The 101,531-nt window shown below is 34.6% G+C and overlaps 3 protein-coding genes and 1 long non-coding RNA gene across 8 annotated transcripts; 3 read left to right on the top strand and 1 right to left on the bottom strand.

Annotated features, from left to right (window-relative positions):
- The first annotated feature begins 874 nt into the window (after positions 1–874).
- On the top strand, positions 875–4,397 carry LOC123525122 (uncharacterized). 4 transcript variants are annotated; one of them, XM_053538155.1, is made up of 2 exons: positions 875–897; positions 1,499–4,397. In XM_053538155.1, the coding sequence occupies exon 2, from the start codon at positions 1,556–1,558 to the stop codon at positions 3,089–3,091; it is 1,536 nt and encodes a 511-aa protein (XP_053394130.1). In that variant the 5' UTR covers positions 875–897; positions 1,499–1,555; the 3' UTR covers positions 3,092–4,397. The 4 variants fall into 4 exon arrangements, with proteins under 4 accessions (XP_053394130.1, XP_045159809.2, XP_045159810.2 ...); XM_045303874.2 differs by lacking the exon at positions 875–897 and adding an exon at positions 996–1,149; XM_045303875.2 differs by lacking the exon at positions 875–897 and adding an exon at positions 1,160–1,381.
- A 5,516-nt stretch (positions 4,398–9,913) lies between these two features.
- Positions 9,914–25,272, bottom strand: LOC123525123 (mitochondrial inner membrane protease ATP23 homolog). The gene is made up of 6 exons (XM_045303877.2): positions 24,766–25,272; positions 19,659–19,704; positions 16,945–17,026; positions 14,184–14,318; positions 12,115–12,204; positions 9,914–10,182 (listed from the first exon to the last, which is right to left on the bottom strand). The coding sequence occupies exons 1-6, from the start codon at positions 25,058–25,060 to the stop codon at positions 9,982–9,984; spliced, it is 849 nt and encodes a 282-aa protein (XP_045159812.1). The 5' UTR covers positions 25,061–25,272; the 3' UTR covers positions 9,914–9,981.
- A 30,350-nt stretch (positions 25,273–55,622) lies between these two features.
- Positions 55,623–61,334, top strand: LOC123525124 (ceramide kinase-like). 2 transcript variants are annotated; one of them, XM_045303879.2, is made up of 10 exons: positions 55,623–55,833; positions 56,078–56,257; positions 56,686–56,814; positions 57,104–57,167; positions 57,419–57,564; positions 57,789–57,863; positions 58,980–59,126; positions 59,537–59,740; positions 59,980–60,164; positions 60,446–61,334. In XM_045303879.2, exons 1-10 carry the CDS (start codon positions 55,740–55,742, stop codon positions 60,656–60,658), a joined length of 1,437 nt encoding a protein of 478 aa, XP_045159814.2. In that variant the 5' UTR covers positions 55,623–55,739; the 3' UTR covers positions 60,659–61,334. The 2 variants fall into 2 exon arrangements, with proteins under 2 accessions (XP_045159814.2, XP_045159813.2); XM_045303878.2 differs by having other exon boundaries at positions 56,686–56,841.
- Positions 61,335–67,236: 5,902 nt separating this feature from the next.
- On the top strand, positions 67,237–100,604 carry LOC123523588 (uncharacterized). Its single transcript, XR_006681140.2, has 3 exons — positions 67,237–67,484; positions 98,372–98,436; positions 100,097–100,604. It is a non-coding gene; the product is annotated as an uncharacterized LOC123523588 (long non-coding RNA).
- Positions 100,605–101,531: the final 927 nt, after the last annotated feature.

The following is a 101,531-nucleotide window of genomic DNA, read 5'->3' as shown; positions in this document are numbered from 1 at the left end:
AAAGAGGAACTGTCAAGGTATTGGATTTTTATTCCGTTTTTCGAAATAAAATATAAATAACTACATAAATCTTCTACATATATGTAGTTCGTATTACGTCATTTAAAGCACGAGAGTCATCTTACACCCAGGGTTTGAAGGGGATTTTTCCAGCACGGTAAAAAATACAGGAAATCCCGTCTGGTATGCAATGAGGAATAAGCTGTATGCCTTTCAAACCTTTACCTAAGCGTTTAGTTTGCTGTAAGTAATTTATTTTTGGGAGAACTTGCCTGTGATATTTTACCGTATTTGTAAGGAATTTGTACAACGGGGCAGCTAGAAGTAAAGAAAATGACATATCAAACCTTCTTGGCATTTTTTTTGCCCTTCTAGCAATCGGCTTACCCGATTTTTAATCAGCCTCTGTTTTATGCGTCACAGGGACCAAGTTTCATCCCCAGTTAGTAACTCAGAAATTTTCTTGGGATTATATTTTTTCCGTTTTTATTCAGCATTTTTTTTTGGCACAGTCTAAACAGTCAGTCAGAATACGGTAAAATGGTCCCAGACGGTCCCGTCTGAAATGACTATAGTGTGATCTATTTGTGAAATACATGTAGTATATCTAACCATCCCCTAACGGCAGCAACGTTTTTCTTTGTTGCTTCAGAACGATTAGTGTCTTGAAGTTGAATTTTTCTGAACCCAATGAAAAACTTTTCCAAGCGTCACAACAAAACTACCATGGATATGAATCAGTTTAGAAAATAACCTACAAAGAAACCTTGGCTTTGATTCTATTTTTCTTCACGTTTCATTGATATAGCATTGAAATATAGCCACTTTATATGTGTGAATAAGTCAACAAATGATAACTGGGTCAATTGTCACTGGATTAAAATCGATGTTTCAAAGGTATGTCGAATAAACATCCATTATCAAGAATATGGAACTCCCATGTTGCTATGTACAATTCTTTCTACGGAAGACCGTTAGTGGCAGACTTACTGAATCGTCGCGGTTTTATTTTTTGTTATCTCTACGGAATATGAAACTGTTCGCATACAATCTGTATGAGAGCCGCTTTAAAGGACAAAAACGTAGTATTCTCTTGATCTCGCGTGATTCACAACAGTAGCTTTTTTTTCATTTGTCCGCTGATATAAGGTAGTATTTTACAATATTGTAGAGTCAGTTTGAAGTAAATTGTGAAATAAAGTAAAATCATTCATTTTTTATGTTTAAATCAAACAAAGAAAAATTGTATATGGATATTGTGTGTGTTTCAAATAAGATGTAATTTATGACTAATAACAAGCTCTGTTGGCTATTAAGCGAAGCGATGTTTTATTTTTATAGAAGCAACGTTATTTTTATGTGGCTACAATAAATAGCTTTGGTATATTACATTTTTTGTGACTGTATACCGCATCGTTATTATATGCATTTCAGTTCTCATACATTACTGCATCCGGGGCAAACGTTTGAATTTAACTGTGATATTTGTGTATTCCAGTTAATGTGGCTACAGTGTAGAGGAAAATAATCTGTATGAAAACAATTTTTCCAAAAAATGGACAACGACTCACCGGTGAAAACAGAAAATGCTCAGTTTAGGAATGGCAGACGAAAACAAGAAAATATGCAAAATGGAAAACTCACAAACCATCAAGGACTTTCCAGTGACATCCGTTTAAAGAATAGTTATGTTCGTGGCAAAAATGGTGTAAATACGCCGCAAGAGTCCGGCAATAATGGACACCCGAGCGGAGAAGGACCAGGAAAGCTAAATGACACTGGACTGTTTCACCTGACCAATACAGTCATATTGCCATTACTTGTAATGACATTGCTGCCCACCTTCATCATGGCACTCGTATATGCGAATACAGACTGCAATGGAAGTATTTCTGGGATGCTATCTCGCTTTCACGACCAACCTATTTCATACACATTTGCCCAGATTTGGGGTAAAAACCTTGGCAACATCGGTTTCTTTACGTTTGCCGTAATACTTGGCTATTACATTTGGGCTGTATTTTGCACCAAGATGCTACCAGGAAAAACCGTGAAAGGACCAATGACACATACGGGAAATACTCCTGTTTACGTAGATAACGGATTATACTGTTACCTCCTTACAATGGCTGGATTTGGTCTATTTACAGTTCTTTTAAAAATGAATGACCTGACACCTACCTTCGTCCTTGACCATTTTGGAGAAATGGCAGCCTTTATGAATGTGTATTCTTACATTTTCGTTTTTATGTTGTATATTAAAGGAATCTATACTCCTTCAACAACTGACAGCGGACGAACAGGAAAAGGATTTATTTTCGATTATTACTGGGGAACAGAGCTGTATCCACGTGTGTTTGGGATTGACATCAAAGTTCTTACAAATTGCCGCTTTGCTTTGACAGTTTGGCCTCTTCTTGTGTGTATATGTGCATTAAAAAGTTATGAACTGTACGGATTTGTAGACAGCATGTTGGTCACAACGATACTTCAGCTTTTCTATATCACCAAGTTTTTCATTTGGGAAGCTGGATATTATGGAACTATGGACATTGTTCAAGACCGGGCAGGATTTTACATTATATGGGGTTGCCTTAGTTTATTACCTCCCCTTTATCCTATTGCAAGTTTCTACCTCGTAAATCACCCTGTCCGTCTAGGCCCATTTTGGACTTCCATACTTCTTATTGCTGGCATTTCTTCTACAACAGTCAATTATTTGGCAGACCGCCAAAAACTAGTAGTTCGGCGGACAAATGGAAACTGCAAAATATGGGGCAAACGCCCGGATTTAATCCGTGCCAAGTATCTGGCAGAAAACGGAGAAGTTGGGGAAAGCATACTGCTAGCATCAGGATGGTGGAGTATATCCAGGCATTTTCATTATATTCCGGAGATCCTGCTAGCATTCTGCTGGACAGTTACAGCAGGGTTCGAAGACTTGTTACCCTACTCCTACCTCATATTTTTGACGATACTTCTGGTACACCGTAGTTTTCGTGATGAAAAGAAGTGCAGTAAGAAATATGGCGAGTATTGGCAACAGTACTGCTCCAAAGTGAAATATAGAATTCTTCCATACATATTTTAAAACTTAACTCTATAGTATACACGGACTTTTATGTACCGCCACTCTTGGAAAAGGACAAATATCATACATGTATATCTAAATCTTAAAATAGACGTGTTCTCCAGAAGAACTGCAATGCGTTTGGACGTATCTTAAAAAATACATGTAAAGAAATTTACGCGTGACAATGTTGAAATATTTCAGCAAAACTATGATACGATTTATTGGAATTCCTGTTTGTTAAAAAATGTCTCAAAATATACAAGTTATAAACTTGATGAAAATAATCCTAGAATGCTCCATCTGATCTTAGATTTTGGCTTCATCTTTCTTGCCGAACATGTATTTACATACCAGACAACAATATGTTGCCTGGGTAAGAAAGGATGATATCTACAAGACTACAGCCTTAAATTTCCTGATCTTAGTGGAAAATACACCTAAACTCGTATTAATTCCGACATCACTTAAGTCGACCTCACCTTAACCAAAATGCAAACATAAGCTTTTGATGTGATGCTTTACCTTAAATTTGGTCACCAGCTTGTACTGAATATAAACAAAGTTCATTAGCCATAGTGTGACTAATCTAAAATTAGTACAAGAATTATGTCCCGTTCAAACTGTTATCATGGCTTTATCAGTGATTATCCTTGCGAACATTAACGCATAATTATCGGAGGTAAACATTTGACATTGGTACAAACCTACGGACAGTCAAGAACAATTCTAGGAGTAATTACCAAAATAAATGAAAGGACACCAAACAGGAAGTTGAGGCAGTTCTTGAAGTATCATTGGCAAGTCTAACACTCTTCTTCAATCTACAGCACTAGTTTACAAGGCTATTTTTTTTAACAAAACCAGGAAAAATGCCACTACAATTTTGTATTGCTCACGTTTTCAAAGATACTTTACAAGGTTTCAGCAAGTGCAGTTTGTTCGAGTTACGTCCTAGTGAAATGGTTTTATTCAATTAGCATCTTAGTTTTACTATAGATTAAATGCGGTTCTTACATTAACATTGTCATTATTCTAATACATGTACACTCAATGTAACCATACTTGTGTTTCTGGATTCTGCACCAGTTCCGGCCTGTTCTCCATGAATAATCGACAACTTCCCATCATAAAGGTGGAGGATGAATAACTTAAAGACACCTACAGAATAACTGTATTCTTTTGTATTTCCATGATGATAATTATACATGCAAAAAATGTGACATACAAGTATCTAGTTAGAAACTGACAGTGACACATATTAGGCCAAGACAATGTGTTTAATGTCTAAACATTTTCTTGAATAAATGTAGCAGTATGCACAGTATTTTATGTAGTATGTCGAGTTTAGACCACACTTTGTTTCTACAGTGCAAGATAGTTACTTATTTGTGCTTTTAAAACTATACTGAAAAGAGATTGACTGAATAAGTTTGCAGGCGATGTTGTGAAAACCCATTAATTCAGGGAGGGCCTAAACTTTCCACCTGTCACCTTGAAGTAAAGCTGTACTCTACCAGTATTATCAGAATGATTTTCACAAAGTTCATTTTAGAAGAAAAAGTCGGTGATTAGATTATGATGGGTCTTTAAACTATACTGAACATATACATACATACATATATAACTATACATATATATTAATCAACCTTTACACACCAGGAAGTTAAATCTGCGTGAAAAAAGGTCTTAGTAACCAATTATGACATTTTTAGCCCACCATCATCAGATGGTGGGCTATTAAAATCACTCTGCGTCCGTGGTCCGTCCGTCCGTCATTCCGTCCGCCCGTCCGTTAACAATTTCTCGTTATCGCATCTCCTCAGAAACTACTGGGGGGATTTTGACCAAACTTTGTCAGAATGATGTATTGGTACCCTAGTTGTGTCCCTTTGAAAATTAGACTGGTTCAACAATTTATGAGTGAGTAATGGCCCTTTGTTTATTTCTATGTTTTACATAGATTTATACAGGGAATAGCTTTGAAAACCTTCTTGTCCAAAACCACAAAGCCTAGGGCTTTGATATTTGGTTTGAAGCATCATCTAGTGGTCCTCTACCAAGATGATTCAAATTATTTCTCTAGGGTCAAATATGGCCCCGCCCTGGTGGTCACATGGTTTATATAGACTTATATAGAGAAAAACTTTGAATAACCTCTTGTCCAAAACCACAGGACCTAGGGTTTTGATATTTTGTATGTGACATCATCTAGTGGTCTTCAACTAAGATTGTTCAAATTATACCCCTAGGGTCAAATATGGCCCCGCCCTGGGGGTCATATGGTTTACATAGACTTATATAAGGAAAAACTTTGAAAATCTTCTTGTCCAAACCACAAAGCCTAGTGCTTTGATACTTGTAATGTAGCATCATCTAGTGGTTCTCTACCAAGTTCGTTCAAATTATCCCCCTAGGGTCAAAAATGGCCCAGCCCCGGTGGTCACATGGTTCATATAGACTTATATAGGGAAAAGCTTTTAAAATGTTCTTGTCAATAACTACAACATTCAAATTTGGACCACATGTATATTTTTGAGTGGCAAGATGAACCTTGACATGAGTTGACCTTGATTTTGACCTAGTGACCTACTTTCACATTTCTGTAGCCTTCAAATTTGGACCACATGCATAGTTTTGTGCACTGGAAAAAACTTTGACCTTGATTTTGACCTAGTAACCTACTTTCACATTATTGAAGGTACAGGCGTCAAACTTGGACCATATGCATAGTTTCGTGTTTCAAAATGAAATTTGACATTGATTTTGACCTAGTGACCTACTTTCACATTTCTCAAGCTACAGCCTTCAAATTTGGACCACATGCATAGTTTTGTGTACCGAAAAAAACTTTGACCTTCACATTGACCTAGTGACCTACTTTCACATTTTTCAAGGTACAGGCTTCAAATTTGGACCACATGCATAGTTTTGTATTCCAAAATAAAATTTGACATTGATTTTGACCTAGTGACCTACTTTTACGTTTCTCAAGCTACAGCCTTCAAATTTGGACCACATGCATAGTTTTGTGTACTGAAGTGAACTTTGACCTTTACATTGACCTAGTGACCTACTTTCACATTTTTAAGGTACAGGCTTCAAATTTGGACCACATGCATAGTTTTGTATTCCGAAAAAAAATTTGACCTTGATTTTGACCTAGTGACCTACTTTTACATTTCTCAAGCTACAGCCTTCAAATTTGGACCACATGCAGAGTTTTGTGTACCGAAATGAACATTGACCTTTACATTGACCTAGTGACCGATTTTCACATTTTTGAAGGTACAGGCTTCAAATTTGAACCACTTGCATAGTTTTGTATTCCGAAATAGAATTTGACCTTGATTTTGACCTAGTGACCTACTTTTACATTTCTCAAGCTACAGCCTTCAAATTTGGACCACTTGCATAGTAGTTTTGTGTACCGAAATGAACTTTGACCTTAAGATTGACCTTGTGACCTACTTTCACATTTCTGTAGCTACAGGCTTCAAATTTAGACCCACATGCATAGGATTGTGTACTGAAACAAACTTCGACCTTGACATTGACCTAGTGACCTACTTTCACATTTCTCAAGCTACAGCTTTCTTATTTGGACCACATGCACAGTGTTGTGTATGGAAATGAAATTTGACCTTGAGCTAGTCAGTAAGTCTTGAAATTTGGAACACTCAAAAATGGCACATTGGTGTGCGCCAAGATCACTCTGTGATCTCTTGTTGTATTTTGTATTTTAACTTTCAAAGACTGTTTTCAGCTCAGTTTCATCTGGGGAGGGCCCTAGATAATGTTGGAATAACTTTTGGCCCAACCCATTTGTATGTATTTAATTTAATGCTTGTATTAAATGTGATGTATACATGTGTGAATGTATATATGTATACAATAAAATATGATTAAACTAAACAGTTTCATGGTATTAATGCATGTATTTTCCTAATGAAATTAATATCAGGCAGACACAGAGCAACTACATTAGTCTAAAATTTGTACATTTCTGCCAAAGGTTACTGCTTAATTTGTGTGATGTAAAAATAGATTTGCATCCACTGACTGGTCATATTACCAGTGCACTGAAGAAGAAATAACATACAACAAATACTAGTGTCAAGTACTTTAACCTGTACCCTGCTAAATTTCTAAAATGAACTGGTCATTTAATTTTGGAGGTACCAGTTATTATTCAAAGGGGTGTTCACTGAAAATTTACTGACTGAACAGGGAACACTACAGACCAAGATCTGTGGAATACTTCAAGGGGATAGTGTGGCATGTAACTGAATTGGAATATTTAATTTAATCAAAACAAGCTTCTGCTATTTATATGCTTTTATACTTCGATTTTATGTTTTATACGTAAAATAGGTAGACCTTAACACTGTTTCTTAGTTGCTATAAGTAATTCAAAGCGACCACAAAATGTCTGTGCACTAGTAAAAATATACATGATTTATCACTTTAAAATGATGTTTCTTTTTATGCAAGAGGATATATATTAATATATATATATATAACATAAGCTGTGAATTTAGTCTAGCGTAAGCATTGAAAAAAGTAAGTTTTAATACAAGCTGTGTAAATACCACAAAAGCCACTTTTTTCAAACTGAAAACTATTTTAAACAAATAAAATTGCATTTTAATGGCTCTGTTCCAATCAATACCTATTTCCTTTTATTTTAGAACAAAAGACATTGACCCTGATGACCATATGTTTGAGAAATTTGAAAGTAGGTCACTAGGTCAACCTTAAGGTCAAAGTTCATTTCAGCACACAAAACTATGCAAGTGGTCCAAATTTGAAGGCTGCAGCTTGAGAAATGTAAAAGTAGGTCACTAGGTCAAAGTCAAGGTCAAATTTCACTTAAGAACACAGAGCTATGCAAGTGGTCCAAATTTGAAGCCTGTACCTTCAAAAATGTGAAAGTAGGTCACTAGGTCAATGTCAAGGTCTAAGTTTGTTTTGGTACACAATCCTATGCATGTGGTCTAAATTTGAAGCCTGTAGCTACAGAAATGTGAAAGTAGGTCACTAGGTCAATCTTAAGGTCAAAGTTCTTTTCGGTACATAAAACTTTGCAAGTGGTTCAAATTTGAAGGCTGTAGCTTGAGAAATGTGAAAGTAGGTCACTAGGTCAAAATCAAGGTCAAATTTTATTTCGGAACACTGAACTATGCATGTGGTTCAAATTTGAAGCCTGTACTTTCAAAAATGTGAAAGTAGGTCACTAAGTCAATGTCAAGATCAAAGTTTGTTTCGGTACACAAAACTATGCATGTGGTCCAAATTTGAAGGCTGTAGCTTGAGAAATGTGAAAGTAGGTCACTAGGTCAAAATCAAGGTCAAATTTCATTTTGGAACATGAAACTATGCATGTGGTCCAAATTTGAAGCCTGTACCTTCAAAAATGTGAAAGTAGGTCACTAGGTCAATGTCAAGGTCAAAGTTTTTTTCGGTGCACAAAACTATGCATGTGGTCTAAATTTGAAGGCTGTAGCTACAGAAATGTGAAAGTAGGTCACTAGGTCAAAAACAAGGTCAACTCATGTCAAGGTTCATCTTGCCACTCAAAACCATACATGTGGTCCAAATTTGAATGTTGTAGGTTATTGACAAGAAGATTTTAAAAGCTTTTCCCTATATAAGTCTACATGAACCATGTGACCCCCAGGGCGGGGCCATATTTGACCCTAGGGGGATAATTTGAACAAACTTTGTAGAGAACCACTAGATGATGCTACATTACAAGTATCAAAGTCCTAGGATTTGTGGTTTGGACAAGAAGATTTTCAAAGTTTTTCCCTATATAAGTCTAAAGAAACCATGTGACCCCCCAGGCGGGGCCATATTAGACCCCAAGGAAATAATTTGAATTATCTTGGTAGAGGACCACTAGATGATGCTTCATACCAAATATCAAAGCCCTAGGTTCTGTGGTTTTGGACAAGAAGATTTTCAAAGCTTTTCCCTATATAAATCTATGTAAGTTATAGAAATAAACAAAGGGCCATAACTCACTAAAAAATTGTTGAACCAGTCTGATTTTCAGGGGGACACAACTAGGGTACCAATACATCATTCTGACAAAGTTTGGTCAAAATCCCCCAAGTAGTTTCTGAGGAGATGCGATAACGAGAAATTGTTAATGGAAAGACGGACGGACGGACGACGGACCACGGATGCAGTGATTTGAATAGCCCACCATCTGATGATGGTGGGCTAAAAATTGCATTTTCATGGCTCTGTTCCAATCAATATTTCCTTTTATTTTAGAACAAATGACATTAACCCTGACGGCCATATGTCAAGTCCTAACCTTGGTCTCAGCATAAGCTTTTCATCCGACATACTAAGCTGGATGGCTTGTTTTACATTTTTAACTCTGGAAATACTTATCAAACAAGTTGGTTAGCAGATGTACCCAGCTTTTGTAGAAATACACATTCTATATCCGTATGACTGTCATCAAGCAATTTAAAGCAATTTGAGTGCAGTAAATTTGGAGTTACTGGTCCAGGCTGGTTATCCAACTTTGCCTAGATTTTTGAATAATTTGATTTTGTTCTAAGGGAAAATACTCCTAATCACTGAGCAGACACTATATCAATATTTTGCATTTTGAGTGATTTAATGGCCATAACACCATCAAAGGCTAGAATGACTGAATGAAATGTGTTTTAAAATTGGCCGAGATATTATACCTACTAACATTCTGGCCAAGTCTGGTAAAACTTGGATAAGAGCTGCTCAAGTTTTGGGAACAGACAACCTTTCATGGATACTGCTTTCCTAGAACAGTCAAAGATACGTGTACACAAATGAAACTGATTCTCGTTAATTTCCATATTTATTATAATTATTTTGTAATCTTTCTTAAACCTCTAAAAAGCACAGACATACTGCTAAGGTTCCAAATAGCCGTACAATATTCCTTCAGACAAACTTCTTTCTTCATCACGTGCCCACAGTCTCAATCGTCTACCAAATGGTTCAAGGTCATTATAACATCTTGAGAACACTTTATCTATAACTTTATCTGCTTCTTCAGGAGTTATATTCCTCACTAGTAATACTGAAGTCAGTGCTTTCCGTTTAACACAATTCTGAAAAATAAGTAGATACCCAAACTGCAAACAAACTAAATATTTTTACTAGCATCCCCTGAATAACATGTACATAACTTTAATTACATGAAAAAGGCAAAAAAACAAACTTATGAAGACTTTCAAGGGTTCTATTGAGCCCAATTCCATAGCTAAGTATTTGATATCACTGTTGTCTTGTACATGGTAGAAACTTACATCATGAATACTGACTTCTATTTCTCTGTTCAAAAGTGTGCACATATAGTTTCTCCTACACAGAGAAGTTAGAAAATGTATTTTAGATGGGGTAAATACAGTACACATGTGGATGAATAACACCAGGGTCAGATACATATAAACAGTGAAAATAATATTGCCATAGTACATATGCGCCATTCCATGAGAAAACCTGTATCAGTGACATTTTATAGTTATTGCATAATAAACAGTTTAAATTACTGTAAATCACTGTAGTAAAATACATAATTATTTTCCAGTAAAATGCTTTCAAACAGTCTCCGAATATTCAAATGTATGATGTCAAGTAAGTGATATACATAATTTGTTGCAAAAATGAGATGAAATGTTGAAGCCATGCAAGATGACATCATACTGCTTTTTTTGACGTTCTTTGCGTCAAGTCTCTAAATGTGTACAGTGATGTTAGTTATTAAAGTATAGTAACTTTTGAAATAAGTAAAGTTAACTTTCCCAAACTTTCAGATTTGAAAGGTAAGAGAATGTTCTTCATGAATATTGTGTGATCTTTAATATGATTCTTTTGAGGTTTTGTCATGGAACGGCCCATATGCTTTTGTTTGTAAAATTTTGATGTTGTGTTGGGTTCTGGGTTTAGTCAATATCAAATACTGTTCGAAGCATACACAAGACTTTATAAAGAAAAGACTGTAGAGGAGCTTTCCTGGAACTTGCAGACTGCCTTTGTACATTGTATTTCTATTTCTTCAAAGCAGTACTGGCATAGTCATGCTCAAAAACCTATGAAAAGATCTCAGTGAACCTTTGAAATATCAGTTTTAGTGGAACTCAAGTTGCAAGTCAAAATACTTTAAACAGTTGTTAAGTTATGCTCTGGACATAAAATATGACAAACAGATTTGATCTTGCTAGAAACTTTACCTTTGACCTACTGACCTGGTTCATGCAATAGAATACTAAGGCATGAAAATATAAAAAGTATTTTTTTGGGTGAGGGGAGGGTGGAGGGTATGGAAAAGGAGAATGTTGCACTCCTCAAATCACCTCATCACCACCCACCCATATTCCAAGTTTGAAGTCAATGCCTTGAATGGTTATCAAGTTATGCTTTGGACAAAACATATGATGGACAAATTTGACCTTGCTGTGACATTGAACTTTGACCAACAGACTGGTTCATGCACTCTACACATTGTCTCATTGCTACCTATCTATATGCCAAGTTTAAATTCAGTACCTTAAATGGTTATTGAGTTATGCTCCCGAGAAGAAATATGACATACAGAGGGATACACCATAAAATAATACGTCTATTTTTCCAAAAAAAAAAAAGGCATGCAAAAGTTAATGAAATTGTGGGTGTCTTTTGCCTCAAATTTTAGAAAAGAAATTTTCAATGTTAGTTCACCTCCAACAACTGACTTTTTTAGCTTGTATTTTGTCAAATCAGTGTTATTTCCCTTGATTTTATTTTATATATACAATCTCTAGGTGAGTAACTTGATGGAATTACAAACTTTACACAAGGTAGATGCATATCTACCACACTGGAACAAACCTGAGTCGCTGTAAGGATTAAAAAGAGCAGTAAGGGGAAAGTGATTTAAATACCTATAACTTTATCTAAAAGGACAAATAGTGCACGTAAATTGCACAGACTGATTGTACAGCTGTTCAAATATACTGTATTTGACCATGAGTACAGTTCATTATTAAAGAATACATATTTACCATATGTCTCTCTTTGATATTCCACGGCTTTGCTTCACCATTTACATAGGCACTTGTTAATGAACAATGAAACAGGTTAGCTGCTCTAATCTGTAAAGTAACAACAATACAGAAATAGACAAACCTTTATATCTACATTCTGAGATGGCATATTGCCCAGTATAGCACAGTAGTCAAATTTTCTTAACCTTTAGCCTGCTGGCAGCAAGTGATTCTGCCTTTGCGACCATGCAGACCAAGATCAACCTGCATATCTGTGTAGGCTGATCATGGTCCGCACTGTTCGCTATTCATTCAGTAATTTTTTAGTAAACACCCCTTCAAATAATAAATGGTACTGTCCAAATTAAATGATGGACCAGTCCATTTCAGAAGTTTAGCAGGCTAAAGGTTAAATTTAGCATAAATGTTATTAATTTAAAATGAGAAGCATTTCTTAAATATACAGTATATACCATAAAACAGGATATCCTGAAACCTGGAAACTCTGTTGTAGGGTGAATACACTAAAATACCTACCCCTGAACATGCTAGATGCTCCACATTATTGTAAAATACCTACCTCTGAACACCCTAGATGCTCCACATTATACCTACCTCTGAACACGTTAGATGCTCCACATTATTGTAAAATACCTACCTCTGTACACGCTAGATGCTCCACATTATTGTAAAATACCTACCTCTGTACACGCTAGATGCTCCACATTATTGTACAAGAGCTCGCCAAGCTGGGCAATATACGCCCGAAGGGTTACATCATAGGATGGGAGCAAAATTTAAAGAACTTGACTGTTGTAGCCCAAAGGACTGGAACAACAAAAGGAAAACTTCAAAAAACAAATCTAAGTCCACAAAAAAAATATTCAAAGTCTACAAAACAAATCCTTATCAGGTACAGGTATGTAAAAATACACCTAAAAATTGGAGGTACCATCCATGTTGTACCACAGAAAAGTGGTCTCGGTTTTTCCTTACGGCCAATAATAAAAAAGTTTCAAAATAAGCTATTTATAGTAACATAAAAGGGAAGTAATTAAAAAAAAGAATTATTGTAAGTGAACAAAAAAGAGATCTGCCAAAGACAAGAGCACTGCAATGCAGAGCAATATACACAAAGCAGTCATATATGACCTTTGACCCGTAAGTGTGACCTTGACCTTGAAGCGAGTCATCCTTAACATGCACTCTGCACGTCGTCTCAGTGTGGTGAACATTTCTGCCAAGTTTCTTTGAAATCTTTCCAGCAGTTCAAGAGTTACAGAGTGGACACGAAACAAACTGATATGACTTTTGACCCCTAAGTGTGACCTTGACCTTGAAGCGAGTCATCTGGAACATGCACTCTGCACATCGTCTTGGTGTGGTGAACATTTGTGTCAAGTTTCTTTGAAATCCTTCAAGGGGTTCAAGAGTTCTACGGCATGATATTCTAGTGAGTCAGCACTATAAAGTTGGGCATTGTGCTCACTGCTACAAGTAGACACCGTCGTTTATATGACTGAAAAATAGTTGAAAAAGACGTTAACCCGAACACACACACACACACACACAGCGGACACGAAACAAACTGATATGACCTTTGACTCCTAAGTGTGACCTTATCTTGAAGCGAGACATCCAAAACATGAGCTCTGTACGTTGTCTTGGTATGGTGAACATTTGTGTCAAGTTTCCTTGAAATCCTTCAAGGGGTTCAAGAGTTACAGAGCAGACACGAAATTGCTAACGGACAGACAGACGGACGGACAGACAGACAGACACCAGCGTCATAACATAATACGTCCCTTTGGGTGTATAAAAATACCTACCACTGTACATGCTAGATGCTCCACATTATTGTAAAATACCTACCACTGTACATGCTAGATGCTCCACATTATTGTAAAATACCTACCTCTGAACATGCTAGATGCTCCAAATTATTGTAAAATACCTACCATTGTACATGCTAGATGCTCCACATTATTGTAAAATACCTACCTCTGTACACGCTAGATGCTCCACATTATTGTAAAATACCTACCTCTGTACACGCTAGATGCTCCTAATTATTGTAAAACACCTACCTCTGTACACGCTAGATGCTCCACATTATTGATGTCAAATTTTGCCCGACATTTATCGAAGGCATGAAGCATTTCATGAGAAAGTACATTACAGCATGGTGCTTCTTTCTTTATGTTGTTTTCACACACTACCACCTGAATTTTAGACAAAAACAAGAGGGCCATGAAGGCCCTGTATCGCTCACCGGACCTACTGACCTAAAGATCATCAAGATTACCATTCTGATCAAGTTTCATTAAGATATGATCATAAATGTGGCCTCTAAAGTGTTAACTAGCTTTTCCTTTGATTTGACCTGGTGACCTAGTTTTTTAACCCAACATGACCCAAATTAGAACTTGACCTAAATATCATCAAGATTAACATTCTGAGTAAGTTTCATGAAGATATAGTAATAAATGTGACCTCTAGAGTGTTAACAAGCTTTTCCTTTGATTTGACCTAGTGACCTAGTTTTTGATCCCACCTGACCCAGATTTGAACAGAACCTATAGATCAAGATTAACATTCTGACCAAGTTTCATTAAGATATGGTCATAAATGTGGCCTCTACAGTGTTAACTAGCCTTTCTTTTGATTTGACCTGGTGACCTAGTTTTTGATCCTTCATGACACAGATTCAAACTGGACCTTGAGATCATCAAGATTAACATTCTGACCAAGTTTCATGAAGATACAGTCATAAATGTGGCCTCTACAGTGTTAAGAAGCTTTTCCTTTGATTTGACCTGGTGACCTAGTTTTTGACCGCAGATGATCCAATATCAAACTCATCCAAAATTTTATTGAGGGTAACATTCTGACCAAGTTTCATTAAGATCAGGCCAAAATTGTGACCTCTAGAATGTTAACAAGCTTTTCCTTTGATTTGACCTGGTGACGTAGTTTTTGACCCCAGATGACCCAATATCGAACTTGTCCAAGATTTTATTGAGGGTAACATTCTGACCAAGTTTCATTAAGATTGGGCCAAAACTGTGACCTCTAGAGTGTTAACTCATTAAGGACGCAGATCGCATTTATGCGTTCATTTTAACTCTTATCGAGTACCGCATGGCGTATTTATCCGTCAAAAGATAACAGGCATGTATGTCGAGGATCGCATAAATGCGCTATCTGCCTGATAGTACTGTATGCCGCGTGACGTGATTTTACGTTTGTAAGAGTACTAACGATGCACTGCTGTCAAAGTCAACCAATGAAATGTTTTATACTAAAGATTTATAAAACCCGGAAGCGATGGAAACAATCAAAATATTTATTATTTAAGCATGTATTTTCAATATACTCATCACTAAATATCGAAACTAGAAAGTTATTTTTAGGTATAGCCTGTTTTATCTTCTCAATCTATTGAGTCTTTCTTTCTGATTCAGTATTTTTAATTTTATTAAATAAAGTATAATTCTGTTCTTTTATAATGTCATTTGCTTTAAAGTTTAGCAATAAATGATATTTGAATAAATATAAAATAATCAAATGGCTTTTTTTCTATGTCAAATCTTTCTTGAAAAATGCAGTTTTCCATATTCGTGTTACTTCAGTAGGCCTGTGAAACAATTTTGCAAATTGAAATAATAGTAAATTTAAAATTATTGAATAGATCATAAATTGTAGTATCAGATGTGAAAAATTCAGTTTTATTCATCTGTTATAAACAGATTTTTGTCCTTAATATTGATCAAAGGATGCCTAGATCTTATCGATTATTGATTATCAGTGAAAATCCACAGGCATACAAAGCAGATAAATCGATAAGTGGCTCAGGAATGTATCGGAAAATTGATGCCAGTAATTAAGCAGCGATATGGCTGCAGGTATTAATGAGTTAACAAGCTTTTCCTTTGATTTGAACTGGTGACCTAGTTTTTGACCTCACATGACCCAATATCAAACTCATCCAAGATTTTGTTGAGAGTAACATTCTGACCAAGTTTCATTAAGATTGGGCCAAAATTGTGACCTCTAGAGTGTTAACAGTCAAATTGTTGACGACGACGGACACAGGGCGATCACAAAAGCTCACCTTGAGCACTTTGTGCTCAGGTGAGCTAAAAAGTATAACACATTACATTCATTATAGATACAAGGTCATGATGGTCCTATATAGCTCACCTGTTAAGCTGTCATCAAGATAAACATTCTGACCTAGTTTCATGAAGATAGGGTCATAAATGTGGCCTCTACAGTGTTAACTTTTGAGTAGTGACCTAGTTTTCGACCCCACATGACCCAGTTTCGAACTTGGCCTAGGAATGATCAAGATAAACATTTTTACCAAGTTTCATAAAGACAGGGTCATAAATATGGCCTCTGGAGTGTTAACAAGCTTTTCCTGTGACCTAGTTTTTGACCCCACATGACCCAGTTGCGAACCTGGTCTAGGAATCATCAAGATAAACATTCTGACCAAGTTTCTGATGAAGATAGAGTCATAAATGTGGCCTCTATCAAAATTATCAAGTTTTCAGACACCTTAATTAAATGCGTATTTTCAACCTTTACCTAGTTTCTTAAATGGACTGGTCCATCATTCAATTTCGGCAGTACCACTTCTTATTCCAATAGGTGTTCACTAGATATTTACTGACTAAATAGCAAACAGTGCAGACCATGATCAGCCTGCACAGAAGTACAGTCTGATCTTGGTCTGCATTGGCCGCAAATGCAGAATCACTTGCTGCCAGCAGGCTAAAGTTTAATAAAACATTTGATAGAAATGTTTTAATCTAAAGTAACCATCAGGAATAGAGAAATTACCTGGTTAGTGAAGAAGTCAAATCCACCACTTATCTTCAGCTTACACGGCTCACAATGTATATGTCTGTCTAAATCTACTGGGCTGCAAATATAACATATATCTGGACTTAACTTTAAATGCTTGAAGCAATTGCCAATATGACAAAATATCCTTTACTTTTTCGCTTGCCTGCACAATGTTTCTAATTTGTTTGATGAACAGACATAATTTGTGATAATACAATAATTGAAAATCAGTTATTCTGGTTTCTGGTAAAAGTGCAAATCAAGCAGGGCAATTGTGACATGAAGTAAACTTTAAGTTACATTTCTTTTTACCATTATTCTTTGAAGGAGTTAAACATGATCAGTGTTTCAAATTGACACACAACATGTGTTTTTTAAATTTACACTTTCCAGCTTTGAGTTTTCAAAACATCACTTACAAGCCATGTATTTCTACTTACCAGCCATATGTTTTCAGTCAAGTGTTTCCAAACTAACACTAAGCCAGTCATAAGTTTTCAAACTAACACTCACCAGCCATGTGTTTTCAAACTAACACTTACCAGCCATGTGTTTTCAAACTAACACTTACCAGCCATGTGTTTTCAACTAACACTTACCAGCCATGTGTTTTCAAACTAACACTTACCAGTCATATGCTTTCAAACTAACACTTACCAGGCATACCACATCCAACATTACTTTGAAAAATCAGTATCAGTAACACATGACCTCGAATCAAATGGAGTGGTTTGGGTAATTTTGAGTAAAAAAATTGTCTTTTTCTGTTACTTAGAAATTACTGTCAAGACAGCACACATTGCAAGATGTGCTCCGAACATTGTGGAAAACTCGTTGCTATTCCTTTTTCAGCAAATCGTGTGTTTGTAATCTTAACACTTATCTGCCATTTGTTTCCAGCCAAACACTTACCAGCCATGCATATCTATCCAAACACTTACTAGCCAGGTGTTGCTAGCAAAACATTTACCAGCCATGTGTTCCAGACCAAACACTTACCAGCCATGTGTTTCAGACCAAACATTTACCAGCAATGTCTTTCTAACCACACACTTACCAGCCATGGGTTTGTAACCAAACACTTACTTGCCACATGTATTCAAATGAACACTTACCAGTCATGTGTTTCTAACCTCACACTTACCAGTCATGTTTATTCTAACAAAACACTTACCAGTCATGTGTTTCTAACCTCACACTTACCAGCCATGTGTATTCTAGCAAACACTTACCAGTCATGTTTATTCTAACAAAACACTTACCAGCCATGTGTATTCTAGCCTCACACTTAGCAGCCATGTGTATTCTAGCAAACACTTACCAGTCATGTTTATTCTAACAATACACTTACCAGTCATTTTATTCTAACCTCACACTTACCAGCCATGTGTATTCTAGCAAACACTTACCAGTCATGTTTATTCTAACAAAACACTTACCAGCCATGTGTTTCTAACCTCACACTTACCAGCCATGTGTATTCTAGCAAACACTTACCAGTCATTTTATTCTAACCTCACACTTACCAGCCATGTGTATTCTAGCAAACACTTACCAGTCATGTTTATTCTAACAAAACACTTACCAGCCATGTGTTTCTAACCTCACACTTAGCAGTCATGTGTATTCTAACAAACACTTATCAGCCATGTTTATTCTAACCTCACACTTACCAGCCATGTGTATTCTAGCAAACACTTACCAGTTATGTTTATTCTAACCTCACACTTACCAGCCATGTGTATTCTAACCTCACACTTACCACCAGTCATGTTTATTCTAACCTCACACTTATCAGTCAAGTTTATTCTAACCTCACACTTACCAGCCATGTGTATTCTAACCTCACACTTACCAGTCATGTTTATTCTAACCTCACACTTACCAGTCATGTGTATTCTAACCTCACACTTACCAGTCATGTTTATTCTAACCTCACACTTACCAGCCATGTGTATTCTAACCTCACACTTACCACCAGTCATGTTTATTCTAACCTCACACTTATCAGTCAAGTTTATTCTAACCTCACACTTACCAGCCATGTGTATTCTAACCTCACACTTACCAGTCATGTTTATTCTAACCTCACACTTACCAGTCATGTGTATTCTAACCTCACACTTACCAGTCATGTTTATTCTAACCTCACACTTACCAGCCATGTGTATTCTAACCTCACACTTACCAGCCATGTGTATTCTAACAAACACTTACCAGTCATGTTTATTCTAACAAAACACTTACTAGCCATGTTTATTCTGACCAAACACTTGCCAGTCATGTTCATTCAAAAAAACACTTAACAATCATGTGTATTCAAACAAACACTTACCAGCCATGTGTTTCTAACCAAACACTTACCAGCCATGTTTATTCAAACAAACACTTACCAGCCATTTATTCTAACAAAACACTTACCAGCCATGTTTATTCAAACAAACACTTACCAACCATTGATTCTAACAAAACACTTACCAGCCATGTTTATTCAAACAAACACTTACCAGCCATGTTTATTCAAACAAACACTTACCAGCCATGTTTATTCAAACAAACACTTACCAGCCATTTATTCTAACAAAACACTTACCAGCCATGTTTATTCAAACAAACACTTACCAGCCATGTTTATTCAAATAAACACTAACCAGCCATGTTTATTCAAACAAACACTTACCAGCCATTTATTCTAACAAAACACTTACCAGCCATGTGTTTTTAATGCTCTCATCATCATCTGTACTCTTTTATCTGTAAAAAAAGTCACAAAAACATTTTATTAAGTAATTCTTTTAAAATGTAGTCTTCAAACCTTCACTTTACGGCAACAAGGTCTGTCACCACTGCAAAGTAACTACTGCCTCAGTCTTATATATCTCATATAAAATTAACTTTTTTTGAATCCCAAGATATATTATGTAACAATTATTTGCATTTTATATCATATCAAGATTGCAAGATAATATTTGAGCCGTGCCATGGGAAAACCAACATAGTGGGTTTGCGACCAGCATGGATCCAGACCAGCCTGCGCATCCGCGCAGTCTGGTCAGGCTCCATGCTGTTCGCCTTTAAAGCCCATTGGAATTGGAGAAACTGTTAGCGAACAGCATGGATCCTGACCAGACTGCGCGGATGCGCAGGCTGGTCTGGATCCATGCTGGTCGCAAAGCCACTATGTTGGTTTTCCCATGGCACGGCTCAAATTTTTATTGATTGACATTAGATGAGACCATATAAAATTCAACTCAATCATAATCCCAGACCAAGGAATCCAAATCGGCTCCCTTTCCATATTGGGAGAAAAAAATTGCAATTTCATGCACATTTTGCAATTCTGGAGTTTTTAATTCTGAGTGACGCTGGGCCATCAATCTATACTAATAGCTCTCCCTGAACAAAGTTCAATGGCATTAAAATTATATCATGCATTTACTAATAATTATCCACAATTGATATGCATCGATAGCCCTATTGGTGTTGTATGTCTAGGTTGTTTTAACACTCGTTATTTTAATGGAAATTGGCAAGCAATAAAAGGGATATTGGTGATGCATAAAACACTTTACTTTTTCAAAGTAACTTTGATTTAATCATCTTACATTCTATGGTAACTGTACAATAATTTTGCAGTGAATATACAAACAAGAGGGTCACTGACCCTAAAGCGCTCACCTGTACAAGGCTTCAAGTGCATTTGTATAACGTAATGGTACAAGTACAGAGTTAGGTTTCTTCTAAGTTAGCCTATATCAAAAACATGTAACACAGGTTTTTTAACCTAAGGCAATAATTTGAACAATTATGGTAGACAGTACAACTCTGTTATCACATGCCAAATTTCAAGGCTCTATGTATTATTGATTCAGAGAAGATTTTCAAAGTTTTTTATATAAAAGCACACAGGGGCACGGCCATTTCTGACTCCAGGGCAATACTTTGGACAATTATGGTAGAGAGTCACACCCTTATATCACATGCCAAATATCAAAGCTCTAGAGAAAAAGATTTTTAAAGTCTGATAACTGAAAACCTATTTCTAACCAAAAAGACCTATAAGTTCTTTTTGTTTTTCAAGACACTGAATTTGCAAATTAATATAAAGAAATAAACATGCAAAACAACATTTAAGACAATATGAGCCGTGCCATGGGAAAACCAACATAGTGGGTTTGCGACCAGCATGGATCCAGACCAGCCTGCGCATCTGCGCAGTCTGGTCAGGATCCATGCTGTTCGCTAAGGGTTTCTCTTATTGCAGTAGGCTTTAAAAGCGAACAGCATGGATCCTGACCAGACTGTGCGGATGTGCAGGCTGGTCTGGATCCATGCTGGTTGCAAACCCACTATGTTGGTTTTCTCATGGCGCGGCTCATATCATAATTTTATCTGAAAATTCTATAGAAAAGTGTTTTTTTTACAAAAAAAAATCGGAGCTAATTCATCTATCTTGTATTGGTATTGCAGATTCAAACTTGCATTCCTTTATTTCAAAATGCAATCAAAATAAATATACATTTTTAAACTAACTTATATAAATATCCATATAGTTCTGCTATACTTCAAAAGAGAGTTTTTTTAAAGTTTGCTTAGCACGAGTTTATCTGATAATGTCCAGGCAAGTTTTATCATCTTAAATTAACTGAATTTAAAACTGGCTGCCATGATGCTCACTGTCTAGTGTTTCCTGCAGACTCTTAAAGGGGCATGCTGCTTCCATTGAAAAAGGGCACTTTTAACGCGCGGTTTGGCATTGAAAGGGCATTCGTCGAAGAACGCTTGCCAGCGTCATTTTACAGGTGCCATTTTACATACTATTTTCACATTGCATTTGAGAAGCTTTCATATCTCAGATATGGGGTAGATATTTTGTATTATTCTTTAGGTAATGCCTACCATGTTGTGAAAGAGCTTTCCTTTCTTTCGCTTAAAGATGACACTGATGATTCATACTTTCAAACATTCTTATTCTGTTACCCTCATGAAATGTTAATGGCTTGCATTTTCAGAGACAGATATCAGGTGATAATTAATAAGCAACAAGTTTTATTGAACAACTATCAATGCGCAACTTCATTTTGTCAATCATCACATATCATTTCACCACTGATTTACGTTAAGAGCATAGGTAGTTCATCGAATCTACATGTAATCAATGACTTTGTACCTATATCGCTGATTAAACCCATTGTTCTTCGTTGCCAGTAAGATTTAGACGACAAATCAACACGGAGAGTTTTATTTTGCTAGTGTTCTGGGCATGCGAAAACGAAAGTAGAATGCGACGTAAAAAGTACAAGCTGTGAAATTTACTAGACTAGATCATCTGCCACTATTTTTATCACTCCCTCGTTGCTCGTAAGTTTCTGCGATACATACAATGACTGACTATGAATCTGTTTTTCCATCTAATCATACAGTAGTCAGTAATATGAACATAAATGTGAATACCTATGGTTTATTGCGAGTAATAACTCAAAATTTTGGCTTGCTTGACGCATGCAGTCGTGCACTTTCAACTTACATTTCGGCCTTATAAAATCATTTTGACAAATTATTTCAATTTAACAAAACTAGGCCCTTGCATTTTTAGTTCATTCAGTTATAACTAGATCAGTTTTTATAACTTAATCGCTAAGTTATCGGTTATTTTTATGCCGATGTACGTTTTCAAATCAAGATGGCGGCGACTTCTGCATTGGCGCGTCATGAATGTGCTTTGTAAAGTACGACTTTGTAATTATAAATCAAGACATCGGTCGATTTTAATGAATTTGGTATCATTCTAAAGCTTAAACGTTTCTCTTATTATTTTTATAAATGATATCCGTAAAGGAATAAAATAAATCTTGTAGATAAAATCGATAAAAAATATTTTGAGTCTGGTCAATTTTCAAGGGTTGGTTGGTGATCGGCAAAGGGCAAACATTCAATATTTTATTTTTAAAGGCCTAATGAGCGCATCGAAAATGTGTGACAATCAATTTACATTTTAAATAATTACAACCTTTTGAAATAATTATCGTTTAATTGACCGTTTTCAATCATATCTTCCGTAAAGAAGCTTCATGTAGCTTCACCATCGGCGTCCTAAAAACAACAAATTTTCATCTACTGTTCCCAATTAAAGTATCATAAAACAGTAATTGATTGCCTAATCCTGTCAGTTCTTAATCAGGGTCATTCACAGTTGATGCACCCGCGTGTCGGCCTGTTGATCAAAGCCGCTAATTGACGATACAATACACGGAACATGTCCCGCTGACATTGGCTATCCAGACTGGTTTTGAAAGGGCACTTGTCAAGATAAATACACAAGCCTCATAGAATAAAAGGGCACGTGGCGCAAACGGGTAGTTTGAAAGGCAGCTTGGCGGCACTTAAAACGGGACATGGCGCTGCGCCATGTTAAAAAGGCCTGCAGGAAACACTACTGTCTAGAGACAAAATTAATGAGACTTTGCTCCCTGATTTGTTTAACTATTTAACAATTCTTTGGTTTTAGGAAATAGCATTTTATTTTGCAAAAATATATAAACTAACTTTTTTAGTAACTTATACAGACAGAATTATGCAAATAAGCAAAGTAAAATATTCTGAAGTGTAAAATGCATAAATGCAGGTAATGCTTTATTAGAGGGATCAATGTTCGCATTGACCAGTGATTTTTTTACTTTTTTTGGCAACAGCCCATGCCTTTTCAATTGGGAATTTTTAGCGCGATAAACTTCAAAATTGGGAAAAATTAACAAACCTTAATAAAGAAATCATTTTGAAAAGTTTTATTTTAAGGTAAATTTATTTCATTCAAATATGCACTGAGGTTGAACAGACAGGACAGACAGGTTATTTTCTGATGTCACAGGACCTGATGGCTCAGATAGCTTAGGGTCACCATGAGCTTCTGCTGATTTCTGAGGGTCATTTTGTGGGGACTCGGATTTCTTGGACAGATCACTCTGCTTTCCTGATGTTTGATTTGAATTTAATTTTTCTTTAACTTTACCAAAAGTTGTTTGAATGTCCGGAGTACCGTTGGCGTGTTTAAGTTTTATTTTCTTATTATAATATTTGGAATTATGCGACATTTTTCGATAATTTAAGTAAGTTTCTTACAATTTTTTTCAGACTCATTTTGACGCATGAAAAAGCGTATAGCGACCGTGATGAAAGTCATACTAAATGCCGTACTATGCCGTGACCCGTTTTATGTAAACAACGCGCTTCGAGTTGGCAACAAAATTCTGCGAATAAACCATAATAAGAGTCGGAATTTTTATGATTATTTCCATCGTTTTAGTTCAACTTTCACAAGAAATAAATCTAATTGGGAAAAATCATCTCGTTTTTGGGAATTTTTAAGCATTTTTTGGGAATTTTGACCATTTTTGTCAATTGGGAAGACGCCGAATTTCAAAGTCAAATCGGCGCAAAAAAAATCACTGTTGACGACGTAAAAATATCTTAATATGCAATAAAATTGGATTGTATGCAAATTTTTCAAGGCCATTGCATACATGGGACGCAAAGCAAAAACAGAATTGAACATTAAGGATGCACAGACTAAAGAATATGAGACCATGAAAAAAGCCATTCCTACAACATTCTCTTCAGTATAAACATAAAGATTAATGGACCTATAAGCCATATCGCTAGACTCCAGATTTACAGGTCAAGTTACCACACTTCTGGCTACCGCCTTTCTTTCAGGTCTGGTGCCTGTGCCATGGTCGGCTAGTGCAACACTGTTGATCCTTTAACACACATACCGTTAAAAATGAGAACAGCTGATATGATTACAAAATTATTTACTTCTCTCTACACATTGTCGAACTAACATCCTGCAATTGACATTATTTTTTGGATCATGGGACCACAGTCCCCAAAGTCCTGCAGTTTTCAAAGAAGAAAGAAAGCCAGGTTTCTCTTCCGCTATTTTTCCTGGATTTCTGTTTGGATAAAAATAGAAACCATAATCATCGTTTGCTGTCTTTCCATAAGTTTTCACGTATTCCTGTCCATCTGTAGGAGATTTGTCACCGGTATCTTTATTTTCTGTCATTTTGTCCTCTGTAAATAATCTGGGTGATGAAACGCTTGGGAGCATGAGGGATGCATTTGATTTACCCTCCAATCGGAATGGGTACAGACCACCAATTGTTTTCGTATAGGTTACATTCTATAAATTCAATTCCTTATTTATTTCATATTAATAACAAAACATCCAGACCTCATTTTCAGCACCTCAGAGCATTTCAATGATACTAAAACCATAAATGGTCATTTAGTATAACATGTCTTCTTATCAAAAATAGAAAAATATTGACATGTTATGTTGTAAATAAGAAAAATAATCTGTTCTGAGAAACATCACCCTCTAAAAATGCCTCCATGAAAACAGCCGTTTAGCAATTACGCGTAGGTAGACATTTTTCGCAAAGAATAAAAATTATTCCAGGAAATTCACAATGAAAATGGTCTAGATCTTTTCTCAATACAATAAACAATAAAAATAAGCCAAACATTTAACTGTCACCTCCTCAGGTCACTCATTATACCAGATTTCATCCATAGCATGGAACTACATTTTGGACTACTTCACATGTAACACTGAGTAGTCACTTCCGGTTTGGTGTAATCCGTTCTATACATTTGTGCAGAATACAGGTTACAACACACTAAATAACTGTTATTCTTTTATTCTATAGGTTATAACACACTAAATAGCTGTTGTTCTTTATTCTATATAAAACTGACCTATTTCCAATGGCCGCAGCACACATCAGGACCCATTTTAAATGTCTGTAACCTACATTTTCTTGAAGAATATTGTCAGTGCTAAATAAAATCAGAAGAAAAGTGGGGGTCATGTTTGATGCAAGAAAAATAATTTCAGTCAAACACACAAACTGCAAAATCAGCTAAAAAATGAGACCCCAAATTATACTGGTGGTGTATGATGTAGGTTTCCATGAAAAATTTTGTCATGTTGTTATTTCATTATGAAAATGCTACCTACATGTCAAGCATAGATCTGTCATGTGATTTTAGCTAAAAAAATTGCAAAGAAAATAAGGAAAATAGCAATCTACAGAGCAAAAAAACTGAGGACTATTTGTATCTGCCATTATGCGACTACCATCTTTTTTGCGCCATTTTTCTATTTAGTGTCTGTATGCCTATAAGAAAAACTTTTTTCTCTGACACTGTGCCAGTTTCATTTGAAATATACAAGAAACCTAAATGCATGAAAAAATATAAGGTTTTAGCTTGATATCAACAGTTTCTATGGTTTTATGGCATTTTCAGTGCCATAAGACAAAGCGTCAGATTTTGTCAAAAATAGGTGTCACGACATAATTTTGAAGCAGTTACCCTAAATGTAGCCTTGTTTTGCCCTGTTTTGACATTTTCTACTCTGATCTGCATACAAATTACACATTTAAACTGTTAAATATGTTCACTTTTACCTCTGATGTCCATAAATTAGCAATCAACAGGCTATAAATATGCAGTTTTTGAAAAAAATACACTCAAAACAGTGAAAATGTGATATTTTTGGGTTATATCCTCATTTTAAACAAAAATGCAATAAATTTGTCATTTTCTATCAAGTTCTAATCAAAGTAGCCCATTTTCACCATCATCTGGCCAGATTTCAATTTTTACCAATGTCATCTTATAGGTTATAACACACTAAATAGTTGTTGTTCTTTATTCTATATAAAACTGACCTATTTCCAATGGCCGCAGCACACATCAGGACCCATTTTAAATGTCAGTAACCTACATTTTCTGGAAGAATATTGTCAGTGCTAAATAAAAATCAGAAGAAAAGTGGGGGTCATGTTTGATGCAAGAAAAATAATTTCAGTCAAACACACAAACAGCAAAATCAGCTAAAAAATGAGACCCCAAATTATACTGGTGGTGTATGATGTAGGTTTCCATGAAAAATTTTGTCATGTTGTTATTTCATTATGAAAATGCTACCTACATGTCAAGCATAGATCTGTCATGTGATTTTAGCAAAAAAATTGCAAAGAAAATAAGGAAAATAGCTCTACAGAGCAAAAAAAATACTGAGGACTATTTGTATCCGCCATTATGCGACTACCATTCTTTTCGCGCCATTTTCCTATTGAGTACCTGTATACCTACATTGCCACTGTGGTTTTAAAGAACATCAAAGAAATCTGGAAATCCACATTTTGATGCTCATTATACTGAACTAGTTGAAATAGAGATTAAGCATATTAAGGATATACACTGACGAGATATGCAAACGCAACAAATATATCTCGATACTCTATACCCATTGTGTTAATTTACGGTCTATTGTGCTGATTAAATTTGAACACAATGAATATAAAGTATCGGAATGTGTATGTGTTGAACATTTCAAGGTGATGCTTTTTGTAGTAAAAATATATTCAGGCATAAGTTTGTTGCGTTTTCATATCTCGTCAGTGTAGTTTCAGAAGTTGGAATTTTATTTTTATTTTTATTTTAAATGTTTTTTTTTCCTAGAGAAATAGAAGAAAAACAGATTGTTTGTTAAAGAGGATTCACTGCGAACACGTTCCCACTCCATGTATAGCACCTATAGCGGAGGAAGCCGCCCGTGTTTGTAGGGACAGTAGTGAAAATGTAGCCTTTGTTGTCCTTGCTGCAAAAGCTTTCGATGTTGTAAGCCATAATCAGTCTTCGTCATCTGCTTCGGAAAGTTTATCACTCAAGAATAACACACAAATACTGGTTATTATAAACACCATATATTTCTGATCTCTACAAACTACGCGAACCTTCTACCAGATCAACTGCAAATGTTTATTTGGAAACATCAAATGTAATGCTAATCCCTGTGCAGACGATATAACTTTAAATTCATACAATAGTGCGGATATGTACGTTAGATTTATTTTTCAGATTGTGAAAGGTACACCTACAGCCTAAAATGACAAAAATCCTAAAGTATTATCAACAAGAAGAGGTATAGAAAAGTTGTTTTTAGATTAATCATATTTTATTGCTCTCTGTTACAAAGATAAACACAATAGTACATACATTTTTAACACATAACAAAAAAAAAAAAAAAAAACGAAAACAAAAGGGTCGGGTTACGAGTTATTTCTACATCAGCGAGAAAAGTTGTGCAGTAACATATATGAGAAATGCAGAAATCAGCACAGTGAGCACACATCTAGAACTCAAACGGTCAGGTGCTTAAAGTACAACGGCTGAGGATAACGTAGAAAATTATATACAGAAAGCACGACCAACGTTCTGCAGTACCTGGTAGCTTCTTCCTATATCAATTCAAATCGCATGGTTAGGGGTTATAGTCAGTTGAAAGTGTTAGCCAATTGTTTAAGTTTCTTTTGACTAATAAGAGTGCGTTGTATAACAAAGCTAGGGAGGAAAGTTGTATTTTATGCATCTAGGTTGACTCTGTGACCTTATTGATGTTGTCAAACAATGTCGAAGGGTACCAGATACATCTTCATTTTAGCTGAGTAATGAAGGAGAAGTCACAATCTAACGTATGAGTGATTTTCAGTTAGATGAATTTTTCTCAGAAATGTGTAACGCTACACAGTACGTACATGTATGTAAATATAATCTGCACGAACATACCAATGGGACTGGTCGCATTGCTTTTTAATCGATATCATAAACAAATTATGTCATTTGTAGTTTTGGGTAATATCAAGAAGAGTACGGACATGATGTTACTCATCAGCATGCTGAACGACATTGAAGAAACATCATAATATATCGTATAACTATATCACATAATCAGCCAAATATACCGCGACTGACGGTCTATCATTTTCTAATCAGAATGAACAGTTTGTTCACTGTTCGGATTCGTTGTCATACATAATTATAATACATATAATGTTTTCAGTTTTATGTATTCATGATGTTGCCGCCACGGTAGCGCTGTTTTACCTTGCCACTGTTTCATCGTCTCCCCTAACAGTACATCGTTATCAAAGGGAATTAAAAGATCATGATTTCCTGTTGCAAAGTTGTCTCAGTTTGCTCCCGTTTTACAGTTTAAAACCTTTCACGTATTTTGCACTACATTATATAGCTACTGTCAAATCACAAAGCAACGCACTGTCATCTCCTATCAAAGAACCGTCCTAGCTGTGCTTAGTCATTTTTTTTTTCGTCGATACCCGTGAATGTATGGAATCGCACATAACTTGAACGATTGTTTCTATTCAGGAACCATATCAACGATGCTGGTAAGTTTTGATCGGTGTGCTTCTTTTTCAATTTCTAACTGTGAAACTGCTTAATTATTTTTTGTGATATGACCTGGAAACATATCGACTAGTCCTGCTCAAAATAACTGTTCCTACTCAAAATAGCTGTTCCTACTCAAAATAACCGTATGTAAAGGTATTCTTGAATTCTGAATTTACAAACAATATGCAAAAGTATGGTTACTGTCATATATGAAGAGAAATAAAGATTATCGTTTTGAAACATGGAATACAATGTTTTTGATAGTGTCATGGATTTACAACAGCGCCCCGGTTATGGATATCTTATTTTTAAAACATGTTGACCGTTTCCAAGAACACATTTGTTTTAATGTTAATTAATCCTAACCCTGCTAAATTTCTATAATGAACTTGTCCATATCTTTCAATTTGGTCAGTACCATTAGCTGTTAAAAGGGATGCTTACCAAAAAGATACTGACTGAATTTTATGATCTGCACTGGTTGCAAAGGCAGAATCAATTGTGTCCAGCATAATAAGGGTTAAAATCTGCACCGGAATCATAATTTAACAGTCTTTGTGTGAATTTTTTATGCTATAATAGCGACAATACACGTCTTTGTTTTTATCTCTGTATTTTCACAAGGAACTGGAAAACACATAATTGCAGACGGAATACTAGTAACTGAATTCACTTGTACACATGGGCTAAACGTTCTACTTATTTTTAGCATTTATTTGTTCATTATAGTCTCATCCATTTACAAAACATGAAATGGTGGCTCATAAGAATTATAAAAGACTGTAACAATACATAACACTAAAGCTAGACATAACAGTTATTTACTATCTTATATCAACTTTAAACACAATCAATTCTATGACTTACGCAGCCAGTGCAATTTATTTTCTTCAACGATGGAAGTCAATTAAATTCATCCCGAACATTTTTGCTGCATTATCTTTATTGGTATTATCAGAGCAGTTCTTGAAGTTCTAATCTATCTTGTGCCCTGTGGATACGCTGTCCACAAATAGAAATTTCATCTGTTATGCCTTTTAATGAATTCACTGCTTTCTTTAATTTCCTAAGTCAATATCATATTATTTAGGTTATGGGGTACGTAGATCGTTCAACCTTGGCTCCGGTCTCATAGAATGTAAGGAATCTGTAAATGCTGTATAGTAATTGATGTGAACTGTATAGCATTTTGGCCGGTTTCTGTGATCTAATTTCGTTACAAAAAGATATATCTGCTTCTCCAAACCATTGTCTGACTGACATATGTTTTTTACTACCGTGCAGGTTTATATGCTGTCCATGATAGGCACAAGAACGGAATCAAAGAGTAGCACTGCATCTTCATTTTCTGTAAAAAGCAACAGCTTTCCGTCTTAAGGATAAAGTTAGTAAATAAACTGCTATAGCACAATGAAGACCATTGCTAGCCTGCAACATTTTGATGGCAACGACATAATGAGAACCAGTCAGTCGTGGAGAAATTTGACAAACTTTGTGCCCTAGCCGCATTGGTATTGTAATATAATTGTGAACTTTCCACGAAACTAGACAGTTGAAAGTATACCTTTTTCAAATAGAACTGGATGATTATCTTGGGGATGAATATAAGACTTTCTGCACCAGCAGCAGTTTGAATATAATTTATATCACAATTAAAGGGAAATAAAACATACTGTTTCTTGCTGAAAAAATATCTCAGTTTTCTTCCTTTTAAGCTGATCTGTTATGTATGAGTAAGCGGAAAACGCGAATTATGTTCTTGTCAATTTTGCCTATATTTCAATAGGATGTAGCAGTTTCACGTTATATAAATAGATTCGGGAAGAAAGATAACTGGCAGGAAGTCCAAGTAATTTTACAGTTCTTATCATGACGTGTCTGTGAGCATTATTGACAGTGGGGCTTTTACTTTTTCTGCGCCCGTTTTGGAATAACGGGCGTAATATGTGATATGCGTGCGTCTTTCTGTCCGTCTGTCCGTCCCCATCATATTTATTTCCGGAGCATAACTTAAAAATCATTCAAGATATTGACTTTAAGCTCGGCATATATGTAGACTGCGATGAGACAATGTGCAGATCACATGCATCAGGAGCCTATTTCACTAAACGTTTTCGTACGAAGTTCGTACGATTTTGCGAACGCAAAACGTACGAAATTCATCAGTTTAAGAAGTTCGTATGCCTGTTTCACAAAACTGCGAATATTGGTAAAATTATTTCGTACGAACTTTTTTTTATAGAAAGCCCATTTCTCCCAATGTAGAAAATGATTTCCTGTGTAATGATGAAATCTGTAATAAAAACCAAAGTAAGCATAAAACACCAGGCATACTTTACAAGAAATGTAGAATAAATGAAAGAACTGAAAGTTCGTTATCCTTTCACGATAGCTCTTAGAGTAATGTTTATAAATATAACCGAAGTTCCTATTTCAGACTAAATAAATAATCATTATTCGTATTGTTTAATTTAAGGTATCCCATCCACAAATAAGCAAGCTCTATATAACAATTCTATTAAAATATATCAAATATTGATGCCTGGTAAGTTCATATAATTTTGGTATCATCTGAAAGTGTATTGTTTACTGAAAAAGAAAATATAGATTACATGATAAAATATGTTACAGAATCTTAAATTGTTTACTTTATATTTTCAGTGATACTTCAAAACTGTAATGATTCGTGTATATTATTTATGGTCATCTTATTTACTAATTCTTGTTCGGCAGACACATGTAACTCTTTCAAATGATACCAAGAAAACATGGGGTCACCAGGCATCAAAATGTTACCTACTTATGGATCGGATACCTTAAAACAAAAAGATAAAAGAAGAGCATCCCGCGCTCAAATGACGATGATAGGCCTACCTCGTAGGTTTTTTTTTTTCAAAATCAGATGAGTTAAAAATAAGATCTCTTCAACAAGTTGGTGACTCTTTTTTTTAAGTAAGTAAAACAGTTTCACGTTTCACTATGTTCTAATATGTCGTGTCCAAAGCAAAGACTTCAACACTTCTCAAGGTATTGACTTTTTTTTTAAACTTGAATAAAGATGGGCGATGATGAAGTGATTGGATGATTACAACCATCCACTCGCCCCCTCTCCAACACACACACTAACACCCACCCCACCCTCTCAAAAAATTGCTGCCTCTAACCCCTAACACACAGCCACATTACTCATCGCCCCCATCCTATTACATACACACCCCCCTCCCCAATTTTTTTCTTTAAATTTGACTTCATCCTCCTCTGATCTAGAACTTCGGGCGTATATTGCTTTGATTTGTGGGGCTGTTATTTGATAACTGTCTTAGCAGACTTGGAGTTGAGGGGTACACTAACAGTGTCCACCTGGACGTAGATAAGACTTAGTAATGATGTCAGATTATACGTACGCATGTACGCTCATATGCATCCGTACATGCTCACATATATGATATAGAAGGCCCGGTGCACTCTCGTGTGTCTAATATAAGCAGTTTAGTGCAAAAATCAACTGAAATAAAGGTACACTTGTAAAAGTTCATACACATTTTGTTGCACTTTCATCCCCAGGTGTATGTTACCAGACATTAATAATGTTAGCTGCAGCAATCAGTATGTCAATTATGGAGGCAATAAAATATCTTGCTCTACTGACACACTGATGATTAAAACCTTCAAACCTTCTGGAATGAGTCACGTTTTCAAATGTCCTTTCCTATTAAACTGAATCTTTATGAATGAAAATATATCTACAAATCACCTTAATGTAGTAACTCATTATATCACATTTTTAAGACACAAGCTGTGCTTCAGTAAAATTTCATTCACAAAATGGACAACAAAAGTTCTAATCGCCTTATAACGAGCATTAATAAAATCCCCGCGACCACTCCGACACAGTACGGACCGGCTTAAAGCATTGCAATCAATTCTTACGCTTCCCATTCATAGTCACCACCCTGAATATACCGCTGTGGATAGGAGTACTTTCAATAGACACGGGTGATTCATTTTATCAAATTACTTCTGGTTTGTCGAAAACGTGACCGACAATTTGCGGACGTGACCAACATGCCAAATGTAAGTAAGGGTGTAATTAAGTCTCAGCACTGCTGCATTCAGCTTTTAATCAGCCTATGATTCATACACCTTAATATTTTATTTCTATATGGTTATATTTCATGTACTTTCTTTTTAATTTCTACACCGTAAATTTTATACTTTATTACATTTTATAGTAAATTCTTTTATTTCTCAAATCAGTCTCACCACAAGCATTTAAAGGGCGGTTACTATTTAGGAAAAGTGCATTTCTATGCAGGTGATGTATTAATTACTCAAACGATGCAACTTCCACACATCTGTCATCAACGTTAACATTTTACTTTATGCTTTAAAGATATTATCTCCAGTTAAAGTCTTATCATTTTGATATAATATGAAAGGGTAACCACAATTTACGATAAATCAACAATAAAGAGAAATAGTTTTCTGTTCCATCTCATTAATTTGTTAACCCCATGTCTTAATTATTCAAATACATTAGAACAGCAAGAGTGCTTAAGAAGATTATTGATATGTCTGGGACGGATCGAAACCACAGACCATGTCACATAATCACAACTGAAAGAGGTTCAAAATGCAATCTCCATATGCATCAATATAGTCTAAACCTAGCCTAAGCCTCTATTCAGAAGTTCATTGACATGTCTTTTATTTTTTGAGGACAGGTTTACCCGTTACCAAAGTGTACTTCTGACAATCATAGAATCTTATTTTATTCTAATCACATCAAAAAGTGTTCTTGCGCTACACAAAACAGTTCCTTTCATGAACCTCGCGGATGAATTATCAATGATCAAGCAATCCTACTTTTACCTGTCTCCATTCACACTGACCATTCAGATTATCTTTACAAGCCTATGGTGACTGCATTACAGCTGAACATTTAGATAACTTCATGTGAGGTCATATATAGTGCATCATATACTTGAGGCACATTTGTATTTGTTTCTCATATATTTTAAAGGGCAAGGAATGCCTGGCAATATAAAAGCCATCCACAAGCCTATCATAACACTTTAAAATCGGACTACTATTGAAAAAGATAAGGCAGTTTGAAATTTAAGAAAATGGCTGTTCATGGAGGCAGCCATTTTAGTGTGTCATTTACACACTGCTGAATTCTTTATTTAGCAAATAACCTTTGAAATGGATTAATTTCATATGTTTCTAAAGTGTAAGATGTAAAACATGGTAATTCCCGTAATTACAGCTGGAAAAAGAAGAGAAATTATTACAGAAATCATTAAATGTAGTTCAAATACGTATCTAGAAATTTAATTAATCCACCATTTTGTTTTTTTTTGTTGCCATGGAAACAAAATGGCCGTTATTTTGATCAAATATTTAAATGCTCATAACTTTCTCATTATTGAGCCAATTTTGAAATTTCTTTCACTCCTTTAAATGTTTTAAGACATCATACAGCAGATGGAAATCACATGAGAACATCATTGCCCTTCCCTGTATTAAATAAATAGTTCGGCATTTGCTTTATTACAAATAAAATTTTACAACAACAACATTTATTAGCATAATCGACATATACATGCCTTTGGCTAATGAACAGTATACAGCACTTTCAAAACTTTTGCGTAATAATTGTATGCAAGATTTCAAACCCTTAACAAATAAACTTCCTTTGAATAGATCAGAAGCATTTTAAAATAGTGCAATTAATAAGTGAGATAATTATAAAGTAAAGACAGTAAATGTTAATATTTCACAGTTAAGTGTTTTTGTTGTTTCGCATAAATTAGCTTCGTTTTATGGGGTTTTTTTTATTTATTTCAATACATGTAATGAATTACTTTTTTAGACTTCATAATTTAAGATTCTCTGACATTTCAAGTTACAAAGGTAATGATTTATATTTACAACTAAGTATGGCAAAAATTACTAAACATTGGATCAAACAAACTCCTTTCCTTCACAGACATATGACACTTGTCTCCATAGAGAATCATAGGATAGTCATTTAAAATTGGTTTGCTACCAGTAAAGTTCCCAACCGGAAGAAGAGGTCTTTATTTATGGGTGGTATGATTACTGCAGTTTGAAACGATCTTCAATTAAAACCTTTGAGTACATGTATCGTATATCAAAGAACGGTAAAAATATTTATTATTTTATAAGAGTCCATTTACAAAACACAGAATATATGAGCATAATACACAAATAAAACATGAAAATGGCCATTCCCATAAGAATTACAAGATACTTTTATAGTACATGGTACTTAAAACTATACACAATCTTAAAAGGGGTATGTATAAAATCAGTAATATAAAATGTTGCTACTGGTGTATATGAACTGGTGTGTGATTGGTTGAATAGTCTGGTAGTATCAAATGTGTGTGAAGGTGAGAGTATGTATGATAGATATATAAAAATAAAATACCCGACTAGTACTATATGTACCGAAAAAACACACCTAATTATTAAATATATAAACTATAGTGAAGACAGGACAGGTGTTACCTAAAATTAAAATGTGATACCTTACTTACCATAGTGTAAAGCTTGTGCAATGACTAAAATGTCGTATTATTTACATAATACATATTTCATCTTTGTAAAATACAGTGAAAGGGTTTGGCTGTATTTTTAAACATCGAATTTTCACAGAGTATAAATCTGAGTTTGTCTGACAAACTCATAAGCATTAAATAGTGGTCGTTTACAATGGCTCTTTCAAATAAAATAGAACGATAATCATCATACATTTTGCATTCTGGAAGCACATGAAACTCGCTTTCTATGATATCGCAGAATGGGCATAAACGGTCTTCCAATGCAAGATTTTCAATTCTAATAGGGGCAATATAACCTTGCAATAACTTTCAGTGCAAAATTCAGATTTCAATTAGCTGTATGTTTCTCAGTTTATTTCCCCCTTACCAGAATTGTTTACATTACTGTTGATTTACTCCAACCAGCCTTGAATAAACTAATGCATTGACACTTTTTCTACTTGCTTACAGATACTACCCGTACATTAAGAAATCTTAGGTCAAGTGAAATAAGTTTCTATTTTAATCAGTGAAACCAATTACAACAAGTTCTACCTGCATTTTCATAAACCCAGAGTGCTATTCGTTTGTTCAGTTTAGACAAACTTAGATTTGATAAGCGGGACAAATACATACATACAGATTTCCATTGTCTCACTTCAAATAGGGAGCCAGCCCATTTCTCCAGTGACAGCTGCATTTGGGGTGTATTTACCAACACCAAACAGTTGGGGTGTATTTACCAACACCAAACAGTTGGGGTGTATTTACCAACACCCAAATGAAACCTTATTGCTCTGTTGAGCACAGCATTAATACAAGAAAAGGACCTAACACCAAACACTGACAGACCGTAACTGATGACGGGCAAGACAACAGAGTCAAATAATTTGGTTTATACATAAATCAGATAACCGTTCATTCCACCAAGGCTTGCCATTCTGCAGCTTTTTCCAAGAGGTACAAGTACCAGAAACTATTATTTTACGTGAGATATTATTATACATGTTTTGTTTAACAAAATGACACAGTCTTGATAAAAACTGTCATTGTCTGACTGTATTTGCATGCCCGGGTAAGCTGGGTTCGGTTTGATAAGAATTTCTTTTACGTTTTAAATAGTTGGTTTTAGTCACGATCTGAAGTCACCAGACCGCCTGTTCCTAGTAACAAGTTGCAGTAAATATGTCTTTTATTTGTAGTATTTGTAACTTAATCTTTGGTTAAACGTATGACTGGCAAGATTAATCAATATCCTGTTTCCTACACATATAAAATACATTATACATTCACCAAACTTAAACCTTCTTTATTAAGTGTTATGATATTTATAACATGATTATTAAGTAAGTCAAAATTCGTTACTTTTCACTCTGAAATGACTCAGACCAAATCGTCAAGGATATTAACTTTTAACACGTTTCTACTTATTTTGATCTACAGTCGTGATCGAATGTTTTAATTGTGATTCATCGTTATTCATAGGAAAATCAATTGGTTTTTATTTCATAATTATTCCCCAGTGCTCATAATAATTTTTTATCACGAGTAATTATTACAATAGAGTTAAAACCATGGACTCGGAATACCAAAACTTAATGTGAAATGCTTCAGTTACAGAAAAAAAAGTTGACATTGAGTTCGTTTTTTGCTCCAGCTGAATTCAGATATTAGTGCAAATAAATCAACATTATATCCCCATTCTTCACCGCCGTTTGATTAGATCTGCGGATGTCTCTAAATTGCTTTTTGTACTTTTAGCATGTGTAAATGTTGAGTTCTGCTCAACCCGGGGCTAGAGGGCGTGGACGGTAGCATGCATTTCCACTACCGTCCATGAACAGGCTCAATCAAACCGGACCTGCAACATTTTCGTTTTTGTTGTGTTGAGCGACCTGTGAAGTTTCCACTTCTCTCTATTTGAGAACTCTTAAGTACCCTTCCCTTAAACTTTTATTTATTGCAAGATCTATAAACCCGTAATACATCGACCAAGTAGAATAACTACGACGTGCAGAGAATTGCGGTTTCACATGTTGTATCCTAGCTATGGTAATTTTCAATGGTGGCGTTCTGCAGAAACTTCTACAAACACAAAAATTCAACTTTATGTAAAAGTAAAGAAAAAAATGTCTGTGAGCATATCCATATAGCAGGAATGTTTGACCTTTTACCATCAACTGGTAGTAATTAATCTTACCACATTCGTGACAAACGAAAAGTAGGTCCCAAACAAAATTTTATACTTAAAAAAAAAAGGTTTATTAGACAGCTCATCGACATAAACACAAATAAATGTACGCACCATACAATATATTCTTCATGTATAATGAGCAGTTCTACACAAATTATTTTACCATTTATTAGCAATTAATAAGGGCCATAAGTTTAGAAAATGTGGCGACAACATCTTATTTTTCGTAAAATTGTAGACAGCTATATGTCAATACATTTTTCCACTCTGCATTAGATTGCAAAAAAGGATAAGTTTTCTTTATTTCCTCTAAATTTGAGAGACACATACAGTGCACTATGAATACAATAAATCTAAGCAAAAATGAGGTAATCTGAAGGCAAACATTGTTAATATACAGGTGTAATTATGGTACACGAGTTTACTGATTAAATGATGTATGTATACATATGAATCTTTCATTAGCATACAACGTTTATTTAATTGCATTGAAAAAGACTTCACATACATATAAGCAGATTATGAAAAATGATATTTACATTTGCATAAAAAATCTTATATATTTTATTGAATGGGGCGTGCATTCAAATACATGAAAATACAAACATACATCCTTTAATAGTATTTTAATTATACGAAACGAAAAGAAAACATCTTTCTGAAGAAAGCCATATAATAAATGCATTGCGAATGATGTTCATATTATGCAAAGTAAACTTTAATATTTAATTTGTTAATTTAAATATTTAATATATTGCACATAAAATGTAGTCGTATCAGAATCCTTTCAAAGCAAAAAATCCTTTTACTGTCTTGCATGCAAAATGATGGTAAACCAGCTAGCAATTCCATTAATTGTATATCTGGCCTTAAGTTACAGAAAACCTAATATGTCATGCAGCGAACACCACAGTCTATGACGTGTAACATCATTTTCATTACAAAACATCGCTAAATGAATTGCGACTGAATTAGTTTCTATATTACACTTTTTACAAACACATATAAACTGATACGAGAAATTTAATTCTACTTATTATTGAAATAGCTACTATACAGAAATTTACTTGATCTCTGTATTGTTGACAGAATTTCCATACTGCACACGGTACAAATGAATTGTGAATTCTGTTCAAATTTCCAATGCTTTCCTCGAATACTTTTTTTTTATTTTTTATAATCAAAATCAAGATTTTCATGTATGGAGGTTGCTATCACTGACATCCATTAACTTTTAGTGGGAAATGAAGCTTCTTTTAGATACTTGTTCAGCACGTGGATTAAACCATATCTTCCCAAAATCCTAAATATATCTGACATAAAGCCTAACGTTTTTTGGGGGATCCGCCATGAAAGTTAATAGTCTTTGGACAAAAATAAATTTGATTCCTTTTAAATTTCTAAGTGCACATAGTTGACCAAATATCTGTGGTTTGTAGGATATATTCCGAGTAAGCTCAACGCAACGTCAGCTTTAGTATATTTTGGCATCCGTTAGATGAACTTGACGCATTGGCGATGAACCCTCTCCGTGGACTGAAGGTGAGAATTCCAGAGTTCGTTACCGTACACAGCTTTCGACAGAACAACAGTTTCATACAGCTGTTCTGAAGTTAAGGGATGTAAATCGTCACTGTGAAAACCACATACAGTCAAGCTGAAAAATATTCTGCGTAATTTTGAACAACTTCCATTCACTGCTTTATTCAAATTCATATTATTTGTACTTAACACTCCTAGATGTGAATATTCATCGGATATTTCTATATTGTCTGGTCCAAGATGCTACTTACGTTGAGTATTGTTGTAAATATCATTATAAATCATGGCTTTTGTTTGAAATATTGTAGAAGTACCTGTTTTTTCAAAGAGTTATCGTAGTAAACATTTAAGATTCTTGTAAGCCATCTTTGGAAAGTGAGAGTAAACCATATCATCAGCTGAAGTTGGGCAGCCAAAACTTTTTTTTTCTATCTTAAAGCTATGTTTGGTATTCTCGATGGTATTTATTAATCATTATGAAGATTAGGTACATCCATGCTTGTCATCTGGCCTTATCTGGCACCTTGTAAAACTGGGAATCATTCCGATGTAATACAATGAGATCTGACACAACTGAAGGCATTCTTTGTTAAATTACTGAATATCTTTAAAATTCCAAGATCAAGCCCAACACTGGAAAGTTTCAACATTAAGATGTTATAACACACATGGTCGAAGGCTTGTTTAACGTCTAAATAGCATGCTTCGGCCTTTAAATACTTTTCTTGTGCATGCTAAGTATATTCTCAAACTAAGAACGATGTCATTAAACGGTTTATACTTTGTTTGAAAGCCACCTTGAAGATGATTTAATTTAACAGGTTACCAGATTCTATTACGTTTAAAAGCGCCTTTTCATAAAGTTTAAGTATAGTTGAACACATTGAAATAGCTCTGTAACTATTCGTATCAAACTTCTTTTTGCTTCCACCTTTATCCATAGTTGTAATAATTCCACGTTTGAGGCCAACAGGTATATGCGCAAAGTGAGCATTGTTTTGAAAGAGCTTTGTTAGGCAACTCAATATAAGTGAACCACCGTATATTGATATCTTTGATATTGACGAAAGTCACTTTTTGCCTTCTTCTAGTCTTCGTAGCTTTTATAGCTATTGTCTCTGGGTCTATTTTCATGAATACATATATAACGTTTATGTTTTACAATTGTATGTTATATTTTAAACCGATCTCGTCCCAGTATGGTTTTATATGAGGTTTGAAAACAGACTTTGGAATACATTTGACATTAGCATTGTTAATGGCACTGAGGATAGAATTATACAAATTGTCGATGTCTTTGTTAGACATTATTTTAGTTTCAAAAGAATTATGCAGTATCTTGTCTTCTACTATTTGATTTGTTTAATTTTGTGACTATCTCTGACAGTGTGCCAATTTATTATATTACATGGAAGATCAGCACATTTTGGCAATTAATGTTACAGCAAATAGCAAATCGTCTTACCACACTCGTCAAAAACGAATAGATGGTTCCAAACATAAGATTTATACTAAACATAAAGTTTATTAGTCTTAAGCATAATACAGCTCATCGACATAAACACAAATAAATGTATGCACCATACAATATATTCTTCATCTATAATGAGCAGTTCCATACAAAATATTTTACCATTTATTAGCAATTAATAAGGGCCATAAGTTTAGAACATGTGGCGATAACCTTTTATTTCTACACATTTTCGTTTATTGTAGAGAGCTATGTGTCAATACATTTTTTTTCCACTCTGCATTAGATATTTAGACCGTGTATTATAGCTTCACGAGCGCGGATGAAAATTGTCTTATTCAAGGTGTGATGTATTCCATATTAATGAAAACGAATCACATTTTCTTTTTATGTTACGCTTATTTACGTTGATATACGCATCTTGCAACAAGCTTTAATCTTAGCGAAAGCAGACGTGCGTAATCGAAAACAACGATAGGCGCCAAAGACGCGAACTACATAAAGTATCATTTTATTATAATATTATGCTGCGTAACGTTGGGAAATGTTACTCGAAGTGAGTCCAATACACAAAGTAGAAGTAGATTTCTGCTATGGATTATATTTGGCTGACAATTTCCAGAATTTCACCGATAAGCTTAAGGCAAATTTCTTTATTGATGTAAATGTATTTGTTTTATTTCCATCACCACATCGACTAATTATATATTATCAGTACAGTGTCAACATATTGTTACAAAATGAATGTTTTGTTATCAGTGCCTAACAGTAAAATATTCTGTGCTGATTTGTTTTGTAATGTAAATGATTTCTTTATAGAAACAACTACGTGTAAGTTTTCAGAAAGCAATAATATTATCTGGAAAAATAAATTATTGCGATAATATTTTCAGAAAAATGCACAACTTTAAGAAAGAAGTTAAGAAACTCTCTTCAGTGCTTATGACTGTTGTCATCTGGTTTGTGTGATAATATATTTGTGAGATTTTGATGTAATTCAAATCCATCTGACCAAATCCATATGTGATTTTTGAAAGACTGATAAAGAAATATCAGAAACACATTTAAGTATAAAAAGTATTCATGAAACAGTTTTCTTATGCATATGTTTGGATAGTCTGAAGTATTATAAATTTAAGAAAGCGTTTTAGTTTGCTTTAATTATAGATCTGATCCTCTTTTTTTTAGAAGTAGCTTTCAAGTGATTTTGGTGTTTGCTCACACAATATTGAATACTATGACAGTGACGTAATGATTATTCCCATTTTTTACGATCACTCATGTGATGGCAACAACCACGACATCTGTCTATAAATAATAGTTGTAAAGAATACATTCATTGGACTTTCAGGAAGAATTTGAGCAATCTATTTTATAAGGCGGTGGCAATTTCAAAGTCCATGCAAAAAAAAACAACAACAAAACAATACAACCTTCATTGTGACGAATGTTTCAGAAGTCTATTCACATTATTGTATATTTGTTTCGACTGTCTCTACAGGCAGTGCTACAGATCAATGAAAGACATTATTTAAATTGTTCTTCGTGACAAATAGTTTGGATTTGGACATTGTATGAGTTTGTTCGAACTGATACCGGATGTCTTGTCATATTTCTTAGAGACGTTAAATAATGCAATGTCATATGCATTTCAGCACCCACACTAGTGAATAGTTTCAAAATTAACCGGACGTAACCAAAATATCACATTTGTTTTAACGATTGTCTACCAACTGTATGTTTTGTCATAAGAAGGATATTTTTGTGCATACTGAAGATTTGATCATTGCAATTATTTTAAGACTCATGCTTTTATAAAACCACACGGGTGTACGACCTTTCACTGGGTTCGAGCCCCGATACCATCGGCTTGTGAATTAGACCCCAAATTAACTAGCGAATTAGTTACTTTATCATAAAAGGGGACAAACAGGGGCCGCAAGCTATTGGCGGCGGATCAACGCATAACAAGATACTAGAAAATCAACAATAATATTTTCAGAACTTCATATATTATTATAATTGTTTATTTATACATACATACGCACGAATATAGTAATTATTCAAGCTAGATATCATGAAGAATAATATGATCTACTGTGGTTCCATTTAGGCAGCAGTTAGATCAGATCATTAAATGTCTTTACGTCTAATGTCTTTATAAGTCTATATTCCGTGAAATAGAATATTCATGTGATGTGATATAAATGTCGGATAATATGATCTACTGAGGTTCCATTTAGGCAGTGTTATAAATGTGGAGATATAAGGCCGCTAAGTCAAAGTCACGATGGTACCATTAAGGCATAACTGACTGACACGAAAAATCGGAAAATCCGGCTTCGGATGTTAAATATCGTAAGGAATTTGAAAATATTAAAATATTAAAAGCTCTCCCCAGTGTAACGTAAAATACCGGTCCATATCACGCACTAATGTGCTATCTTAGGGAATAACATGCACTAACGTGCTACACCACGCACTAACGTGCTACACCACGCACCAACGTGCAACACCATGCACCCGTGCTACACCATGCACTAACGTGCGACACCATACATCATGCACTAACGTGAGACACCATACACCATGCACAAACGTGCGACACCATACATCATGCCCTAACGTGCTACACCATTTGAATTCTGTTTTTACGTAACAACAGGGGAAGCTTAAAATATTTTTACTTTAATACGATAAATGATAATACTTGAAACAGTTAATTATAAGTGTAAATGAATTTAGATTAACTGAAGATCAATAATACACCTCTGAAGCTAGAATTTCCGCTTAGCGACTGCATAAATTGAAAAACCAGATTCTTTCACTTCACATGTAGAATGCTAGATGTCCGTATGAACTAAATTACATTTAGCCTAGGCCACTGAAATGGAATGTTCCACATAATCTTCGCCGAGTCCCTGAACAATTTATATAGTTTCTTTAGCTTCCCGAATAGAATGCTAGAGGTCCGTAAGCCCTAATGTTATATTTCCGATTATTCCTCCCGTTACACGAATGCATTGTTCAACGTTAACTTCGCAGAGTCACTGGATAGTTTATAATAGTTTCTTTAGCTTCTCGGATAGAATGGTAGATGTCGTCTGCAGTGGCACTAAGCACTAATTATGGTATATTTCAGATTATTCATCAGGGTAGCTTCACATCAACTTCGCAGAGACCCGTATCCGAAGTGGGACAGCTTGAGATTAAATGCCTTCAGAACTGCAAGTACAGAAACAAAACTACCGCAGTATCTCTTAAATATTATACAAAGGCAACAAGGTTATATACTTACATAAGGCAACAAAGTTATAAGCTTACATAAGGCAACCAAATTAGATTTCTATATGTTTACAAAAGGCAATAGTTATATGCTTACAAAAGGCTACAAAGTTATATGCTTGCACAAAGAAACAAAGTTATGCAACAAAGTTATATGCTTAAACAAGACAACAAAGTTAAATGCTCATACAAAGGCAACCGAGATATATGCAAGATTGTTTATGAACAAATTGGTGGTGGCAAATTCGCTTGTTTGGCATTGGCTTCCTCGTGGAAAAGGAATGGTTGTGACGTCAGCACTGATGACGACACATTCGTCCGGAGAACTTCGACATTTTACGGAAAAGTTAAAGGGGCATTAACAATAATTGAAAGTCACACATTCGCTAAAATAAACCTGATTATTCGAGAAGACTGGAATGTTGAAAACAGTAATTTCACGTGAAATAGTCCGGCGCAAATTATAAATGCTAGCGGATGAAGGTCGTTTCCCCCAAGATTTACATGTATTAACCTAGGATTTCTGTATTGTAGCATTCGGCACTGGATTTCTCTATGAAAGTGCTCCCACTTCATTCCTCTAACGCCAAACCAACCAATGGAAAGATCTTGCGGCAGCTTAAGGTTGTCTTTACCAGTGTTCGCCGCACGTACACCAGCCCAAAACAAGAGTGAATCTGATATGATCCAGATATCTGTGGACAAAAATGAATAAATATATAGATAACAAGAGCTGTCTCCATAGGATGACACATGCCGCCGATGGCACTTTGAATGAATAGTTATGGCCGATGTTAGAGTTTAGGACCTTTGACCTACGGACCTGGGTCTTGCGCGCGACACGTTGTCTTACTGTGCCACACATTTATGCGTAGTTATTTTAAAATCCATTTATAAATGACAAAGATATGGACCGGACACGCCCATCATTGCACTATCATGAAATATGACCTTTAACGTCTAAGTGTGACCTTGACTTTTGAGCTACGGACCTGGGTCTTGCGCGCGACACGTCGTCTTACTGTGGTACACATTCATGCCCAATAATTTTAAAATCCATGCATGAATGACAAAGATATGGACCGGACACGCCCATCAATTCACTATCATGAAATATGACATTTAACGTCTAAGTGTGACCTTGACCTTTGGGCTACAGACCTGGGTCTTGCGCGCGACACGTCGTCTTACTGTGCCACACATTTATGCGTAGTTACTTGAAAATCCATCCATGGATGACAAAGTTATGGACCGGACACGCCCATCAATTCACTATCATGAAAAATAACCTTTAACGTCTAAGTGTGACCTTGACCTTTGAGCTACGGACTCGGGTCTTGCGCGCGACACGTCGTCTTACTGTGGTACACATTCATGCCAAGTTATTTGAAAATCCATCCATGGATGACAAAGTTATGGACCGGACACGAAAATTGCGGACAGACCGACAGACGGACAGACGGCTCAAAAACTATATGCCTCCCTTCGGGGGCATAAAAATTGAAGGTAAAGAAAAGAAAAACTAACGCGATCCGTAACTGGCTTGAATATTAAATTCGCTACGGAAAAGTTAAAGGGGCATTAATAATAATTGAAAGTCACACATTCGCTAAAATAAACCTGGTTATTCGAGAAGAATAACCATAATTAAACCAGGAAGTTATATACAGACATGTAAACGTTTTATATTTAAATGTTACGTAAATGTTTTTGCTTTTTTGCTGGTCAGTTATAGTACGAAAACAGTACTTTGTTTTACATCTGTTTCATTTAAGAAACTGGAAGCAGTCATTGAACAGTCTGAGTTATTTTTAAAGTTAAAATTTCACTATATACCTACACAAAATATAAATAACAATGACATGTAATATTCATCTAAATTTCATAACAGAACAACTAGGGAAAAGCAACATGAAACGTTCCTTCAGTTGTATTCAGATTTCGTGTTTTTCAACAGGCAAAACGTCAGACAAAGACCTAGCAGTTTTCACTCCAGCCGTATACAAGATCTCGGATAAGAATCCTACTGTATTGCATCCTGAAAACAAACCTCCAGTTATCCAAATTTTATATTCATATTATTGTACATTACCTGAGAATTTTTAAAGGAGAAAACAACGCAAGTCTACACCATGTGATATCTTTTTAAATATATATAGAAAATAGGTTAAAAGAACTTCAAGATTTTGGCTAAAATTTACTTTCTATAAAATTGAAATTTGGTCATATCATAAACATTAGAACATGATTTTTTGTTTCTAAACTATCTCAAAAATGCCAAATCAAGAAAGAAAGAAAAGCATGACCGAGACGAGAACCTAACCCGGGTCGCCATTGCAATAGAAGTATTCCGGCGAACCCTGAGGAATACGTACTTAACGACCGTTAAATATAAAGCTTCATAATTAAGGCCGATTACCTTCGGTACCTCGTTACAAGCACTTTTCAATTTTGAATGGAAAAATTAGTACACACAACCAATTCTTATGTGTTTCCATAAATTATAATCTGTCAGCAACTAAGTTTTAGCCTTCTTAACAATTGTATCAATAATTTTCTGATATCTAAAATATCTTTTTTGTTGTCGTATGATGTGGATGTCAATGCCCTTAAAAAGAAAGAAAGGAAGAAAAAAGGTAGTTCCGCAGAAAGCACTAACCGTACAAACATCATGTCAAGAAGTCCCCCCACCATCCCTCGCGACCAAACTGACAAACGATGCCTTTAATTGCCTCTGAACCTATATACACTGAATGTTCTCATCAAGTATACTGCACTTTATCTTTTATAACAAAACCTTACAGAAATCTTCCATTATATGAATGTGTAGTTTAACACAAGAAATTTACCTAATTAATATACAAGAGGAAAGTTAGCAACCGCCATGTACAACACCTCTTCATACTGAATAATATGTCATATTCTAACAGCAATCAAACGTATGTTGTTTTTACAAGTTAAGTAGACCCATGTGGTTCTAGTAGTTGGCGTTTAATATTATTAATTAAAATTACTGAAACTTCCCAAGATGTAACCATATACATCATATTCGTTAACGATTGTCAATCAACTGTTTTATGGAGTGAAATCATATACCTTGTCATTATCAGAGGTGATATTTAATATATACTGTGGCTAGGCATTGATTACATGAAAACTTGAAAAGCCAGTGTTGCTATAATTTTTGTTCTTTGGAATCACAGGGTCCTTTCAACAGTTCCGAAAAATAGAGTTGCTGGGGTCTTTAATGGTCGCACGGCGCGATCGCGGGTCTTCCCAGCCCGAGACAGTCCGAACAGTGGAGGTACCGGTTTCCCTTCATGAGCCGTCCCGTACGGGGTTCCCGAGGTGACAGCCTTGGGGACGGACGACGGAACAGGCGAATTCCAGTTTAAAGAGACCGAGTCTGCTATTATTTTACTCGGTTGCGTTATATGCTTCCAAAGAATCTTCTTAAAGACTTTATCCATTATTGTCATTTCTGAAATATTTCAAGGAACTAAAATGGATATTGTGATTATTGTGCGTAATGGGATTTCTTTATCATCATAAATAAACCAGGAAGCTATATACAGACAAGTATCACTATTACTACTGTTATGTAAAATATCAATTTCAGGCAAACAAAACTAAAATACATAATAGCAAAGGCAGTTATTTGCTTTTGCAGCTAAGCATTTTTCATTCATAGAAATATACTGAACTTAACACTAACAACAGTCCTTCAAATGTCTGAGTCAGTGGTTGTTAACCTAGAAACAATGGTGTTTAAGTATTATACAACTTATCAAGAAAATAGCTCAGTTTATACCTACTTAAAAATGAAATTGCTCTTTATTTCACAATGTAATAGCAGAGGCGTTTTTTTCCTGAGAAAGGAAACTTTATTTCTGTGAAACTTTGCAGTAGTTTGATTGTTTTTTTTTTCGACCACAATATATGTTACAAGATGTAGAAGTTTCTTTATCTCGATTCAATGACCTAATTTCAAACCATATGTCATACGTTTTATGTTATACAGTCAAAGGATATGTAGCAACTATCCAGCTTTTCATGTTGGAGATGTCCCTTCGAGAATTATTTCATGCAATGAACGTGCATCATGCCACCGACTTTCCGTGGCTTCATCACATGGATTATATACTAGTATCCAAGCGATGTTTCGAACAACGGCGTTGAAGGACAATGAATTCGAAGTCAGAGATCACTCGGACACAGAGAACCAAAGCATTTACTTGAATGTATACCATTTTTCAATTTTCAAGACCTTTGTACAGACATTTCTAGTGTATATACTAGAAGATCGATAGTACAACGGAATGGATCGAGCGACAGTGGGAACACAGGAAATAAACTATGAAAAACACATAACATACTCGGCACAAATTGATCTATTTTAAGTCACACTTCATCTAACATAAAATCGTATGGGAACTTCCCTTTGTGTATTTCAAGACACTGAAATAAAGTGTATATTATTTTTTTGCCACCAAAACGAATCATTATACTGACGTGTCTCCTTTATACATGATATGCCAATTAGTTAAGTAAAGAGCTAAATGATGCAGTTAATACGGAAATAATTGGAACTTCTTTAAACACAAAATATACATCGTCACTTACTAATAAGAGACCGGAACAACGATAGCTTACCTGAACTGTAAATTAAATTAGATAAATAAGATGAATAACAAAAAGTCAATGCCAGATAAAAGGAAACGTGTTTTCATGAGGCATTACTCATATTGTCATTTGCTAAAACATAAATGTTGTCGGACCTAACTCGTTAAAAAATATTTAAAGGTTCACCGTAATTGTTTCTGCGCACCTATTCTTTATTTATGTTGCTTTTAAATGATGGAAATAAGGAAAATTATGACTGAATGTTTGCGACATGATTTTGACTGTTGTAAATATCACATAAAATTCCCTCAGGTATTGTAACAAAGGCTGAGTAATTATTGTGTTTAAATAGAATGTTTAAATCAATCCCCGGCTACACAACGGTTATCCGAAGGTATTTTATTTACATTCTTTTACACTGAAAGTGTAGGTGGGATCATTACGCGTTAAACCTTTTACAGCTATTCAAACTTATAATTTTTTTAACTCTTATTAACTCTTATCATTTTTAATTCGATTTATAGATCAAGAAGCTGTTTGTTATCACTGGCGTGGACCCGATATATTCCCAATAGTGTTCGAGTTCCTAGAGCTACCCTAAGGCTAGTTATGACACTGAAGTTGGGTCATTGAGACTTTTCAAGACTTAAAGCCATCGATTCAGTACAGGTGCGTTTTTGAATAACGTACTTACACAAATATACATTTATCTTGGAAGTCTTTGCCACGCAGTCGATCTATTTATCTGAGAATTTCTATAAAATGTACACTCCGAAATAATAGAAAAATATACAAGGAAAGTGGGGTCTAAAATGTCAACATAATCCTCCAAGACGTTAGGGTTTCAGTTCAGTTTCAGATGAATTGCCATATTGGCATAGGCCATTTCTAAATACACATGTATGAAAGGGTTTGCCTGGATATCCGAAATAGCCATTGATAGCAAATGTTTGCTTTAAATGTGATGAAGATTTTCAAAGCAGCAACATTTGTAAGTTGTTTTTTTTTTATTTTCTTAGCTTCATAGTAGAATATACATATTAGAAATGTATCGGTTCTTTCAGATATCTTTTATTTCAAAATTTCCTTAATCTATTGACATTCATCACACAGTTTCAACACATCCCTAACGAAGTTCTCTTTGTGACTCCTTTTGGATATAGCTCATCTGGGAGCTGTATACGGAGCACGTATTTGTATGTAGCTCCCTTGCAAAAAAAAAATGGAGCTATAAACGAAACACATGTATCGCCGTTCCTCATATAGCTCCCCGGTCTTGTTATGCAACATTGACCACATAATTGTTAATCCATTTAAATAATTTAAGATATTGAGATTAATTTCTAAAAAGCAACTTTAAATATAGAATAGTCAGTATCCGCAATTTTGCGTTCAGTAATGTGTCTGACGTTGGCTCTTGGATTAGCTATCAGCATTCACATTTATATAGTGAAAAACGAATACCGAGCTGCAATGCCAAGCTCGGCCATCGACATCCATCTTTATATGACTGAACAGAAAGAATACAGAGCTGGAATGCCAGGCTCGGCAATAAAAATTTAATCTTTCATAGTAATAAATGAATATCGAGCTTGAATGCGGAGTTTAGCTACCAGCACCTGAGGGTCATGCGGAATGTTCTAAGACATTCTTTCGCATTTATAGAGAATGACAGACCGGTTACCGTTGAAATATCGAGTCATTGTAGATGCATCATCGCGTGTTCTTTTAAAGAAGGTAACCGCGTTATTCCTGGAAAAACACACATTCAACATAAAAAACTAAACTCTGTCAATAGGATACGGATGTCCCCACTTTGTCAATTTTGCACAGAACAAAAGCATTGATATTCTCATTTGAGACTTCATGAAATTTGTGTTAAATCAGGAAACTGTTAACAATATTTCACACATGATGGCTAAAGTTTATTGGAAGAGTAGTAACTTAAGCATTCTTGCCGGTCACTTTTCCTGTACAGTTTTTGGACTTGCGGCAATTATTTCATTTCGTCAAGGGCGGCTCTGATTCTGTAGTTACTGGTCCGATACATAAATAAAATCGTCACTTACACCTAATTAACATTTGTTTTGAATTTGGTGACTCTTTCACATAGTTCAGAATATGAATGTCATCAAGTATATATTTCGACTAAATCAAGGGTAATAAATGTAAGTCCAGATACAAAAAATCTAAACCCAGGTGTCTAACGTCATTTATCATTTTGTAAATTTTGGTTATTATCAATCAATTGGTACTCATTTTTGTGACGTACATGCGCTCGCTCTCTTACTCATTCGTACGTACGGACAGAAAAGAGTAAATCTTTATGCCTCCCTCTCTGCCCAAAGGGAGATGAAATCATATGTCCAAATAACACATACATTACTCTTGCATTACTGTTATACCATTTTAATAAATGTTTTGGGAGTCATATTCGGATTTGCACTTGCTTGCGTTCGTATACAGCTCCTCTATAGCAAGGAGTTATGTATCAAAACTTGCTCTGAAATTAGCTCCACGGGAAGCTACATCCGAAGGGTGACAATGCTTCGTTGCTAACGCTTACATATTTCAATGAGGATAAACATGTATCCTAACTTCCTAAGCTAGTGTTCTTTAATTGCAGGTGAAATTTGGACTGTACTGCCATAACTAGTATTTTCGTAACTGCTGTTTATTAAAATGTGAAGGTTTAATATAGTTTTGCATAAAATATCATAAGTGTGCGTATTTTTTCGAGACAGGTACTCAAACATAGAGCAAATTTTGCGGTAAATGAAGCAATGAAAGTGATGATAAATTTCAAGTGCCACTACCATGTAATGTTCATAAATGTTTCAAGTTAGTAATATTACTATTTTAATTGCTCCAAATAAATTGTTTTTTTTTTATACATTTACTATTATGTTTCACGATGACAGAGTTCTAAAATTTTAAAGTTTAATACTTTTTATTGTTCTTTATAAGTAAAGCATAAATGATAAATTTGGTTTTTATGTACTTTAACTTTGTGTTCTGCAACACTAAACACTGATTTCATGATATTTGTATACATTGTATTGTGATCTTGTACAATTTAGTTGGTCTAAAGTGTGATAAAACCATTTGCAATAAATACATATGTGCCGCCACAACCCTTATTATTTTTCTAAGAATACTAATCGTGTTTGTTTTTGAATGCTGTCCCTGACATACTACAGGAAATTCAAGTGTTACAGAAGTAAGTATGGTAGTCATGGTAACGCAGAGTCGACTTTGAAAAAGATGTGGAACATCAATGCTGTGTTTCATCATCAAGCATTTTAAAGTTGCCGTCATTAAATATAATATTACTATATATATATAGTAATAAACATAAGGACCAGCAAATTATTGAACTCGTTTCATATAGGCCGGGTATGTTAATATGCTCTTTGTCCTAACATACATCGATTAGGTAAATAAATCTTCTGGTATTTATCTAAAATAGCAATTTCTTGAAAACTTTAAATCTACCCGATTGGTTAAGAAAAATGTTGAGATTTTGATAAACAAGATGTTTACAAATCAAAAGCAGTGTCCACAGAGATAAAATCGCAATACAAAAATGTATCACTTTATCAACATAGGTGACACGCGATAAAAGCTATGTTATTTACTTAAGAATGGTTTATGAATATTTCTGAAAACATAGTTACAATTAATGGTTCACTTTGAAAAAACACAACCAGTCTAGGCAAACTTTGGGTTATCTGATTTTTTTGAAAACGCACATATAATGAACTTTGTGCAAACTGAAAATAGCACTTTTGAAATGAGGCGTTATTTATTACATGAAATCAATACCAGTACTGCGTAAAACAGCTAGTTGAACTTACTCTTACTTTTTTACCGATTTGCTGACTATGTTTATCAAGTTTATGATTTCTCTACGTTTTCTACTAGCCGTCTTACACGAATTTAAATGATTTTGTCGTAGTTTAATCGTAACTGATATGATGAACCTCTGCAATTCACTAAAAAGACTGAAAGAATAAAAAAAAAGCAAAACTGTCAAATGAACTGAAATCTGACGTGAGAACACCCGAAACCTCAGGCAAGGTTCTCATAAATGCATTTTAATTTCCATCGGTTTATTTCAAAATTCAAACATTGTTTCATTCCCAGTTTCCTCCAGTTTCTTGCGACTGAACCCTCTGCAGTAGAGACCCTATCTTCAAATGAACACTTGTGGAGTAGTTTTCGTGGCAGTCAGTTGTATGTGATAATGTATTTTCATTCACATTTGCATTGTTATGTCTGCTTTATATCTTTCCAAAAGTAACTGCATCCGATTTTGGACACAGTAAAGACGGGTGTAGCGTTATATGACTTTCTTCGTTGCATTCTGGAGTTCAGTTTGAACATTTTATATTAAGTTGCACCCTCACTTGAAAACAAAAATTATATTTCTGTTTTTCATGCTCAAAAGAAATGAGACAAATCAGCCTTTACTTGACCGGACTTAGGTCGATAGTAAGTTATTAGTAGGATATGGTTCAATGAGATTAATCAGTATTAATTTGTTGATCATGATATTATATAGATCATAGTTCGGCTCCATTTTGCTATTACTTATGAACTTGTTAATAAAAGGATTTCTGTCTCAAAAAGCAATTATCCCGGACACTGCGAGAGGTGAACGCGCGGTAAATACCCAAGACGGTATAAAATAGTCCACATTTTGTCTTTCACGGTTTGGTATGACCTTAAATGTACCTAAAAACCGTTGGTTGTAAAATCGCACATTGTGTTTCACACAGAGGTTCGAATAAGAAAAGAAGATTTCGTTTGTGTACTATGGTACATTTCAAAATATGGGACGAAAAGTCTCTTCTTTACAAATGGTCTGCAAGATTATGTCGGTCAGCTCGCACAAGCAGTCACTAACCTGCTATAAACATAAAACAGTTTGTACTCAAACATGATTCTGTTCTTTTTTCTGTCTCGTGTTAAAACGTAAGTGAATTCCGGTGTACCTTAATAATGAATAACACAAATAAAATATTGAAAATGACGATAATGTTCAACATATCCTAGCGGTCATCCATATTGAGCAGCCATTTGCTTCAATTAGGCAGTCTAGCAACCAAATATGTTTAGTAGCCGCTTTTTCCACATCCTTCGGTGATTGTACAATGCGGGTTGGACTTTATAAAGATAAACTAGTATAAATGATGCAATTAAAACTATTACAGCAGTTTGTATATACAAAGTTTATCAATTCAGCACGTTGTAAAATTTAAACGTTCAGATTAATACCATTTTCAGTAAAGATTCTAGAGTTAAATGCATTGTTTCAATTCATAATTCATGCATATCCGGATTCTTTAATACCACAAGCGAACGAGACAATGAGATACTACGTCAGTAACAGTAGGTTTCGGCAATTCATGGTAACTACGCACAAAAAAGAGTAAAAAATACCCGCAGTTAGAGTTTCTTCTCGGGTTCCGTTACAAGGTTATCACGAGGTTAGATTTGTGGTAATAAGATATTACCCGTTTAAATAAAAATATGAATCAAGGATAAACTTTTCTCATGAAACTTTGTTCAAGGAAAAAGCGAGGAATTCGTTTATTTATAGTAAGAAAATGTAAGACATTATCCTTTACGCAACTCAGGCAGGCGTTTGAAAAACGCCCTACAAGAATTAATGAGGATAGCGAAACGGATTAATCAACGTGTACATTTAAGGTTATTCCCTTAAAACACAACATTTTTTCCATAGATCGAATGTTTTATTTTTGTGGTTTTGCAGCAAATTTAGTAGTACTTACTTACCTTAAGCTGATAACAAATTTGTAGATTTCAATGCACAACAGTGATTGTGAAATAGTCAGTATACATCGTTTTTCATATACTAATACTGTACAACTTACATGAAGAGAGCACCAAAGAAAAGGGCCAAAATGTTCTTTCAGTAAAACATCATAATTTGTTCTTTAAAACATGTAAAGGTAGTTTCTTAATACAAGAGGTCTGTTAACTGACGTGTTTGACTGTACTTGATGTTTATCTCAATTTGCCTTCCCATGTTTTACCTTTTATCTACCCCTTACCCATTTTTGTATTTTGAATATAATCAAAATGTACTTGTTGTTGGATTTTTGAAGCAAACAGTCTGCTGTATTTTTCTCTTACAGATTCTTTTTGTTGAAGGCATACTTTGCAATGTATGGCTCTATGGCTGTGTTTGATGTTCTCTGTGCTTTCGGGAAATCTACTCTTACCTCTAATTTTTCATATAAATATAAGATGAACTGTTTCACTGCAAGCTGTGAAAAATGCCCCCGACCGCGATAGCAGACGAGCGTGAACATTGCGTCAGGGGTGCTCGATAATCTACCATGTATGAATATTAGATATGATGTAAAAAGTCAATTTTCATTCACAAATTAAAGATCTGATTTTGACCCAGAAAGGTAGGCGATAAGTTCTATATATAGATTAATGAATAAATGGAAAATTGCCTATAAAGCTATCTTTTAAAGTATCCGGTAGCAAGACGTGCCTAAACATATAATTAGAGCATAAACAACTAAATAAAGTAACGTTAAACAGACACTCCAATGAAGGAGGCGGGGTTTAAGGTTTAAAAAATAATGTAGTACTTGTACATTGGTTGGTTAAATTTAGTCGAGCGCAAACTTTAGATATTATCGATTTATAACTGGTATATAAATAGTGGATGCAACTAAACTTCATTTAATAACAATAAAAAAGAAAAAGAGAAGAACGCTTGCAATACAAGAGTTAAACTATAGACATTGTGTACATTTTTATAAGAAGACGTTATACAATTTAAAAGGACATTTTCAAAATGCTTGGAGAATTTGTATTAAAGGGGAAAACGTGCACAGTTTCTTTTGCAAAGAAGAAGCTGACATTTACAGACTTAAAAAGCGCTGATACATGTACGAATATACGTTTGTATTAAAGTTTAAAACTGTGCATCTTTTGCTTTCAAAACATAAAATATAGTAAATTATTTACTGTGCTTAAGTGGGGCCAATATTTGACAAGGTTGATATATTTATAGCGCTAAAACGCACTATTATCAGAATGTTTAAACATTTTGTTCAGCTTTATTTGCTAAATCATACTTCTGTAATCTTAAAATTCAATTTTGATTTTTAAACTTCTTTTTAATCATGGCAGGTGAAGTATTAGTAAAAGACATATTATCAGTGGAGTATCTGGAAGGCAGCTGTCCTTCCGTCCGTCTGCACCATGTAGTGCCACACACAAACAAAAGATTAAGGATGCAAGTTTGTGATCTATATGGAAGTGAATGTTTCTGTCAGTGTTTGGCGGACGAAATAAAAAATGATTTGAAAGGTAAGTTTCATTACACACTGCCTTGTTATTCATCATTCTTGATAATTTATTTTTGCAATATCGAATCTAAACAGAGCACTTGGATTTGTAGGTAGACATTTAAAACATACACTTTTAATTTAACACTAATGATCGAATGCTCTTTTTTCAAATTATTCAGGAAAATATTTGTTGAGACGAAAGAAAAGTAAGAATAGATATTTTATAATAGGTATACGTTCCATGTTTGACTACATACACCAGACTTCAAAAGTGCTGACTTTACAATATTTAGAATTGCATGCACTAAAGGAAAGTCTGTAATCTATAAAATGCCGTTCCCTTTAATTGAAATTCATGATATATGATATCTTAATTGACCTACAAAATACATATATGTATATCTATTCATTGTTCTAAATATAAACTTATTTTTTCCCACATTACAGAGCTAACTAGACCAAGACGACTATTGGTCTTTGTCAATCCCAAGTCGGGACACAAGAAAGGAGTAAAGATATATTCATCTAAAGTTGCACCACTCCTTCAGCTGAGCGGAATATATACAGAAGTCATTGGTAAATTCAACATCTCACTCCTTCAAGGTCATTAGCGAATATTCATGTGACGAAATGGAATTTAAAATGACAAAATTGAACAAAAATAGCGATGTTCACTATGTCCTCTTTAAAGGATTATAAACATCAATCTTAATGTAGGTTAAATGTCATGAAATATTACAAACACTGAATGAGTACACTGACATACAAAATAAGTATTCATTTGATACTGTTTAATGATGAAATGTATAATGTCCAAAACTGTTGCGTCATAACATTAATTAATTTTTCTTTAATTTATTTTCAGTTACAGAAAGAGCTGGTCAGCCTAAAGAGCTCCTAGCCACATACGACCTTTCACTGATCCATGGGTAGGTACAAGTATACTATAAAAATATCAATTGCAATAATACGTTTGTACCTAAATATTGGAATGCATCTTTGATTTAATCAATTGCGCTTGAGTATTTTTCTCATTTCTACTTAAAAAATTGCAACAATTATTAAATGATATGTCTAAAAAAGACAAGCCTTATGTAGTTTTTTTTTTCTTTCAAATTTAGTCAAAAATCTTTGTTATGTTCATACTTTTCATCGACGACAATGCCTTGATGCATTTCAGAATTGTATCAGTAGGAGGGGACGGTATGTTTTCAGAATGTGTCAACGGTTTGCTCGGCAGACTGCAGTGTGACTCGCACATTGACATGCACGATCCAGATTCAGAAATTGTTGCCTCTAAAATACCAATTGGCATAGTACCAGCAGGTAATATCTTCAAATAAATAAATATATATATTCCATATCCTTAATCTGTTAATTTTCTATTTTCAAGTATCGGTAAGTCGGATTACTTATTTTTGTTATTAAGATATATAAAGTAGTTGTAGAATAACACGGTCTATTTTATTGCATAATTGATATTATACAACTTTTTTGTATGCCAACTTTCTGCACTAGCGAATTCTTAACACTTACTTTTTTAACTTCAGGATCTGGAAATTATCTTGTTAATTACATACACGGAACCAGGGACGTGGAAACTGCCGTCCTTAAAGTGATACTTGGTAAGTCAATATTATTAACAAGCGCTTGTTTCCGATCATAAGTGATGTTGTTCTATGAAATTGCTCACTGCAGCCAAACAATAATACAGTTTTAATTACATCAATTTGATTGGTGAAACGTTTACTCCTAGATTAAGTGATAGCGGAAGAGAATAATCATCCTTTTTTTTTGCTTTTCAAGAGCAGTGTTATGTTTACATTTATTAAGTCAGATCAATATTTGTATGATAAACGTGCGCATGTGCATACTGAATGTGAGCTCCTACTTCTATAAAGTTAAGTAACCAAGGAACGATGTGATATCTGTGTTCTTTATAATTCACTTTTCGCTTTTACACCAGTAGGAGATATAAAACAATTAAACTTCAACAAATTTGATTAAAAGAGATTAACAACAAAAACAAGTGAAATAATTTACAGGATCGGTGAAAAGAATGATTTTTATCAAGCTTCGTTTAACACTTTCTTTTTCTTTGATTTAGTTCAAATACTTGAGGCGAAAAAGATTTCGTATTAAGATGTCATTACTCACAAAGAAACTTAAATACCTTTGTAAAATTTACAATCACCGTTATAATCACTAAGGAAATGACACGGAAGCTTAAATTGTTCATATTTCCCACAAAAATTTTAAATGCAAACCACAGCAGCTTGCTTACCGTTATTATACCTTTAGTCACATATCATGCATTATTTATTTAACGCACCACATAAATGCAAATATTTAGCATAATATCGTCCGCATTTTGCTGTAACACGTTAAGTTTGAACATATACATAGATGATATATTTTCATGATAAACCGATGGTGCATTTTATTGTTAAAGGAATGTGAATTACACCAAGTGCCACATAGCAATTATTCAAAATACGTGACGCATTCTGGGAAAACATAGGAAGAACATAACCTAGTGTATAAGTAATTCAATATCATAAAAATTACTAAGATAGTATGTCATGTAACACTTTTAGTGATTAACGGTATGCATTACAAGGATGTGGTGGACTCGTTTTAGTCCGGGATTTTTTATATTATTTCCCGTACGCATTAAAGATGGTTTCAGTCATCGGAAAAACACTTTCAATTTATTTATATTCTTGTATTTATTTTTTCAGGCGACCATCATATGTCTAATGTTGTAAGTTTACATCAAGGACGGCAGCTCACGTGCTATGCGAGTTTACTTGTCGAGTTTGGCCTTATTGGAAACATGATGCACGACTGTGAAAAGTTCAGGTGGTTAGGACCTAGCAGATATAGTGGTACGTATAGTATGATAAAACACCCCTTTCACATAAAGTTACTTCACCTGTTTAATTAATCCAGCTGATCTAAAATTCGGTCGTACTCCATAATGTAACTTTATCTTCTTCTATCTCCAAATGTTTACTATTCGCGTTTTATCACGTTCTAAGTTTCAAATTTATTATGTTTATTTACATTTTTTACTAAAACTAAAACTAAAAATAACCGAGCCATTTAACGGAATTCATGACAAATATAACGAATAAGGGTATTATATAATGAAACGAAGTATGTCTGAATTTATGACTGAAGAACTTGAGTTAAATATGTTGCTATTAACAAATTAAGCATAATTAAAGACATCGACACATTGTGGTATATGTTCAATCTTATGTTAAAACAAAAGTTTTGCTTTTGTAACTTACAGTGGTTCCAATTTCAACTCTGGCGAGGAGAAAGCGGGTAGATGTTGAAATAGAATATATGCCAGAAGAACCAAAGAAAAGAAGTCCCATGACAACTTCAAAGTACTTGCGTCAAGTATCTCTTCCTGCTAGTAGGTACTCTGACAGATTCTTCAGACATAGACTGTTTTCAATGCCAGAGGACTATGATTCAGACAAGAAAAATGGTATGTATGTTAACATGTCTTTAACGAATGTATGTTAACATGTCTTTAACGAATGTATGTTAACATGTCTTAGCAAAAGGTTTAGCTGTTTTTAAATTGAAATTTGAACTAGGTTTGCATATCTGACAAAGAAAGAATGGCTAGTGAATGCGTGTGTTTTTATTTATGATTAACAAAAATATTTGTCAGATCCCACATATATTATCTTATAGTACATCATTATTAATAATCCATTCCAGACTGGAAGAAAATTGACGGTAGAGTGTATGGAGTAGATACATATGTTGTTACACAGAAAGAAAAAGAAGGATCTCTTGTCCCCCGTTTTGGTGACCACGCCCTAACAATGTGGGTAACGGACAAATGCAGTATTGGTGACCATGTTGACCAGCTGACAAAGCTACAAAAGGCGCAGTCAGGATATGTAAGTATTTCCCACGATAATCCTCTAATCTTGAAGAAATCCATGTCAATGAACTTTTGCATAAAGTGGTTTTTGATAGTTTATTACAAAACTCAATGTTACAACTCAAAATCTTCAAAGTTTTCTTAATCTAGGGAGACACTACCTCACTTGAGTATTTGTTTATCTTTGTATTACGATTAAATGCGAATTGATCTTCATTCTATCAAAGTGTGGATTTGATCTGGAACCTTGGTTTAGAAAGAAACACATATTTATTATGTTTTTGCTTTCTTTTTCAGCTGAATTACGACTTTATCCGTACAGTTCGCGCTTCACGATATCGTGTGAAGCTCTCTTCAACAAGGACAACGATGAATGCTAACGGCGAGCGTCATTTAGACAACAAGTTCTACATCAACGCTGACGGTGAAGCTATAAAACTGGATACTCCCGAGTTTGAAGTAAGGCTTCACCAGTGCACCATGCCCATTTTTGGAAAAATCGATGGTTGAAGGCTGATATAAGTTTGCCACTATACAAAACTTCGTCTACGCAAGATGAAACAATGCTTGCAGCGTCCCGGAAAGGTGCCAAATTCGAAAATTCAAGCTGACGCAATCAGGAAGAGAGTGTTGCTTGAATTGTCCATGACAGCCGAGGGTGGATTACTTCGCGTAGCGAGGAGAGGAAGCTACTAGAATGGGGAGAAAGAATCAGAGGACACACGTCTACGCAATTAAGTGTCCTGAAGACAAATTGACAAAACATGCTTGAGCGTGTTGAAAATCAATTAAAACACACCTTCTCTTTTGAAGGTCTGTAATTTGACGTGGCACAGGACTGAAATGTGTCTAATTCACGATCTTCTCATGCTGAGAAGTGAAACGCACAACATATTATGTGTTGGTAGTTAACTGTTTTAAAATATTTATTTTATATACTTATTAATTTTATTTTCATTTATTGTTTTGACGAGGACTTATGGTTTCCAAATAAAGTCTCATTTTTAACGACCTTTGACCATTGTCAAGGATATTTGTATAATTTATACATAGATATCAAAATTTATGTTCCTTATACATGTTATATTCTTTAGTATATTTTATTACATATTTATTGTTTAGAAATAAAAAGTGTTTTGTGAATATTATACATGGTTTTACATCTATTTAATAAAAGTTAAGTTAGTATTTTTTTGTTTTTCTTGTTTATTTAAAGCGTAAAAAGACAAAGTTTTTGTCCATACTATAAAGTCATTTGGTCGTTCCTCTCAAATTAAGCAACACGTTCTGAGGTAATCTGAGTCTTTCAAAATACCCGAACTTAAACCACGAAAATACAGCAGATAATTGTAAGTTTTGTGGACTGCTATCAAATAGATGAAAATTAGGCTGTAAGAGGTACGTAGGAGTGGTGAAGAAAACGGACGGGTAGATTTTTGGTATGATAAGAATGTCATGTACACCGTGTGACTTCTGCCAGTAGTGTCATTTCACCTTTATTATATAATGAATTGAATACGAACTTGAACCAAATTAGTCCACACTTTTTTCAAAACTGTAATACAAGTGTGCATCATGGATTTAAGTGATGGTTCTCTTTTATCTTATTAATATAATTTTGACACCATATGTAACGGATATGCACACCAAATACCTTGATAAAGTAACGCAAATAGGCAACGATGACATTATAAACATACGAGGGTTGATCCAAAGTAATGTCACTGTAGCTGTAAAATCGTGTATAATAAAAATGCATACCGAAGTACCTTTATCTATTTACAATATTGTCTAAAAATATCGATAAGATATGGTGCATAGTTTTAACGATATCGACATATACTTGTAGCGATCGCCGCACGTCACTGACGTTATTGACGTCCGAGACGACGTTTCTTACTGACTGCTATCAATATTCATTCCTTTTCAAAGTATCGTCCTTGATTTTCTATTCAGCGCTCATGTCTGTTCACCCATTTACGGAAAGCAACAACACATCAGTCCTTTGAAAGGGATGAAAATACATTTTTACAAAAAATTTCAAATGATCAAGATCCTGGTAATGAACCCCTCGGAGGCTACCTTTCAGATAAGGAAAAAGCGCAAAATCACACGGCACCAAAATCACGTGTTATTTATCGTCTGCATGGCCTCTAACACTGATTTTCCTAATTTAAAACAAAAACGCAGAACAGAGCGCTGCGGTGTTTTCGTCAGAAATCAACAAATTTGCTCTCAGTATAAACAAGCGTTAACACTGCATAGATATTTTCAACGAGCGATGACGTCAATAAAATTTCAACAGCAAACGGCGGAGATACGTAATGTCACGTTGTAAAAACTCATATAATTCAGCGCGTTATTTTGATAAAGATCAGTGGCTGCATTTCACAGTTTTATCAATGAACTAATAATATTTTAGCATGCGGCGACATAGCGTCAGTGGTAATTTTTGAATTCATATGCATTTTAAACGGAAAAACGCCGGAAATACATATTTTGCAATATTATCATAATTGAATTTCTGTACATTTTGATGTATTTTTAATATTATACTCAGATGAACAAGCGCACCATAGACGCAGTGACATTACATTTGGATCAACCCTCGTATAAACGAACAGTTGATGGCTGTATTGGAACAGTCAGTGGTAAAAAATCATTGGGTAATTTCAGTGGGTACACACCTTCATTCTTAAGCCCCACCATGTTCCACAGTCATCCCCTCAACAGTTGGATCAACCCTCGTATAAAAGAACAGTTGATGGCTGTCTTGGAACAGTCAGATGTAAAAAATCATTGGGTAATTTCAACGGGTACACACCTTCATTCTTAAACCCCACCATGTTCCACAGTCATCCCCTCAACATCTGGATCAACCCTCGTATAAAAGAACAGTTGATGGCTGTCACTGGACAGTCAGATGTAAAAAGTCATTGGGTAATTTCAACGGGTACACACCTTCACTTTTAAGCCCCACCATGTTCCACAGTCATCCCCTCAATATGTTCCCCTTTTATATGTAATTGAAAAGATACCATAAATAAAGCACAAATGCTCGTGTAAATAAAGTACCTAGTGTGCATAGACTCAATGCCTCTGAATCAGTTTCATATATTATTACAGATATACATAAAACTTATAATTAAGTGGTGAGAATATGAGAGGACGTCCTACAGTCAAACATGATAATATTGTAAAAACATGCACGCCTGAAAAATGTTGTTTTTTTCTTTAAGGCATAAAAGTCTGTTCCAATCTCTTCATGTTGCCTAACACATATCGCGTATTATGGGTAGGGTGTGCGTCGGCGGTTGTTGATGATAACAGTTTAAATGCTGAAATTTCTTTCAGCGACAGTGAGAACCTGAACAGTTTAAGAGGTGTTTAAATGTTACAAATAAGAGAAAAGAAAAATAAAACAGGATAAAATTACTGAAATTGATTAAAAGCAAAGCTGTTACACAGCAATCTTTAAAGGACTCAGTGACAGGCGGTCTTGCATGATTAGAGGGGTAACCCATGCGGTAAGACTGTTTTGGGAAAAGGAGTGCTACAAATAATCTGAACTGACATGGTCTTTAGGTAGACTAAGGGGATGCATATGTCAAGCTAACCAAGTAGGGCTTCTAAATACCGTATCCGGGAAGGGAGATGGCTACAAGATGATGGTACATTTATCTTGAAAGACGTGAAAAGTTTGTAGCCTAGAAAACCGCCAGTTAAGTGTTTTGCAATTTTGTAGGACTAATTTTTGTATGTTCACCTGTGTGTGCGATGAAAAAAAAGATGAGGTGTATTCTGATTGTGACATGACTAGTAATTTGTAAGACAAGTGACTTGAACGTTCTTTCCTCGTTGCGTTCGTGGAAACTTAATGCTCGTTTTGCATTTGATGTGATTCTTGAGATATGTATGTTCCAACTAAGTTCATTAGTTATGTCAGCACCAAAGTATTTTGCATCTTTAACTAAAGGGTTTCCTGTTGCCCATTGTATGTGTTATTATGTAAGATTAACGCATACATGCATGCGAATGTTTGTACGTAATCCTTATAATGATTTTGACAATCTTAACTATTCATCTATGTGTTTCAGAACGTAGTGGTACACCTCCGCAATTCCGTGGTTACTGAAAAAATAGAAATCAATTAACAAACCGTATTTGTGTTCCTAACATTCTGACTAGTGATTTTTTTAACTTGTTTACATTCTAATTTTGAAAAATGGACGTATTATGTGATTGCGCGTACATCTGTCTAATTTGTCCGTTATATCTCGTGTCCAGAGCATAACTTAATAATCATTCAAGGTATTGTCATTACATTTGGTTTGTTGGTAGGGGGAAATAAGATGATATGCAGATATGATGTGCAGAAAGTTGAAAGTCAAAGGTCAAGGTCACAAATTGAGATCAAAGGTCAAATTTGTCCATCGTAACTATATAATCATTCAAGGCATCGTCTTCTATTTTCCCATATATGTAGAAGGCGATGAAACGGTGTGTAGGGTGCATGATCAAGGTCTGTACGTAAAAGGTTTAGGTAACAGCAAGGTTTATACCATTTGCAATCGCGAATCGTTATAAAATCGTTAAAACGTGATTATGCTGCTAAACGTCAAACGGCTAGGATTTCTATTTTCAAAATTTGAGTTAATTTTTACTCAAAACAAACGCTTAAGTGTGTGAAGTAGAGGTATTTCAAAACGTCGACGTGACGATAACACACGACGTGCCTGTGTTGCAGTCTGTCTGGTATACTTTGGATTATCAACTAACTTACGCTTTAATAGATGATTTTGAGATACCCCAGCTTCATATTCTAATAACTGGGTAAACTAAAAGTAGAATTTCAAAGATTGAACATGATTTTTATATTCTGAGTTATTCAAAAGAAAAAATCGGAACTGCACGTATATATTAGCTCTAACTAAAAATTGGAGGAGAAATAAAGAAATTAAATAGTATGGTTTCATGATTTTCACCTAGATGTATTTCAATCATTCAAAGATCATTTACGGGTAGTCAAAAATGTATGCATTAATTTTACACAACAAACTGTATTATATGTATGTTTGGCAAATTGTTAGTTTGTCAAAATAAATATTCTCTGAATCACACCATATCTATAAAAGATTAAACAAGTCAAATACATAGTAAAAGCTCGAAGGTAACATTTTACTTTCTTCGCCTCTATAGCTGTACCTTTGGCTGTGACACAATTCAAGCATCTTTGGCACTGATACAAATTGTGGAAGTACGATAACTACTATTTTGTAAATGCTTATAAGCATCCCGTTTACTATCTTACTGTTACGTTACCGACGCTTAGAGACCCGTGTAGTACATTTACTGGTACCATTTACATAGTTACGCAAAAAGCAACCATGTTTTTCATTTAGGAAGTGTTTCTTTGTATTTATATATTGCAATAGCTGGTTCTCAGCTTGCCAATGCGTACAGAAAAAAGCATTTATGATATTCAAAAGCTTCGAACTTTTTAACGCAAATATTTTCCTGTTAAATGGACTAATGATCAATGTTGTACTTGGTTAAGAGAGAATTCAAAGGAATAGACAAATGTATTAAACACATGAATATTGTAGACCTTTTAATGGACTTGTATTTTGGTTTCTAATTCATTATACTTCATTGACCTTCATTACTATTTGTGCACGCTAACTTACGCACTCCGAAACACTTAGAAAGAGAAAAAAAAGACAATGCTAAACAAAACAACACTTGTTTTTCATTTCTGAAGTTGATTGTTGCTCTTTGTAACCACAAGATTATCAGACTGGCTATATTTTCTTCCTGAATGAATGGGTGAGAATATGCACTCACTTTTGATGTCTTAGCAGTTGATAACAAAACAAGCAATTAATTCAAGCCTAATGCAATGTGTCAAGTCACAAATTATATATTAAAAGATTGTACAAATATAATTTATTTCCATTAGGCAGAACAAAACACTGAATACTGAGATGCCACAATAACTGTTTACGGTATTTTTCCAGATGTGTATGTTATGCATTTTTTTTATATCAAATGAAATAAGGAAACATTTTGAAATATGAGTGCGTGAGTGCACATATAAACGGGTGATTTCTAGGTATGACCAGAAGACACACCTAAGATCTTCCCGGTAGGCGCGATAACCACTAATAACGTAAAAATGAATGACTTAAACTTTGAATGTCTGAATTAGGATGTGAATAGGTCCAGTGTTGCCATTGGACAAGCATAAATGTTTACACTGGTTTACTACCAGTTGGTTAGAAACAGATTCTTCTTTGTAACACATTATTTGCAGAAATACAAAAACAACATTTATACACACTAACCTTTAGCCTGTTGGCGGCAAGTATTTCTGCCTTTGCGACCAGCGGAGACCAAGATCAGCCTGCACGCTGATCATGGTCTGTTCTGTTTGCTATCCAATTAACTGATTTTCAGTGAACATCCCTTTCAATAATAAATGGTACTGCCCAAATTGAATGATAGACTAGTCCATTTTATAAATTTAGCAGGGTAAAAGTTAATGAACATGAGGCACCTTATGGTAGTTTTATAATATCTTTAAGAAAACTTCAGTAGCTGTGTTATGGTAATTCTTTTCATGTATTTAGACTTTTTGTTTTGCAACTTCTCCGACCTTTGAAAATCTACTAAATTAAGCCCTATCAAAACATAATTAAACAAGTTAAAGCCTAGCAAAAGTTCCTTCTAGGGAACATCTATATAAATATATAATGATCATCTTGTAAAATTTTGGTTGCAACGTCTGTTTTAACTATTGGTCATCAGTGTGTGGAACCCGTTGGATTTAACCCAATGACAAGACTGACATTCCGTATCACCCGATTTTAAAAAGCGTCCCTGGGGCGTTACATTTTGCACCAAGGGGGCGTTTATTTCTGCACCAACATATAAAAAACTAATATTTTGAAAAAGATCTATGTTGTTTTCTATTGCCTGAAAGAAATATCAAGTCCACTATTTCCACAGTATTTACGCTAACATAAGTTGTTAAATCCAACAACAAAGTAAAGTCTCTACCATTTTCAGTTGAGTAAATACGGCAATTAAGAAACACTGGCTGTACACAATGACCCGATTTAAACTCAGTCCAAAAATCCATGTGTTATTAGAAAGTTTATAGAGATGATAGCAGACTATGACAATACTAGCGGACATTAAAAATGAATAGTGGATATTTTCCGGAACCTGTTTTTTCTAACATGTAAAATGGATAATTCACGGAAGTGTTTGAATTTAATCAGTTACTTTTTGCCAGAATTCTTGGAAGTACAGTATGTTTACACCTTCAAAGCTGGTAAGTCATTTTTTGTGCTAGGTATATGGTGGGATCCTAATGTACTAGTGATCTGATGCGCTAACAGTCTACGATCTCGCACACAACAAACTTAGTGGTCATTGATCAAGTAATTCATGGATGTAATTTGTAGTATCTGTCCTAAATGTCGTGAATGTGACATCCGGGCATTCGATTCGTGAAATTGTTGCACACAATGAGAGGGTGGCAATGGGGTTTACTATCACATATTAAACATGCATTCGAAGGTAACGACTTATTTTAACCTTTGTGACAAATGAGATGTTTGGCCTGTTTCAACAACTCCACTTTTCCATCCTCGGGTTTAGTAGTGTGTAATCCGCAGAGCGCGTTCAGCCAGAGAGTCGCCTCAATTAGGAAAGAATAATTTTAACGTATGAGATTATTTCTAAGGTTACGGAGTTTGATTGGCCAGCTTGTAATGACAACAGCTTTCGAGGTCAGTTGATCAGTCAAGTGTGACTTACCGAATGAAAGTGTTCCTAGAGAAGGAACAACAGGTGAATGAAGTATTGCCATGCAATACAAAATCCTCTACTGGAAGGCACCTAATTTTCTCTATCGTTATTTATAGTAACAACAAAGGGAAGTTAATCCTAAGTAAATAGTTATATAATATAAGTCCAGACATAACTCTTTACCAGGTAGAGATAAGTCAAAAAACACCTAAAAATTGGATATAACATGCATGTTGTACCACAGAAAAGTGGTCTCGATTTTCCCCTACAGCCAGTAATAAAAGTAATAAAATAAGCTATTTATAGTAAAACAAAGGGAAGTAATTCTAAAAACAAGGGTGTCTCATAGTGGCGAACATTTGTGCCAAGTTACATCAAAATCCCTCCATGCATGAAGAAGAAATGCTCCGAACAAAGTCATTCTTGTATTTGACCTTTGACCTCTAATTTTGACCTTGCCCTTAGACCTAGGGACCTGGTTCTTGCGCAAGAAAATCCCTCTGATAGTGGTGAACATTTGTGTCAAGTTACATCAAAATCCCTCCACGCATGAAGAAAAAATGCTCCGGACAAAGTCATTCTTGTATCTGACATTTAGCCTCTAAGTGTGACCTTGACCTTAGACCTAGGGACCTGGTTCTTGCGCACGACCCTTCATCTCATGGTGGTAAACATTTGTGCAAAGTAATATTAAAATCTCTTTAAGGAAGCCATCCAGCTGGCTTACGGAAGGTCGGTGGTTCTACCCAGGTGCCCGCTCGTGATGAAATAATGCACGGAGGGGCACCTGGGGTCTTCCTCCACCGTTAAAGCTGGAAAGTCGCCATATGACCTATTATGTGTCGGTGCGACGTTAAATCCAAAAATAAAAAAAATAAAAATAAAAAGATTGTTGATTTATAGACTGGACAGGAAAAAAACCCTTATGGCCTTTGACTTCCAAGTGTGACCTTGACCTTTCAGCTATGGGCCCGAGTTTTGCGCCTGACATGTTATGGAATATTTGTGTCAGCTGATATTTAAATCCTGTTTTAGCATAACAAAGTTATATACCGGACAAGAAAAAATTCCTGTTGACCTTTGTTCTCCAAGTGTGACCTTGACCTTTAAGCTAGGGTTCTGAATGTTACACATGACACGCCATCTCATCATGGGGAACATTTATGCCAAGTATTATTGTAATCCCTTGATGAATGACAGAGTTATTGACCGGACAGGAAAAAAAACCTGTTGACATTTGACCTCCAATCGTGACCTTGATCTTTGAGCTAGGGGTCCGAGTTTTACGCATGACACGTTGTCTTATCATGGGGAATATTTGTGCCAAATAATATTAAAATCCCTTGATGAATGACAGAGTTATGGACCGACACGAACCAGACCCTGTTCATGCCATGTAAACATTTGACTGCCAAGTGTGACCTTGACCTTTGAGCTAGGGATCTGAAAATCGTCTTATTATGAGGTATATTTTTTGCCAAGTAATTTTAAAATCCCTTCATGGATTGCAGAGTTATGGACACCAATCGCGACTGACAATCCAGTGAGAAATCGATAATTTTCATAAATCAATCAATTTTTCATCGGGAGAAATGTATACCTTCTTTAAACCGGCGGAGCTGCATGCTTTCAGCTTAATTGAACCGAATAATCAATACACGAAGATTGATTACCATAAAACGATTTGTATTTATTTTTGTACACGGGGTATGTACACCTATAAGAAAGTGGTGTTCGAGTGTCAATGTTCAGTCTTCAGACTCATACGTGCATTTTAAACAGACTGAAATTAAATAGACGACGGCAAGAGTGTTTTAAAACGTAAGGAAACAAAACTGCATGTTTACTTCCCAATTGCTATGTGTCTTTTACTTACTCACCTACTGACGTAAAAATTATATATAATATTTCAAAGCTATTGTATTAAAAAAAAGGACCTTCACAAAAAATGAGCAAAGAAAACCTAATTTTCTAGTACATAAAGGGCCATAATTCTGACAAAACGCATGTCAAAAGTGGTTCTTTATATACGTACTCATCCAATGATGCTCATCCAATGACGATACACGAGTTTGCTAAGCTAGAAAGCTTTTGCTCTTATAGTATTCAAATAAAGTGGATTCAAGCTAAAAAAGCCCCAAGAAAATCGAATTTTCCAATTATAAAAAAGACATTATTCTTACTAAATGAGTTATGGTTCTTGACTAACATACTCATATTATGAAGATAAGCTACTTTGCAAAGTTTTAAAGCTTTTGTTATAACAGTTTTGAAGGAAAGGTGGTTCTAACCTAACAATATACAAGAAATTCCATTTTTTATGAACGAAAAAAGTCGTTATTCTGACAATTATGGTAAGCAAGTCAGCAAAGTTTCTTACATCAAGGACTACTCATGTAATAAGGATAAACAAGGGTGTAAAGTTCGTTAGCTCTTGTAGACATTGAGAAATAGTGGATCAAACGGCAAAAACTCTTTACCAACGTGGACACCGAGGATCAAGTGACGATGATTTTTTTTTAAACCAGACGAGTTAATAAAATGATATAATGCATCAATCGATTTTGTGTAAGTAATAATATTTCAATATCAAATTATTCTTCTTAGTGTGTAAATCATTTCAAAAATGTACCATTATTAGTACGAAATATCGAGGGTAATTAGCTCTAACAGAACCATGCATTTAGTTTAATTGTCCTTTCTGCTTGATATTGCTCATATACAGATTGTCATGCGAACGTGTACCATATAAATTTATGTCATGATTCTCACATGAATTGTATTTATCAGGTACGTATGGACTAATTTTAGTAATATCTTAAAATGTTTACTGTATCACATTATATCTAAAACAAAGTACATACCAGTCTTCGTCATCATTAAATAGTACAATTAAATCAAACGTTCTTGACCTAGATTCAGATTATGAAAGACATCAAGTTGTGTTAGGGGAGCATCTAAACGATAAAAGCAGATTTATAAGATCAAGACAAAACTTGTAAGTTCGGCAGTGAACTGCTGTTGGGTTCTTAATTTATTGTGCATCTTGTGACGGCAAAAATGGCGATATGATTTTGATTTATAATCTTTGACGATTAAGAGTTCAACTTACATACTCATCTGCCGATTAGGGGAAGTCAGAACGATTTACTTTGCCTTATTTAGGAAAGAACCACTGTCGTACTGAATAACATTACATAACTAACGGACCGTTCCATTATTAAAAGTACATAAACATCGCTGACCTTACAACCGAACTATAATTGATAAACTTATTTGCACAGCACTCGAAAACATCTAAAGCAAAAAAAAAAAAAAAAAAAAAAGATAATCAAAATGCCGGATTGTCCTTGAATATGCGCTTTGTAACCACATGTTCATATTTCAGGTATTATCTGACTGCCGATATCCTCTTCCTGCCATCAAATATTACTTAATGCAGTTTGACATGCCGAGAAGCCATAATAACTATTTACATTTTTTTCCAGGAGTGTATTTATAATCTGAAAATTTGTTTTCGTTGACAGGGCTTTCATTACTTAAATATCAAAGGCCTTTGATAAACGTATGACAAAGACATTTTGATGTATGAGTTTGTGAGTGTGCATATCAAAAAGATAATTTCTAGGTATGCTAACAACTACGTAAATCACCAGTCACACTGTCACGTATTAAGGACTAGGTATTGCAATGTTTTAAAACAAAGTAAACAGCATATATTTTACGTAGAAAAACGTATTGGACAAGGCTATAATTTTTTGGACCGTTCAAAACAAAACGTCGGCTTAGAAATACGTAGTATGTATCTTCTAGCACCTGGTTAAACGTATTTTAAAAGCGTAGCAAAAACACTAGAGACGTACTCAATACAGAAACGTACTAAGCTAAACTCGACTGATACGTCTTTCATACGTTTTTGTCATGCTCATTGTTTTATATTGCTAGACCACTTGCTTCAGTTGTGACGTCTAATAATAGCGTAATAATGGCGTCTCGATGAAATGTGTAAAGTAATCACCGTTTCAAACGATGTTCAGTCTTTGTAATATAACATTGTAGCAATTTAGGCTAAAATAACACTAGAAATAGGAAAGGGTATATGATATAATGGTCATTAATACAATACCCTGATCTGTAATGATGCTTCCGGCTCTCATGGAGGCCGTATTAAACTCGGCTCCAATGCCACATTGGATCCAGACCTGTCAAACTCCTCTCAAGCCGAATACAACATTACTGATCAAGGTACTGTTGTAACAACCCTATTTTCTTTTTTTCAGCCCAGGTAAATAATAATCAGCACGTGCGCATATTGACTTCGTAATTTGACGTCATGGTGTTTGAGCTATTTTCAAACAGTATGTCTGAAAATGTTGCAATAATATCAATGATAGGCAAGAAAAAAATGATCTTACAAGGCATGTGTTTTCCCAACCCCAAGGACAAAGCCTTGCTAGCGCTCTGTTTTCCATTCCAAGTTGTCTAAGGGTTTGAGAAAACCCTGTCTTAAACAGGAAGGCCTGTAAGTTCCTTATAAGCTTTTCCCCTGTTGTTCAGAAAACATGATTTTTTTCGAAACACTATAGTGACCGAAAATGAATTAAGAATATATCACAACTAACAGACGTTAAATACCGTATTTTACTGTCATTATATTTTTCGAGACAACTTCAATAATTATAGCACAAGAATCGTTTAAATATTTTTGTAACTTGAAACTATCTTATATATACTTAACCATGCCATTTTGTTTTTCAAAACACAAACAGATAATAAGAGCAAGGTCGCAGTAAAAATACAAACAAACAATGAAAGATTTTTGTCAGTACACAAAGCCAATGAGATAACAATAAAATCTATAGGAAGATCCTTTATTCTTTGAATGCGGCTTTCCTTGTTGAACTTTTGTCTTTCCTTTCAAATAAAAAGTTAATGGAATGTGAAACACCTAAAATATTAAGAACCCTAGCGAAGTTCTGGACTCAATGCGCCCAAACCGATTTATAGCAAAAAGCGCCGAGATCTATTGTGTTGAAAGTGCGGAAAGTTGTTCTAATCTATATGAAATACAAAAGTAACAAAGTATACGATTTTAGCCTAGACGAAGTATACAAACTATAATTATTAAGCATGAAATATCACCTAAATTGGTTATTGTGAGGAAACTGAATTGCAGAGTTGTCTTAATCATTTCAGGAAAATTCAAAGTTAACAAAATATTAATAAACGTGATGCAATTATGTAATTAACATGCCACTGGATACAAGATAAGGAGTCTTTTATAAATAGCGCAGGAAACAAAGAATTTAAATTTCAACATTTTTTATTTCTCTGTGTCAGTTTCATATTTAATGTATAATAGATACATCGTAGTCATAAAAGTACAATTTTTTTTTGTTCATCAATATTTAAGTTTTTCTAATAATTCATTTCTAGAACAACAAGTGAAAAGCATGAGTATAATTAATTCATATCATAACAACTTGGTATAACAAAATTATAATTTTAAGGATAAAATTAAAAAGACTCTTGATGCTGAGTAATTAAGAAATGAGATGTATTATGTATTATGCTTTAATAGAAAATTTATAGAGAAAAGATAAAATTCAATAGTTGTCCTCTACTGTGACAATCAAATAGATCATTTACATATTTGTACCCTATGACTTTATGTCATGATTGTCACTTGATGCTAGAAACTACCCGTACTTCATTTAGATTTCCCGTTTATCAGATTCCCCATTTATCAAATTCCCCGTTTATCAAGTGCACATAGATTAGTTGCTTTTGTTTTGATAGTTTATATCTTAAGCATGAAATAAATCGCAATTATATCTTAAAATACAATGTAGAAATATATAGAATACTTAGGCTTTTTCGTATCTTATAAAAATGAATAGTTAAATGTTGAAGATAACATTTTACTGGGTCCGTCTTATTTCGATACCTGTATTTTAAACCATCCTTGACCCTGATTCAAGTTCTGTGTAATTTTACTCATAGAAAAGTTACCAGTTTCGTCCGGTGCATCATTAGAATATTTATCAGACTTGATCAATAGCACCTGTATATGATCTAAATGTAAATGTTAAAAGTTAGAATTTATAATTACAAGTTCTCTTCGAATGAAGATTTTTCTTCAAACCAACTGATCTAAAGGTGTCTTTTCTCCTAAAGCCCGTATCACATTTGAGTCTGGTCGGAAGGTGCTATAAACGCGTATTATATGTAAAAGCGAACAATGTTTTAGAAAATATTAACGACATCGGACAAAATATACAAAATATTGAAGATTCTTTAAAAGGTGTTTTTCTAACAATAAACCTAGACAAGTCTTCTCTAAATGCCAAAAGGGAACATAAAAACAAAAATTACTTTTTGTATGTTTATGCAAAATGTGTATCCTTAGACATGTCATTGACTGATTTTAGTAAGCGCATTTATTGACAGAAGATGGCAAACTATTTTTGAAAAACGAGTGCTTTAATGTGTATATCAAAGAGAGTGTTTCTATTTAAGTATGATCAGATTGCATTCACATAGCATTTCTAGGTATAGATGAACTAACCACTGGCTTACAACAGAACAAGAATAAAAGTAAATGGTTTATAAGAATGGTAAAAGTGTGTGGCTTACAAGGATCGTAAAAATGAATGGATTACAAACTAAGTAAAAGTAAATGGCTTACAAGAATCATTACGTGTGAATGGCTAAAAAATCATAAAGGGAAATGGCCTTCAGGAAACGTAAAAGTAAATGACTTACAAGAAAACGTAAAAGAGAATGGCATACCAGAATCAAAATTTGTGAGTCGTAAAAGAGAATGGCCTTCAAGAAACGTACAAGTAAATGGCCTATAAGAATCGTAAAAGAGAATGGCCTACAAGAAACGTAAAAGTTAATTGCCTACTATAAAATCATAATTTTTGAATGGCCTACAAGAATCGTTACATTGAATGGCCTACAAGAATCGTTACATTGAATGACTTACAGGAATCATAGCTTGTGAAATGACTTAAAAGGATCGTAAAAGTGAATGGCCTACAGAAGTCATAATTTGTGAATGACCTACAAAAATAGTTTAAGTGAAAGGCTTACCAGCCTGACAAGAATTATGTGCAGAGAATAATGAACAAACGTTTCATCATACAAATAGCAAGGCCAGTCGATGAATATAAAAAGTGGGTAACACATTTTTTACCTAAACAGTAAATGAACATATGCAGAGTTTGGTAACATACATTTTAGCATAGACAAGCAATATAAATTATCTTTAAGTTTGAAAAAACTAAAAGGTACTGGAAGTAGACTAAATTGTAGCACCAGCTGTAAGAATACTTTATTGAAATGAAGTTATGAAAATATCAGACTACTTTCAGTAACTCTCAACCTCAGCATTCATGTACATGGGTAAATATGGGAAGAAGCGAGAGCAATTTTAAGGGAAGAAAACTATCTTGTACATACGAGGATTGTTCAAATATGAATGCATGTAGAATGTTATCTCGCTCAATAATGCGAAAATCACGAGGAAATTAAGATTATTGGGTAGATAAACATGTTAGCTTTACATTGATACAACATCCGTTCAATTTAGCTGTGTCTATCGCTGGCTAAACATTGCATACTCGTGTATACTAATACAAAAATGGTTGGAAGAAGGTCAGCGTACGCCGTTGAAATACGGTCCTATATTAAGAATCGTTGTATTCTTGGCATAGGGTGTAAAGACATTTTTGATGAAATATGTTCTGTTTATGGGTATAATGAAATGTCTTTTTCGACAGTTATTCGTTGGTTTAAGAATTTCAAATGTGGGTTTGTTTCAACAGAAGATGCACCACATGGCCGTCGGCCGAAAACAGCAACGTCTGCTAAGATGGTTGCTAGAGTGAAAGAAATAGTTGCTACTGATGCAAGATACACCGCTAGGCAAATAGCTAGTATGGTTGGCATCTAATTAGGAGCAGCTCATACAATTCTGAAACGTAATTTGAAAATGAGAAAGATCTGTGCTAGGTGGATTCCCCATCTGTTGACAGATGAGCAGAAAAAGGCACACGTGCAATGCGCAAAATTGTTGCTTAAACAGTTTCCAAATTACAATGCACGGTCTTTCGCAAATGTCGTCACTGGTGACGAGACATGGGTTCACTTTTTTGAGCCCAAACAAAAGATTCAGAACAAAATATGGGCAACAAACTCTGGCAAAAGACCATGCATTGCAAAGCATGAGTGTCAAGAAGGTAATGTATGCCATTTTCTTCACATCTCCTGCCATTCAGGTTGCTGTACCTAAAGGCAAATCCGTAAATGCGAAGTTTACAAGACTAAAGTTCTTCAAAAACTGAAGAAATATTTCAAAAATCGAAGACTCGCAACTGGTTTGGCCAATGTCAGATTGCTACATGACAATGCGTCATCGCACAAGGCGTCTATTGTACAAGACTTTCTGAAGCAGGAAAAGGTCATTGTGCTCCCTCACCCTCCTTATTCGCCTGACCTTGCCCCGTGTGACTTCTTTTTGTTCCCAAGGCTCAAAAAATACCTTTCTGGTCGAAAATTTTTTCTGCAATATTCGGTTCTGCAATATTCCATTGTCTTCATAGTATACCTAGAAAAGACTTTGAAAATGCATTCAAGGATTGGATTATAAGACTGAAACTTTGCATATCTGTTGGAGGTGAATACTTCGAGGGGACCAAATAAAATTTTCATTGAAATCTATCAAGGATACATTTTTATGTGCTTAGATGCATTCATATTTGAACAATCCTCGTACTATATTATGTGCTACGGAAGCGACCTATACTAATTAACATATTGATATATTTAGGAAAGACTCGTACATGAACTTGAATTCTGGAAGAAGTGGAAGCTGGCTAGACACAACACCTTATACATATCCTATTTTCTCTAGTCTATGCACGCAGTTGATAACTGCGTTTACATGCTTCTTTGTTTTCAAATCAATACATACGAACTAACAAGGTTAAGCATGTTTTGATATATAAGTTCTCCTTTTCCTCCATATGTGAGAGAACTGTTTTGCTACTAGCCGTCAAGAAATTAATGGACTAACGTCAGTGACGTCGGTTTTTTGTCAAACTTGTGCTCGATGCATTGAATATTACCGTCTCACATATTGGCAGAAAAAGTTACCTTTTAGCGTTTTTCAAATTTCAGCGTCTGGTTCACCCTCGTAGTTGTGCAACTGTGTCGTCGTGAGAATGCTGATCCCAATGCTTTAACGTCTTGGAAACGAAACATTTTTAACATTGTTGATTCTCGAATAAAATTTTATCAAACTAATGAACATCTACTTCCACCAAAACCCAAGTTTACTTTAAGACATTTGAAAAAGGAAATCCAAGAATTTCATTCTAAGTATGTCTTAGTTCCAGCAGACAAGGCGGCAAACAATATTATCATCATTTGACGCCTACATTATATTAATGTTTTACAAAACGAACTAAATAGCACTAAAACTTATACATTGAGTCCTTCTGTTGAAAATAATTTGGTCACTGAACACGTCACTGAAGTTTCTGATTTAAATGTTCGTATAGACGATCAACAAATTAAACTACCAACCATGTACTGGATTCCTAAATTGCATAAACAACCATATAAAGCCCGCTTCATCGCTAATTCAAGCTCTTGTACAACTACAAATATTTTAAAACTATTAACATCATGTCTAACTGCTGTGAAAGCCCACGTGGACTCTGGTAAACATTTATTTTGGTCGATTAAAAATTCTGGCGAAATCCTGGATAAGTTTAAAATTAATAATTACAAGGTATCTACAGTCAGTACATACGATTTTTCTACTTTGTATACCACTTTACCACATAACTTAATAAATGACAAACTAACTGCCCTAATTCAAAAGACTTTTGCCAGAGAGAATGCTACATTTCTCGCTTGCAGTTTTGATAAAGCTTTTTTTACTAGCAATATTATTAAACATTATACAGTGTGGACCTGTGACGAAGTTTGTAAAGCCCTTTCCTTTTTATTGAACAACATTTACATAAGGTTTGGGAATGCAGTTTTTAGACAAGTAGTTGGTATTCCCATGGGAACAAATTGTGCACCCCTTGTTGCAGATTTGCTTTTATATTGTTATGAAAGAGACTTTATGTTGAGCCTTTCTCCAGATACGCAGGCAGATATTATAACTGCATTTAATGATACATCACGCTATCTGGATGATAGTCTTAATATGGATAATCCGTTTTTTGGTCAATTGGTGGGTACTATTTATCCTAGGGAGCTTCAGTTAATTAAAACTAACAATGCGGATACTGATGCTTCGTTTTTAGATTTACATCTCTCTATTTATGACAATATTATTCATACCAAAATTTATGACAAGAGGGATGGTTTTAACTTTAGTATTGTAAATTTTCCCCATTTGGATGGGGATGTACCTCAGGTTACATCTTATGGGGTATATATTTCTCAATTAATTCGGTTTGCCAGAGCGTGTAGTCATGTCAAGCATTTCAATGAACGTAATCTATATATTACAAGTAAACTTCTTCAGCAAGGCTACCGTTATTACAAATTGCGTAAATACTTTGCTAAATTTTACTATCGTTATTCTGATTTAGTTTTAAAATTCAATAGTAATCTAAAGACACTTCTGCGAGAAGGTATTTCTAAACCCATTTTTTATGGGGATGTGGTTTACAAACTTCGTAAGATCTTGGGTCATGGTAATTTTCCAAATGTATTTGGTAAAATTATAAAACGTTTTATTAAAAGAGGTTACGACCCAACTGTTTTGAGACATACCGCATGTTTAGTGTTCAACCCGTTTACAGTTGGACATTACGCTTCCTTCTTTGATTGTGTCTGACGGAAGAGGGGGAGGACTCTATGATAAGCAGTTTTTAAATTCTACCAGGACTGAACTGTTTTGATATCTGTCTTCTGGTCTGTTTCGTCGGGCCCTTAAGGGGGTTTCTCTTGTTGCTCTGTCTTCTGAAAAGGCATTGGGTACTTACGTTTTTGGTTCTAAAGGTTTGCTTTTTATATTTTTATACACGAGCATTTTTGTGTTTTACATGCCATGCCTTTTTGTTTCCATTACGTGTGTTAGAGATTCACCTGGAGGGGATTACTTTTATTTACACTGTCCCGTGTCTTTGGAACATGGAGGGGGTAAGAGTGAGTTTGGGTGCGCACCATAAACCGGTTTAAGCTCCCCAGTGGTGTTTTTGCCACTGACCGTTCCAAGGCGGTGCCCCACTGTGTTCCTTTGTTTGTTCTTTTTGTCCTCTTGTGTAGGCTTTGTGTGTGTGCGCGTGTATGTGTGTGTGTTCCTTTGTTTGTTCGTTTTGTCCTCGTTTGTTGGCTTTGTGTGTGTGCGCGTGTATGTCTGTGTGCTGTAGGTTTCGTTTTGGGGAGGCTGCGATTTTGGTACGTGGCATTCCCTGTTTGATATTTGTCTTTGTTTTTTATGAAAAGGATGTTCTCTGATATTTGCAAGGCTGCATGCAATGAATTAGGCAGTATATTTCTTAAATATACATTAGTCCCAGATTCATGTTTTTAGATATGAACAATTACTTCATAGTACATGTATCTAATTAAATATACAATGAACATGTTTTTTTCCCTGTGTGTACTGTATAAACGAGTACTACTAAAAAAACTGGAAGTAATTATTATACGTAATATTTAGTTGTGAATGTAGCTTTACAAACACATTTAATGAAGTTAAAATATATTTTTGACGATTTTCTACATTTACAGTTCGTCCAAGTTGCTCTGCCAATGGAATTGCTCCATTTCGTTCAAATCTGGCCATATGTATTAAATTGAATTGTTAAATGTTACGATTTAATAGGCTAACTGGAAGGCGGTTATAAGTTTAAGATATTAATTTCTCGCTTCGCTTACGCTCGCTCGAAATTAATATCTTTAAACTGCTGTATTTAACTTATAACCTATACCTAAACCGAGTTTTTAAACATGTACTATTTTGGTGAAAGTTGCGCATACACACATAGACTAGTAACTGATTGTGTAATTTCCTTTCTCTGTAAATATTATTCATGTTTATGTTTTTACAAATACTACGACCAAGAATTGATTTCTTGAAAATGCTGTTAATGTCATACTCTGACGCCTTACCGATGCATCCGTAAATATCAGCAGTTTTTTCCTTTTATCCTTTTACTAGATGTAAACAACGTATAATGTTTAGCAAATGCAAACTTAAAAAAGAATTAAGATTTCAGTAAAATAGATTTGTTTGCCACGACTGAATGAATTTAAGGATGTTAAGCGCATTTCTTTTTTTTTTTAGCAGATTGTCCGCAGTTTTGTACTCAAGACTTATTTACTGTATATCTATTTCTACGAAATCACAAAGACGTGATATATTTTAAGATCGAATCAATTTACATTGTCTCTCATTGCTGAAACATATTTTCATTGCCAGCGTGTTTTAAAACACGCAGAGCCTTCATCAGCATGTATTCACGTAAATACAGGGTGACACTTGTGGTTATGCGGGTTAAATATGTCAAGAATGACGTTAGTACGTTGTAACGTTAATACGTTGTGACACTAATCTCGGCAGCTACGTCCGATATCAACACAAGACTAATCAAAGACGAAATGCTACAGCTTATTTGCATACAATACCGAACAATATTTTACCTCATCGAGAGGACGAATCATTGACCGCACAATCACTACGGATGATTCTGGACTATTCATTTATGCAGCAGATAAATTTCATATACAGAAATAAACAATAAACCCATTTTAATTTTTTCATTTGCATATTTTCATTGGATATATTTCACCGAGTGAACACCAGTGCAGTATATTCACATCTGACATAGTCACAAGTGAGAGTTCTAGTGTTCACGAGTGAAAATAGTTTGATCTACCTAGCAAAATGAGCAAATTTTCTGTTTCTTTTATGTTTTTCTATTTTTTTTTTTTGTTTGTTTTTTTTTTACAAAAATGTATACTTTTCGCCCGGGCAACGTCGCGTTCATAGTGAAAGCGCAACATAATGATTTCAACGTGTTTCGAATAATTTAAGATTCATAAATTTCTAAAAAAGAATACTATGAAAATGCGTACATATTATTATAATTTTTATGTTCATACGGTAATTATATACGTATTTGTCAGTACTAAAGTGTATTGTTTATCACAGTATGTTTGTTCAGTAAACAGAGATTTTCAATTTTTTAACTCATTTTTGTATAGATCTAGATTCATATATACTCAGGTCGCATAATCACTCTGGCAATAGATTTCGAAGAAGCGGTGGTTCCAACACCGCGGGGGTGGAGGATTTGTCGCGGAAGCGGTGGATAAATATGGCCGGGTGTATTTATTTCCGTTGTCATCGGTAAGTTTTCTAATGAGTTTATCTAATTTGTTCACATTTGGCTGGAAACAACGAATGAGACAGGAACCAAAATATGTACTCTACCAGACAGAAACTCTTGTTTAGTGCAAGTCCTTGCCATTAATGTAGACACTTCTGTACAGTTTGATGAGGGACTGCTGATTTTGTAGAATTTTGTTCAAATTGTAGAATTTTTATACAAAACTGCCCTTGATTACGTTTGAATTATAGCGTAAGTATGATACTATTAAACGTCATTCATTCCCTCGTATTCCATGAATTGCCAATGCAGATATATGAAATAATTGACCAAAAATGATTCCAACGTAGTGGGCGGTAGATACAGTTGCAACGCATTACGGTGTGTCCGATTCCTTTAATGTCCGTTCTGGCCTTTAAGTTTACCTAAACTGCACTTTTCCGGGATTTGACATCACACTGACTGGTAACTCAAGATTCCGATCCATAGTTGTACTTTTCAACACATACTTACAGGGCTAATAAGTCAAAAATTTAAATACTATTTTGTGCAGGGTAACATAAGTTTTCAGAGTGAGTTGGATATTTCACTATCATTTTGGTTTTAAAACTGAAACACGTTATCCCATCTTCTTTGCTTTAGATTGGTATCCATGCATTTTAGTGGGAGCTTATTGCCTTTTTATGCTTTCATCACGCATGAAACTGAAGGACAACGAAATAAACAAAATAAAGGACGTTCGTTCACTATGTGCTATTGACATGGATTTTGCATAGTTTCTGGGCAACCACGGATACTTGCTTTTCCAATCGCTTATAAGCCTTTTTTATTTAAATGACTACCGGAATGCTAAAATTTCTTGTCAACATTCTTATTTACTGCAGATAATATACACAGAGCAATACGATATAGTGTCATTCAGATTTTTTTCACACCCTGTTCCCAAACCGACGCCGACTTACTATTATGAAAATAGTTAGAATAAAACAGGGTTTTTTTTTTTTTTTTTTGCTTTAAATCTTCGTGAAAACAGAGCATGGAGAAGCTTATTTTTACTTAATTATTCATACATATCAATACATTTTGATATATTCAGACTACATCGTGGCCTGACACTACGAGCGGCAACTGTTAAATCCTGCGGGAACATGAAATGTGATACGCATCATGCGCAAATCCAGAGGGTAGTGGGGGTGGTGGCGCGGGTCCGGACCCCCCCCCCCCCCCCCCCCTCTTGAAAATCCTAAAAAACGGAAAGAAGAGAAGAAGGAAAGAAAACGATTTATCGAAAAGGCAACATTAGGATTAAGACCGCATTCAAAGTGTATGTGGCTGCTGCTTCATACGACCCCGACGTAATTCAAAGTTATGTTAATTATCTCAAAGAAAGAAGAATTTTACCTTTAAGAAAACTTAATTTTATTGTTTTTTCCCAAATTTAACAGATGAGCTCATAAAAATGTGAAAATAAGGGGCATATGGTATATAAAATTGCAGTTGAAAAGGTGTTCTTAAAGGCTGTTAAAATGCCCCAGAATGCAGGAAATGCAGCGCTGAATTTCAAAATTCCCTAGCTTGTCGGTTACTTTTCTATTTCAGCCTGTTCAACAAAAACTTATTGACACCCCTGTACTTGTAAACGGCTGACATCCACAAAAAAGCGCATCAAATTATTTAGTGTCAAAAGGCACATGTTTGTCATAGTACGGGTTCGGTCGGACCCCACCTCCCTGAGAAAATTGGCTGGATCTGAGCAAGCCGCATACATCGGAAATTTGGGTTCTACATACAAGTTTTCATACGAACATTTTACTTGGTATTTTACAATTTTAACTGGGTATTTACGCAAATACGTAGCTTACCTGTTGTTCTTGATTACTGATAAAATTAATACTTGATGTCATGTTATTTAACACTCATTGAAAGGCTTGCCAGTCAGTAGTCAAAACTATTGTCAATTGCTTCCCTGTTTCTGTTTTCTTTCCTGATTATTTATGAATCTTTATTTACTTTGTTACATAATTATTTACTGAAAGTGGTATTTTAATGGATTTTTGCGATTGTATAAAATAGAATAATATTAAACCCATATTTATAGTAAGTGAGTGTGTTTAAAAATATTTCGAAAGAAAAAGGGAAGAAATGAAGTACCATCTCAAAAATAAATCAAAACCCAAGATTCCTGATGTTAAATTAGCACTGTGACCTTGAAGTTCTAGCCTTTTAAAAGTATCATGGTTTCCTTATTGTCTTTTGTTAGACGTTGGTAATCTGTTTCTTTGTTTAGACAAGAAATCTTGACTATTTTCTTGTCATTTTGAAATCCTGTGGTATAATTCTGAAAAGAAAAGCATATTGTAGAAGTAAAGATAAGTCAACCCAATTATAAAAATCCTAAACTGATATAACTCAGCTGCTAAATATACCACATTGTTATGACATTCTATGGATTCTATTCTACGCATTATTTTTGTATATGATGTAAAAATGACTTTAATCAAATATTCGATATAAACATACAAAATGCAACTTACATTTTATATGCAGAACATGGTGTTAGTTCTTAGCAATAGATTATGTAACATAAGGTTAAAAATATATTTTTTATGTTACTTTCAACAGTCAGAAAATGGAAGTAGAATCAATAGCACATTACATTGTATTACTAAACATCCATTTTCTATTTCTGTCTTGTGTCAAAGTGATGTAATGGTCACACCCCAAGGAAAATGCAGTTCAGACTAGCAAAAAGTCCAAAACGGGCACTAACGGAATCGGATACACCGTAATGTAATGCAATTGTATTCACCGCCCCTGCGTTGGAATCATTTTTGGTCGATTATTTCATATTCTTGCGGTGACAATTCACAGATTACGAGGAAATGGTTGTTGCTTAATAGTATCATACTTAAGCTATAATGCAAACGTAATCAGGGGTCGTTTTATACAAAGAGTCTACAACTTTAATAGAAATTCTACAAAGTCAGCAGCCCCTCATCAAACTGTACATATGTGTTTACATTATTGGCAAGAAATTGCACCGAACAAATGTTTGTGACAGGAAGAGTACGTGTGTGGGCTCCTGTCTCACTTGTTGTTTCCAGCTAAACATGAAAAACTCATCAGAAAACTTACCGATTAGATTCACCCGGCCATTTTATCCACCACTTTTGCGACGAATCCTCCACCGTCGTGGTGTTGGAACCACCGCATATGCGAAAGCTATGGCCAGTGTGATTATACTTGATTCATTTATTTGTCACGCATATGGGTTGCTAATGTTTATTAGCTACAGTTTTACTTTCTTAAAGAGAAATGTGTTAGAGACCACCTACTGACCTAATTAAATTAAATTATCGCGTTCACTTTGCAGTGCTGCGTTGCCGTAAGCATTGCATCAATGCCAGATCGGATCGCAGTAATATTCAAAAGAAACGGCGATATTTTTTCTTTCAGAACGAATAATGTAAATATGGACATTTTCTCAGAAAGATATAAACAGTTGTTTTCGAAACTTTTGTTGTGGAGAGCAAAATCGTTAAAAATGAAAAACAAAACGGTGCGAAAACGTATTTTCTCGGATTTAAAAGGATTTTTTCGGTGCTCTTGCATGTGTAAATCCTTTTAAATCTAAAATAAGCACCTTCGGGACTGCTTAATTCAGCAGAGTTTACACGTGCATGAACATCAGAAAAAGTAATCCTATTTATTGAGTAATTATGCGAATGTTGAACCAGAGCCGATGTGAAGAGCAATTCAGGCGTATATTTAAAGCATCATTGAAACTATTGTTAGTTGTGGTTATAAATTTTCTCTCTACTTACAAAAATGTATTATGCGAACGTGTATCCTCGCGGAACTCACGTATAAGGAAGTCAATGCTCTTAATTTAATTATATTCATTTAGTATTGTGGCTGATATTTGCCATTTCTTTCTGGTGTGCCAGAACGACAAACAAGCGCGTCGATACGTCTTATTTGTCGTCATGATGCGCGAATTTGTCGTGCTGTTGAAGTGCGACATGATCTTATATTTGAAGTATTATCGAACAGCTACAGCTTGATCGAACACAGACACTAGCTAAGAATGTCTTTTCAGAGCACCCACCTCCCCCATGAAAAGCAACAAGACTACTAATTAAAAACGCAGTAAAGAAAGACGTACTAGGTGCGGATAGACAGGTAAGGGTGATTTTTTTAATTAAGGGACGTTACATTGGAATTCGATAAACTACGTGTAGCAATCATACCTTCGTAGTAAAACGTATTAAAACAAAGTCAAAGCGTACTGAAACGCAGTAGAAACGTATAAGATATGTACAGAAATGTACAAAGCCAAACCTGATTGCCGTCTACGTACTACTACCTATTATCTAGGCTTCCATGCGTCTTTACTACGTCTTGCTACGTCTTTACTACGTCTTGCTACGTCTTTACTACGTATTGCTACGTCTTTACTACGTCTTTGCTACGTCTTTACTACGTCTTGCTACGTCTTATTCTAAGTTTGTGTTAGGTTTTGGAAGGAATATCGCTTGGTATCACTTCGTATGACTACATATATCTACGAGTAGCTGCGTTGTACTATGTTTATAGATTTTGACTTAACCTAGAACGTACTACGTCGTATATAAACGTTTCAAATCGTTCTTATAGACAAGCGTGACACTGAGCCACTTTACGTAGTAAAACGTAGTGAAAACTTATAACCCGAGTAAAACTTAATATCCAAAATACCGGACAAAATGTTGCAATATTTAGGGATGAGAAATGTAGTAATGCCTAGACCTTACCCGACAGTGTGACTGAGGCTTATGATAAATACTTCTTATTCAAGAAAGTTTAATTGTCCACGTCCGTGGAGCTTAACATTTAAGATTTTTCATTCATTCGTTTATGGGAAGAACAGGTGAAAAGTTCTCGTATTGTTATGTAAATAATTAAATAATTAAGCATGATTATTGCATATCATGACAACTATGTGTAACAATAGCATAATTTTAAAGATCAAAAAGACCATTTTTAGTCATTGAAAGAAGGGAAAATAAAAATTTTAAAACTAAAAACATTCTTAGTGCACATATTACCTATATCATGGCTATCATGATGCAAAAACACCACGTATTTCATTTGCATTCCCCATTTATCAAGCACGCAATACTTTGCTTTTGTTTTAATTCAATGCAGTTTGTATGTTAGAATGTTATATGGATCACATTTCAGCGTAAATAGAGCACTTAGTTTCTTTTAAACTTAGGTAATACACAGAGCTGAAGATAAATGTTCTCTTTCACCGTCTGCCCTTGATAACTGTACCATATTTAAAACATCCCTGGCCCTGGTACAATTTCTGTTCTGATAGCTTGAGTAATCGAGTAGAAAGTAGTTTCGTTGGAGCTTTTCAGTTTTTTTTTGGCGCCGCCGTTTGTTTTCACTGAATATGCAAATTAAGCATGTCTCCCTGGACCAATGGCCTTATCGTCTATGGAAAAAAAACGCACGGGAAAGCCAGTAAAAACTCGCATGTTATGTCTGTGCCAATTAGTCGAAACGTGGGATTCCCCAGGATTTCAAGTTCATATTTCCATATGTAAAATATTGTTTGGTTCACCTGCAACCTACTTCTTCTTTTTTTTTTAAGTTCTGAATTAACACATTTACAATTGATATAGGAGATTAAAGGTGGGTGTTGCTCATTTTTTGTTAGAATTCTGCCTTAACAATGTAAATACATATTTTGACGAATCGATAGAGCGAGGCAGACTAGCAAAAACACAAAATTACTTGGGCTAGGTCGAAACACGAAAACCTCGTGACCCGTCATAAAATGATACAACAATAAACCTTTATTTAAAGACACAACTGATGAAGTGGGCCTCAAATACCCCGGATAACATCCTAAGTTTAAAGCACGCCTGCACATGGCGGGCAAGAAAAGCATGTATAAGTACCACTGTGTTTTTTTTTAATATACCAAACTAATGCCTTTAATGTAAATGCGCCGTTTCTCTTTTTTTAAAGATATTTCTTGTTGCATAATAAACCTGTACAAAGCACATACACTAGAACCTTAATGATAAGAGCTGGATGAAGACGCATAAACTCGTTTAAGATCAATAAACCTTTTATTCCAACTGACTGAATTCGGTTGGATGGCTTTTTCTGTTCTGTTTTGTCTTGTTTTAGGTTTAACGTCACACCGACACAGTTATAGGTCATATGGCGACTTTCCAGCTTTAAATGGTGGAGGAAGAACCCGGGTATCCTTTTGTTGAAAAACGTAGGTTCGGGTGTGGGGGTTTATACTCCATTGATAAAATACACTTCAAATCCAGTTTTCAATGTTAGTTTATTATGAGATTTTGTCTAAGATGGAAATAAAGTCGTCAAAATTATAATTCTCTCATTCCTCTGGTCTAAAGTCACTTATAATTATAACTGTAAAATATTTCATTTCTTGTTTCTATGATCTGTCATTTTCAAAGTCCGAGCCAAAAGTAAAGAATTTCCTCCCAAGTTCTGACTTAGGTTTATATACAAAAGTATGTACCCTCCCATATTTGGCGTGTATCATAGTGATGAAAGACAAAGATTACCCCTAATATTTATGAGGATAACCGTTGACTGATGGTACCATCCCAAATAGGGAGCCACCTCTAACTCTAACAAATCAGACATGTTTACGATGGTACATGATGACAACATACCCTGATAAAATGATACAAAAATGATATACACTCCAGTCCCAACCTATTTATGAGGGTAACTGGTGAATGACATCTCTAGTAGCAGAGGCCAAAGTTTCACATCAGTAGAATCAATTAATAAATCAACTTTAATAAGACTAGTTGCTAAATTTACAACACTTTCTTGCATTAGGTACAACCTAGGTACAACCACCGACTTCAGCTAAAAGGCTGTTCTGAAAACTGTTAAATAAGGTAAACGACCGATGTCATGGGCTTAAAGAGAAAAGAGATTTATAGATATTTGTTTTTGTCAATATCAACATGTGATTTCAATTCTTGTATGTCTTATGAGTAAATATGGTAGCACTATTTCTCGATCCCAGTTTCTAAAAACGCACCCTTAACAAGTTTGTCTCATCTGATTGGACACTATTATGAAGAAATTCTTTGAAAACTCACCATTGACAAACACTTTCTAAAGACCTCCTTGAAAAAGGACCAGGATATAGAAACCACAAGTTATTTTAAGAATGTTATGCTTTATAACCACAAACCTACATTTCCAATAATAACATGATTCAGACTCTGCATTTTTTCTTCACTTCGGAACAGCAGATAACAAAACTGTTATCAGAGCGCTGAACAAAAACCAGAAGTAAAGCAGTAATATTTATGCTATGCAACAAGAAAACACAATGGTTTTCCTAAAGCCTGCTTAACTCTGTTACGAAACAAATCGTTTCCACGTCATTAAGTCAGGAAAGAGAATGAAAATGTTCTTATTCAAAAGGCAAAGGAAAAGTTTACGTGACTAACCCAGACAGAAACTTAGGGAAAGGAAAACTGTACAGACGTGCGAGTGATTTGTTGAGTTTATAGTCACATCAACACAATTTAGGTCATATGGCAACTTTTCCAATTTTGATAGTGGAGGAAGACCCCGGGTGACCAACATAGACTGACACCTGGGTTGAACTTTCATTCTGCCGCACGCCAGCTGGATGGCTTCCTCACATGAAATATTCTAGATTCGAACCCAAATGGATTTGGGACAAGGGATTCGAAGTCAATGTTCGTAACCACGTGGCCGTGGAGGCCATAGACGGCGAACGCATATAGTGTGCCTTCTCTTTATTGGTGATTGTGAAAGATGCTTTTGCTCTTCTGAAAGTGTCAAAAACGAAATTATTCTTTAGAATGAAAAGTAACACCAGTGAAGAAGCAATCTATTTGCATTGTTTAAAATACGAGTCAAGACTATCCTATTTTATATATTTATAAAGACTAAATATATATATATGTTCGCTTATATATTTACATAAGGGTCTAAATCCAATGAGGACATAATAACAATTGTTTTATGATACTCCTTTGTATATTGCACCATTTTCTTATAAGTACAATTCACCAGCTGTAAATTTAAATTGAACAGTTTTGAAATGATATATGCTATGATATAGATGGTAAAATGTTACGTTTCATAAAAAACATGTATAATGGCATAAAATCATGTTTTTCTGTTAATAATAAGTTGTCAAATTTTTCCTTTGTGCAAGTGGTGTGCGTCAGGTGAAAATCTTTCACCGGTACTTTTTTCTCTGTTCTTGAATGATTTGGAAAATTATTTGATAGAGCATAAAAACGCAAGTGTAACTATATCAGATGAAAACTTGGATATGTATTTAAAATTAATAGTTATACTATACGCAGATGACACAGTTGTCTTTGCAAATTCTGAAAAGATCTCACGTCTGTATTACATACTTTTAATGAATATTTTACACTATGGAAGTTAGACATTAGTTTTGATAAAACTAAGGTTATGGTTTTTGGTGATCGATTTCATAGAAATAGAAATATTGTTGTTAATAATCGCCAGATTGAAATTGTAGATACATTCAAATATCATGGTGTGGTTTTCTCAAAAAATAGAAATTTTGCAACAGCTAAAAGCATATTGTTGAACAAGCACGAAAGGGTTTATTTAGCCTGTATAGAAAGATAAGAAATTTAGATTTATCAATTGATTGTCAACTGAAATTATTTGATTCTACTATATTACCTATCTTGACTTACGGATGTGAAGTCTGGGGTTACTCAGATGTTAACTTGTTAGAAAAAGTGCATACTGACTTTATGAAACACATATTACATGTTAAACGTAGTACTTCACACATTATGCTTTATGGTGACCTTGGTAGATACCCTATTTGTATAGCTATTAAAAAGAGGATAATTGGATTTTGGTACAATATTATTACAAATAATGATAAACTTTCGTCTTTTATGTATAAATTTATGTATTCGGATTATATCAAAAACGACAAAATGTACAGTTGGTTATCATATGTAAAGTCTATTTTAGATGAATGTGGTTTAGGCTATGTATGGCTTAACCAAGGTTTCAATGGTTCTAGAGAGCTTCTTTAGCTAAATTGAAAAATGTCTTCAAGACCAGTATATGCAAACCTGGCATAGCAACGTTTTTGAATCAAACAAATGTTTAAATTACCGTATGTACAAAACCGAACATAAATATGAACATTATTTTGATGCATTATCACCATACTATGTTCAGACAATTGTCAATTATAGAATGTGTAATAACCATCTACCTGTTGAAAAGCTAAGATGGGCAAATATAGAACGTAATGACAGAACTTGTAATGTTTGTAATTAACGAGAAGTAGGTGATGAATTTCACTATTTATTTAAGTGTACTCATTTTAATCAGTTACGCAAAAAGCTAATTCCTGAACGGTATCTTAGAAACATTAATTGTATAAGTTTTGACTCTTTGATGAATGAAAAGGATGAAAATATTCTTTACAAGTTAGGCAATTTTTTAAATGTCGTTATGAAACATTTTAAGAAACCACCCGGCAGGCAACATACCACATAATTTAACTTTTAACTTGAAATAGTGTAGCTCTACTTGTTTTCTACCACTGTTAAGTGTTAACTTATATTACCCTCTTTTGCAATCTGTATTTTATACAACCCGCAGCCTGGTTAATATGTTTGTAATTATTGAATTATTATACCTCTTATCTCATTTGTATGTGCTGAGTGTACTAATAAACTGAAACTGAAACTGAAATGTTTTCTTTATAAGTTTTGCTAATAAAGTTAATTCGCGTGAACTTTCTCGAAATAATTTCTTCGCATCAGGAAGCAATCCAAACGATGTACTAGTATTTAAAACCAAAAACTTCTCGCTTATTATATGCCCGAAGGGACGTATTATGTTATGACGCCGGTGTCCGTCCGTCCGTTCGTCTGTCCGTCCGTCCGTTAACAATTACATGTCCGCTTTATAACTCGTGAACCCCTTGAAGGATTGCGAAGAAACTTGATACAAATGTTCACCACATCGAGATGGCGTGTAGATAGATATATATATATATATATATATATATATATATATATTCCAGTACATTCGTTTCCTATATCTTTCTTACAAAGATATATCAGAAATAAGATTTTTTCATAAGGGTCTAAATGCAATGAGAACATAATATACTATTGTGTAATGATACTCCTTTGCATCGTTTTCTAATCAGTACAATTCACATGTAGTGGTAAATTAAGAGTAATAAAAGATTACAAAATAAACGTTTTAAAATACTTTCATAAGTTTTGCTAATATAGTTCATTTGCCTTTTCCCAACTTGATTGCCCGTCGCGTGAAACGAGTGAATAATCTATCATATTTCATGAGGCGTGATACGATATAATAACTTTACATCAGGAAGCAATCCAAACGACGTATTTAAAAAGCCAAACAGCTAATCGTCAGCTTATTTTTGTATGTATAATTTTGGTATTTCAAAGATACGAGCTGAAGGAAAATTAATATAATTGTTGAATGTTTGAACATTTCATCATAAAAGTAAACGAGAGTTCGAAAAACTTGTTCGATGTCATGATTCTCTTTATGAAATCTGAATCAGATCAAAATGAGGAATCTTAATGCTTAACATGGATTAATAGTGATAAGCAACTTATAAGCTGAGCGCAAAACAATTGTGTACCTCATCTAATTTTCCACACGTGTTTATAAAAATAGATGTCGTTTGCTTCCCTGTTCAGAAACGGAGGAAAAAAATAACTTTGTTTTTTTTCCACATCTTGATTATCCATTTCGGACCGTGTATTATATTATTATTTTATTGAATGGCTATTGAAAAGCTATAGCCCGAGGTCCGAAGGGCCGAAGGTAAATAATTTCAATTACTGGCCGATAAGCCATCAAATAAATGTTTATTATATGACACAAGAAATAAGCCCAGCAAAATTTAGTGTTGAACTATAGACCGGTCAACAGCACAAACTATTGACTGGCGATTTATTAAGAGAGCCATGTAATAATTTTGGCAAACGCAAACGTACCTGCCTTTGAGATGTTCGACCTAATTGCTTCTAAGCCAATGCTTATATCAAAATTGACACGAACTATTAGGATAAATCATGCTTTATGTTATGTTTCCCATATGCCAGAGGACCTAGCAAATATAAGTGTTGGCTGGACTAGTAAAGGTAGCTGTCCGAACTGAGCAATCAATGCAAAAGTATACAGTTGCTTGCAAAACAACTTTAACGGAGAACCAAGAGCCTACATAATGAATTGCATATTTATAAAAGCCGAAATTATAGTATGAAGCGTTTTCTTGGTATTCAACCCACACATTGCGGATGATCCGGCTTCCTTTCTTAAAATATTAGTGAATGCATGATTGATGCATCCAAATCGTCGTTATTACTTTCTTTCTTTATCAGTGTATTTAAGAAGACCTACATCTGGTTAATTGAAAAAGGTCATTAACGCTTACGCTGTATCACTCCATCCTTGAAAATTAACATTTTTTCTTTATTTTCAAGCAGATGTTAACTGCATAAAAAATATGTGCAAATGCAAGCTAAAGAATTAAAAGATCTTAATAAGATTAAATTTTCAACAATTAAATTGACTTCCTGTCTGTTGATGATCTTTACAGGAACTTATCTCTTGTGCACAATCCCCAGGGTTAAGATAGCTGAAGTCCAGGGATGCATGTAGTTCCTTATCCCCGTGTGAGTTAAGGCTGGTTCCGGTCCATGTTAGTATAGGATTTTTGTTTGAAAATAACGAAAAAGGCAGACACTGAGTTAAATGGAATTTTTTACCTTGCTTTCTGTGCATTAAGCAATTGGCAATCTTCCCTATACGACACTTTTTATCTAAATAAAAGTTGTTTGCTATATATAATATGAAGGCCTTGATGATGAAGATGGCAACAAATGACAAAAATGTGTTTCATTCCACAATCCTTAAAAAAACCGTATGCACTATAGTGACAATTGATATTTTCTATTTAATTCAAGAATTACTTTCAGAAATACCCTCAACAACCTAATACACTATGCATCTTCACACTGTTGGCGTTATATAGGGTTTTTTCTACTTTATTCTTGTGATGATTATCTGACACATGAAACGTTATTATTTTTTAACATAAAAGTATTTTTAACCTGGCTTGTGCAATATATAGAGTGATGTTATCACAATGATGAAAATATGGCAAGTAACTGGAGCATATTTAACAGTTTATTGCCCTTTTTGGTATTTGGGAAAACAAAATATTTGCTAAACTTCATTTTTTTTAATTATTTGCACTAGACAACTATTACGTATTGATTGTTTTCTCAGTTACTTATGAAAGTGATGATAGAATAGAGCGGTTAGTTTTGATGAAACTGTAAGGGCTGTTTGTAGCCATGCATTGATTCGTTTAGGATGAAAGTCATTTTCAGTCTCATTTGTATGTTTATGTTGATTAATCACATGTTATCCGGAAGACCTCCAACAAACAAAGATTTGCGAAAATGTAAAATGTCGGCAGATCTGAATAATGATATAACACTATTTATGTCAATCACAATGAATAACCTTGTACATATTTAGAAATACATATTAGTCTTCATGATTTTGATAATTGAAACGTGAATTATATATGAAAGATGTGTGGCTTGTTCAATCTATATTTAGATGTATATCATTGGCCGTATCTGAATAAATAACCTTTGATTGACACTTCAGGCAGTATCGTGTCTTTCGTGAATGAAAAACATAATTTGCTTCAGTGGGTTATTATGATATTAAGCTGTTTGCACTGCTGTTATCTTTTGTTTTTGCAGGTAATGATGGGATAAATTATTGAAAACTTAAGCTGAAACTGCTTCTTGAAATAATACATCAATACAGCTTGGAAAAATATTCAAAAGAAAAAGAATGTTAAACCTGAAACTAACACAATTTAGCGAGAATTTAACCATAAACAATTATCTGTGTGTTAATTTTGTCCGCTTTTTATACGCCCGTTTGAAAAACGGGACGTATTATGGGAACGCCCCTGGCGGGCGGGCGGGCGGGCGGCGTCCACAGACCTTGTCCGGAGCATATCTTCTACATGCATGAAGGGATTTTGATGAAACTTGGCACAGTTGTTCACCATCATGAGACGGAGTGTCATGCGCAAGAACCAGGTCCCTAGGTCTAAGGTCAAGGTCACACTTAGAGGTCAAAGGTCAAATTCAAGAATGACTTTGTCCGGACCATATCTTCTTCATGCTTAGAGGATTTTGATGAAAGTTTGTGCACAATTGTTAATAGTGAGAAGGGATGCATGTGCATTAACCCGGAGTTAAGGTCTGGTTCGGTCACACTTAGAGGTCAAAGGAACAAGAATGGAAACTTTTCCTGGCTTTCTGTGCTTACAATGCATTGAGAGTCGCATATATAGAACTTGTATCTAAAAATGTTCTATCAAATGAGGCCGGATGTCAATGGCAAAAGACAAGGTTCATTCTAACCCTAAAAAGTATGCATATGTACACTTGATAGTTTCTAAATAAGATTACTAGAATGCCAACAACCTTAGTCCGAGCATTTCTTTTCTATGCATATAGGGTTTTGATATTATCTTGGAAATGTTTCACACATGAACGTTATTTTGTTACATCAAAGAAACCTGGCCTGGCTTAAGAGTGAAGTCACACATGAGCAAAAGGCAGATAACAGGAGACATTTGTAAACAGTTTTTGCTTCTGATTGGGTATTTTGAAAATACTTGAAACATATTTAATTATTACAACCATTACATGAGATCTTGAAAGTGGATCATAGCGCGGTTATTTTAGAAATGTACTGTTCCTCATTGTTGTTTAGATAAATCATTTCATATTGTAATTTTATGTTCATTATCATGTACGGAGACAACAACAACCACTTTTCGAATGTAAAATTGCAGAATCCGAATTTGAGTTACTATTTACGTCTCCTATACCTTTGGTAAATTTTTGAATTACATATTAGTCTTTTTTTGATTTGAAGTGTTATTTTTTTTTTTTTATTTTAAGATTAACTTGCCGTATCTGTAATAAATAACTTTATTGAACTTTTCATAATGTATCGTGTTGGAAAAAAAACACTAATTTTGTCAACTAGTGGTTATTTCAATTTAGTGATATTTTAAGGTTTCACTGCTGTAATTTTGTTTTTGTATGTGGAATTAGAAAACTAAAAACTGTTCTTAAAAATACATCAATACATTAAAATCATTCAATAAGAGTGTAATAAATAAAATTTGCTGATGACCAGTACGTATATTGTGACATTTTGTCACGCTTTTTCATACTAGGGTTAACCTCACGTTCATGTGTATCCTATTGAATAACAGGTATATTTATTTATCTACCTTATGCTAACAGAATTGTAACGAAACATGAATTATACGAACGAAACTGGTTCATGTAATATACAGCATATGCATGTGACTGTGTCATAAAATAGTTGACTTACACATTATGAAGTGTCATGTGTTTAAGAAATACTAATTTCTTCAGCACAAATTTAAATTACTTTCACCCTTTCGAGTTGTTTATCTTTTGAAATTTGTACCGTTTAACAAGTAAACATTGACATGCACCAAATATATATCGACATAGTGGCAAAATTAGCTGGATGATTAGAAGTAAATGTATTTAACCCTAACCCTGCTAAATTTCTATAATGAACTTGTCCATCTTTCAATTTGGACAGTACCATTAACTGTTAAAGGGGTGCTTACCAAAAAGATACTGACTGAATGGCGAACAGTGCAGATCATGATCTATACTGGTCGCAAAGGCAGAATCAATCGTGTCCAGATTGAAAAGGGTTAATCTTGTTTTATCAGGTACTATCTTTTATTTGTATATTTTTTCAAACGCAATCAATTTTAATCTTAGACAAAGGAAGTCTAATGTTTGTATATGTATATACAAGTCTTTTGTCGACAGCATTTCACTAAATGATTCTTTAAAAAGATATTTAAACAAAATAAAGTTTTATTGTTTTAAGCTTCTGGTAAACCAGTTGAAACTGAGCAAAATAAACTTAAAACGTCTTTAGAGACATGAAAAAGAGACAACGATCTTAAATTAAGTCGTACGTGAATACCATATGTGATATTTACCTCAAATTATGTTAAATGTTGTTAGTAGGATTTTGGTCAACTGTTTTACCAGTTGATCATTTACACTTGTTCCTATGCACTACGTACTTACTACGTGGCTGATTTTCATCGGAGGTATTTTTGAAAATTAGAATTAGCAATCCCAACGAAGAAAGCGTTATCTAAACGTAAATACAAATTTTAAAAACATACTTTGCTGAGAGAATGATATAAATCTTAAGCATATTTGGGAAAATTTTGCATTGACAGTTATATATTCCACCGAAATCCATTGGAAATGCATGCTTGTAAAGTTTTTATTACCCCCATCTTTGTTAGATTGGTTGCGCAGCCATGGTGGATTGGAAATAACTGAATTTGGAAGCAGTACACGCTGTTTTGAAACTTGCCGTTGTATTCAAAGTTTTGGAAATATTCAAATATCTGTCAAATTCAAATGTTATACTAGAAATTATATTGAAATCAAAATTCATAGTCCGTTTTTTTTTATTTCACATTGAAGGGAGGAAATTACAAAATTTCATGAAAAGTATCATCATGAATTTCTTATAGGATCTGACTCTATGTAACTAGTCATATTGTTCTTTAAGTAACTTACTAACAGTCTATACGAAGACTGTGAAATGTCATAAACTGTTACTTTAATGTGATTGACCAGCTCTATAAACAGAATGCAGTTGATTTTTGGGGCAAAATGTTATGTTAGTCAATACAATATTTATCGTCTCGCACATTTTATCTTAATGTGTTGGTACTGGTTAAAAATCAACATAAGATTGGCGAATCGACAGTGTTTATACGTAAATTAAGTTAACAACATCATGACAAATCTCTCATATGTTATATCAGCAAGAAATAATATTTCCTGTCAAAACAATGTCCATAAAAAAGTTATAGGCCTAATTGGTATCGATGGCTACCAATAGAAGCTGAAAATTAGTATATGAGTATATCAATAAAAGGTACATCGATACAAGTTGACATACAATATGTATATCTATCGATAAAAGTTAAAAAAAACAAGATGAATTTGAAAAATATTATTCAAATAAAACTTATCAATAAAAGCTGATAATCAATTCCTATTATTTTTATGTCTGTCAATAAATTAAAAAATAATATCTATGTTTATCCATACGGGTGATAAAGAGTATCTATTTCTATCAATAGAAGTTGCAAAAAAAAAACAGTATTGATGTCTTTCAATGAAAGTTGAAAAATAATAATATCTGCACGTATGTGTATTAATAAAAGATGAAAATTTATATATATTATATCTATCAATAAAAGGTGAAAAAGTATGTCTATCAATAAAAGAAAATAATATCTGTGTCTGTAAATAGAAGTAACAAATAATCAAGGCCTTGAGTAGTTTGTCGGCTAATTTATCACGTTTCAGAGTTCAGATGCGCAGGAATTGAATCACGAGGGCGTCAGCCCGAGTGGTTTGATATCCAGGCATCTGAATGATGAACCGATAAACCACAAGAAGGCCTTGATTGTTTTCAATTCTTACATGGTCATTGGAATATTTTGATAAAACTTATGCTGGGCTTCATTTATCCGAGTAGTAATGAACCGAACGTCTTTCATCAATATGACGTCATAATTGACGTCACAATGTTCTCTTATCTGTCCGTGCATCAACCTTCGTTCATCGCAGAATATACAGAGCTGGAACTTCTTTGTTTAATTGGCAGACAAATCGAGCAATGTTAAAATATTGAAATATGTCAGTTAAAGAATATAATTGATATATTTTCTCCCTTCTCGCTCACTGTTACACATTTTGATTCCGTTATGGCCTGTTTCTTTATAACTGAAAGATACATATTAGCCGTATTTTACTTCTTTCAGTTTATTTGTTTGGAGATGTTCCTGATTATTATCTGGAGGAGAAGAGGAAGAAGAAGTATATAAAGGTACTGATAGATGACATGTAATTCGAATTAACTGTATTGCTAAAACTTTTTTTGTGTGTGTTAGAATATCATTTAAATAACATTTTACTAGTGTTCTTTTTCCTGTTTATCTGTCTTCTCCGTAATAAGGTCTTTGATTGAGTTCTCTTTTAAAAATACAAAACACTTCCATTCGTACTTTTAAAAAAACTTGAATAATTTTATGAAATTCAGGTTTGGTCTTGCAATTAAATAATTTTGCGACCCTTTGAATGTTGTTTACAAACTTCGTAAGATACTGGGTCGCAGAAATTTTCAATTTTGTTTGTAGCTATAAAAATGTAAGACTCTGACCCGACTCATTTGAGACACAGTGCTTGTTTTGTATTCAATACATTTGCAGGTGGACACCACGCATTCCTCTTTAATTGTGTCTGACAGTATTTAAGCCCGCCGTGACAGAGAGGTTTTATAACTGTCCTTTACACCTGTTCCTTCTCTCCCTTTAGGGTATTTCTCCTGATGATTTGTTCTGCATGGACATAACGCGTGTAAGGATTCCCTTGGTATAGCTCCCTTTTGTGTACCTTGTCCTGTAAATTTAGATTCTGTTAACATAGACGCCTTTCATTTCTGTCGCCTGCAGAGTCAAAACATGTTTAAGGATTCCCATGGCGTAGTTTCCCTTAAGAGTAAAGTTTGTTACACAGTTATAATTTAACTGGTTTAAACGCCACATTGGGGGTTGCCATTGATCGTTCAAAAACGTTGTCCACAAAGTTCCTTTATTTGTTCGTTCCGTCGTATTGTTCAAGATGTCTTCGTGTTTTATTTTATCCATGTATTTTGTGTACGTGTTGGCCTTACATACGCTGTGGTTGCGGGTTAAGGAAGCAGCGTTCTTGGAACTTTGATAATCATAGTTATGTTTTTGTTTATTATCAGAGACTTTTAGGGTATTTTTCATATTGTAAATTTAACCAAATTATTATTATAAAACAGGATATCTTACTTCGCATAAAAACAATATTCCATTAAACTTTCCCGTAATGTAAATTTGTTCAACCAGAAAATAATACTATTTAAACACTTGAAAAATCATTTTCCTACTACCGACCTTGATAACATCCCACAAGATTCTAGTATTTTCATTGGTTAGAAGGTGATCACATATTATCATATATGACGGCATTTTAGTGGCCCTCCACTGAAATATATAGAGTATGTTTGATAAATATGGGGGCGAGGTGTTACCACTTTCACCCCTTTCCCCCGCCATCATTTATCGTACTGAACCCATTCCGTGAAGGCTTACTAACAACCAAGCAATCAATAATGGAGATCTTTCGTGAATCTAGATGTTGACAATAAAGGCGTTATATAGGAAAATCTAACGTACGGATTTCATGGATCTAATAGTAATTATTTTGTAACATATTATGACTAAACATACAGATGTTTACAGAATGATGGCACAACAGATTTTTTTTTTTTTTGAAAATTGAAAAAAACTCTTAACATATATCCGTATTTAAGATTAATATGAAAAGGATTATGTTACAATTTAATTTGTTTCTAGTAAATCCTTAAAATAATTTCAGCATTAATCAGTTTGTTATCTGTTAGTGTCATGGACCTGTTGAACATTTCCTTCAATGTATCAGTCATTTACACTTTAAAGGTTTGTCTTCCGTCAACTAAGATTAACACGAAGAGCGCAACTCTACGGATCGAGGGATTGTGAGTTCGGTCCACGGGCGAGGCGTTTGTTCTCCGTGATTACTGATAAAAGATATTGTGTCTGAAATCATTCGTCCTCAACCTCTGATTCATGTGGGGAAGTTGGCGTTCGTGCTGGTACATAATCCAGGAAATACTGTCGAGAATCAGCGATAAACCTATAGCTAACTAACAAATTAAGATTAACAATGACAACATCTTTCTTCAGTCTGTGAATTGTGACGGATTTGCTTTACCGCAAAATGTTTTAACAGCATACCTGTCGCCAGGAAGAATGCTACAATTATTTCCCTTTTCGTGTTATTTTATTCTTGCTAAATTTACCTGTATCATTGTTAAACATTATACATATAGATCTGTAACGAAGGTATTGTAAATTTTCACGAGATAAAGATGGTGTACATCGTGCAACATCTTATGTTTAACTATAGTATAATATCGTAACTCAATCTTGGTTTTAAAATCTAATAGTAATTTCTTGACACCTCTGTGAACCTGATTGTTAAGGAGCTGTTTCCTTTTTGATTTTTTTCTTGGCGGAAGAGATGGAATACTCCATGTAGTTTTTAAGTCCTCTTAGACTGAGCTGCTATGGTATTTGTCTGTTTGGCTGCTTTTGTTGTTTGTCTTGTTCCTTGTTGCTTTGCCTTCTGCAAGGCGTTAAGTACATGCGCGTACATTTGACATGTTTTGTTTTTATAAGTATGTATAAGAGCACACACTTAAGTTTTACATACGCTGCCTTATAGATTTGGTCTTGTCCGTGCGTGCGTGCGTCCGTCCGTGCGTGCATCCGTCCGTCCAAAGTTTGTGACGCGCCTAGATCAAAAAGTATTTTATATAAATTGATGAAACCTTGCATGAGTCTTTATCATGATAGGAACTTGCGCTCCTCCTATATTTCATCTGGCACCGCCCCCTATTTCCAGAGTTATGGCCCCTGAAATAGTCAAAAATGCATTTTTCACCTTGTGACGCGCCTTAATCATGATATGAACTTGCGCACCTCCTAATTTTCATCCGGTTCCGTCCCGTATTTCCAGAGTTATGGCCCCTGAAATAGTAAAAAAATCACATTTTTACCTTTTGACACGCCTAGCTAAAAAATCATATAAATTGATGAAACCTTGCATGAGTCTTTATCTTGATATAAACTTGCGCACCTCCTATTTTTCGTCCTGCTCCGTCCCCTATTTCCCGAGTTATGTCCCTGAAATAGTCAAAAATGCACATTTTCTCCTTGTGACGCGCCTAACTTAAAAAGTATTTCATATAAATTGTTTTAAACCTTGCATGAATCTTTATTATGATATGATCTTGCGCACCTCCTATTTTTCGTCTGCCTCCGCCCCCTATTTCCAGAGTAATGGCCCCTG

Source organism: Mercenaria mercenaria, chromosome 3 (genome assembly GCF_021730395.1).
Source record: "Mercenaria mercenaria strain notata chromosome 3, MADL_Memer_1, whole genome shotgun sequence".
Taxonomy (NCBI): Eukaryota; Metazoa; Mollusca; class Bivalvia; order Venerida; family Veneridae; genus Mercenaria; species Mercenaria mercenaria.
This window is presented reverse-complemented; position numbering and strand designations above follow the sequence as displayed.

Bases quoted from the DNA above. Each gene is read 5' to 3' on its own strand.
- LOC123525124 (XM_045303878.2), top strand. From the start codon at position 55,740: ATGCTTGGAGAATTTGTATTAAAGGGGAAAACGTGCACAGTTTCTTTT. The intron at 56,258-56,685 runs GTAAGTTTCATT...CCCACATTACAG, and splicing joins AATAAAAAATGATTTGAAAG to AGCTAACTAGACCAAGACGA. The intron at 57,864-58,979 runs GTAAGTCAATAT...TTATTTTTTCAG, and splicing joins CGTCCTTAAAGTGATACTTG to GCGACCATCATATGTCTAAT.
- LOC123525123 (XM_045303877.2), bottom strand. From the start codon at position 25,060: ATGCTCCCAAGCGTTTCATCACCCAGATTATTTACAGAGGACAAAATG. The intron at 19,705-24,765 runs GTAAATAATTTT...CTTTTTTTACAG, and splicing joins TCGACAATGTGTAGAGAGAA to ATAAAAGAGTACAGATGATG. The intron at 10,183-12,114 runs GTAAATATGTAT...CTTATTTTTCAG, and splicing joins ATATCAAAGAGAGACATATG to AATTGTGTTAAACGGAAAGC.
- LOC123525122 (XM_053538155.1), top strand. From the start codon at position 1,556: ATGGACAACGACTCACCGGTGAAAACAGAAAATGCTCAGTTTAGGAAT.